Genomic DNA, 144,179 nt, shown 5'->3' with positions numbered 1-144,179 from the left:
GACTGGGTACAAGCACCTCTTCATTCCCTGGACCTTGGCTCAGAAAGAACTAAAGCCTTATGCCACTGGGGGTGAAATAGAAAATGCTGTCTCCTCAGAGCCTGGCAAAGACCTAAAGCTTTTGGATGAGGAAGAGAAGCAAAATCCATCTGCCTTCATAGGAGGGGAGGTATTCTTTCTCTTCCATTGCCAGGACTAAAGATAAGAGCCACAGCTCCTAGGATAGAGGAGGAGCAGGAAACCCCATAGCCTGCCTCTGGTACAAACACAGGTGTGCTGCTACTGGGACAGGTATAGGATGTAATTTCCTCCAAAGACCAGAGGGAATGTGGTTGCCATGGAGATGAGGCAGAGCTGCTTAGAAATCACCACCCCAGAGGCCCAGGTACATAGGCCAGGCTGAGATAAGGGTGATTGAGAACAGAGGATACCTCTGACCCCACCATAAGCCTACCATTGGCAATAAACACAATAGTCTACTGCTGAGGTAGGAAAAAATCATGGAAGAAAAACCCGCTTCTATGGCACAGGCATGGAGAGACAGCTGAAAGATGAGGATGGGCAGGAACACTGAGAAAAAATTCTCTGGCACCATAACCACAAGAGAAAAGCAGACTCTACTGGAAAATTTGGAGGCAATGAAAGTAACAGTGGTAAACCCAAAACTCAACTCATCATCTGACCAGACTGAGTCTGTACCCTACCCCTCCACACATACAGCTAATAGTCTAATAGCCCATCTCCAGGTGTAAATTTTATTTATCCTGTTCAGTTTATAAAAGTTGGCACTCATTTGAGAATGAGAAAAAGATAACCTATTGGAGAGGGAGGAAATAGTCAACAGAACAAACTTAAGGATGCCTCAGATGCTAGAATATCAGACAGGGGCTTTAAAATAACTGTTTGATGATAAAAGATTTAGTGGTAAAGGTAGACAACGTGAACAGATGGAGAATTTCAGCAGAATAAAAATGGCAACTATAGAAGAAATGGAAAAGCCAGCAAAAAATGTGGTATTAGAAAGACTGCCTTCAAATGCCTCATCAGAAGACTGGACTCAGCTGAAGAAAGAAGCAGTGAAAATAGTTTTTGTAGTTTTTGAACTATTTTGAAATAGAGCAATAGAAATGATCTAAACTGAAACACAAAGAGAGGGGAAAAAAAGAATCCAAGAATTATAGAATAGTATCTAATAGTTTAACACTATGGAAGTCCCAGAGAGAGAAGAGGATAAAGAGGACAGAAAAATAAAGATGGAAAGGTGGAGGCAGGGTATACCATGTGAACACTCCAATTTCTGCTCAATTTTGCTGTGAACCTTAAACTATTCTGAAAAAACCTATGTTAAAAAGTAGAGAAAAGATACTGCAAACTTTTAAAAAATGACAGAAAAACACAAGCTCCAAGAACATAAGCAGAATGCCAAAGTATATCCATAATCAGATTTAACAAGATTATGCTAAAATTTAAAAGTTTTGTTTTCCATAGTTATTGACGTTGGTTATAAATTTAGATGGAAAAGCAAAGGGACAGAAATAGCTAATGCACTGCTGAAGAAAAACAAGGTAGAGGCATGTTCTACTGAGGACTTATATAGTAATAAAGGCTAATGGAACAGAATAAATAACTCAGAATAGACTGAAGTATGCAGAAATCTAAACTGACACAGCTGCCTTAGAGCAGGAAGGGATGGGATAGGAATTAATGCTTCAAAAAATGAGTCTAGGACAGGAAGTTATTTATATGGAAAAATACTTGCTCACCATGTGCAAAAAAGTATACCAATTCCAAATATATTAAAGACGTAGATGTAAAAGCCAGCTTATTCTATTTTGTCTTCTAAAATTATTTTATGTCTTTGAGGTAAGGTAGAAGAAATCCTTTAATATGTAAAAAGCACACATTAATGAAGTATTAATTTTTGCTACATTGAAGAGTTAAGAATTAAGGAGTCATCATAGAGGGAAAGATGCATTGTAAATTGGGAGAAAATATTTGCACCATATAAACCAAAAAGGAGATTAGAGTGTATGATGAACTCCTATAAATCCATAAGAAGAATAATACTTCTCAATAGCAAGTGTTAAACAGTTTTCACAGAAAAATAAATAACCAATAATCATGAAAATGGTCAATGATGTTCACCAGATTGGCAATCAAATAAAAGGTAAAGAATACCTGACTATATCAGTCTGAGTTCTAACAGGAGACAAATGGTTCACTCAGTTTAGAGTATGAGGAGTGTTTCTTTGCAAAGGGATTCTTCACAATGGTGTTGGCAGTATGCAGGGAAAAGATAGTGTGCTAATCAAGGGGACAAGCTGTTATCTACATCCAGAAGGACCAGGGGAAAGTGTAGTTCCCTTCCTTCAGATCTCTTGCCAGTCTTTACCATGGGTGGAACCAAACCAGAGACCAGAAGGCCTGGGAACCTGAGAGTTTGTGAAGTCCATTCAGCTCAGCCTCTGGGAGCAGAGAAGAGGGTGGAGAAAGAAGAGTCTGAGGGAACAAACAGAAGATCATTGAAATGTTGGCCTTGCCTAGGGACAGGGAGCAATGAGAACTTTAATAACACAGCTGGGAATGGAAAATATACAAGTGTTTTGGTAAAACAGTTTGGTGGTTTCCAGTAAGGTCCACATGGCTAACAGTTCCTGGATATACATCATGAAAGATCTCTTAAAACATATATTCAAGAATGCTCAGAGCAGCATTGTTCAGACTTCAAGAACCTGGAATGACTTGGACTATCTATTGACATTTGCTCCCAGTTTCAGTCTTTGCCCTTCTGTTCTACTCAGAATCCCACAGGGGGCTGACCCTTGTACTTGCAGGCTGCATTTCCCAGGATCCTGATTTAACTAGCTCTCAGCTTCCTTTGGCCAGAGAGAGGTCTGGTGAGAGAGTAAAGGGTGGGAGAGAATTCAGGGTATTCCTTCCCCTTCCTCTTTGTCTCAGGCAGCTCTGAGACTCAGGCAGCCACACCTCAGTTTCTTCCTCCAGAGAAATGAGGGCTTCCTACCACTACTTACCCCCTCTCTAGCTACTAACTTTTCCCTTTCCTGTTTTCTTATGTCTCCATTCACTGTTGGGCTCGCAATACTTCTCTCTTTACAATAACTCATTACCTGGATTAAATTTCCTTTATAGTAAATACTTTAAAAGCTTTGTTTCCTATTTTAGATCCCGACTGATAAAACTTAGAGGATACATTACATAAAAACAGAAAATTTCAAAATAAAGAGGAAGATTGACTAATAATACATTTTATGGAGCTACCATAATTTTGATACCATAGACAGAATGAGAAAATCAAGCTATATGTCAACATTAACAGAGATTCAAGGTGTCTAAAAATATTGGAGAATCAAAAATGGCAGTGTATTAGAATAAAATATAGGGACCAAGTAAGATTTGTTTCGGAAATGCAAGGGAGAGGATATTAATAGCTCATTTCATTAACATGTTAAAGGAGAAAACACAATCTCATTTTTTAAAAAATGCACTTGCAAACTTTTTAAAATGAGTGAACTTTATCGAGGTAGGGATATAGGCTTCAAGGGCTTAGAGCAGACATCACACTTAATGATGAACCATTAGAAACACCCAATTTAGTTAGAAAAATGGTATCACTATTACTACTACAATTTGCCATTATAATATTGTCCTAGCAAATTAAGAATAATGTTAATATTAGAAGGGGAGTAAAATATTTGTAGCTATGATCATATTTCAGGTTCATTGTGGTAAACTGAGTACAAGCTGAAAATATTCTCCGCTCCCCCCCTTTTTTTACCTTTTATAGCAATGTTTCTGGAAGAGAAAATATTCATAAACTACAGCATAGCCATGCTTAAAATGAGGAGGTCAAAAGAGGTTAGGCTTAAGACAGTACTCTGTGTAGGACCCCTGGGACATGAACTGTAATTGTGGTGGGTAACATGACTATCTTCTGTTTAAGACAACACTGTCCATGGATACCTCCTATCTCCAGCCCACTGGGGAAGGGTACAAAGATAATTTTCTGTGGTCCACGCTCAGAGGGGAGTGAGGGAGGAATGTACCTAATAAGATAGTTGCTCAGGCCTCTTGACATCCATGAACTCAGATACATTGGCTCAGTTTCAAAAGTCAAAATTAGTACCAGTATTTAAATTTTATGTAGTCAAACCTTACCTTCTCCTTCCCTCACTCTCCCCACTCCTAAGTCTCACTTTAGCTTAGAGATGACAAACTTAAAGTGAGATAGAAACAGTTTGTCCAAAGCTAAATGTCCAGTTAATGGCCTGGTCTTCTCATCTAAATCCCATTATTTATTATCCAACAAGAATCTACCCATAACCAAAAAAAAAAAAAAAAAAGCTAGTGGAAATCTATTCCCCGACCCATCCTATCACCTAGAAGGGCCAAGTCTTACTTTATCAATGTGTTTTAATGCATTAATTTGTTTTTATTACTTTTCATATTCTTTAGCTATTGTAAAAGAAAAATTGTTTATGGAATTTGGCTAAAACTATGGTTATATATGAATGTTCTGTAAATTTTTTTGAAAAAAACATGTTTTTAAAAAGTATTTAAGGTTATGAGTTTACCTCTGGGAATTTGATTTATTCTTTGATCCAGTAGTTATGAAGCAGAGGATTTTAAATTGGAAGTGTAAGGGAAATTGTTTTCCTTTTCCATTGCGTAAGTTATATTCTCTTGTGACAATGTAATTTCTGCTTTTGAAATTTAAGATTCTCTAGCTGGCATAGAATCTATTTTGAATAGTTTTTCATGGATGCTTAGAAAATGTATACTCTGTTAATAGGGTATAAAGTTCAGAGTGTAATTATCAATTTAGCACAGATCTCCTCTGCTCTAAGAAAATCATATAGAGATGAAGAAATATAACCCAACAGTCTCATTCCTGGATATATCCCAGAGTATTCTCGCAGATTCAAAAATATGTGAGGATAGACCTGACAAAGTCTCTGCAATGGAGAATTTTCATTTTAGTGTTAAGGAAAGTTGGCAAAGAACCTGGATGTTCATTATAGGAAATGAAAAATAAAATTACAGAAGTTAGAAACCATGAACTGCATTTAGTATAATCACCACTACCAATCTTAGAGCATTAAGTAAAAACAGAAGATCTATAGCATAGCTTCTTTTATGTAAATGAAAAATACATATAACATTTTATATTAACCAAGGATAAATGCATATTTTCAGACATTTAACAGAGTGACTAGCTAATGGAGAAGTTGGAATGGGAGTAAAAAATCAAGGACAAGGAGAGAAAAATAGGATAGGCTAAAATAGTTCTGATTTCTATCATTTGACATTTGATACTTAATCAGATTCATGCAAATCAGTTGTTTTGTTCTCATATCCTTTACCTCTGCCCTTCCCTTGCAAACTTCATGTTCCAGGTTCCCCTGCTGTGATGGACCATCTCTAAGACAGCTCTCATGATCCCTGCCTCCTAATATTCATATTACTGTATAATATCCTCCTCTTGAGAGTAAGCAGAACATTTCATTTGCTTCTAACCAATAAGATATAGCGAAACTGATAGCATGTCACTTCCATGCTCATTTTACCTAGAGTATCTACACAAGATGAAGGCAAAATATACATTTTCGCTTTAATGAAGCAGGCCTCTGTGTTGGGGAAACCCATATGGTAAGGAAGTTAGGGAAAAAACTAGAAACTCAGCTCAAAACCACAAGGAATTGACTTTTACTCATTATCATCTGAGTTTGGAAATAGATTTTTCCCCAGTAAAGCCTCCAGATGAGAATGCAGCCTAGCTAACATCTTGATTGCAATCTTTGAAAGCCTGAAGCCAAGGACCCAGTTAATTAATCTGTGCCCAGATTTTTGATCCATAAGAATTGAGATAATGTGTTGAATTAGGTTGCAAAGTTCACAATAATGTTCTTATGCAACAATAGATAACTAATAAATCTGTCAAAATTCTGACTAATTTCACCAAAAGGCACACACTAACATGATATTGGACAGTGGAGAAACAGAAGCTCAAGTAATTTACCTTCTCTCTCAGCTTTGAGCATCATCTCACAGTGAATCCATGTTGTCTGTTCCTGCTGGATGTCTTCATTTAAGCCTGGGTTCCTGGGCTCTGGAAATACCATATCCTCACTTTGTCTCATTAGCCTGAAGCATTTGGGGCTGGCTGTTGTTCTCAATCTCTGTGATACTGCACTGATTCCTTTTTGCTCCTTTGTTTTTATAGTAGCTATGAAACTAATTCTCTCGATGTCTTTCTTTTGGACTACTTAAGGCCCAGTAAGAAAAATTGAGACAACATTGACTGAGAAAAGGCCTTATCTTCAACAGATTTGTTCTTGGTTTCTTAATGAAGTATCATAAAAGTATACATCTGAAATATTGTTGAGAAACAAAGGATCTGAGTAATATGTCATTTATAGATTGGATAATTCACATTGTTAAGATGCCCATTCTGTCCCATTGATCTAGATAATCGATATAATACCAAAATATCAGAATTTTTCTATAGAAATTGAAATTCTAAAATGTATATGAAAATGGAAATAGAAGATCCAAATCAATTTTAATATAGAAAAACAAAGTTAGAGAACTTTTACTATTTATTTTGAGACCTAATAAGTGTATGATAATCAACACAGTGTGGTATTGGTATAAGGTAGACATATAGATCACTTGTCATGTAAGGCTTTCTGGTATGCAGATGCTGAGAAAATTAGGAATGCAAAGCCTTTGAGGGAGTAATACCTATGAAAGGAAAGGGGAAGTAAGACTGGGCAGGAGAATCTACCAGATTGCAATACAGACCTGACAAAGTCTCTACAATGGAGAAAGTCTGCTCCTGAAAGAGAGGGGGAGAGTCTATGACAAACACATAGCTAAGTCTTTGACCAGAGTAGTGCTACAGTCATTGACTAGGGGAAACCCTGAAAAGAGCATGACTCTGAAGAGCTAGCAGCTGGAAGATGTCAGAAAACCACATTTCTTGTACCTGCACATCGAGTCCTTTCCTGAGTATATCAATAGAATAGGAAATCCAGAAATAGGTTCATATTTATATTAATCTTTAACAAGACACCAACAATTAATGAGTATTTTTATAATAAATATGATAACAACATATTCATAAGGAAAAGTTAACCACAAATCCTACACCTAATACCTCAATCTATACATAAAAGTTAACTTGAAATGAATCACAGACCTAATTTAAGAGCTAAAGCTATGATAACTTCTGAACTTATATAGGACTGTTGCTGACTTGTCTATCCTCCCTTCTAGAGTGGTCTATGAGTGCTTTTGAATGACAATGACAAAGTCGAATATTTTCAACAGAGAGCATATAGCCTGCAAAGCCTAAATTATTTAGTACTTTGGCCTTTTCAGAAAAGATTTGCTTAGTAATGCTATGGGGCTTGCTAGGTTATCTGGCCCGAGTAGCATAGGTTGGACCTACCAAAGAGCTTGCTTTTTCTCAAGGCTCCACTTGGAGTTTGTAGGCTTTTTTGCCACTCAGTATATTGGTCAGAGCAGTAATCCTAAATTAGAATATGCTGCCTCTAAACCTAGAAAACCCCACAAGGTGTTATGTTTTGTTCTTCATGGTGGACAGTGCAACAATTCATTTTTTACCTTGCATGGACTATCCCAACACAGCCTTGACCATTGGATTTGTAAAATATTTACTAATATGGCAGATACTTGAACATTTAAATGGTTTGTTTTCCACCCCAGAAAGTACATTGCCTTACCATACCTCCAGTGGGTTAGCCCTTTCCTGTTCATCCAGTCCAATTAGCATGTCATCAAGAGGACCAATATGATGTCCTTCAGTACTACCAGATGGTCCCAGTCTCAAGCTGGAAGAGTTTACATAGCTCTGGGGCAAAACTGATTTTATAATATCTATTCCATGTAAATGTGAGCCACTTCTTATTTGGACAGAAAAGGATGTATTTACCGTATTAAGAACTACCTATTATATATCTGAGGCCAAGTTAGTTTTAGTAAAGATATCTGATGTCAACTCAGCTGCAATGGGGGTTACTTCTTAATAGACCTAGAAGACTCACTCCAGTTTTTGCAGCCATCAGACTGTTGAATTAAATAGAGATATGATAGGCACCGTTATTCTTGTCTCCTTTATATATTTATAAGTGGCATTATTTTTCACCTCTTCCTGGGATGTGATGTTATTTTGGTTGGCTACTTTGGCTGGAAGGGGTCAGTTTTAGAGGCTTTTGTTTGCTTATTGAGTAGAAGCTATGATAGTTAGGAAAGGCCAAGGCTCAATATGGGAAGCATGCCAACTACCTAGTTGATCTAGTCTGATTATACATGCTGTCAATTTTATCAAGGTGTAAAAATATGGTATTAGGCAGTGATGAACAAATAGATCAACATAACATAAAAATTTACAATGAACTCATGCATATATGGTAACTTAGCCTTCACTTAGCTATATTGCTGGCCAGTGACTAAAAGATGTATTATTCCATAGGTTATCCATAGGAGAAAGAAAATTGTATATTTGATCTAATTGATTTGTAAAGAGTGTGTGGCTAATACTTAAGTGTAAGGCAAAGTTTTATAGTTAAGAAAATATTGGATATCTTTACTGCTTCAGTATGAATGGGTTTCTTAAATATATGAAGTATCTATAAGAGAAGGATTTAATATGAAAAAAAATCTGTTCGAAGGACATAAGGGGATGAAAATAGTGAGTACAATTGGGAAAGAGATTTGCTACATAAACAACATAGATTTCATACTCAGAATGTGAGGAACTTCTAAAAATCAGAACCTAAAAAGAAAAATGGTTAAAAAGGTACAATGAATGAAACCTTGCCAAAAAAAAAAAAATTCAAATGAAGTCAAACACATTTTCATGCATTTAATCAAGGAAATGAAAATTATAATTATTGTAGTATTATGCTATTGTACTTCTAATGTAATTTTTTTTTACCAGTTCCAAGAGTTGGCAAGGATGTGGAACAGAGGGAAATCTTTATGTCCTGCTAGTAAGAATGTCTAGTTTAATGCTGTACTCTCAGAAACATATTTATCAAAGTATGTAAAGTATACTAAAACCCAAAACCAGGAGAAATGTTGTATATCTGTACAAGAAGTTTCCAAGAATATTCAAAACAACATTGGTCATAAAAGCAAGTATCTGGACCCAAACAACGCCCACCAACTGGAAAATGTATGAAGCTATCACAAGTTATCCATTGAAATCATTTGGTGATAAAAAATGAAAGCAACAGGAACATGCATGTGTAAGTTTCACAAACAATGAGCAAATAAGTTCAGAAGGATTGTAGTAGTTTATATCAAAACCTGCAAAACTATCATGAATACATGGATGCATAACAATATATTGTTTAAAGATAATAGAAATTGATGAGCAATCTGGAGAGGTTACTGGGGTGTGGAATATTAAGGTAGAAGTGAAATGAATTGGTGGGTCCTTTGTGGCTGTTTTTTTTTTTCTGAATTTGTTTTTACTTTATTCTTCACCTAAAGTCTTGTTTTATTTTTAAAAATTTTTCATTGATATATGATAAGTATAATAAAATGTATATGTTAAGTGAATAAGTCAATGAGTTTTGACATGTTTATATCCATTCCCTAGGCAAAATATAGAATATTTTCATCACTTGAGAAAGTTTTTTTTTTTTTTACTCCAGGAAATGATCTGATTTCTCTCAGATTAGTTTTGACCATTCAAAAACTCCATAAAACAAAATTGCAAAACATGTACCTTCGTTGTTAATCTCTGGGTTGCTTCACTTTCCCTGTTCAGCTTCTCTGTTCTTTCGCCAACCATATAAAAATTGGTTGTATTAGAAAGCTGGATATTTCAAGCAAAGGGAGTGTTCTCGGTTGGACCAGATTCATAATACCAGTTTTGAACTAAACTTACATGTCTAGAAAAGTCAGTTTTGTGTTTTTATGTATGTATATATTGCTAGGTCAGATTATCTAGTCTCTTATTTAAGATTGTTCATGAATATCAGCTCCAAAGTTATCCTCTTGTGCTGTCCTTAGTTTCACAAATAGATTGGTTGGGCTTTGAATTGAGTTGAAAAATGTCACCTTTTCTTTACTCTGGAAGACTTTGTAAGATTAGAGTTAACTGTCTGAGAGAGCTTAATTATGAAATAGTCTGGGCCTGATTTTATTTCTCGCTGTAACAGAGCTATTTAGATGAGTCATTTTTTGATTTCATTATGGTAAATTCTGTTTTTCTAGAAATGTGTTCATGCCATCCACGTTTTCAGTTATTGGCATAAAGTGGCTCACAATATTCTTATTCTGTATCTGTAATTACATTCTATTTCATAAGTCCAAATATTGTTTACTTGGGCATCCTCCTTTTTGCCCAATTATATCAGGGTCTGCTTTTGGGAAAACAACCTAAGACAAGAATTTAAACACAAGTAGATTATTTGGGAAACACTAGCAGGCAGAGCGGGGAGGTGAGACAAGAGAAGGTAGCCAAATATATGATGTGATATATAGCTTCTTAGGAATGACTAGAGCTTAATCTCATGGGGAAATTCTGAAGATATTCCATCTGAGGGACAAGCTCATTACATACTAGCTGTAAGTAGTCATTGGTTAAGGCCTGCTCCAAAGGTGTATATGTGCTGCCAAAGTGAGCACTCCAAAGATGTGTTAACTTCCCCCACTTAGGGCCTGCCTGATACAGACAAAAGGTTCTTCTGTGGCTTTGGGGCAAGCCCTCAGGCAGATATACAACACTGCCAGTTGAAGATTAGCCTATGCCCATTGATGTATTAAGATCCAAGTATACGGATGGGTACCAAGAAAACCTGCCATATCTGTCTTCTAGGTTTGTTTATCTCCTGCAGACTTTTCAAAGAGTCAATGTTTGGTCTTGTCCTTGTCGCATCACTGCCTTTTATTGGGTTCTACTATTGTATGATTTTATATATAAATATACAGAATCCAGAAAGGTAAAGAAAATTTGATATTTGCTCATTAACACATAGAAAGTGCTAAAAATGGTTTAAATTTCTTTTTAAATTCTACTTTCTGTGTCCTACACATTTTGATTTATGGCATTTATTATCTAGTATTGAATTTACATCATTTTTTCTTAGCCAAGAATCTATCAGTGTTTCCTAAATTCCAAACACATGGGTGTTAAGCTGAAGTCAACAAAGATAGAATTGTATTTTGGTCAGAGAAGGTGATCTATGTATAACAGATAGTTTTGGTGGCCCTACTCCATTCCCTTGGCACATCTGATTCTAGGTGTAGGACAGTCTGTGCATGCTAACCAAGTCCTATCTCAAGGACTTACCACTATCTCCACTTTCTTCCTTAGGGCTTTCTCTGAAAACCAGAAGCTCATTCAACTTGCAAGCAGGGTAGCTTAGAAGTGGGGTGGGGTTGATACTCCTGGGGGCAACAGAGGATGAGAGCTAATAGATACATACTTTGGCCTCCATTCTGCAGAGGCACAGCTGCAGCACATTCTCCAAGGTTCCTTAGAAGGGGGTCAAGCCCCAGTTACCCATAGCAATAACTAGGTAAATAATGCTCCTTTTACTGCATTTTCTCTCTCTCACGGATCACTTCCCAAGTAACTCACCTGCATCAAAGTTGTTTACTAAGGTTCTAATTTCTGGGAAGATCAAACCAAGACAAGATGATAGCAGTGTGCTGCTTACTGGCCTAGTATCTGGTCATTTTATAAGCATTTTAAGAGTACTCGAAACCAAATATAGCCTAAATTATTGGGCTCAGAGATCTGTGTGTCTCTTAGGGCATGTCTGTTAAGTGTGTTTTGTTCAATCTTCAACATTCCTATCTTGCCTACTTGATATATCATACATACAGCATGTATGGGATACCTGTTACCACTTCTGATTCTTCAGTCTCATCTGTCTTATTCCAGCAGCTGATTATATATACAGCTGTTTATAAAATTTCATTAACATAATCTAACAGCATGTTGCATTACATTCACGCTGAAACCTCAACACCTGCCCCTATCTTTCTCTATTCAGTTGGAGGTATAGGATGCCCCAGAACCCTGCTCAGCACCCATGCATGTGCCAATGGGATGTAGGGGGAAAGTGAAGCTACATGGAGTCAGCCTCTAACTCATGGGAAAGGGGAACTGACAGATCAATTCTTTCCTTCTCTCCCTGAATGAACTGTCAGGGACACAAATTTATATAGAATCTCCGAGGAGGGTCTGACAATATTGAGAATTCAGGTGCACTGTTACTTCTCCCCCTTTCCCTTCCTGTAACAGGCATTTTTGTTCCAAATCACATGCCCCTGGCTCACCTCTAATTTTAACTGCAGATGATTTGGACAGTTCTAAATGAACTTGAACACATACTGACAGTGTCCGGCCTCAAGTGAGCTACGAGTCTTTATACTTTCTGCCTCAGTGTCCTGAAGTCGGCCTCTGAAGCCACTGAAGTCAGCTCAGCACACATGCAAGCTCAAGCTGAAAGTTGAAAGGTGTTAATACTTTTGGGATACATCTCCACTGATGGGGAAGGGGAAATGGTGGATAAAATCCCCAGATACCCATGGATAAAATCCCCAGATGCCCATCCTTCATAGAGATTTCAAAATACATTCCTTTGTTTCTCAAATCTCAGTAGAAGCAAGATCCTGTAGCATCACTATTTAACACTCACCTTTCCTAGATTGAGGTACAGATGGAAAGTGAATCACTGGGTAGTGGAGTGGCTCCTGCACCTGAATGGTATTGAATAATAAATTCTATAAGGATTATAGAAGAAGTTGGCTTTAAACATTGACTTAGAAACCTTGAAGAAAGAGTGACAGGCTCAGATCAGCCTACTACCAACTCAAGACATGCTGTGAAAACCAGAAAATTTTAATAATTTAATTGAAAAAAATTTTTATCTCCTCTAGCTAGAGAGATCATATTGAGAATTCACACTAAGGATTGGACTGTAAAAATGGCAGAGATACAAAAGACATTGAATGTGAAAACTTGACAGGTCTCCTTTACTATATTCAGAGCTTTGATAGGGAAAGAATGGGACCCTGCAACTCAGGATGAGTACACCTGGGTGGATTCCCCTGAGAACCTTGAACCCTCAGATATTCCCTATACCTTTCACGCTTAGAGAAGTGATCCCTCCCTGCTATGCTAGAAAGCAGCAACTTCCTATCATCTGGACATCATGAGAAGATCACACATACCTTGAAAGATGTTATATGCCTTCCTATGAATCCACCCTTCTTTACTCCTTATTATCTCAAGGAAATAACTTAGGTCAAGTCCCCCAAGCCAGGAATTCAGTCTCTGTCCTGAGGAAGAAGCTTCTTCATTGAAAGAGTTGCAAGGCCTGATAAGTACATACTGTAACACATGTGAGAACATACGTGGAAGTTTTGTCTTGAGGATGTTGGATGATGGGATTGAGAAGAATATAAGGCTGTTTAACAGAGAGTGATATATGAGAATTTCCCCATGACTCAGAACCTACTGATCTGGCTAGTACACTTGGAGATGTCCTAATCAGATGCTGCTAAGATGGCTCTTTTGAAGCTTGGAAATGATGATGACCTACAGTAAATGAGACTGAGATGATTGAACTGCTTTAGCACAGTGTTGGGAAAGGGGTCAGAGGTACAGGAAGGATGTTACAATGTTTTTTTGTTTTTTGTTTTTTGATTTTTTTCCTTAGATCAGGAAACCTACCACATAACTAAGAAGATTGTATCTTCAGGGCCTTTCTAAAAGGCAAAGGCAATAAAGAATGCATTAGAGTGGCAACGACATCATTGATAAACTGTTCTTTACAGTTAATGTCTGACAGCAGGAAATGCTGCCATGGAATTAGGTTCCTAGCATCAGCGGGAATGGTAGGATTCTGTATAGAGGTCAAGTGGTCACATTTTATCTCCTGACCTTATGTATTTTGGTAATTACCATAACAAGCATGTTCTGATTGGCCATCAGGGTATCTTGACCTGCAGAGATCTGTGGCATTGGCTAATACTGTATCATGGTGTCCTAGGGGTGAGATAGATTGGCAACTTATAAGGATGTTTTCACTTAACAACAATAAAAAAAACATTCAACGGCCAGTAAACTGAAGTCTGATGTCAGCTATTGCAATGGAAAAAAAAAAAAAAGACAATCTCTATGAAGTTTCTGTTTTGAACTAGTTGCCTTATTGGAGAATTGGTCTCCTTGAGGAAAGGCCTACAATATCACCAACAGTAAATTCTTCAGAAAAAGAACCATTTTAGAATAACTGTATGCTAGGTAAAGAACACCCAGACTTTTGAGGCCTACTGGATAGAGAGGTGACATCCATACCAGGGTAACTGAAACACAATCATGGACCTCATGTTAGTATCAGGTTTATGGAGACCAGGTGATAAACAAAGTCCTGGTTCAAGTTCATGCCATAGTAAGGCCAGTGGTTCAGTGGATCCATGCTGTGTTTCCCAGCCCCTTGAGTGAAGAATATAGATAGCTATATTTAGAAGCTTATTAACTAACATTGGCTCATTGACTGGTGGAATGCATGATATTAGGGTAGGGGAGGCTAAGTAGAATCCCTTGAAACTTCATCACCATCCTAACCCATCCCGACCTCTAAAAGAAATACAGTTTCCCTGGAGGAATTACAGAAATTAGTACCAAACACCTGAAGGATGCAGGGGCAGTAGTCTCTGTCATCAATTCACTCGTCTAATCCTTATAAAAACGAGATAGATGTGGCTGATAACAATATATCATCCTAAACATAAGTGATGTCTCTAATCCCTGCTGTGCCAGATATAGTTCTTTATGAGAACGTATCAACATAGCTGACATTTGTCTGAAAAAATGCCTTTTTTTTCAAAATCCTGTCAAAGACCACCAAAACTTTTCATCTTACCACAAGGCAAAGTCTTCTGCTCCGTTACAGTCTGAAGGAACAGAAATTATCTCAACTTTCTCTAGAACATCACTGTGGCCCCCTATTTTGGCAGCATTATGCTAATTTGACCCAGTGAATAGGAGTGGCAAATTTTCTGAATGTCCAAGTAAGACACATACATGTCAAAGGGTAGCCAATAAACTCTATGAAGATTTAGGAGATTATCATATGAGTGAGGCTTTAGGGACATAGTCATTTGGGAGTATGGCACACCATCCCCTCTAAGATAAAAGACAAGTTGTATATTTTGACCACTTACTACTTAGAAAGAAGCATAGCACTTGGATTTGACAGACAGCATACACTATTCCTGGCTTTTCCCCTCTTTCCCATGAGTGCAAAATTGTATATACCACACTCTTGGAAATATTGCTTTAATATGTTTCTTGGGTCCTTGAAGGTGACAATTTTGAGTGAGGCACAGAAAAATAGGGAGTACTATAGGAAATCCAGGCTGAGGTACAAAATTGAGCCATGAAAGCAATGCAAATGACTTCAGAGATCTCAGGAACAGATAAGGATTTTGTGTGTGGCCTTCAGCAAGCCTCAATAACAGAATTTCAGTGTAGATTCCTAGAGTTCTAAGCAAGATTATATCATCCTCAACAGAAAAGAGGCTCCTGGAGTGCCACTGGGGGCTTCTCAGAGCCTTAGTATGGACCATGGGATAACCAGAGACGGAGTGGAGCTGCTGATAAGGTTTTGGTCATATCCATTAAGTCATAGAGTTGGGTGGGTGCAGCTGCATTCTGTCTCATAGTGGAAACTGGCTGCTTGAGAAATGGCCCAAGAAGGTCTGGGGGGCATGTTATCATTCCTTTCTTCTCTCATCAAACTGGAGAGGTATAGAGAAGACTAGATGGTGTCTGCTATGCCACAACATCACTGTCAACTAGGTTTAATTGCTATCTGGGGTTTAGAGAGTATTTTTTAAATATCAATAAAAGGAATAATCTAGTTGATTTCCAAAGAGGCAGTCTGAGAAATTTTTGGTAACCTCCTGATACCTGTGTGTCTTAAGTCAAGATCGCTTGCCTCACTGGGCCACAATTCTCCCATCTGAAAGCTACCGATGCTTATTATTACTTTAGAATTTTTATTGAGTGGTCAGCTCAGGCGAGACTCTACATTATAGGGGGAAATAGGGAGATAGTAAGGAACCAACAGACAAGTCAGACAAGTGATATGAGTATGAGTCAGAGTTATGTATGGTGTTTTGGTTGACATCAGTCCCTGATCTACTGCATCAATGGAATTCTCTGCTAGGAACTGTATGGTGTTGGGTAGAAGAAGCAGCAGAGGATTCTACAGCTTCATTTTACTTCACTGAGCCCAGACATGAATCCACTCCAGGCCTGGACACTGGAGAGTGGCAAAAACCTCATTCTTCTATACACACCGAGAGAGAACCCATAACGGGGCTTCATCTCTAGGTATAAGTAAACACCTTACTTCTGGTGTTTAACCTCATTCTAGCCAGCTGGTGGATACTGAGAGACTAGATAGCCCAGTTTAATTAGTACTTCCTTCATGAATAATGGAGTCCATATAGGGCCAAGGATGTTAGAGTCTGAGGAGAAATATAATCATAATAAAGATGAAAGCAGGACTTTACAAGATCTGTGTTTGTCCTAATGGGAAGTTTGTTTTCTGGATAAAGGATATAGATCCATTCCTGTGTTCCTCTGCCTTGCACTATATGGCTTGAGTTGACTCTCAGTGGTGGTCTACATTTCCCAAGTTCTCTGGCAAACTGGCTTTTAGCAAAGTTTGGGACAATGGGAGGCACTGGGGGAGGTGAGAAAGAAAGAAGCCAGCACATTTTTTCACCTCTACATCTGTTTTGGATAGCATCTGCCAGCTTTCCCTGCTCTCTGCAGTTCCAGATCCTACTATATGGCCATTTTACTTGAGTTCTATCACCTCTACCAATCGCCTCTCCAGCCATAGAGCTGGTAGAGGCTTCCTCTGCTTCTAACCTCTGGAGTCCTTATAATTTACTATTTAGCCTTTCATCCCTTCTAACATTGTTACTATGATGAACTAGTTTTCTCATTATAACCTTATGAACTAGGTATGATCATTCAGCCATTTTCCCAGCTGGACCCCAACTGGGACCAAGGGTCAGGGGACACAGCATCCTTTAAGATTGAAACCAGTAGGTTGTCTAACATGCCCAAGCCAGCCTATAGCTCCTGAACTTTGCTCATGAGTCTTTTTAGAATACAAGAGCTCTACTTGCTCTTTCTATCTTAATTTCCAGACTAAAACTCCTGGACTTTGATTAATGTCGTTCCTTAGTTGTAGGCCACTTGGTGCATTTAATCTGCTTTGGCTACCAAAATTTGCTCAAAATTCAGTTATGAATCCTCAGACTGACCCTTGCCATGCTCATTCATTTATTATATTTTACTCGCTCCAGTGATTTCTCAAGCCTCAGCATACCCATGGAGTCTACAATGTTACTTGATACAATGACAGCTGAGATGGGCTTAGATGCTCCCCAGACTGTGTGTTGCCTGGGGAGAATGCTTTTCCCATTCCACTCATCTAGAATCTGGAAACCACCCCAAAGCCCCATAACAGGAAACCATTGGCTTCTTAAGTGGTAGGGGTAAAAACAAAACAAAACAAAACAGACTGACCTTAACTGAAGAACATTTAAATATGCCAGCCTCCAAGGCTCTTTCATCCACATGCTGAATCCAAAGAGAGAAGGTGGCAACACTCTCCAAGAACCCTAGAATAAGTAAAGGGCTATGAAAAACAATGTATTAGTTTGTTGTCTGACTTTTGGGTCTTCATGTCAAAGACCAAGTTTCTAGGGCATTAATCTCTTCCTATAGCAGATTCAGGTAGTATTATCCTTGAAAAATCAAGCCCATCCTCCAATGAAAAGTCCCTCCCATAGTCAACCTCTGTATCCTGAAAACCTCAATGTCATGAGGGGAAGGATGCATTCCCATTGCATATCTGGGAAAAGGCTTTGGAATTTTGTGGCTTGAGATGCAATTGCCTCTGAAGTGGTAAATCTAGGATATATGAGCTCAATATTTACTTAGAGAAAATATCTCCTAATGATCTTGAGAGAACAAATGTAAATCCTCATGTGAATTATGTAGCAGGTTAGACAGGGGTCTCAAGGAAGAAAGGGTTGGGGGGAAAAGGCTGCACACAAGTGTCTATTTTATGCCAGCAAGTCAATTTTTCAAATAATCCTGTTCCCAAATGAATCTTCTCAGCCACCATAGTCAAGAAAGTTAGGGGTACTTACAGCCGCCTTAAAAGATGGTGACACCGGCACCTAGATTCCCCACAGAAAACCCTTTAACACAGCACACCTGACTCAAAGGCAAGTGTGACAGACTATTTACCTCTCACTTGGACTTCCCCAGGATTCATACTTGAACAAATATATAGAAATCCAAGCATATTACTTTCTAAGACATTTGCATCAAGGATTCCAGATTTTGGCCATCTTGTTAATAAAATCTTCAATGGAGCCTCGTCTTGTGGCATCTTTCATGTTAGTCCTTTCCCATTTATAGGGTAAACTGTAGATGCTGGACTACAAGTGCCTTCTCTTAGTCCCCTCATCCAATTGATTGTGGTAGTGTCTATTCCACTACAATGGGGAACTATTTTGCCACCTATGAATCTGCCTTTGCAAGGTCACTTCACGATAAAAAGTTCTGTGATGACTTGGACAGTTTGAGTTCACTGCCTGATCATTCTAGAGCAAGCATGGCTTTCCTGAGGAAGTCTCAGATCAGCAAAGAGAACATGAACATGAGTCAAAGTCCTCTAGGACCTTTTAATAACCATTTGATTTACAACAATTTAGAAAGATATCAGGACAATCAGCTTGATGGTAGCAAAATAAATTGCAGTGTAATATACCATGGATAGCTTATGCTAAATCTCTGATTTTGTTTTCATTATAAAGTCTAAGTACTTTTATGAAAACATGAAAAGTTAAAAGTTCTGTACTACGACTTTTTCATTATACAATTAAAATAGAATACAAATGCTGATTACAAGTTCCATTATAATTGGTATACATAGCTCTATATTATGGGTTTCAATCAATCATTTTTCTATCATTACTTAGATGAGACAATATTCTATCTAGTGTCTGTACTATGGTTTATTCAATAAAGGCATGACTAAATATTTAGTATCTTAACATTTTCCCAAAATACGTACATTTTAAAAATTGCTTTTTCTCTTCTTTGGTCTTTTTAGACTCAATTGCTTGAGGTAAAATTATTGAACAAATTTGGCGGTTGACACTGCCCTACTGCCTCTCAGAAATATCTTATCAACTATTGACTTGGGCCAACACCTAGGTGCAGTGAGCCAGTTACAGTGTATGAAGAACAAGTGGTCAAGTAAGATACCCATATCTCTTTAGTTTTCCCATTATTCTCACACAGTTGAGGATTTCTGTTTATTTCCTGGTTGTATTTTATAAAGTAGACCCTGGCCTATTATTTTTTAATTGTGATAATTTACATACACTAAAATTCACTTTTAAAATTTATACTTCAGCAGTTTTTAGTACATTCAAAAGATTTTGCAACCATAACCTCTAGTTCTAGGACATTTTGATCTATCTTCAAGTTCACCGATTCTTCTGTTTGTTCAGAGGGTTTTAACAGCAGATTTAAAGTTATTGCAGTTACTATACTCAAACTTGAGAATTTCTATTTGGTTCTCTTAAAAGTATTTTTTTTAATTGGTCATCTCTATTTGGTGAGACTTCTTTCTCATACTTTCGTTCTTTAGACATGGTTACTTTTGTTTCTTTGAAAATATTTACATTAGCTTATTTGAAGTCTGTCTAGGAAGTCCCCAGAACAATGTCTGTTGATTTCAGTTTTTCCTGTGGATGGGCCTATTTTGTTTCTTCTCATGTTTCAACTTTTTGTTGTAATATAGCATGACAAACCTAGAAATCAGATTCTCCCGTGGGTTTGTTGTTTGCTTGTTTAGTAACTTTACCAAATTCTACAAAGTCAGTTTTCTTTGTCATATGTAACCTCTGAAGTCTGTACAGTTAGTTAAGTGATTATCTACTGATTCTACATTCTAGGTGCTTAAGTAAATTTGTTCAAAGTCTCCTAGTCTTTGCTGAGAGGCTCTGTGCATGTGGTGTTAGGACATATCTTTAGAATTCATCCAGGTAGTTGAAAACTCCCTTATCGTTCATTTCCTGCTTGTGCAGAGCTTCAAGGTCAGTGAGGGGTAAAGGCTTAGGGGCTTCTCAGGTCTTTCCTGGCATGTGCACAACCCTATGTATGTGACCTTCTAGATGCCTTGAAATATATTGAGGCTTTTCAAAGCCCCTCCGGGTATCTAATTTCCAGCTTTTCCTTTTAAGCTTTTTGGTTAGCATAGTATTTCTGCCAACTCTTATCTACCGTCTCAGGCAGCTGCAATGTTAAATTATTGCCTCCAATTATTTTTGACAAATTCCTCTAGGGCAAAGCTTTTTGCACTAGATGATCACTGAGTCAGGTCTAAGAAGGATAGCCTTGTGACTGGGATTTCCAGTGAACCACCAAAGGTCAAATGGGGCTTTGAAGGAGCTCTAATCCTATTCTGCTCTCCAGTGACTGCCAGACTACTGGTTTTCAAGTTTACCACAGAGCTGGTGGTGAGGGTGGTGAATAAAAATAGAACATTTAAAAATACCATAAGGTTTTCTGTTCAAGATTCAGTTATTTCCCCCTGAAATGTTGCAAGATTTGTTAGTTTCCAACTTCTGAAATAGTTGATTTTGAGAATCCCCCCCCATTGTTCTTTTTTTTTTTTTTAATGAAGGATAGATAGTGTTCTTACTGCTTTTATGGAGGGCCTTACTCTGCCATCATCACTGATGTCACTCATCTATTGGTTTTAAGATAGCTAGTTAAAAATAAAATATTGGCCTTTTATAGCTTTCCTTATATCCAAAGAGGGGAAAACAAAGTATGATTGGGGAGTGCATAGCACTGTCTGACAATTGTGTTTTCTGGGTTCTTGTGATAAAGTAGGAGCATGACTGGGTTCTGGCTCCATCATGGAAAAAGTGATACACTAAGCTACTACATCTGATTCACACAACGGTGCCAATTTACAAACTATATATTATCAATCCATGATGAGCTAATGATCTCATATCAGACTATAATATTTATTTTCCTCAACTGAGGATAATTACTGTGAAAATACCTCCAACTGAACTAAACAGTGTATTTATTGATGTAGTTGATTTATATTCTGGTACAAACTCTATTTCATCATTAATAAGTAAAAAAAGTTTATGGCCCAACATCTTCAGTGGCACTGATATGCACTACTTCCACATCAGGACATAAACTCTCTAGAGATCATTCTTCTACATCCATGAAGACCTTGAAAGACACATTTCAGATAGAGTATCTGAGATGTAAGAAGAATGGATTCCTAAGTCATCGCTCAGAGATGAGCCACTCAACCCTTCCTACTCCAATACAAGCAAGTAAAACATTTTGTTAAGCTATTGAGATTTGGAGAATATTTGTAACCAAATCATCTCCTGGTCTACCACACTACAGTGTATTGCTGTACAAATTTCCCATTGTCTTCAGTATATAAATTAATGTCAGTCTTCTAGTCTTAAGTTGTCTTTGTTAAAGTTCAGAAAACAAACTGCTTTCACCTCTACAAGTATAATAAGCACACCTGTTCATTTTAGATTTTCTATTGTTTTTACACACCATTCTACTGTACAGTTTTAGAATATGGAACAAGAGCTGCTAAACCCATTTTCCAAATTACCCACCCATTTTAACTGTATCACTAATTGAATAATCCTTGCATTGTCCATTGATTTGTGATGTCTGTCATCAGGAATTAATTTAGATCACATGTGGTTTTTGGCCTTCTCTGTTCTATTGATTTTTTAAATTGTGAGATTGAAACCACTGCAATAGTTACCAGAATAGGTCTGTCCCTTCAACTAATTTTCAAGTTAACTGGTTACATTTTTAAATTAGTTAATCCATACAATTCCAATGGGGTTTTTATATTCATCACTAGTTTTCCTGAGATTTTTAAGTATTTTAATACCTTTCAAAGATAATGTATTCATTCTAAGTTGAACCTTACTTTATCTACAAAGGTGTTGGAGATAAGAGCCTCAGAGAATAAGAAACTTAAAAGGTCACTTATTAAGAGGCTGAGATGGGAGTTAAACCTGGGCCTGATTTCAGAACCCTTACTATTTCCGTAAAGTGTGCTACTCGCCAGTCTAAGGACTTCCTTATAGCAAGAAGAAAGACTTCAGCTAAACTGACCCAATAAACTTCTCTCCCTGATCCCAGCAGGCTTATCGTATACACCAAGATATAATGGGATTCCAGACTCCTATGCTCATCTGCCAAAAATATTTTAACAAGAAACTCCTTTACCATTCTACAGAAAGAACATGCCTCTTCTTAACTAGAGAATGGAGTTCTAGCAACCTAGGCCTGTGTTTCTGAGCTACTACTTATTCCAGTGCTAACCCTGCTTATTATTTCAATACTCTCCAAGAAATTGGACAGGGAAGAGAATACATACATCTGTTAGAATTTTAGCATTCATCTATTTGACATCATTAGTCAGGAAATCTTGCCCATACATTTTTGTGTAGATGGGGTGTTATTATGAGACTACCGAGCCAATTAAAGGGAATTGAATTCTGAAATACCATCTACATTAACCAATGGAAAACTTACTTGTAAGGAATCTGACCGGCAGTTAGAGACCCTGCCAGACAGAGGACAGTATCTGCAGCAGGACTGGCTTACCCAAGCCCGAAATGAGCAAATACGTACATGACGTGAATCATATTGAAGACATCATGTAAGCTGAACCATGTTGGGACCTTCAGACCATTTTCTAATTTTCATGCAACAGCATCATGATAGACGTCATAGGGGGTTATGGGCTGGTAGAAGACCAGCTGTAGCATCTATTCACGCTTTGGGAATTCTGGTGGGAGGTATCATTAAATACTGTGGTTTGAAATCACAGATTACTTTTTCAGTGTATGTCTCAGAATACTGGGATTGGTGGTGAAGGATGGAAAAACAGCAAGATACTGTATGATACATTTCTTTCATGTAACAATTATGCCTCTATAACACAAACCAATCCTCCATTAGGAATTCTTTTGATAACATTGGCAAAAATCCAGAAGGCTAAGGAAACATGTCCTGAAGCAACCTCCAGCATACCCTCTTTGGCACATAGGCACAGATTCTAAACTTATAACTTTCCATTGGCTCTTGGGGCTAGCATCCCTGCCTAGCAAACATAGCTAGGGAGAGTATTTTGAACACTAGGACATATTCTGAAGAGCCCCAGGAGCTTACCTTGTGTTTTTAAAACTCAGGGCTTCAGATACATTCATTTTATAGTGGTAGCCACCACCTCAATACACTCATCACTATCTTACACTGTTTGAGGATGAACAATAGCAGGAATTGATCAGGTATCTTTGGGCATAGTGATTGAATTTATTGAGTCATTGACAGTATCTTGAAGGGGACCCTCTGGCTTCCTGAACAACTTTTTGCAGTAAACCATTTTTTTTGTATTCTTTTGTACACAGCTAGCTGTGGGTCAGGAGATAGTCTGCTGATCCTGGCTGGGCTTTCATATTTGGAGGTCAGCTCAACTAAGATAAGTTTAGAATGCCTCAGTGGGACAATAGAATTTTCACTCACATGGTCTGGTCTCCAGGAGGCTCATTTCCAAAATATCAGTGACACTGGGGGAAGCATGGGGACTATTACAAAAGAGATTTAAGAAGCATAAATGCTAGCAAACACATGGTATGCACCCCCTCAGATTCTCTTGGAGTCACTTGTTTCCTAGACCCTCAGCCAGACACTGCCATGCTTACCTATACCTTACGCTTCTTAACTGCATGCTTGGAGCTTCTGGGCTCAGGTGAAGTGCCGCATTACATAGATGAGATTTGTATTTCCCTCTATCTGCTACATGGGCTAGCTAACCATCTGGAAGAGTGGTAGAGTTTACTCTGAAAGAGGAACTTTGACCAATGACTGCTAAAAGCTAGAATGAACCCACAGATGAATTTTTCCTTCTCTCCACCTATACTGTGTATAGATGATTCATGAAACAGAGAAATCAGCTGTGATCTTTGAGAACCAGTGGCCAGCTTAGCAATTCATAAGCTTTATTCTCTGTTTTATACTCCTTTTCCCTCATCATTGCTGCTTGGCAGTTGCCCCTCCTCAAAGCATTAACAAATAAAATTTTGCCTCAGTTCTATTTTTCTAGGGAACTTGAGTAAAGACAACAACTAAATGCAATAGTAGACTTGTCTGGAACCTGATTTAAATAAGCCTCTGTAGAATGCTTGAGCCAAGAAGTTAAAATTGACTAGATTACCAGATATTAAGTGATTGCTGGTTTTGTTAGATACATAACAGTGGTACAAAAAAGAGACATCTTATCAATTAATGTTTGTGGGTAAAAGGATATGATGCCTGGTATTTGCTTTGAAAGAAATTCAGCAAAGCAAAACAAGACAAAAAAAAAAAACCTAAGGAAATAAAACAAGACTGGGAAAATTTTAAATTTCTGAAGCAGAATAATAGGTACATGGTTCATTATATAATTTTCTACATATGTGTTTTTAAAGTTTTCTATAAAGTCAAATTCTTCAATTTAAAAAAATGTTTAATTAGTTTACTTTTCCAATATTTGAGTCCTATGGATTCTGATTCTTGTTCTGTAGATGATGGCCGTAGATGACTGATTTGTAACGTTTTTGTTATTACATCTAGTTATGAAGTTTCTCTTTATATGTCTTGTGATTTTTTAAAGTTAGGTTATCAATCATTCTTTGGGAAATTTAGCTCCAGAAATTATTTCACCCTTTGAGGCTACATATTTATAGTTTTTCTACCCTTCATATTATATTTTCTATTCATCTATCCCTCCCTCCTTCTGGGAAACTTCCTCAGTCTGATCTTTCAATTCACTAGTTTGTTCTTCAGCTGTATCTATCCTTCCACTCACTGCTATCATTTTCTGCCAACCTATGTGCTTTTCATTCTTACATCTGATTCTTTGATTTTTGTTTTCATTTCATCAATGAAAATGTCTATCTTAGGTATATCTATTATACTTTTAGCCTTTCTCCCATTGAGAATGATGTTAGCTGTAGGTTTGTCATATATGGCCTTTATTATGTTGGGGTATGTTCCCTCTATTCCCACTTTGCTGAGAGTTTATCATGCTGGATTTTGTTGAACACTTTCTGCTTCTATTGATATGATCAAAAGATTTTTATCTTTCAATTTGTTAATGTGGTATATCACATTAATTGATCTGTAAATATGTCTCTTTCATCCCAGGAATAAATCCAACTTGATCATGGTGTTTGATATTTTTAATGTATTACTGAATTTGGTTTGCTAATGTTTTGTTAAGGATTTTTGCATCGATGTTCACAAGGGATATTGGCCTACGGTTTTCTTTTGAACATCTGTCTGGTTTTGGAATCAGGGTAATGGTAGCCTCATAAAAAGAAAGAGGGAGCCTTCCCTCCTCTTGAATTTTTTGGAATAGTTTGAGAAAAATAGGTATTAAATCTTTGAATGTTTGGTAAAATACACCTATGAAGCCATCTGGCCCAGGACATTTTTGGGGGGAGTTTTTTGATTATGGATTCAGTTTTCTTGGTGCTAATCAGTTCAAATTTTCTGTTCTTGATTCAGTCTTGAGAGATTGTATGTTTCTAGAAATGTTTCCATTTTTTTTCCAGATTGTCCAATTGTGAGGATATAATTGCTCATAGTATTTTCTTATTATCCTTTGTATTTCTGTGGAATCTATAGTTATTTCTCTTTCATTTCTGATTTTATTTCTTTGAGTCCTCTCTCTTTTTCCTGATGAGTCTGGTTAAGGGTTTATCAATTTTGTTTACCCTTGTAAAGAACAAGCTATTGGTTTTATTGATCTTTTGTGTCGTTTTTCTAGACTTATTTCTTTCTGCTCTGATCTTTATTATTTCCTTCCTTCTACTCACTTTGGTATTTGTTTGTTGTTCTTTTCCTAGTTCTTTTAAGTATAAGAGTAAATTGTTTATTTGAGCTTTTTCTTGTTTCTTGAGTTAGGCCTATATTGCTATAAATTTTCCTCTTAGGGCTGCTTTTACTGTGTCCCATAGATTTTGAGTCACCATGTTTTCATTTTGTCTCAAAGTATCTTTTGATTTTCTTGATCTCATTATCACATTCATTGTTTAGTAGCATGTTATTTAACCTTCATGAGTTTTTATTTAAGATTTTTTTTTTTGTAGTTGACTTCTAGTTTCATATCATTGTGGTCAAAGGAGACATTTGGTGTAATTTGACTCCTAAATTTATTGATACTTGTTTCGTGGCCTACCGTGTGGTCTATCTTGGAAAAGTATTCCATGTGCACTTGAGAAGAATGTACATTTTGCTGCTTTGTAATGAAATGCTCTGAAACTATTAATTAAATCCATCTAGTCAAGTGTGTCATTTAAGGCCACTGTTTTCATGTTGATTTTTTGTCTGGAAAATCTGTCCATTGGTTTCAATGGGTTTGTTAAAGCCCACTGTGTTATAACTGTGTTACTGTCAATTTCTCCTTATGGGTCATAATTGCTTATGTAGGTGCTCCTATGTTGGGTGCATATATGTTTACTAGGGTTATGTCTTTTTTTTGTATTGATCCCTTTTCATTATGTAATGCCTTTCTTGTCTCTTATTTTAGCCTTTATTTTTAAATCTATTTTGTCTAAGTATTGCTACCCTGGCTTTTTAAAATTTCCATTTGCATGAGAGATCCTTTTTCCTCCATTTACTTTCAGCCGAAATGGGTATCCTATAGACAGCATACGTATGGGCCTTGTTTTTTATCTATTTGGCTACCCTTTTTTTTTTGCTTGGACCATTTAATCCATTTACGTTTAAAGTGATTGATAGTTACATAGTTATTGCCATTTTATTCATATTTATATGTTTTTATTCCCCCCTTTTTATAGAAGTTCCTTTAACATTTCTTGTAATACTGACTTGTCAATGATGAATTCATTAAGTTTTTCCCTGTCTAGAAGCTTCTTATCTCACCTTCAATTTTATTCAAAAGCTTTGTTGGGTAGAGTATTCATGGTTGTAGATTCTTGTTTTTCATAACTTTGAATATTTCTTGCTAGTCCTTTCTGACCTGAAAAGTTTGTTGAAAAATCAGTAGACATTCTTATGGGGATACCCTTGTAAGTAACTAGCCACCTTTCTCTTGCTGCTTTTAAGATTCTCTGTCTTTGACCTTTGACATTTTAATTATGATGTATCTTGGTGTGGATCTGTTTGAGTTCCTCTTATTTGGGACTTCTTATGTTTCCTGGACTTATATGTCCAATTCCTTTGCCAGATTAGGGGAGTTTTCTGTTATTATTTCTTCAAATAGATTCTCAATCCCTTTCTCTCTTCTTCTGATACTCCTATGATGCAGATATTAGTATGCTTGATGTTTTTCCAAAGGTCTCTTAAACTATCCTTTTTTTTTTGCTATGCCAATTGGGTGTTTTCTATTACCCTGTCTTCCAACTCACTGATTTAGTCTTCTTCATCCAATCTACTGTTGATTACTTCTAGTGTATTCATTTCAGTTATTGTATGCTTTTTTTCTGACTGCTTTTTCTGGTTTCTATGTCCTTTTTTATGCTTACTATTTCTGTTGAGGTTCTCATTGAATTCATCTATTCTCCTTCTAAGTTCATTGAGCATTTTTATAAGCATTGTTTTGAACTCTGTCTCTGGTAGGTTGCTTGCCTCCATTTCATTTAGATTACTTTCCAGTGTTTTTTCTTGTTATTTCATTTGTGGCATATTTCTTTGGTTGCCTCTGTGTTCATTTCTATGTGTTAGGAAGATTCGTTTAGTCTCTCAGCCTTGACCAGATGGCCTTATGTGGAAGGTGTTATGAGTTGCCCAATGGCACAGTCTCCCTAATAACTTGTGTTGGGGGCTCTGGACATGTTGTTTGTGTAGTTGTTTGTGATCTTCTGTTGTAGCTAAGCCTTTATTGCTGTTAGCTTATCAGTGGATAGGATTAACTCTCAGACTGATAACTCTGGGAATTGCTTGTGCCCAAAGGGTAGGAGTTGCTGTGTGGGGGCTGAACCCCCTGAGTGAGATTTGCCCTAGCAGGCTTGTGTACTTGTTGAGATCAACCTTTGGGTGTACCACTTATGAGACTAGTCCAGTGTTGCTCTGTTGTGGTCTGGCGCCAGCCTCCAGATACATTGGTTTTGTGGCCCCTTAGCAAGGGCTCCCGTGTAGGCCAAGGTCAGCTACTGCCTTTAATTGGGGCTACATGGTGGGAGCTACAAAGTGATCTGTAGATGGTTGCTGTCTATGCTGGATCTATAGGTAAAAGAAGAGACAACACTGTAAGCCACAGTCCAGTTACCCCCAGTACCAGGCCTGGGGTGGTTTAGCAGAAGGACCAGTGAACCTCAAAGCTTGAGGCTGTCTGCCAACTGCCCATAAGATTCCACAACTGGAAGAGCCTTTCGGTGATATGCAATTTGGGTGGCACGGGGACCCAGGGAGTTACCAGAATATACCGAGATTTTTCCTGGCCACTGTAGTGTCAGTGGCATGAGAACTGACTGCAGTGGCCAACATATCATATTACCTCATGCTAAAATCTTAGGTAAATTGATGTTGAACATGTTGAGTACATTATACACTAAGAATCAGGGAACCAGGAGGTAGAGTATGCTTGTCTAATAAATACTGGGGAGCACATCCCAGAAGTAAGTGGCTATCTTTCTGTATAAGTCCCTAGTAAAAAAGAAAGTTTTACTACCCTGAAAGCCAGCTCCGTTTCCTAGGCTCTTGTCATCTGGCTTCCAGCTGCATTTGGCCAATGTGAAGCACTGGTAAAAGAAAGACACCAGGGTATTTTTCCCGCTCCCCAGTTCAGCAGAACCTGGAGTAGTGGCTATTTCACTTCTGGTGTTTGAGAGTCAGTCCCTCTTTTCCCAGTTTCCTACAAGTATTTCCCACTATGGCTCTAGTCCTCTCTGTGAAGTCTCTACTATAATAGTAACACTACTTCTTCCTCTCAACCCTTCAGCAGTTAGGGTAGAAATAGCTTCTTGCTATTAGTCTGGATATCTTCACTATTTCTTGTTTGGCTTCCAGCTCTTAAAGTAACTTTGTGACTGGTTGCTTGCATTAAATCCCCTCTATTACACTATTTAGCTTTGGCTCTGGTTTCCTGAGTAAACCAAGACTATTAACAGCTGTTGACTTACTTCAAGAATATGCCAATAAATTGCTATCTTTTTCAGTTGCCATGGGTTAATGTTTACGGTCTAAGATATTTAGAGGCATCTTAATATATGCACCATTAATCATAAGTAGCAAATAATATATCTAGGAGCAAACTGAGAAAATTGATCTGTAACTATTAGATGTGCCAAACCACGAGAGTTTATTCCCTAACAAGGCACTATGTAGCAAAGATATCAAGTAGGCAAAAATCAGCTTGCAGAAGCACAGAGTCCTTACAGTTTAAGCAGATAACTTTCTGTAACAACCTTTCAAAAATACTAAATGACAGTTTAATACCCATTTTAGGGACAAAGTTTTTTTTTTTTATTGTCAAGGTCTGGCTATCCTAGCTTCATCCTCAGACCATCCTCCAAGAGTTCGGCCAGCAGGTGGAATAGAGTAGGCATATGTGCCCAAACAGATAGCTCAGGAATATTCAAGAAAAAACGATCCTGAGAATGTTGAGGGCTAGCAGGCCTCCAAGAAAGGCTAAGGAGTAATTTTGTGAACACCATGTCTATTCTACTTCTCTAAGAAAGCAGATAAAATATTTGTCACTTACCACTGATTATCGATGCCATTAACTTTCATTCTTAACCCAGAGCCTCTAATTTACCCATTCCACTGACCTCTCTACTTGCTAATTTAACTTACCCTATACCTAGATTCACAACAGTGGACAGGAAATCAAGAAGAATGAGTTTTCCAGGATGGTTTGGTGGTCATCTTTACTATAGACCAGAAACTAAAGTGTTTGAGACAATGATACTTACCTTAGAGGACATAGCCTCTTAAATTGTCTTTACCACAAACTCTAAGTCATATAGCCATAATATTTACTATACAAGTAGGAAGGGTATTATTGTGGAGGCAGGTCTTTCACATACCATTTTCAAGGGGAAAAAGGAGAGGCAAAGAGGAAAATGATTTGTTCTGCTTACAAATCATGGCACCTTCTCCCAGTCTGGCCCTGTGGACCATTTGATTTTTTACTTATCACTCTCACTATCAGGATAGTTTTTCCTTAAAGGAATGATCTTGGGCTATCCATGTTTGGGAACCTGTGGGACTTTTCATTTAAACCAGTAAGAAAATTCACACTGGGCTTATTCAAGCCCTGAAGTCTAGTTCTTTAAACATCATAAAGTTCATGACCCAGCTAGATTTCACTTTACTGCCATCACTAGTCTAGTGGTTCTGTCACCCCAAGTCAAATGCCAAGTTTAAAGGGTCCAGTGGAAATTAAGATGCTCACCTTGGTATGCATTATCTTGACACTTATGTTCTCCCATGGGGGAGGGTTGTATGCTCCTTCAGTACTGAGCATTCCCTTCTCATCGTCACTACCATTGCCTCAAGTTAATAAAGTAATCCCAGATCTTTGGCTAGTGACAGAAAGTAAAAATATTTGCTCCTCAAAATAAGTTGATTGTAACTACATAATTGCCACCTGTTATTCCTAAGAACTACAACTTGGCCAGCCTCCTGGGGCTTTGCAGTCAATCTGCAGCTCCAAGACAGCTCCCCCACATGATCATGGAGAATATTAAATACAACTCTCAAGTTTGTTTTTGAATATTTCTCTGAGCTCCTAATTCATATCCAAGCATCTTCTTGATATTTTCCTGTGGGTGCCATAATAGCATCTTGGGTTTAAATGCAAAAATCTTGGGAAAGACTAGGGTAAGTTTTTGTGCAAATCCATCTTATTGTGGCATCAAAAACTACCCACCAGGTCAGATAACCAGGAGTCATTCCAGATTCTTCCTTATTCTTCATTTCCCATGCCAAATCCATCAGCAAGACCTGTTCATTTTATTTATAAAATACATTTTGAATTGATCCAACATTTCTGTTTTTACTACCTCATTTTATTCCCAGCAATTCTTCTGTTTCTCTATGAGATTGCATAGAGGTCAAGAGTGGAGGCAGAGTAATTTAAGATTTAAAAATGGAAATCATTCATGTTGTTCCACTACTTAAAACTTTTCTAGTGGCTTTCCATAGCTAGAGAAGAAAACTACCTTCCCTATCACAGGGCTCAGTATTCTTTGTGATATAGCTTTTGCTTCTCACTGCCTCTCCCCTTCATTCATTAAATATTAGCCACACTGCTTCCTTTTAGTCCTCCAAGCATGCCAAGATACTTCTGCATGAAGGCTTTTATTTTCCATGCCCTCCATCTCAAATTATTTCTACTAGGGGTCTTAGATGTCTAAAACTTTAGTTTAAAAATATGTAGCAAATGTTAATGCCACCTGAATTCCTGACTACTTTATCTGCCTCTGCAATTCCTGACAAATCAAGTTTTGCTTTATTTTTTTAAAATAACTTATTAACCAAAAATATGTTTGATTCTTATCCATTTTTTTCATAAAAGCACAAGATCCTGTTCCTGTAGACCTCACCTGACTAGACCGATATTCAAGCACAGAGGTATGCTGCCAGATCTTCAGAAAAAACTTTCCATTGAGCTGCAGAGTGTATTAGCCAACAGCCTCTATCTGTAGCACCTCTAGTATCCACCACAGCATTTGAGCTAAGGCCAAATACTTGAATATGGAGCATAGCAGAGGTACTAGGACATTTCTGAGGGACTGCTCGGTAGGCATTCTTTGCACTGGAGCTTCCCTTTGGGATTGCCAAGACTCTCTCAGGGCTACACTGCAGTCTGAGTTATTTTTAACCAAGCTTCCATCCTTCCCTTTTACAGGTATCAGATCAGCATTATCATCTGAAGGCTTACCTTGCCTATACTTGCAACTTTCTCCCCTTTATCTTTCATAGGTATTATCCCCCATAAGTTTCATACTTTCAATTCTGTGTGGCATTTACTTTCCAGAGGACTTACCATAGTTGATAAAATAAATTCATCAAGTGGATTGGGGTCTTAATCACCTCACTGTCCAGATAACCAAGCAGCACCCAATCCCAACTAGCGTGTGTCATGAGTCCTTCCTGACACAGGTGACAAACCAATTGCTAAAAACTTCAATAGTGACTTAACAGGATGTTCCTGTTGAGGGGGAATTCTCTGGCCAGTGCAATGATGCAGGCCTTTAAGTACAGGGGAAATGGATTTGGTTAATTACCTCATTGTAGTGATGCCCTACTGCAGAAAGATGAGAAACTGAGACGTTTTCATTGTTAGGTCAGAGGGAGAGAGCCAGACAGTCTCTTTGGTAGCAAGCTTACAGCAGGCACTTATCTCCTGTAACAGGAGAGTGGACACAGCTGCAGAGGAAATTTAGGATCTGGTAGTCAACAGGCTTAAAAGACAGTTGAATACTGTCAAGGCAGGTCTGCTACAATGTCAGCTCCAGTTGGATAAACCTAGGGACTGTGAAACATGAGATGGAGACATCTGAGTAGAAGCTTCTAAGGACTGTGATTCTTCAGACAGCACTGAGCCAACACTCACAGCTGCAGAGGAGACCTACTTCACTTTATTAGGAGCTGCCTTTCCCCATGAAGAAGACACTGCAAAGGCCTCTACCCCACAAGGTATCAGATTCTCCCATAAGGAGACATCCATTCCTAGATGCCAGGCTAATAACAAGAATTAAATCCCATTATACTTCAGCATAGTTGAGCTCAAGATGTGCTGGGACTAAATAAAGGAGGAAAGATTATATCCCAAGAAGACGAAAGAACTAGCTAGCAAGTACCAGCAGGAGTCCAGGGAATATCTCTAGGACTGGATTTTAAGAATGCTTGTTCAAAGGGCCAGATTGTAAAACTCAAGAGCACTCTCTCAGGACATTGTATTTAAACCGTGGCAATGACCCCAGAAATGGGGAACTCACTGTTCTTGGGTGACTCTTAGGCATTTAGCTTTGCTTAGAATTGACTACCTCTTTTTCTAACCTTCTGAGTTGGTATGGCAAAGAGGAAGACACATACAATGGATGAATTGTATAAAGCCAGAAAATCCACCAGATATGTTTCACGAGAGGATAAAAACACCATTAATCAAGACCAGCAGCAATGTACTGGTGAAAAGCGCTCCACATTACTAATTTCAGTGGCAGCTCTCCTATAGGCAAAGGCTTTTGACATGAAGGAGTCTCTAAATCTGGGTTTCTTAGTAGCCTGGAAGATGGTAGAGCCTCAAAGCAATAAATGCCAGATGGCAGCACTTAACTATTAGAAGTCCAGGATGCTATAATTACTATATCAACCAGAAAGGTTGAAAAGGTAGCCAAGGAGGCTTGTCTTATTGGGAGTCAGATGATTAACTGAACGTGGCACCCCTAGGGCAAAATAAAATGGCAGCCAAAAAAAAAAGTGCTTGATTTATACAGAAGAAAGTAAAATGCATAAGCAGTAGACTGAGGACAGTTGTCTCAAAGTCATAGTGCCATAGTCATTTCTCAAACCTAAACAATTTTTAAACCTATAACCCAGGTCCCAGGAAGAAGGCCCCAGAAAGAAAGACTCTGATACCATAGCAAGTGTACTTCTCCAAATACACCTAATGGGGGATTAGGTAGAAATATTTAGACACTAAACTTTTCTTGGACACAGGGCCCAAGTTAATATAAATACATGGAGACCATAAGCTTCATCATGACTTCTTTGTCAGTCTCTAGAGTGGGCCAAGTAGAGTCCAGATAATAAATAGTGTTATGGTTAAAGTATGAGGTTCAATGGGTCTTGCTAGGAAAGACATCCACATAGAGGTCTTTCCTTCTGAATTTATAATTGGCATAGACACTCTTAACAATCGAAGTAACCCACAAAATTGGCTTCTTGGACTGAATAACTTATCAATGGAGAATGCCAAGTGAAAGCCTCCAAAACTATCCAACCTCTGGCCAAGATTGTGAATTAAAATATCATATTTTAGAGTGGGGGGGAAGCACATGTTAGTACCACCCTCAAGGATTTTAAGGCTTCAGGGGCTGGTGCTTTCAATCAGAGAGTCATTTAATTCATCAGTCTGACCTGCATAGAGCTTGGATTAGGTTTAATAACTAATCTCTTAGATGCTTAACCTAGTTGTACTCTCAGTTGCTGCTGTAAACCCAGATGAAATATCTTTGCTAGAGCAAATTAATAAGGCCTCAGGTATGTGGTGTGTGATCAATAAGGTGAATGAGTTCTTTTCTGCCCCAATAAGAGAATCAGCTTGAACTCATGTGGAGTTAGGTCTTTGCCCAGACCTATGTTAGTTTTCAGACTGTCATAATACATGCAGAAGATTTCAGCTATCTTGGACATCTCAAAACATATTGATCTATTATAGAGGGAGCCATGCTGATTGCACAGGATGAGCAAGAGATGGATAGTACTCTAGACGCCTTGGTAAAATATGTGCATTTTAGAAAATGGACATTATACTCTATAAAAATTCTAGGACCTGCTACTTCAGAAAATATATTAGAGATCCAGAGTTAAGGAGAATAATGCGACAATTCTCTAACATCAGACAAGTTGTGGTAGAGGATGTTAGATGTACTTTCTTTTCTACAATACCTGGTAGATATCTTTAGATTCTAGAAATTATACCAAACCTAGAAATATTGCTTTAGCCCGTATAACAGGCTGTTAATTTCTGAGATAAACCCAGAACAGGAAAAAAATTCTGCAGTAGGTCTAGGCTGCACCCTGGGCCACAAAATCCAGAGAGATAATAGGTATTTCTATTATCTCGATTGTGATGATGGTTTCATGGATGTTTGTATATGTCAAAACTCAAGTTATAGAGATAACCGCACATGTCTATATGTCAATTATGTCAATGAGTTGTTAATAAAGTGGATTAAAAACTAAAAAAGGATTGTCAGTAGGGGGAAAGTACAATATAAAATGTACGTCAAGCCTCGGTGAGAGATTAAGGCAAACCCCTAGCCCTTATCATGGGAATCACACCAAGTACATAGAACCTTGAAGATCTGGTATGCCAGGACTGTGGTACCAGCTACAAGTTAATGCTAAAGAATACATTGTGCTCACTCAATTCTATCTCACTTTCCAAATATCTGCTTCAGCTCAATGGTAGAGGGCTGGAAGAGATGATCTAGAGCAATAGTACACCATCTAATCTGGTCTGCCCTTCCACTCTTAGACCATAGCAAATACAAGTATGACATGGGTAGGAGAGTCTTCTGTGACAACCATGGTAATTCATCCCAGATGTGACTATAGGGAGAATAACTGACCATCGTTCTTCACTTCTGTGCTCTAAAATCCATCACTGCATTATATCAAGACCATACTTCTCATGACTTATGATTTCTTTAAGCTATTGATTATGGCAGGGATACTGAGGCTGGTCTGTTCCTGGGAAATGTGGGTGTCTTCTGACAAGTTGTTTTGGCTTGACTCTTTAGAGTTGCATTGCAGGCTAAGATAATTCTACTCAATCTTCATTTCTTCCTTCTCCATTGCTTTACCCAGGGCCAGATCTACATTGCATTCTGACAGTGTTCCAGCCTCTTTGGACTTCTCCCCATTTTCTCATGGGTTATACCCTAATAAGTTTCTTGCACATTTAATGCAGTCTGGGCATCATTTTTGCAGGACCTAGACTGTCAGACATCCTCAATTTATATGATTTATCATGTACCAGTTACAAATCTTTCAGAAAAGAACACTTCCCAACTTGTTTTGGGGCAAGAATAACCCTGATATCATTAAATGAAAAAGATATTACAAGAAGAAAGAACTATAGGCCAACATGCCTTATAAACATAAATGTTGCAAAGGTCCTTGAACTTTAAGCAAATAAAATCCAATAAATATAGAAATACATCATGACAAAATTTATTCCAGGAATGCAAGATTAATAAAAAATAAAATCAGTAATTAACAGAAGAAAGTAATCATCTTAGTATATGCAGGTAAAGCATGTTAAAATTTAATACCCATTCATTGCAATAATTCAGCAAACTGAGAATGAAAGAACTTTCTCAATCCAAAAAGGATGTTTATTAAAAACCTATGGTTTATATAATCTTGGATTATAAAATATTTTCTCCTTAAAATTAGAAGGCAATATTTATCTACTTCTATCCACCACCATGTCAGAGGTCATAGCTGGTACAAGAAGGCAAGAATTGAGTTTATAATATTTATGTCTACCATTATAAGTATTTAGCCTATAGAAATATGTAGGCAGGCAGGCAGGCAGGCAGGCAACAGACAGTGGAGTAGATTTGAGTCGTAGCACCTACAGCCTCTATCCCAGTAGACTAAGAGGAAGGAATGAAATTAGAGGTTCCCAAGGTCCTTCATTTACTTCCCATACCAGAGCCTGGGCACAGGGGTGCCCCAATTGCAGTATCTCTCCATAAGTTCTCAGGGATACTTCCAGTCCCTGACAGAGCAAGCAAGGAGGCAAGAAGTATGGCCCAAATAAGCATGGCCCATTGGCTGCTTAACTAGAAATACTTTTTCTAGATAGCCCTTCCACTGAGATCCTAGTCACCTTGCTTGTGAAGAAGGCTCAGAATTGATGGGTAGAGATTGGAGTAAAAATTTGTGATTAAGAGCCAGAGGATCTTTCAGTTCTAGCCTCCTGGCCTCTCTTCACCCTGTTGCCTTCTTGAGGGACAGGACAAGCAAAGCATAGGACTACTGCCATAGTTCCTGGCTCCAGATCCCTCTTCACACCTGTCTCTCCTACCATCCTCTCTGGCACTGAGCAGGTGCTGTGGGAAGGGCCACACTGAGATCTAAGGGACCTCGACTATTTCTCCCTCATCTCCCTAAGTTGTAAGGCATCTTCCTACTTTAATCCTAACCTCAATAATTTAGATATGGCCATAGAGAATTGGGGAGACCTCTATGCTCATAGCCTTTCCCACCCTCTGATAAGTCTCTGTGGAGCCAACCAACCCCCTCCAATTGTTAATAGGTAATATACCTCACCCCTAAAGAAGCGGGTCCTTTATTTTAGGAAGTGATAAGACTCTGTGGGCCACTGTTAAGTTGTCCAGCAAGTTCCCTCCACTCTTGGTACAGACAGGGTACAGACCTAGTTTTGATGTATTTAAGGCATCTTTACATATATACCTTAGTTAAATAGAGAGGTTGGCCATGTACTAAAGGTGCTGACTTCATTAATCATTCTCTTTGGTAAGGCTGCCCTGTCTCCTAGATCACAAATTTGGTGAAGTCTTTTATGACTTAATGTAACACCAAAACTGAAGTCTTTGGCTTTAAATACCTCTCATTGTAATGTATATAGCATTCTAATAAACTCATTGATTTGTTCTGTGACTGGCTTAAATATTGATAATGGCTAAAGGAAACACATTCAAGGCTATCCTAACAAAGGTCATGGAAGAGTAGCAAGCATAAAAACTTGGAGGTAGTCTTTAATTTATTTGATTATTTAATATTTTAAGTTGCTGTAACTGCTTCTAGTGTCAGTTGTCATAGAGCCTCTACTCATTATCCATTTCAGCTATAGTTTCATGGAAAATGAGATTGATACACAGGAAACTTGACTGAGGTGAATCCACTTCTTGCCCCAAGACTGCTTCCAGTGAGAGCAGTCCAGTAGCTCTCAGGCTAATACCTGAAGCAAACATCTACCAATGAAATGCAAAAATCTGATAGATACATGTCTCAGCTTCCCAAGCTTCTGGGTGACAATGCTGCAAGGCCTCCTTTCTCTCTGGAAGTTTCACTAGTATCAAGCTCCCACTGTCCATGACAAAGTTCAAACCTTTCTTCACTCTTCTGCTTCCCTCCCTCCTTTTGGGGGTTAATTCTCAAATAGATTGCTTGCACTGACGTGTTCATATTAGGCTCTTTCAATTATAAAAGTTGTGTATTTGGCACTAAATACAACTTTCTTGATCCTGTCTTTAGATCAAGACATATTTCCACCTTTAAGATTATATTAAATGGAGTTTTAATGATGTTTTTAATAAACTTGAAGATAATCACTTACAGTTATAGAAGCCTGTACTAAATATGCAATTTTAAGTATATCAAGAATATTGCTTTAGCTTTGAGTGATATGAAGCTGTCAACTTTAAATGCTTGCTGGAAAGCAATATGGCCAAAAGTAGCTATATCCAGGAATATGGTTCCAACAACTGAGGAGAGATTAACTGGCATTATTAATTTATTGGCCACAAAACTGGAAACTGCAATTCTAGATATTGATCTAAATATCCAATGAGCCCTAAAATTTTGAAAAGAGCTTTTAAAATGTTGCAGTAAATTTATGAAAACTTAGCATTTTTTTGTGTGAAAATATGAATATTTTTACAGTATATATTGGACTATTTCTTTAATTTTTTTTCCATACTAGTGAATTCTACATGGTTTTATTCCACATAAAAAAGACTTGTGGAATGGCTAATCCATGTAGATTGAGGGATGGGTGTATATAAACAGGAATTGGGAAGTAGATCTTGAGGGTGTTAAGGAGAGTGGGCCGAATAGAAAGCTGAATCGATTGGTATTTTCCTGTGATTAGGATTTAACATTCTGGAAATACCTGAAACTGGTCTTATGCTGCTGAGATTTTTCTTTGAAACTTGGACATTATAACAACATTTAGCAAGTGAGATCAAAGTTCCAGAACTATTAACAGAATATAGCAGTAAGGCTCAAATGCTCAGAAGGTAGAGATTAGTCTTATGAAATAGGCGCATTCTTTCACAGAACCCACTAGTTGACTACATTCCCTCTAATGGGCTCAGAGGACACACAGGACAACACAAAATGAATTTGAGGGGAGGACAACCATTTATTATCTCAGTATAGGCTGTATGTCTTTGGTAGGTCAGGAATGACAATAGGAGATGCTACCCTGAAACAGTACTCCTTAGTACAGATGAGAATGGTAGTGACCAGAATAGGCATTTAGCCTTTAGAAGCAAAGTGAATATGATTATAACAAGCAGTAAGACTGGTGTAGCCACCGGTGTATCTCGACGTGCAGGGATCTTTTGACCATGGCTAATACACAATCAGGTTCCTAGTGGTGAGGGAGATAAGCAGCTGACTAGAGTGTTTGACTTGCAGACTAGGAGAAAAAATATAAAAACCCCAGAGCTGGGAAAGATGGTTTTAACCACAGCAATGCAAAATTGCGATCTTTCACCCAGTTTCCAACTCTAAAGCTGTTCTGAGACCTACGCCCCATTGCTTGGAAATAATAAACTGGATCCCATTAAAGGATGATTCTGGAATGCCACTACAAGTATATAGTGTAACTATTCTTCTAATCCTTTGCCTGCCTAGGCTATTTATCAAAATTGTACATAGGAAGTCACAAGAGGCTACTTAAAGTCTGAGCTGAAAATCATATCAAGAGATTTAAAATGCCATTATGGTCCCCCAGAGTAGGGGCCAGATAAGAGTCATAGCTCAAAGCAGTCTCTGAGTCCAGTGGGTCCAGAGGTATATCTTCTACCCTATGAAATATTATTTCTCAAGTCCTCAAGTGCATACTTAGGATGGGTAGACTTGAATCTGAAAGAGCTCTCAATTGATTCCTTGGCCTGGGTTGTAGGGGATAGGAAGAAAATTTCAAAGGCTTGAACTTAGAACCAGTCTGCTAGGAAGAACTAAGTAATATGAAATTCTAAGATGAAACTGCAGAGATATAGCACCAATCACTTAAGATGGGGACCACCAGCACCACATCCTTTATTACATTTATGACCTCCATACAAACATGAATACATTATGACAAGTGTTAATGAAGATTACCTACTTCTCTGTGTGATCTTCAATTACTGTTGCTTTGCTAGATGTGGTATCTTTAATAAGAGCATATCAAGTGCATGAAGCAGAAGTATAGCAAACATGTTCTCAGTCCCATTGAGAGAATTAGAATCAGTTTAAATGTATGTGGTAAAGGCAGTAGTACAACTTCACAGCCCCTCAAGTCTGTTAGCTCTCCTACTTTTACTCTATAGACTACAGGATCTTGATCACTTTAACACCAAAATACCATATTAATCCTCTATGTTGATGTCATGCTAATTAGAGCTGGTGAAAAGCAGTAGCAAATTTTTTGGCTGCCCTAGAAAGATAGTGAGAGAAACCCTACAGAGATAGTACTCCCATAGTTGTGAGGATTTTAAGATTCTATTAATCTATTATATGCCAGGTCATCTCTAAAGGTAAAGGACACATTATTGCACCTTGTACCCCCACTATCAAAAATTCTCACAAATTTGGTGGTTCTGGATAGAGGCAGCATATAATAAACTTGGGAACATTGCTCAAACGGGTTTGTCAGGTTGTGCCGAAGGCTTCTAGTTTCCAATGGGGCCCAAAGAAAGACAGCCCGTAGGAAATTCAGGCTATTGTGCAACTGTTCTGACTGTTGGTCTATATAATCCAATGAATACCAATGATACTAGAGGTGTCTTTGGTTCAGAAGAAAGCGATAAGGAATGTCTAGAAAGCCACAATTTGAGAGCCCTAAAGTTTAAAGAACAAAGTCATGTTAACTGCAGCATGGAACTATTTAGTCATAAAACAGCTCCTGACATGTTACTGGACTCTCATAGAGACTGAAGATGTAGCTTGGGGATGCCCAAGTGACTCTGAATGGAGCTGGCCATCATGTGTTAGTATAGACCTAAATCATAAGGTTAAGTGGGCATAATAGAAAACATTTAAAAATTGACATAGTAAATCAGGTGGATTATGAATTCTTGATGGCACAAGTTATATAAGTAGGTGGTCCAGACTCCACATCACCTACTTCTTTCCCTAAGTTCACAACTATTGACTCAAAAGGACTAGTTTCCTACAATCAACCAACAGGAGAATAAAACTAAACTCTAGTTCAAAGCTCAGTGAAGGTGCTAGCAGAATGTTCACAGTTGCTGCATTGCAGCCCCAAAAGGGTATAGCCCCAAAGGACAGTGATAAGAGGGAAGCCTCTTAGTTGAAAAGAACTCCAACGAGTATATACGACTATGTATTGAAAGAGAAGTGACCTTAAGTAAGACTATGCGAGAACTTCTAGGCAAATGACCTTGCTGTTTGGTCAGTTGCTTGGAAAGAGTGAGAATGAAAGAATGGATACAAAGATCTAAAGAAAAGAGTATGTCTTTGGACCTATAGCAGGAGTCACAGAGAATGATCTGTGTGTCTTGCATCAATGCTAAGACATCTAAAGAGATACTGAACAGACTGACTTGTCTATTTGACATCAATAAGCCCCTTTTCTTGGCTCCTTTAGTGCTTCCTTAAATGATCCATGAATGAAGTATTCATGGTGGCAGAAATGGAGGCTATTGCATGGGCCCAACAGCATGAATTTCTTAATTATCTAGTTACTGCCACTGCTGAAGATCTAACCTTTAACAGCATAGGCTTACATCTTGATAGTGACCTTCTCTATATAGTACCAACCCCTCAAGGAGATTCACCCGCAATGGGGGAATAAGGTGAATGCTGGGTCCCTTTTATCCTGGAAGGAGCAGTGATTCATCTTTATTGGAAATATGTTTTCTGAGAATGGGCTTGCTTTTCCTGCTCACAGTGCTTAGCCAATAGCACTTCCCAAGGGCTCACTAGATATCATTTAGGTAACATTGTCAGACTAAAGAATCTATTCTCAGACTAAGAAATCCATTCTATAGTGAATATAAAATGGGAATATGAGAATTATTGGTACTACCAGATCACTTGAACCTGCAAGCCCAAGAGGGTGTTAGAATGACCTCTGAAAGGTACAGCTAAGGCACGAAGGGAGGGACCTGGATACAATTCTTCAGTTCTTAGACATTCTTTAATAATGAGATATTTGCTTCAACCTATAGCTATTATAGGATGCCTTCTACCCAATAGCTAGAGAACATGGGTCTTTGAGGCAAGGAATAATACCCCCTTTATCTTAGATTCACTTGAGGAATTGATGCTTTTCCATAAATATTGTTGGACTTGAGATTATGGGTACCTGGGAGAGGAAGTGGAAGAGGAATGCCTCTAATAGGAGACACGGTAAAGGGTCTACCAAATCTTAACTCATGGTAGGCGAGCGGACAAAGGAAAGAGTTTGTTGGCAAGAGCAGTTGACCACTTTTATGTTGGGATTAATTTTGCAACTACATAATGAGGATAAATGTGTCTGAAACACCTGGGATGCATCTTGGTAATTCCATGTTTTAGGTAACTATATAGGTAATCTCAACAATGGTATGACAAAGACTTAACTAGGCCCTCATTCCTCTTGGAACAATGGTCTTGGGTTATCTGAATAGGCAAGCAACCCAGACCAGCAGATGTACAGACCAAAGATGAAAGGGTGTAGAATTGGTGGTAGAGGAAGGAGCAAGTATCAATTATCATCTCAGGACAAACTTCTACAAGAGGAACTGAAGCTCATCCCACTAACCCTCTTGTATTTTGTGTTTATTGAAAGCATCTCTGCTTCTCTCAGTATACCAGATTCCAGGATATAAGTACCAGGGCAGTCAATCTAATCTCAGAAAAAAGGTGTCATAGTAATGTCAAAAGCAAATTTAAAGTCTATGGATTTATTTTCATAGACCCTTTGGCCACCTTTCAAAATGTTAAGAAATAATTCATAGAGACTTCCAGTCAATATGCTGAGTATGACTGTGCTCACCTACTTTCATGACCACATCAAAATTACAACTAAACTACAGAATAGCTATCATTAGGAGCTGCCTGAAGTCTAGTTGAACAGAAATCCTACAAATAGGGACATACATAGGAAGCCACCTTGAAACTAGTATGTGGGGAAAATATGGCGAAGTGAGAGATGTCCTCAGATCTCTCCCCTTGAAACAATAAACTGAACATCTATAACTGAACAAAAAACACCCAAACTGCTCACCAGCACATCTGAGCATGGAATCTGTGTATAAGAGCTACCACAGGTCAGAATCCCGGGTGTCAGGCAGTGGACTGGGAGAAATAAAGAAGCTGCCTCTTGCAGCCATCTGAGCTCCTTGCAGGAGGAGGAGGAGTGTGAAGTTGTGGCGACTTCCCTGAACAACCTTGCCTGGAAGTGCCAGCACTTCTATGCAGCCAGCAGCAGGGCCAAGTCAATGGATGAATGGATAAAGAGGTGGTACATATATACAATAGAATGTTACTCAGCTATAAAAAAAAAAAAAAAAAAAAGGAATCTGGCCATCTGCAACAACATGGATGGACCTAGAGGGTATCTTGCGGAATGGAGTAAGACAAAGACAAATGCCATATGATTTCCCTCACATGTGGAATCTAAAGCATAAAACAAAGAAACAAACTCAGAATATTTTGATGGTTGCCAGATGGTAGGTGGTATGGGGTAGGTGGAAAAAGGGAAGAGATTAAGAAATACCAGTTGGTAGTTACAAAATATTCATGGATATGTAAGTATAGCATAAGGAATATAGTCAATATTGTAATAACTATATGGTGTCAGTTGGGCACTCAATTTATCAGGGTGATCATTTTGTAATATAAGTGTCTAATCACTATGTTGTACACCTGAAAATATATCATATGCCAACTGTAATTAAAGTTTTTAAAAATCATACAATTGCAGACTCCTAGTAGATCTGTTTAGTTACAAGTTGCTATATGAGATAAGAATGAAGAAAAATGCAAAACGCATGTAGTTTTGTGACCTGAATTTTCAATCTCAGTTCTTTATATCAAGAGCTCTAGAAAGGTTACCACCATGATTTAGCAACAGGATTGTGACTGCATTAAGATTTGCTTTATGGGAGTGGTGGTGAATACTATTAAAGCTATACTTTTTTTATGCAAGACTTTCCCATTTTTCCTTAAGAACAGTTTCTAGCTACGCAGTTTGCTCAAGAGATGCAGAGTGTCATAATCCTTAACAGTGTCATTTCTAGAGTTGGCCCTTTCATTTCTTAGATAAGTTTTACTGTGCCCTCATCAGAATAAGTATGTTATTAAACAGTGACCAGTCAATAGCAATATTTGACCTTTTCTCCCATGCTTGCAGAAGTCATAAACTTGGCAGATATTAAGAACCTAGTAAACAAATGGGCCAATGATAGCCCTGAATTCATCAGTAGAGTCAACGAGTAAGATGTTGCTACATCTTTGTCATCCTTGTCAGCCTGAAAAACATTTTAAGGAATTCAGATAAAAATAAATTAGTCCTTGTTCTATTTTACACCCAGCTCAGTGACAGGTTATTGGCACTTACATGAATCCTGCACCAATCTTGATCACTTTCTTCTACCCCTTGCATCTCAGGCTGAATCATATATCCATTAGATTAGTATGAGCAGATAGTACTCCATCCTCTGAAAAAGCAAGATACTTTCAAAGTCAGATTCAAACTGTTATAGAAACTCCTAGTTATCCCTTTAATGTTCTTTCTCTCTATAGTAATAGGTTTGTTCCAGGCACACGGACATAGCTAGAGATTACTTTTCTCAGACTTTCTCACAGCTAGCTATGGACACATGACTAGACACTGGTCAATAAGATTGAGGTGATTTATACAAGTTCGAGGCCATGCCTTTGAGGGTATGTTTTTCTTTGCTCCCTTTTCTTCCCTCTTAGTCTGGTAGGGTATATTTTAAAACTTGCCAAGAAGCCTGATGCTGTCTCCATAATGACACTTGAGCCTGATACTGTTAAGGGGCACCTGGTGTTGTGATTAAGAACTCCCTAATCTCAGTCTTAGTACTATTCCATGAATATACTTGATACCTGAAGATCTACCTGGTGGCTATGAAGGTAGATACAGGATTAGATATGACCATAAAGAATGCAAAATTATCTTGGAGTAATAAAGTAAAAGCTTCAAATTAACAAGTTGAAGAAAGCTGGAGAAAAACTTGATCGAGCCACTGTGTCTCAGATTCTGCTTTCAGAGAAACTAGGAAAAACTTACGTGCCAGTAGTTTACTTGGGGACATGAAGGTGGGGAACACTGAAGGATGGAAACAGAGGCAGACCTGTAGAAAGCTGCATTATTAAGTTGGCCACCAGTACCAGCAACTGATTACTCTTTCAGAATTACACAAGAAGTCTTATGAAATCTATCTCAGGTCCCAGGGGAAGATAAAAAAGATGTATTTACTCATTGGCTCCTAGCTCCTGTCTGTCAAATTTTGCCCTCGTGTGCTAACTATTTTGTATTCCCAGGTTATTTGGCATCAGTGTCCAGTGGATTCCCAAGAATATCCCATACCCCAAGCTAGAGAAGTCCTGGGTAGCTGGTATGAGACTGAGTTGAGGTCCTGTCAGTTTATACCAACAGCCACAGCGAGAATAAAGAGGTGACGCAGATAGGATTTGACATGACAAGTAAGAAGAGTCAATATACCAGCCAAAGTAAGAGGATTGTGATAAATATAAGCAAATCAGGTTTCAAGTAGTATAATGATGCTTCCTATGTCATATGTTTTGTCTGGTTTTATTTACTTTTTAGAAAAAAAACATGCCTAGCAGTGACAAAGAAGGTCTGGAAATAACAGGAGCAGACAAAACATGCCAAATACTAACAGTGGGAAAAAAAAAGGAAGAAAAATAAAATCAAGAACATTAAGCTGTAACAGAGAGGTACATAATTATTTTTAAAAATGTACCTTAGTGGATTAAAAGTCAAGTCTGACTATGCTTATATTTTAAAGTAAGAATTTCCAGACACTTAATTTCCTTGAAGGATCAAGGAGAAACAAGACATAGAAGGCTTGTAAAATGTTTCACTAGCTTAATATAGTAGATACATAGAACTTCACACCTTATAAAGAAAACATACATTCATATCTTCACATAATATAGACACAGCCCTTGAGTGTGAGCCTGTGAATATGTCTTTGCCAGAACAATGGGGCCACTGGAATTAAAGTGAATGGCATTTAGTCCTATTCTCTTCTCAGGTTTTTTATCTTTGCTTCAGGCTGCCTGTACAAGGCCTGCAACCCTTTCATTTTGAATCTCATAACTAACATTGGTTTTTCCCTTAGATGTCAGCCTTGCTTTGGCTTGCATTTTGACCCACTACCTCTTCAACTAGCCACCCAGCATCTGCCTAGCTTTGGTGATTTTGCCCTTGCTTATAGCACAGACATCAGGGCCTGAGAGCTTGCATGCCTTTTGATTTTTAGTTCACCTTGAAATCGTCTGATTTCCTAGAAGTTGAATGTTCAGCTGTGGAGGCAATATGGGCTTCCAACACTGGGTTAATGAGACATAGTTTCACGCACAAGTCATTATCACTCCCCAAATAAGTTTTAGAAGCAGTGGGCTGAATGTTACCCTAACATTAGTGAGCTAATTCCCCGTAAGAGATTCCAAAACCCAGCTTCTCCTCCCGGCACAGTGATGGGATTTTGAGAGTTTATGCAGACAATGGAGTGTAGAAGGTGGAGTAATCTTGGGCCTGATTTTACCCACACTTGGCCACAACACTTTTCTTCAAGGGAAATAGAAGCTGCCACTTTGACAGGCAGCAGTGGTCACTGGGAGGAGATGGAGTGGGCCAATCCAAGGGGAGCTTCACCTGCTGCTCTTAGGTTTCACAAACCAGTGATCGGGACACCCACAATTGTTGTTTATTTACTGACCACCTTCTTGCTCCTAAGAATGATTTTATAGGAAACTCTTGTTGATAATGCTGACTTAATTTGGTTCGTAAATGGATATTATCTCAAAAATGAACAGAGTTATCACTAAACAGGGACATTACTTAGTTGAATATTCAATAACTTCCATAGTGAGTATAAATGAAAGTTCTTATTTACCTGAAGTAAGATCTACTCAACAAGCCAAATCGTTCTAACTCCAGTCCAAGCTTGTCAATTGACCAAAGATCAAATAACTACTATATACACTGATAGTCACTATGCCTTTGGTGTAGCTTATGACTTTGGAATGTTATGGAAGCAAGGAGGCTTAACTTTCTAACTTTCTCGAGATAGTCTATCTATGGAAAACAGGTTGCAGAATTATTAGATGCCATGTAGCAACTGAAACAATCAACAACTATCAAAATTCCAGGATATTCTAAAGCTACTACAATGGAAGCAAAATGGAACTCATTTAGATGATGCTGCAGCTAAACGAGCACCACTAAGTAATCAAAATATCCAGACCCAAGAATGTCCTATGCTCCTGCTAAGTTAATGAAAAACTTACAGTTCCGAAGGAGTTGTGTTAGAAAATAAGATGGCAGCAAAAAGGAGAAATCTTTGACCCAGACAAACATGAGTTAGACCCAGTGGGAAACCAATCTTACTGATATAGGCTCGATTGCCTATACTTTAACATGTATGTAGACTAACACATTAGGGTCCTGAAAAGATGATTTAATGGAGTAATTATCAGATATCTACTATAAATCATGAAGGTATAGCACGTTTTATTTGTCCAAAGTATAATTCTGGAAAACTACTCTATGGATTCCAGGGACATTTCCCACTCCCTTTAGGCCCATTTGAATTACAATTAAATTCTATCCAAAAGCCACCATATCAAGCACACAATATGTTAGTTATGATTTGTATTTTCTCTCATTGAGTTAAGGCATTCCCTTGCAGGAAGGCACCAGCCTTAAAATAATTCTGGGTCATATAGCGATGAAGGGATTTATTTAATTGGAAAAATAATGTAACCAACTTGTAACATTTGGCCTTTGCTACAGCATTTCATTGTGCTTATCACCTCCAGCCCTCTGGATGGGTGGAATGTACCATAAAACTCATTTAATTAGTTTTCAGAAGCTTTTACTCTCCCTTGGTCAAAAGCTCTCCATGTAGTGCTCAACCTGAGATCTACTCTTTTTGATGAACATAGACTTTCTACTTATGAAATAGTCAATGGTCATCCTAAGCATCTGTATGAAGGGGCATATTAACCAACCTTAATAAAAGGAGACATTCTTCAGTATCAAGGACTTAGTAACCAGTTTAAAGGAATTGATAAATACTGATTCCATAGTGTGCTCCTAAGAGATGAAGACTTCAAAGACCATGACCTACAACTAGGAGATTTTGTCATTGGAAGATTTACCCAATAAGACCATTTAATCATGCTGTTAAGGACCTTATTGGGTATTACTAACTAATCCATGTGCAGTTAAATTTGAAAGGTTACCTCATGAATTCATGTTTCTCATCTAAAAAAAGGTGCCTAACTATGAATACACTTTTACCTGTCTCTCATATTTGCCTCTGCCTACAACAAAGACTCAGTGGGAAGCCACCAATATCAGAGGTAGATAACTATCCCAAGATATTAACAAGGCCTGTATACCTACAGATTTATGTTGAACTCAAAAACCAATTGTCTTTACCTATCTGCTAATGTTAGTCACAATAGTTATGATATATATATATATACACACATATATATGTATGTATACATATGTATATATATGTAGTCCAACCAAAGTACAAACCAGAAACACAGGGGTATAGGGCTTTTAAATGTACATACTACTTTTTAATGTGCTTTTTCCAGGGACATGAAGAACACCCAAATCTTGCCCTGGGCACCCTACCCTGAGGAATTTCTGCACCAGACTGTTATAATGGAGTTATAATCCAGATTCCTTCAGTGCCTACTACATGCAAAATAACCCTCCAGTCAAAAAGAAATAAATATAAGCCTAGACACACAGAAACTAGGAGCAGAGCATCATTTGAGAGGTCTTGTTGAGGACCCTGGCTCAGGAATTCTTAGGACACTAACTGCCATATAAAGATGAGTAACAGCCACAACTCACAAGTAATTTGGACATATATACCAAGGTATAGGTGTACCAGGAGTGATTAGACATCCAGGTCAGCACAAGGAAGGATGTGGGTGAAATCCAAAGGGAAAAGATGTTGGAGCTGACAAGGACCCTCAACTATATACTGGTGACTATTTGTGGTTGGTTTGGCCTGGCAATGGAATTCATCTACTATTCCACAGCAAGCAGATTTTCTGAGCAAATATCAGACCTGGGCAAGGAGAGAGCCATTCATGCCCTGTATTCTCAAGGCCATTAGTGTCAGTTTAGATAGTGCTGTCAGCCAGCCTTAAGTCAGTTCAAGTCTTAAAATTAGATTCCTTGATATTAATTTTATTATAAGAACTTAACTACATCACAGAATTTTAAGAAATGAGTGCAGTAATTTCAATTCCAGTGTAATCATTGTCAGTATTTTGCTCATTTTATTTTGTTCTCCTTCTGCTATCAAGCACACATTTGTCCCTGTCATTAATAAAGAGTTTTATTCTATGTCTTAGGGAAGGCTAATATATGCCATAGTTTTCTTAGTCTGGCCAATCTGTTATCGCAATGCACTCATCATAGTTTTACCTTTTCCCAACCCCATTACATCCATTTATGAGAGATTAAGAAGGGTTTAAAGATTGTGTTTATATTTGCCACAGCCTCTAAAAAGTAATTTGATAACTTATACCACCATGGATGTTTGAAAGGGCTAAGTTGAATTCTGTACACAAATGACCTGTATACAACTTTAATTAAGCATAAAATGGCATTCTTTATTTTGCTTAAAGTATTTAAACTTTTTACTATTGGGATTGTGCATTTCCCCATGAGACTGCCCGCTATCCTGGTGAGTTTGTCACTACTATCGATTTCAAGGCTACTAGAATATGCCTATCCTTATGTATCAAGATCACTGAGTTTTGTTGACACTGCCACCTTTTTTTAGTATACAGAAATTGTTTGAGATTTTGATGCCTAATCAAAAATATGGAAGTAAAAATTATACCATGTATTCAAGATTATGTTAGGTATTCTGGTCTAGAAGTTTTACTTTAAAAATTTCCTTAAATCTTTAGAGAAGTTTTGACAGGAGGCAAATATTTAATATTAAAACTGCTTTGCAGGTTGATAAACAATCTGCCATGCCACTATCTAATCTTTTACTCATTTAATAACAATGCTCCCTTAACAATAAAGAGTAGTTTACGTATAAGGATAATTTCTGGCCTTTAGAACAGGAATAGATGAATAGAAGATTAAAAACTTTATTAAGAGAGAATACACAAGTAAACTAGTCACATAAGTATCAATGGTTCATCACCTTGTTTACTATTCTAGTAGGAGTAATAGATCAAGTTGTCAATGGGCTGAGGTTTCCTGTTTAAGTGTTCATCCTCCAAGAGATGAAAGTCTGAGCCAGTCAACTGGCTCCCAAGGCTTCAAAGCTGGTAGGGTCTTTAATAAAGTTAAGTCTGTCTTCAGAGTTTGCTTTCTACGTGTGATGTACCATTCTGGCTTCTTCCTTTCTGACACTCAATAATTGATCTTGGATTCATGGCTAAACTTTGCTTTGATTTTGACTGGATTGGGTGATCCAGCTCTTGTTCCTGAGACTGACATTCCAATAGTACTTTGTCCCTTGACCATGATCATCTTTGGGAAAGCCAAATAAGAATGTGAGAACTTCTCAGACCCTAGGGGAAACCCTTTTCCTTAAGTCATTTAAAGCACTACTCCATAGTTAAAACAACCTTCGGCTTGCAGCCATCTCCACATGTCATTCATTGCTCAGCAACTCCTAGGCTGATGTATCCCAGAGGCCCAGGGAATTTCTTGAATCCCGAAGACTCAGCACCTACTTCCCATATGTTGCTTCATAAACCTGGCCAGGAGTTTCCTGGAGGTAATCTAAAGCCTGCCTCACCCTGAATCTAAGATGTCTGTATTACCTAAAGCAATGTTAATTCTTCCAATCCCTATCAAAATCCCGATGGCATTTAACAAATAGAAAATCTATTTGTTAAAATAGATTTAAGACACTGAATAGCCAAAGCAATCCTGAGGGGGGAAAAATGAGAAAACTCAAAAGTCTTGTATCCAGATGGCAGAGAGACTGAAGAAAAAAGTAGACTAGTTTAGATAGGTAGGTGGCAGGTTTCATTAGAGATACAAGGCTTGTCTTGGTTGATTGCAAGACAAATAGTTTTCTGCACCCAATCACCAAATCCTAGAAGTTTATGTACAGGCCTTAACTGGATTTAGTCACACACAGGGAGCCTTGGCTGGGTTTAGTAATGTGCCCAGGTCAGAGAATCTCATCACATTACTATCTTAAGGCTGTGTCCTTGGGCAGTTTCTAACATGGAAAGGCCAGCTGCATGTACATTCCAAGCATGGGGATGAGTACAAATCTCCAATTGCCCAGGTCCAGCTTGTGGGGCCAATAGGTGGTAACAGCTTCTTGATTACCTTTCCCAACACCATGAAATGGTGGGAATTATCAGGTACCTGAATTGGAAAAGTGATCCTACAACAGGCCATTCAGGGATTATTTCTGGAGAAATTGTCCTATATAATGTGCAGCTGGATCTGGGGGCTCTTAGGAAAACTATACCAGCATATTACATGCTGTGATTATCAAAAAAGCTATAGTCTGAATCACCCTGTCTTACCAGTCAGAAAGATCAGAACTGACATGGGAATACTTTGGGAAGTGTCACCTGAGTTCATCTAGGGTGGCCTACAACCTGGTAGGTGGATTTCTCTGAATCTGGCATAAAAAGAGATCTTTAGGCTAAGATATGCTTTAACAATGAGGAATGAGTTCATCAAGTCTGATACCTCTAGTCTTTAAGATCCTCTTCCAGAGCTCCCTACCTGAAAGGGGGAAAGCTCAGATAAAGGATGAGCTGCAAGTTAGTCAAGCAGACTAAACATGAGAATTACACCTAAATCCACCTGGGCCCATTTCAACAAATGTCATGAATGAGTACCTGGCCTCCTAAGAGAGGTGGCACTAGGATTCATCCATAGTATTTAGTACAGCAAGCAATTAAAGTTATCAAGAGAAAGATGGATTAAACATGGTGAGTTTATGCCAATGCTGGATAGCAATTAAGTCATGTCATAGTATTAGATCTCCTTTATTGGTTCATGCAGTGTGACAAGATGGATGGCTCATATTCTGCTGACAGCACCTGTCAGTAGGCTTTGTTCCAGGTCCTGTTGTGAGGACACTAAAATGAATATGCCTGTGACCCACTTTGGGCTGTGTGTGCTCATAATATTTCTCTACTTTCATGGAAATACAGAGTTCATAGCTTTACTTTTCTGCGTATATGCCAAGCCAAAACAAGAATCAGGGACCCCTTGATTGAGAGCCTTGGCCTACTAACCAAATCCAGTGAATCTACAAGTCTGTATCCCATTGCATTAAGACAGACCTTATCTGATTTCTGGGGGAATAAAAGCTAGTTCCTTCCCTACCAGGCACATAAAGCTGATATCCTGAATCATCCAGGAAGAGAGTTCTAGTCACAAGGACATGGTATGATATAGGCCTGAAGGTCTAACTTGTATCTAATACTCTGACTTCATGTTTTATGACCCCACTTTCTAACTTAGCTCTTATATTCTATACCCTGGCTTAAGTTGAGGAAAACATACTGAAAGTGATCAAGAGAAGCTAAGTTGCTGCTCCCAATTACCAATCCTTTCATTCTGATCCTGATAACCTGCCTCAACACTCCTCCCTTCAAGGTTCGCCATTGCCTTGCACTAGACCCAATTTCAGTGACTACCTCAAGACATCTGCCCTCTAGGATTGTGTTTTGTTTTGAATAATTCTTGCCTTGTCCCGTAGTTGAACTAAGGCTATTCCAATTCAGTAAATATTGGATGGTTCTGTTCTAGTACAGAAAAGTTTATAGTATTAGACCTCCTTTATCCTTTAACTTCTTTCTAATAAAAGTTTTAGGAATTGGTTTTCATTTAAGCCAACAGATGCATAAGATAAGTCACTATATCCTTGCCCATGTTTCAATAACTTATATCAAGTTACTTGATCTCCATAACAGATAAGTGCCTAAACTTGGATATTGGCAGCTAAATGACTGCTGAGATAGGTGCAAGCAACAAGTTTCACTCAGAAAAAAACTTTTATGGACCATGTTAGAGAAGCTCATATGGTCATGCAAGGAATGCGTGTTCCTGAAGGCTCAGTTCTAATGAGTGATAGGAACAATTTCAATAAGTTCAGGCCTTGAGTGTCTGGAAGACATCTTATAGCCAGCCCAGGCAACTACAGGATACATTACCTCATGCTAACTAACATTCATGATTCAGTAAAGTCAGGTAGAGTCTCCAGTTAACAAGGTTAGGTTATAAGATGAAATTGACATTAATGTCTGCAATGGGAAAAAGTGGGTTATTACCTGGAAGAAAAATAGTACCTGGCTAACACATGAGCAGGAACTAAGATTTCTGAGAAAGGCAGAATATAAGCTGTACAGAGGAGAGTGTAATCTCAGAACCAGCCTAAGCAGGCCTTGTCCTGTTCTTAAATACTAAGTTATTTTTCATAGGTAACACAAGGCTGTAAGATCATGTAGTTAGACAGTCTGACACACACTAGAGAACTAATTCACCATGATTTGTCCATATCACCAGGTCAAAATCCACTGTGGACTACATATTAACCCCCCTCGCCCCCACCAAATTCAAACATGTGATGAATTAGTCATAATCCCCTAGCACTTGAAAACTAAGCTCTTATTATGTTGCAACAATGGAACTCTATATGATATGCATAACTTTTCCACTTCAAGTGTAACCCAAAATCCTGGGTCAGGGAAGACAGATTTGATTCAATCTGTCATCCTATCTCCTTGCAGTAAACTTAGCATTAAAAGCTTTCCTTTTTCAAAAGCCAGTGCCACAATATTTGCTGCTATGTGAGCTAGGAAGAAGGTTATTGCTCCGCAACAAAAATATTGATCAGGAAGATCTTATGACTCAGCATTTAACATCTCAGCAAGAATGCCTGGAACCCATCTTAACATGCTGTTGGGATGGTTCTCCGATGCTTGGACACAGTGGCCTGTAGTGAATGTGGGCACAGAGATTAAGGTGGTCATGGTAGCATGGTAATATGACCAGAGAACCCACCACCTAAGCATGTTCCCTGGAAAAGCCTGTCCTTCACTAGAGAAACAGTGAATGCACTAGGGATAGTTACTGACATACCAAGAAGCCTAGTGTGGGATTCCTCTGTGGGTCAGAGCTGACAGGGACACTGCCATGGGACCAGGCTTCCTTGTATCAGTTGGGATGAGCTAGAGCAGGGGCCAGTGGCTGTACTTAACTGCTGAGGCACAATGGACATAGCAGCCATGCAAGTCCAGAAAGGCCTTGACCTGTAGAACCTACAATATCTTATCAAACCATGATATGCCTAGAGGTGAGAGATCGACAGCCAACAAAAATACAGCTTGATCTGTATAAGAACAGAGATCAAGAACAGATGAGAAAGCAAATATCAGCCATTGCAAAGAAGAGTCATAACCCTTGTGATGTCTTCGTGTCAGCTTGGCTAGGTTTCAGTCCCTGTCACTATGCCAAACACTAATCTAAGTGTTCTGAAAGTATTTGAGATATAATTAAAGCCCCTAAATATATGGCTTAAATAAGTAACATTATCCTGGCTAATCTTGGTGGGCCTGATTCTATAGTTGGAAGAGTTTAATCCTGCACATCTTTGTTTCATGCCCATGGACAATAGAGAGCTCTGGTCCATGCCCTTGAGTTCCAGCTGACCTGTGATCTTTCCATCTTGACTGTTAGCTCTACAGATCTCAGACTTGCTTCACCAGTCCCATAATCACATAAGCCAATTCCTTGTAATAAATGCACCTTATTGATACATACATCCTACGAGTTCTGCTTTTCTGGTTGAAACTGACTCATGTGATCCCTCGCTTAGTTTCCTTGTTTAAGTATCTAGACTCAGAGTACATGAATTGAAGAACATAGATGTTTCCCTTGAAGAGGGCCCTAAAATGTCATAGCAAATACACAGTAAATACTCCCCCCACACACCCAGTTTGGAGAAACAGGGCAGAGTGAGAGACGTCCCTAGATCTCTCCACTTGAAATATTAAGCTGAACATTTAAAACTCAAAAGACACCCAAACTTCACACCAGCACTTCTGAGAGTGGGACCTGCACATAAGAGCTACCACAGGTCAGAACCTTGGGTGTCGGGTGGTGGACTGGGCCCAAAAAGGAGTGAGAGAAACAAAGAGCTGCCTCTTGCAGCCACTGGAGCTCTCTGTAGGAGGGTGAGGGGAGAAGGTGCAGTGAGTTCTCTGAACAGCCCTGCCTGGGAGAGTTGTGAGCTCAACTTGGCCGCAAGCAGGAATCAGTCATCAGAGCAGAAAGTAGAGAAGCAGGATGGCAGAGAAACAGTTGATTTTTACCAGCCGCAATTGCCAAACTGAGGTTGAGCCACAACCCCCAAACCAGAGGGCCCCTCTCCCCATATCCTCCAAGACCAAACACCACGGAGCCCTAGGAGAATCTGAGCAAACACTACCGAAACTGTTGCTAACACTGACAGGGACTGATACTGAGGAGAGTGTGATTAAACATCTAAAGGAGGGGGGAGGCATTATTAAGGCTTTATATAAAGCAGGGATCCACAAGGCTTAGACACCACCCCTACTGAAAACCAAGAAAGAACCTTCTTTGTAACAGGCTAAAGAGAGACCTTTATATAATAAATCTTTTTTTCTAGAAAAAAAGAATACACTTCCATTAATGCCCAGGCAGAGAAATAGTCCATTAAACACCATGAACAACCAAGATGACAAGGCATCTCAGAAAGAAAGAAAAATGTCCAGAAAATAAACTTACAGACATAGAAACATGCGACTTAAATGACAGAATTCAGAATGGTGCTTTGAAAAAACTTAGTGAGATCTGAAACGAGTTATATCAACAATTTCAGGAATTGAAAAAACTAGGTGAGCAGAATGAGTTATTTAGCAACGAGGTTGAAACCCTCAAAAAGAACAGATCTTCTGGAGATAAACACACTGTAAGAGTTGAAAAATGAAAGAGCAAGCTTGGGAAATAGAGATGACCAAATGGAGGGAAGGATCAGTGATATTGAAGACAAAAATATAGAAATAAATCAGAAGGAAAAAGAGAGAAACCGAAGAATGAAATATAATGAAAGAAATACAAGAACTAGCTGATGCCATCAGGAAAAGAAACATAATGATAATGGGTATTATCAAAGGTGAGGAAGAGGAGCAGGGACTAGAAAGCATTTTCAGACAAATAGTGAACGAGAATTTCCCAAATCTAAAGAATGAGCTGGAGCTTGAAATTCAAGAAGTCAACAAAACACCCAATTATCTCAAACCATAAAGGCCTTCACCAAAGACACATTGTATTAAAATTATCAATAATCAATGACAGACAGAATTCTCAAGGCAGCCTAGGAAAAGATAGTGACCTACAAAGGAAAACCCATTAGATTATCATTGGACTTCTCAGCACAAATCTTACAAGCCAGAAAGAAGTGGAATTAAATATTCAAACTATTAAATGAAAGGAACTACCAGCCAAGAAAAATGTATCCAGTTAAGCTCTCCTTTAGATATGAAATAGACAAAAAGACCTTTCTGGACATAAAAAAATTGAGGGAGTTCTCCACTACAAGGCCTGCACTATAGGAAATACAGAAAGGGGTCAGCTCACCTGAAACAAAATGACAAAAAAAAAATACTTAGGAATAAGGTGACTATCAGGCAAATAGAAGCAGAGGAGTGCAACCCCTACTAAGAACAGGGCATTATAAGCTTAAACAATAAGAGAATTGCTATAGCAAGATAGTAATGAACATTCAGCTTACATCGGGACAGAGTGAGACAACAATGACTGAAAAGGGAGGACTGAAAGATCCAAATTTGCAAAGAGGAATGGAGATAAGGCACATGCAAAAAAATGGACAGCACATACATATATGTGTATATATATATGTACATGTGTATATATATACACACAATATATGTATGTATATATGTATATATATTGCATATGTGTATATATACATATGTGTGTGTATAATATATATACACACACATACATACTATTCTTTTCATATTCGTAATGGTAACCACACACCAAAGATTCAGAACCGAAGTATATAACAAAAGAAGAATGAGAGAAAATCCCACAAAAGCCAACCAAAATAAAGAAAACAGAAACACAAGAACAAGGAAGCAATGGAAACACTGAGGTACCAGAAAGCAAAAGATAAAATGGATATAAGACCTCATATTTCAATAATCATCCTAAATGTAAATGGACTGAATTCACCAATAAAAAGGCATAGAGTTGCAGGTTGGATCAAAAAACAAAACCCAACCATATGCTGCACAGGAGACACATCTCAGCTCCAAAGACAAATAGACTCAGAGTGAAAGGGTGGAAAATGATATTTCAAGCAAATGGCATTCAGAGGAAAGCAGGAGTAGCGGTACTAATATCAGGTGAAAGACTTCAAAATAAAAAAGGTAAAGAAAGATACTGAGGGGCATTTCATAATGATAAAGAGAATCATGCACCAAGAAGACATAACACTTATTAATATCTATGCTCCCAATCAGGAAGCCCCGGAATATGTAAAGCAATTATTAACAGAACTAAAGGGAGAAACAGACCAAAACACTATCGTAGTAGGGGACCTAAATACCCTACTGTCAGAAATGGACAGATCATCAAAACAGAAAATCAGTAAGGAAATAACATCCTTAAATGACAAATTAGACCAACTGGACATAATTACATTTACAGAGCCTTCCATCCCAAAACAGCTGCTTATACATTCTTCGCTAGTGCACATGGAACATTCTCAAGAATCGACTGGGACAGAGATAGCCTCAACAAATATAAGAGGGTCAAAATCATACTAACCATGTTCTCTGATCATAATGCTTTGAAACTAGAGATCAAATGCACAAAGAAAGCGGGAAGAACCACAAATACATGGAGATTAAAAAGCATGCTACTGAAGAATAACTGGATCACAGAAGAAATAAAAAGATCAAGAGATACATAGAAATGAATGATAATGAGCACAACATATTAAAAGTTTTGAGACATGGCAAAAGTGGTCATAAGAGAAAAGTTCATATCGGTACAGGCCTATCTCCAAAAACAAGAATAAGCCCAAATAAACAACCTAACACTTCATCTTAAAAAATTAGAAAACAACAAATGAGACTTAAGTCAACAGAAGGAAAGAAATAATCAAAATTAGAGCAGAAATTGATAAAATTGGAAACAAAAAAAAATAGAAAAAAAAAATGCAACAAAGAATTTGTTCTTGACAAACCCCTGACTAGACTCACTAGAGACAAAAGAGAAAGGACGCAAACAAAATCAGGGATGAAAGAAGGGAAATTACCACAGAAATACAAAGGATCATACAAGAATATTATGAAAAAGTATGTAGCATCAGATTTAATAAACTAGAAGAAATGGACCAGTACTTAGAAAAATAGAATCTTCCTAGACTGAATCAAGAAGAACTGGAAAATCTAACTGGACCAATAAGCAGCATGGAAATTAAAACTATCATCAAAAACATACCAAAAAGTAAAAGCCCAGATGGCATTACTAGCAAACATTCAAAGAAGATTTAATATCTATTCTCCTCAAACTCTTCCAAGATATTAAAGAGGAAGCAATACTTCCCAACTCAATATTGCTCTGATACCAAACCTGGTAAAGATCACACAAAAAAAGAAGACTACAGACCAATCTCTCTCATGAACACAGATGCAAAAAAATCCTAAATAAAATACTAATGAACCGAATATAGCAATATTTTAGAAGGATTATACATCACGATCAAGTGGACTTCATCCCAGAGGCACAGGGATTGTTCAAAATACTCAGATCAATTAACGTGATACACCAGGTACTAGCGAGTGCAATCAGGCAAGAGAAAGATATAAAAGGCATCCAAATGGGAAACAAAGAAGTCAAACTGTCACTATTGGCCAATGACATGATTCTCTACATAGAAAACCCTAAGGACTCTGCAAGAGCATTACTAGAAACAATAAGCAAATACAGTAAAGTTTCTGGATACAAAATCGACGTTCAAAAATCCATAGCGTTCCTATACTTTAATAACGAAGTGTCGGAAAAAGTGGAAAAATTCCTTTTGCAATTGCAACAAAAAGAATACCTAGGAATAAATCTAACAAAATCTGTGAAAGACCTATATTAATGAAAACTATAAGATTCTATTAAAAAAAATTGAAGATACAAAGAAATGGAAAGATATTTTATGTTCTTGGATTTGAAGAATCAACATAGTTAAAATTACCATATTACCTAAAGCATTATACAGATTTAATGCAATCCCCATCAAAATACCATTGCATTTTTTAAAGAAATAGAACAAAAAAGTATCAAATTTGTATGGAAGCACAAAGACCCCAATTGCCAAAGCCATTCTGAAGAAAAAGAGGCTGGGGGCATCACTGCCCAACTTCAAATTATACTACAAAGTGACAGTATTCAAAATGGCATGGTATTAGAAGAAAAACAGACACACAGACCAGTGGAACAGAATTGAGAGTCTAGACAAACCCATACTTATATGGCAGATAGTTTTCTACAAAAAAAAAAAAAAGCCAAAAAAACATGCAGTGGACAAAGGAAAGCTTCTTCAATAAATGGTGTTGTAAAAACTGAAAGCCACCTACAAAGGAATGAAACTAGACTTGTCTATCACCACACACTAAAATTAACTCGAAATGGATTAAGAACCTGAATATAAGACCTGAAACAATAAAATGCATTGAAGGAGACATAGGAATGAAACGCAAAGACCTTGGACTTAAAGAGGATTTTATGACTTTGACCTCAAAGGAAAGAGAAGTAAAAGCAAAAATAAATGAATGGGACTACATCAAACTAAAAACCTTCTGCTTAGCAAGAGAAACCATCAACAAGGTAAAGAGACAACTATCTGAATGGGAAAATGTATTTGCAAGCAACGACTCCGATAAGGGCCTAATATCCAAAATATATGAAGAACTCATACAACTCAGTAACAAAGAAGTGAATGATCCAATCAAAAAGTGAGCAGAGGACCTGAACAGACACTTCACCCTAGAGGACATACAAATGGCCAACAACTATATGAAAAGTTGCTCAACATCTCTAGCTATTAGGGAAATGCAAATCAAAACCACAATGAGATACCATTTCATACCTGTTAGAATAGCTATAATCAACAGGAGAAGTAATAACAGATGTTGGAGAGTATATGGAGAAAAAGGAACCTTCATACACTGCTGGTGGGACTGCAAATTGGTACAGCCACTATGGAAAACAGTATGGAGGTTCCTCAAAAAGCTGAGAATTGATCTACCATATGATCCAGGAATCCCTCTACTGGGTATTTACCCCAAAGACTTGAAAACCCATATCCAAAAAGATATTTGTTCACCGATGTTCATAGCAGCATTATTCACAGTGGCCAGGACATGGAAGCATAGACTAGTGGTTACCAGAGGGTAGAGGAGAGGGGGAAGGAGGGAGGTAGATGGGATAAAGGGGGTCAAATATGTGGTGGTGACAGAAAAATCTAACTATGGGAGCTGAACACACAGTGTAAATATATATATATGCTTGACTGTTAAAGTGTACAGCTGAAACTTATTGGATTTCATTAACCAATGTCACCATTTATTTACCTGGGTAACTAAGGGAGAAAGGGAAACACTTATATCTGTCATAGGCTATTGGATAGAGTGTCTGAACTGACATTGATATCAAGGAACCTCAAACATGATTACAGTCCCCTTGATAGAATAGGGAAGGGTATTATGGAGGCCAGGTAACAAAATGAGACTAGGGGAATCTTGCAGTGGTTTCGGTAAGTCCATAGGCCTCTGGTCATTTTTCTGATGTTCAAGGACATGATCCGACACAGCAACTGATAGAATCCACACTAGTTCCCTGGCCAATAGAGTACAGACATCGTGGTAGGAAAGGCCAAGTGGAATCCCCTTGAACAGCTCCCTACCTACAGCCAACGGTAACTCAGAAGCTGTAACTATCCTAATTTAAAGATGACAGTGCCAGGGGTTGGGATTCCCTATCATCTGCTTGATTCACTAGGATGACTTCTAGAAAAATATGAATGACATGACACTGGACTATAAACTCGACAAAACGGTAGCTCAATTATAGTTGCTGTACCAGATGTGCTATCTCTACTACTGATCAGCCTTACTGTGTACTTAGTTGAGGCTATAGATCTAGTGAACTCTTCTCAACCTCCGTGGGAAAAGTAGAAGTATATTCACTGTCTTATCCCAGTATTCTATAAGATTTTCCTGTACTCCTACAATAGTCTCAAGTGGCTTTTACAGTCTTGAGACTCTTAAGACCATCACATTGGTCCACTATGTAATAGCAAGTGTTCAATTTGATGAATAAGAAGTGGTTGATGCCATTACTGGGACAGATACATTCCAAAGGGTAGAAAAAAATCCTCCGGGTATTCAAAGGTCTGCCATATTTGACCTAGGGGAGCTGTAATTTGAGGTATACTGGGACATCCACTTCGAAGTAGTACTCTATTAGTTATTCCATTATCACCTTACACCTTTTACCCCTTGGTAGGCCTCTTTGGATTTGAGGGACAGCATAATCACTTGCTTGGAAATACCACATATTGAGTAGGGCTCTGCAACAGGTCCAGAATTCAACAAGATTTCCTACAGCAGATCCAGACTTTGAAATGATCCAACCCAGCATACTAGTGGAGCTAAAGATACACATGGTAAATAAAGATATACCATATAGGGCTCTGGAACAGACAGGTTCTGTAGCACAGAATTGTGCGCTGTTCAAAAAAGCAGCTCCTGAACTATTCCCAAGCTCTAAGAGGGGCAGAGTGATTGCAAGAAATCAAAGTGACTAAAACTAGAGCTGCCATTTTCTGTATGATATTTTGAACTCAAGTCTGAGCACAATAGAAACAGTACAGAGGGTGCAATACACAGGACCTACAAGTGGTTGAAGTGAGACCCCATAAGGGTCTCACTTTATTGGGATCTTACCTTATCTAGGAATTCTTTATTGGGAATTCCTTGTGATTAGAGGAAAGTAAGGACTCATGTCTGGTTCGAGATGGTCAGCTAGATATTGGTGTGAGCCTAAAAAGATACTGCACTGCAGACTCATTCATGACCCTGAAAGCAGTGGTGAGAGAAGTCTTCCCAGTGGAGCAGAGGATCAAGCACTATATAAAGTAACCTGCTTGATGAGGAGAGAGAAGTAGACAAGGATAAGAATTACGGACTCCTGGAAAGTAACAAATGGCTTGGCTGGGTGGTCAGGGATCTGGAAGGAAGGGAGTGCAAAGTCAGAGGAGACCTGGGAGAATGTGGACAGAACTATGGGAGATGGCAAAGTGTGTAGTTCTCATTCTTGCATATTTCCATAGCTCAGAGTCTTAGCAAAGGCCGTTAATCTTTTGCTTGGCCCTTGTGGTCCCTCTAGAACAGTGAATAGACATTTGAAGATACTGAACCAGATATCCAGGTTGGACATTTGGAGCTGAAGCTTGATCACAAGTCTAATCAGCAGCAAACTTATGATGTGCCCTTTCCAGAAATAGTAGTGATCTGCAGAATACAGCTTCAAATGAAAATTTAATGTTCAGAAGTAGACATGCATCTTTGTGCACTGACATTCACAACCTGCATCGGCTATAGTTTACATGACTTCTAGTCCATTTCTTTCTTTACCATGCCATGGTTTGGGGGTGTTCCATTGAACTAGAACTAGTGAAAACACTAGGTGGAGACTATCCAGGCATAGACTTCCAGGCATATCTCCCAAGATGCCAATACTTAGTATATACTAAAGAGGAACCCCACTTCTCTGCTAGGGTATTGGAGGAGCAACAAGATGTTAGTGACCCTGCTCCTCTCCAAGCTAAGAGAGTTTTCTCCATGTATCAAGTCAGGGTACTAGGAGGAAACTGAGTTTAACTCAAATGGTTTAAATGAAGAATTTAATAAAGGAAAACCTTAGTAGAAAATGAAGGATTAAGGGAACAAAAGATGATGATGCACCAGGGGGTAGCAGTGACAGGAAGTTACCACCAATCACAGGGCTAAAAGGAAGGAGTTATCTGAGAATAGTGAGTCAAAACTATGAAAAAGGGCCCCACCTAACAGAAGCAATAAGCCTGGAGAAACACACCTAGTGTCTGAGTTGTGGCTGTAAAGCAGAGGGAGAGTTGGAAAGTATCCAAACCTCTTAGCTAGTGTCTTCTCAATGGCCAAACCCATTTGGACATCAGCTTTCAAGGGAGACTGGGTGATATAGTCTACAGGGGGTCTACTGGGAAACAGAGCAGAGTGGAGAATGGATCTGTGTCAATAGGACAAAAGCCAGCTCACTTGGGGACCAATGAGGAGAGAATCAAAAGAGAATTACCATAAAATACTTTTTTTTTTTCCTAAGTACAAGGCTCTGCACCCAGTCTTTAATGGATCCCAACTGCCAAGGACCACACAGGGTGGAGTAAGCCAGTACTGGATCCCAGATGACACTCCTACAAGGAACAAACTAGATTTACCAACAGCTAGCTGGGAATTCAGAGCAGAGTCATCTTGATCTGGAAACGAGAACAGCAATATTTTGTTCATTCAAAAATATGACACTAAATACATACTGTTTAGAACTAGCAGAGGTAGAGATCCTTCTGGCTTTGGATGTGGATGTTCTCTACACATGGCTTCAGTGCAGCTCCAACATTCTTTGCTCCCTAAACAAGATTAATCTCATTTTCTTAGTCCTGTTATCAGGGAGGTCAGCTACCTCCATTTTCTAATGGAGTTGGATTAGATGATAAATCAATCCTGATTAAGGATGCATATCCTCCTGTTGAAGGTATGAATCTCAGCTTTAAAAAAAGCTGTAGTATGGGGTATTAAGAATAGACACCCTAGGGATTTTTCTCTACTTAAATACAAAACAAAAGTTAATATACCTGTGTCATTTACTTTTAGTTTAGCATAGCACTGTTTGCTATTTGAGAACTTTGTCAATGCTACACAACTGTAATTGTAGTCAATATCAAAGATGTTTGACGATAAAAAAGGAATGTTGCTTGAAGAGGGTATTGTGTAATGCATTTAAATTATGATTTCAACTTTTAAAAATTTCCAGTATGTACTATGATTAATCCATTTCAGAGGCAACATTTCACACAATGACAAAATTTCCTGGGTTGCTTTCAATATCTGCTCACATCCCGGCCACATTTCCTGGCACTCTCCATATTTCATATAACTAAACGAATAAGCCTTTGAAGCTGTAGCTGACCACCTGGCACCCCAACTCACAAGCTCACTTACTTCCCAGTTCTAGCCATGAATTGAACTGAAAGCCTTACTTTTGATCTGACTGCAACATTCAGGCATCAACTCACTTCAAGCTGATAGCACTTTACCCAGAGTGAACCCCTCACGCATTTCCTTTCTGCTTCAGGACTACAATTCTGTGGATGCAGGCAGGAGCTTGCTTAATTTTAAAGGATCTCTCAGCACAGACACTGACGAATAAACACTCATGGCTTCTTATTCTTTAAGCAAATGATTCCTGGAGGTTCTGAATGGATCTGGGAGGTCTCAGAATTAAGACCCTGATACTAGTAAGCAGGAATACTAACTTGTCTTATTACTTCTTTGGACTACACACCAAATAAGCTACTCATACACAGGCTCTCATGTCAGGCTATTTGCAAGGGAATCCAGACTAAGACTGGATACTTTCACACAGTCAGATGAAGCACAAGCCCCTTGCCTCAGCAGGGGTCAGCTGAATGTGTTTTACAACGAAGTAAGCTATGGAACCCAGTTGACTGAGAAACTTCTAATTTTAAGCGTTTGGTTCAGGCAAGAAATTCACTTGATCTCCACCTCAAGTTCATTTCCATCAATTAATGGTTGCTTACCACTGCTCACACCTTTTCATGGTATAGGTCATAAGGAGAAATTTTTAGCAGGACATGACTAAGCTTGCAGCTCCTCAACAATCAGAACAAACTTGTCCTCCCCCAACCCAATGGGAATTGAGTCTTTCCAATCCTCTAGCTTCTCCCATGTTCCTTGTTACTTGGTTACAGAACATTAAATAACTTCTCCACATCTTGTCTTTTATAGAGCTGAGAACTTTCCTTCAAGGGCCATTTAAGAAGCCTTCTTGGAACTTAATAGCAGGAGTGTCATGGGTGGGAGGAAAGGACTCTAATCTCTTTAGGAAATAGGCATTTGACAAATGCACGCCCCCCACAAACTTTAGAGGCAATGTTTGAAGCATATGGGATTGGTGTCCCTGTAGCTGAGCAGACTCAAGTTAGCAGGGACAATATGCAAACACAACTGGAGGGGGTGGTGGAAGCTTGGTTCATTTCGCACCCAAACTCAATTTCTCAGCAGCCCTAGGCTGTTTCTCTGATAATATGGTGGGTCTGAGCCTCACCTCAAAGCATCTCTATGTGTTTTGCTGACCCAAGTTTCCAGCTAGTGCATTTCCTACATTTTTCATTTAGTAGAATCATTTTAATCCATCATTTCACTACACAGTCAGTACTATGATAGGTGACTCTGAGGCCTTTGGATTGTTATAACCTGTATCAAAGTATTTATCCTAGTCTCTCAATCACATTCTGATTTGTTCAGCTCCTTAGTTTCCAATTTGATTCACTCTCCCACTTACCAGCTTTGTCTTGCCTTTGCTACCAGTGCTTGACACCATTCTTTTAGAGGACATTTCTTTGACTAGGACAATTCATGTTGTCCACCATGTGCCTGTATAGCTACCTTTCCTACTGCTTGTCCAACATGGAAGGTAGTAGTTATTTGTATAGAAGTTGGAGCTGAACAATTTTAATATTAACAGTGTCAAGCATCACCATTCTTCAGACTTAGCAATCAAGATGGAAGACCCTTTATTTCCTCTCTCCACTGTGCTTCCGGACTCTACCAACAATCCTTTTCGAAAAAGTAGAGTCTCCAGCAACTGTCTCCCACTCCTTTGATAAACAGGGCAGGTTCTACTCACATGCTGACCCTCGAGGAGGGGCATTGGCACTGCTCCCAAGAATGCCAGGAGGGTGCCTGCCTTGTGTAATGCTGCTAATCTGCCCACTTAAGCAATTACTCCAGCAGGTGGGTTTGTCATACTCCTGCCAGTTGGCATAAATGTTTGTTTCTTAATTAGATCATTTGTATCTTCATTTCTAAGTGGTTATGGAAAAGGTGTGGGTAGCAAGTTAAGCCAGAGGAAGAGATTGCTAGAACTAGCTTATTTTTCCAGCTAAGTATAACAGCACAGAGAACAGGAATTCTCATCTCTGGTTTGGGGGACATCCCAAGGTAGTTCTCAGAAGTAATCACAAAATTCTCATGTCCAATCTCATGCTTAATGCCTGATGAATGAGGGTAAGTAGATATCCACCTTCTAAGTATGTGCACATGAGGTCCTTAAGCAATAATGATGCACAAGAGACTGAAGTCTAGAACTGAGCTGACATGACTTTGAGAGTAGTGAGAAAAGCTAAGTCCCTCTATAGGGATACTATCATTGCCTCAGAAAAGAGGTCTCTGTTTAAAGTCACAGGATTACCTGGATCAGCAGGAAACCAACCTAGGTGTCTAACACCAAGAGAGCATATAAGTAAATAGATATGCAAATAGAGGTCCAGAGACCCTGTTGAAGTGGGGAGGCTTGAGGTGGTGGCTTAGGAACAGGAGATATGTGTGTTCAAAGTTAAACAAGCTATTATAGAATAGTGAGCTTGTCAACACCCTCACTCATACCCACTCACTAAACAAATGACACACAGAGGAATTTGACTTGAGGGAGTTGGGCAGTTTGGAGAGTCTTGCTCTTAATCTGGAAGCCTTCCTAGTAAAAGTCCCTTTACAGTGAGCTGTTTAAACAAGCAGCTGAAATGGAGCACTTGGGAGTCAACCAAAGTTCATTTTCCTTAAAAATGCATGAATCAAAACAAGAGTTTAAGGTACCAATGGGCTGCATTTAAAGGTATCATGTCTCTTCACTGGAGGACTCAAGTCCATATAAGTGACCAGGTTAGGCAGTGTACAACTTCCAGTGGACTTAAAGCCTCTTGTAACTTGTGAGCCAAAAGAGAATATAGTCCTGAAGAGCTTTGAAGGGCTTTCTTTTCTAACCACTGAAGATTTACACCTACTTACTATTCAAAAGGCTAGTAACTGAGTGGCATCTGAGAGATTACTCTAGCAACACAAGACACCTGTACTTGTGAAGGTCAGAAACTTAAGCTCTGCTTTCTATATGAAGCAAGGCAGGATAGAACATGGAAACTCATTGGCTAGAGACTAGAAACAGGACTGCCTGCCTGAGAAAGCATGAGAAGGAAAGCCCTACTGCTGGAAGTATACTTAGTTCTAGGACGGCTTTGAGAACAGATTTTCTTTAGTGCCCCCTCCAGATCCTATTCCCCCATCCTACTCATATGCAATACTGGCCTAGAACAAGGCCAGGTGGGACACAAAGATCCTCAAGCTGACAGACATAGTAGGCTTTTCTACTCTTTCTTCCTGCTTGAGGGCAATACTTGAGTGTCTTATTTCCCTAGATAAGCAGAGGAAATCCCCAGGATGTGATTCTGTTGGACTGGCTCTTTCTCTTGAAGACCATGGATGACCCTTTTCTGCATGCCCACTACCCTACCCAGGAGGTAAAACTCATGGAAGTGTGGGGAGCCCCCGAAAACTGGGTCCCCAAGAATGAACTCTCTAGCTGGTCCCATACAAGCCTCCAGAAATTTATCAATTATCCCTAAGTGTTCTTACAGGTTGGTTGCTGGTTTTTAGCTGTGACTTTTGCTCCTGGCAAGCCGTGAGTGTCTCATTTTCAGGGTAGAAGTTTGACCTGTGACCTCAATTCTGAGTTGTCAGTATGAGTTGTCAGGATTTAAGTTAATTCACTACACTTATCCCTACAGCAAGAAAGCTGACTTCCAAGTTCCTTACATGTTGGGGCAAAAAGTGAAAGCCAGTTAGGATCATTTAGAATGAAAGCATCTCAAATCAGTAAAGTAGAGGTTGACAGCTCAACAAATGTCATTGAAACATTTTGTAATAATTCAGAACAAGTTAGGTTTTCTTCGTAATTAAATGGATGAAAGCCCAATGTTGTCCTATATTCGATTCTGTTATTGAAGCAAGGAAGTCTTTGAGAAATTCTAACAGCCCTGAAGAAAGCCACTGGCAGACTGCAGATGAAACAAGTCTTTCATTTACAAGGTAGTCCAAGTTGAGTGAAAATCGGCAATATCCCTAAAGCAAAGTGCTTCTCTCCAAAAGAACAGGGAGACTTGTGTTTTGACACTTAAAGACAGGAAAATGAACTAGTTTTTCCTGAAATTACAAGGATGGGCAAAACAGATCTGCGAGATCTCAAACTCCGTTGGAATTCTCATCTTGAGATGAGAAAGTAAGAGCAGGAACTGCTGGTTCAACAGTTTTTTCTCTGCCGATTATGGTTTTCCTTAAAGGAAAACAGAATTAAGATAATGACTGTCAGGTTAAAATGTACATCAAATTGTGGAAATTTGGAAAAAGCCAGCTCCCAACAGTTTGTCTAGTGGAAAATCTTGGATCTCTAGGAATTGATTGAAACAAGCAAATGTCAATCCTCTCAGTCAACTCTGCAGAACTGCCACAAAGGAAGGCCATTCTGGAGTATCTCAGAGGGAGAGATGGAACCAGGGACATTCTGAAACAAGAGCCCAAGGGGTCAGAAGTTTGCCTTCACTTCAAATTTCCTGAAGAACATTCCAAAGAAGGATGTCAGAAGAGGTTGTTTCTTCCCCACCCCATACCAGATATACCTTAATCTGAGGCTTTCATGCAAACCTCCAATCTCAAGTCACCTCAAACAACTTGGAATGTCATGCTGCTACCATCTTTGGTAAGAATGATTAGACATGCTATAATCAGGTCCAAATCTATCCCGAGCCTATGAAGGGAGCTTAATGGTCTAGAAAGTAAGAGTCAGGTATTCAGAGACTAGACTCTCTCTGTAGGAGCCCATAGGCTATGACAAGCGAAGTCATGTTGAGGGGTGGGAGCCCCTATAGCCAGAGCTGCCCTAAAGAGGAATTTCTTACCCAGGGCACAAGGGAGGTTCCCTTGTTCCTCAAGGAGTGGCTTCTATTCTTCCTGCCAGGAGGCCTCCACTTGAAAGACCTAGCTACATGCATCCTCTTTACTACCTCGCATCTACCACTGGTTTCAGGATAAGTGAGTTACCTAATCAAAGGTTATATAGCCTAGTGAGGAAGAGGGGACACCAGGAACCAACCTGGAAGAGAGATGCTGCCCAGGTAAGGCTTGAGGGTAGCTTATGCTCAGGGGAGGGAGCTATGCAGAGAATAGGAGCTTCTCTTTCCAACACTATACCTGGCACTGAAACCAGGTGGTGTAGGCAGTGCAGTACACAGCTATCAATTATTTACTGGTTCTAGGACTAACAGTAAGCCAAGCTCCCTATGATTACTACTGAAGCCTCATGGCTCAGCAGACTTTAGTTTACCATTTTTAATAGGTCAAATACTCAGACAGCTTAAGCAGTTCAAGGTATGAGAAATAAGTGGCAGATTTCAGGCTGAAGCTATATCTAGCCCTGAAGCCTGTGACCTCAACCTTTTGGTTCTATGTCCCACATTTCTGCCTTTGAAGGCCTATTAGAGACAGCCTGGGAGCCAAGTTTTGTCACAAGCAGCTTCCCTTTAGGGAATCTACAGTATAGATTCTGCTTAGTTCTGGACCCATCCTCCCCACTCAGATAGGAGTTCTCCTGGAGTAAATGATGTATACAGAAAGCCCAGAGAAGCAGTTGTATTTACTAGCCCATTATCAGCAGTAACTGGCAGCCCTGAGTTAGCCTTCATCACTTAGCTCCTACCTGACTACCAGTTGAGTGGGCTGGGATCCCCTTCAGGACTATAATGCCCAATCATGTGAACTTCAGACTTGTGACTTGTCTCAGAGCCCAGTGTCCCAAGTAAAATTGGTTCTGAGGGGTAGCCCAGACCATGTAGCTCCCAGGCCCTTTTGGGCTCAGGCACTTGCTGGACCTGGGTTTAAGTCCTGTGCCCACCATCTTACCCCTCTTACCCCTCTTTAGCCTGCCCACAGGGGCTTGCTAAACTGAAGGCTAAAGCTGAATGTATGACTTCCTGGGTATTTTCAGCCTTTAAAAATTGGATAAGTTACAGCTGTGGCTACATGACTTTAAGGTCAACAATTTGAAGGTTGTAAAGTGGCACCTGTAGACTATAATATGAAGCTAGCAAATAGATTCTTCACCCTGAAAGATTTTCAAGATTCTATCCATCTCCCTACTTTTAGTTTTTCATTAAGGCAGTTCATGTAATTTTAAGTGAACACTTCCAGATTACTGGCCTAGTTATGACCTTGTAAAATTCATTATCGCCGATACTTCAAACCCTGAGCAATTCACAAGCAACTTCCAACCATGCCTTTAGATAGGACAGGCTCATACGATCCTAGGACAGGCTCATATGATCCCAGGTGCAGTGTCTGTCTGGGCAGGTGAGGAAGCTAAGCAAGTATGAAGTACCAACCTGGGTTCAGAGAGCCTGACAGGCTACAGGAAGTTTATAAGGTACTTAAGTTCAAATGACATTTGTGAATGAACAGCAGAAGTTTAAATGCCTCCCCCCGACCAAAAAAAAAGTCTGATACAGAATCACGTGAGCTTTGCAGTCTGGGAGTACTCTACCAGCAAGGAGCTGATGTTTACTGAGCATGTACAATGATGGACACTTGTCTACATGCAATGTCATCTAATCACAAAACCACAGAGTTTAAGTCAGTTTCCCAGATTCAGTAACATGGCTAAGATCTCATAGGTAGTGACAGAACCAGGGACAGGTCCCAGGTGAGTTCAACCCTACATCCTCACTGTCACCACACTGAAAGCACTTCCACACGAAGAATTAGAGATGGAGGTTCTAGTCAAAAGTGGCTCCACTTCGAGAGTAGATCAGCTCCTGCCACTTCTGAATCCAGACCCCAGCACTCTCACCTCCAGTTTGAACAAAAACAATAGCTCCTGAAGCACTTAAAGTGGCCTTCAGAGGAGCTGCCTTAGGGAGTTGTAGTTAAGCCCAGTTTGGGCCAGAACTGGCTCAGGCAGGTGAACTCCATACTCAAGTCTTTCCCTATTTTCAGGTAAGGTCGGTTTCCAAGTTCAGCAAGTTGAGGCACCTCCAAGCCTCAGATTCCCCTGATTCCCAGACCACCACAACATGTGGTCAATTGCCTTTAAATTACACAGAGTTCCCCTTGTGCACACTTAGACTTCATTTGCTCTCTCCAGAGCCTTCTTCAGCCTGTATGAGTTTTGTTTAAAGATGAGATCTTCCAGACTAAGCATGGTCTCTGCCACCCCCATAGCAGTAAGCCTGCACTCAGAAACTGATTCCTGGATGCTGCCAAGGAAGTCAACCACTTATAGCCCTTAACTGAAGATGCTAATGGTGGAGGATAATGTAAATGATAGTTACAGGCTATACATATCGCCACAATACTGCAAGTGCAAGCAGTAGCCATGACTGTGAGATTAGTTCAATGAGCTACTCCCTTTCTCAAGGTAGAGGCATGTATGGTGTCTCAGATCTAGGCCAGCAGGAGACTTCCAAGGGCTGTTTAGCTATGATTCTGTTAGTGTGTCTAACAGATCTGTGAGATTGTTCTATTAGAACTTGGGTGGGTCCATTTCCTTCTTGGGCATTCTCCTGGAATGGATCTCAAGGGAAGGATTTGAGTAGAACTCAGGAGAAAACCCTCATCCTCAGGGCCAATGCTATAGCTACTTACTATCTGTCCCAGTTCAACCCACATCGATATTTATTCTTTTCAGCTGAAGAAAAACACATGGGTCTCCAGACTCGTTTTAGAAGGTTTTTTGCCAGGTTTTAGTTTGAATCTGTCCTGGATTTTGCAATAGTATACCCACTCTGTAGTAGCTTATTCCCAGAAGAGAGCTTTCGAAAGCTTAAAGGATCAGAGGAAAAGTAAGCAAGTAGAGCTGCTATGTCCAAGCCCTGACCACAGAAGCCAAGCCATGGTTTGGAAGTGTGATTTTGACTAAAAGATGGAAAGTTGAGTTTATCACCCTGTCAAAAGAAGAGCTAAGGAGAGATCACTGACTGCCAGAAGCTTTGAAGTTTTTGGTTTTGGGGAGTAGGAGACAGCAAATTTGCTCCAATTCAGGCCCTTGTAGGTAAAAGTTCTTCACTTTAGCTAAGAGTTTACAGTTGTGGAGTTTAGCAGAGCTGTCTTCCACATCCACCCACCAATAAGGCTATTAGTTTCTAGAGCAACCCATTCCCAGGTAAAGTTCATTCCTGGGAGAAAGCATAGTTTTTAAGGCTTCTCCAGTTGAAAGAAACACATGAAGACAGGTTTTGCAGACAAAGTTCCTTGAGGTGAAAGGGACAGGAGCCTATACTCTCATGATCCCAGGACTTCTATGAACAGTTAAAAACCCCACACAGGAGACTGCCAAGAGAGATCGGCTTTTAGAGATAGCTCCCCGAAACTCCTTACAGAATTCTCTTTTGAAAGAATAGGTTTTTCTTCCCCTACCCTGCCAGCTTTATCAGCTTTCCCCACGTCAACTCAGGCCTGCAACAGACACCACCATGCACACAATGTTCTCTCCACAACCGCCCCCCAAGGATTGAGCAGTATACAGCCTGCTGCCACCTTTGGATTTTATAGGCTGTGGGATTTAGTCCCACCCCTGTCCCGAAGCACTCTGGGTGAGCAGCTGCTCCCCTGTTTCTCACTTGCTGCCTCTCTTTCAATCAGTAGCTAGCTCCCGCCCCCTCCCACACATTTCCTGTTCTGTAAGTCACCAATAGCAGTGACAGGAAGGGAAGGGTTCAATGAAAGGCTGCACCCAGCACAAGCAGTAGAAGTGGTCTCCCTCCTCCATCCCAGCAGCCATCCTGATTAGAAAAGGTGGTCATGTGTCTTCACTGGCAGAATGTATAATTGTCTCTTGTGTTTGCTCAATTTTCTGTTGCTAAGAATCACCTGAAGTGCCTATAAATCTGCTTGTTATCAGAGCTCTTCCCTGGAAATGATGATTCAAATTCCTTGAATCAGGGCCTGGAAGTCCCTGTGGTTTTTATAAGCATCCCCAGGATTTGCGTCTTTAGAGAAGTTGGTGTAATATTGAAAGGTAGTATTCAAAAACTTCCTTAGAAGTAACTGCTTCTGTTAAACTGTAATGGTCATCCTATTAGTTTCTCCTTTGGATTTCCGTTTTCTAGCAGCTGCCCCAAATAAGCATTGTTTTGGGGAAAGAAAGAAAAATGGAGAGTTTAAGAGGAGGCTGCCTGAGGAATGAGCCTCAGGTGGGAGGCATCCTATATGAGCCAATTTGCCTGAATCAATTTATGAACCTATCGATAGGTCCTCTGCTAGACCTAAGTGAGGTGATAAGGTAGGGCAGGAGTCTTTTAACCAGAGGAACTGCGGTGTGGAAGGAGAAAGTTTCAAGTCCACAAAGGGCAGGTCTGGGCGGTTAGAAGAAGGTGGAAACACAAGAGACTTTTAGCAATAAGGTAGCTTTCTGTGCACCATGCCTGTGGCAAGTGAACTTGATATAAGACATATACTCTGGGGACAGAAAAACTCCAAGAAAGGAAACATGTTAAACTCAGTGATTCTTTTTCTTTTAGCAGATTTGAAAGTTGATTCTGTAAACATCACTCATTTCCTAATCAAAATAACTATCAATATCCTCCTCGTAACATGTCTTATTTCTTTGACCTCTTGTCTTTAGTGCTGTTGTTCCCCAAGCCAGGAACATCCTTTCCTTCATTTTCTGCCACAAATCTATATTCTCTTCATTACTTGAATTGCAGCTGAGATGCTGAATCATTGTGGAACCTTCTCTGATCTCTCAGATTCCGCCTACTCACCAGGTGTCCGTCAAGTACTTTCTGAGGTGCTAGTGGTTAAGGAATTGAGACGGCCAAGACCTGGTCTTCTTTCTAGAGGACCTCACACCCTGATTAATAAAGTATTCTTTGCTTTGCTTGAGCATAGCATCACTTGCACCTCTATTTAACACACACCTTATTTACCTTGCATTCATCTGTCATCACACTTGTCTACATCGCTATCTTGTAAGCATCTGGAAGGATGGTAGAATGACTTCAATTCTGTCCCAAGAATGTGGTACAAGTATAACATGTTTCTTGAGTGGGTGAGAGAAGAAAAAAGAGGAGATGGCTGCAAAGAAATCAAATTCTGCTTCCTTCGGTGTTTTCTCTGTAGCCTTAGGGTTGGGTCTGGGGGTGACATGAAAGTTCTGCACTTCCTTGACCTCTAGAAACACTTCCAACTGCCTAAACCTGGTCTGTAAGATCAAGAAGAACATATATTACCAGAGTGATATAGGGAAAATACTTCAGGGCAAGAACTAGTCCCCCTCTCCCTTATCCACAGTTTATGAGTTCAAGTCCTACCTACACCACTACGAGTAAACTTTGAGAATTTGGGAAGTTGTGCCCTGCAGTAGTTAAACATGCAGATTCAGGGGTCATATCCTGGTTCTGTGACTTACTAGTCATTTAACCTATGTGACCTTGTACAAGTTACATAATCTCTCTAGGTTTCACTTTCTTTATATGTAAAATGGGGATACTTATGAATATGATAGTACTCACCTCCCAGGATTATTGAGGTTTAATTGAGCTAATACATAGAAAACACTTAGAATAGTGGCTGGCACATACTAAGTACTAAATTAGTATTATCACCATCCTCTGCCATATACTATATGAGCTAGATAATATATAGCGCAACAAGATTTAGCTGTTATCACTTGCTTGTTCTAATTGAAAAGTAAATTCAACACAGATGTAGACCAAAGCCTATGCACAGAGGCATATGAAGAATTGATGGGAAGTTAAGAGGGTATTTGTAAAGGTACCTAACCCATTAGAGGGCACCCACACCTTTCCCCACTTAATTCACATGCTCCCATTGGAGTCAGAGCCCTGAACCCAAGAGGGCCTGAGTGGCTCAGGGTGGTGAGGCTGAGTGATGTGTTCGCATTCTTGTTATTGGAAAAGATGACTTCTCATTTCTTTGCGAAATAATGTAAATTATAAATGATTAATTTTGTCAGTGATGCATAATGACTTTGCAACATGAAGTCTGTCATTGTATAATGACAATAAGGCAAAGAGATTTTATTGGTCTCTGATTTCTGGAAGAAGATTCTGGAAGCAAAAGGGGGCATAATGGCTTCTTGCCTCACTTCTCAAGAAAGAACTGACAAGCAACTTACGGGACTGGGGCAGCTGTAGCAAGTGAGTGCATGTGTAAATGTGTGAGTGGGGGTAGGGGGCGGAGTTAACAGAGGTGCTAACAATAAGCCCACGACTAATGGTCAGAGTCTTCTCTCCCAGCAAAATTTCCTGGGAAAATATCTGTTCCCAATCTGGGGACTTGGCAGAGATGGGCAATTAGATAATTCTTATTGGTGATGGCTGTAGGGAGTGTGAACGTGTCTGAGAAGGGAGGAGTGAAGGCTGTTCTGAAGACACTTGATTTTTGTCATGTCCCTAGAAGGGTGGGAACAGTCATCACTCTCTACCCCCTCCCAACTTCCTGCTTTCCTGGAACCTTGATAACATTCGTCTAAACCAATGTCTCACATGTCACTGTGCACATGAATCCCCAGGGGATCATGTTAAAATGTAGATTCTAATTCAGTAGGTTCCGATTGGGTTCTGAGATTCTGCATTTCCAAATGTTTCCAGGTGATGTTCATGCCACTGATTCTGGGAATATACTTTGAATGGCAAGGTCAAAGACCTTTTATCTAACAGCATCATCATCACCAGGGAACTTTTAAGAAACGCAAATTCTTGGGTGCCACTTCAGAATCAGAAACTTTTTAAACAAACTCTCCAGGAGATGCTGGTGCCTGCTCAAGTTGGAGAATCACTGTTATAGACTCTACATGAACTATTATCATTGGAAAGACCTCATTTAGTATTTTAGCAAAACCTCATTTAGTATTCAACTAGCATAAAACCATAGGATGAGGATACCTGACCGAGAGGCTACTGAGGCAAGTGCTCTTCCAGGTGGGCCCTGGAGACAGTCTATTGCCCAAGGGGTGACTGGCAGAGGGTGCTGGCATCCACACCCTTCTTGGAACCTTCCATAGAAACTCATTCTGATGATGGGGACTTCCCGTAATACTAGCTCCTGTCATCCATGAAGGGAAGGCTTGTGGTGTGCATTTTATGAATGGGGAAGAGGAGAGAAGGATTCCTTGAGGTTGGTAGAATGAAAATGGGTGCAGAGAAAGGTGAGGGTGAGGTCTATGGCCTTGCTGCTAACAATACGACGTACACAAACATACTTGTATGTGCGCTGGTGAACAGAACTGACCTCTACATTGACATGGAGACAAATTAAGTTTTCAAGGTCTGGATGGCGTCCTCTCACCTAGAGGACAGAGATAAAGGACAGGGGAAGCTTTTTCACAAAATTCATCAGCTATCATTATATTCAGTTAATTGACTAGGAAAACTAAATAAACCCTAAAGCCTTCTTCATCTTGGAAGGGACCTTTGATGTCTCTGAGCACTAAGACCAGGGAGATGGGCAGTGCTGTGCTGGGAACATCTTCCATGGATGGCTAAGCAGCACTCTGTTAATCGTGGCTATTAAACTGCTTTCTTAGGAGTTGTTTTGATTCATGTGGAATAGATTAGGAGTCTGTTTGACTCCTCCAGGGTTTCCTGTGGAGCATAGTTATAGATGCAATGGAATAGGAATTCAGGTCAACAATTAATGAGATGTCTGGAGAACATGGCCCAGCAAGAGGGAGGGTAGAGGAAAAGTGGGGAGAGAGAGTGTGTAGGGGGAGGAGACAAGATAAATCAGAGACGGTTAGGGAGTTAAGGATACCAGCAGGTTGAGGGGGCAAAGAAATGAAGATGTTTGTGAGGAGGTGAATGGAAAGAGAGAGGAGGGATGGGCAGTGAAGGAGCCAGAGAATCAAGCAAGAGGTGAGCAGCATTCACTATGTCCCTACCGTGTGCCTGACACTTTTTTAAAGATGAAGAGAGAAAGGTGTTCAATAAACAAGAGAATGATATTGAGTATCCACGGAGAGGTTCAGGCTCAGATTTTGATGCTCCTCTCAAATCTATCTAGAGACAGTGGGAAGAGATAGATAATGGGCTTTGTGTCAAATAGGCTTGGGTTGAATTCTTGATCCCACCCTTTTTGAAGTGCATGACTTTTAGCAAGTCATTTAACATCTCTGAGTCTGTTTCCTCATCTGTAAAATGAAAGTTAACCACATAAAGTGGTATATCTTAGACTGTTTGGGCTGCTGTAATGAAATATTGTAGACTGGATAACTTGTAAACAACAGAAATTTATTTCTCATTGTTCTGGAGGCCGGGAAGGACAAGATCATGGTATATTTAGCGTCTAGCGAAAGCCTATTTTTTGGTTCATAGATAGCTGTCTTTTCACTGACCTCACATGTCAGAAGGAGTGAAGGACCCATCTGGGGCCCTTTTTACAAGGGCACTAATCCCATTCATGGGGGCTCCACTCTCATGACCTAACCATCTCCCAAAAGGCTTCTCCTCCAAACACCATCACTTTGGGATTAGGTTTCAACATATGAATTTTGGCGTGACACAAATATTTAGTCCACAGTAGTGTATAACACTTATATAATAAACTATTGTCTAACATAGTAGATACTCGATAAATTATTATCATAATTATGAATCTGGGAGCTTAGTTTTTTCTCAAGGGCTCATAGCTAGTTAGTAGCAGAATTGAAATTTAAACCCAGGTTTGTCTGATCTTCACTGCCACCAAAGAAATATACATGTCTGTCCTTCTGTGGGAGAAGACAAGGTCTGCTTTCTAGGGGGTGACCCTCAGCCCAAGAAGATAGTCCTTATAAGTTGGTGCTGGGGTTCAGGGAAGAACCAAATCAGCTTCAACCAACTTCAATTCAGTCATGGTAGGATTTTAAAATTAAACACAGATTTGAAGGTACTATTTCCACAAGCTGCTTTTTCCAGGACATACCTTTGATTATAACCCACCCCCTCCCAGGCATGTTAGGGTACACTCATTGCTTAGTTAATAAATACCAGGGCTTGCTAATATGGTCAATACTATTTTAGGCCCCCAAGGAGCATATTGTCTACCTCGTTGGAGAATTATGACAGTCTTGGTAGTGTGTTGCTCAAATCACCCTTCAAGTTCTAGAACCTGCTGTAAACATCTGCTTTTGGAATCTATGAGAGAGTTCACAAGACAGCCAAATTCTTTCCTAGGCTGCTTCCAGCAAATGGCGGAGCATTGCAGGAGTGCTAGAGCTGGGCCATTCTTGCCCAGTGTGGGACTTCTTTGCGGGGGAGGCTCTAGGGCTCTGCAAGGGCTGGACAAGACTTTCTCAGAGCTGTACTCCAGTCCGAGCCTCTTCCTACCCAATCTTCCTTCCTTCTCTCTCTCCTTTCTTAGGGATCAGACCTATATCACAGCCTAAAGATTCTCCTGTCTACTCTTCTCCCTCTCCCCTTACCTTTCACAGGAGTTTCTTCCAAGAAATCTTTTGCACTTCTTTCTTGATGCCTGCTTCTTAGAGGACCTCAACTGACAAAAGAACCAAGATCTATTGTTCATTTTTAAAACGTTGAATGGTAGTATAAATCAACTGAATGGAAGTCACAAGCTCCTTCTAAATATCTCTTGAATATGCCCACTTTTCTCTAACTCCACAATCACCACCTTTGTTCAAGCTGCCATCACTGTCAGCCAGGATCATTGCAGGACACAAATGGCACACTCAAACTGGGTAATTTGTTGAGAGTTTAACAAAGTAACAATAGACAAAGTTGCAATCCCAAGATGCAACCTCAGTCTAGTGGAACAAGAGATACAGCCTGCCAGTGTCAACTGTGGTGAGGGATGAATACCCCAACCCCACTTTCCTCCCTCCTTCCTATGTCCTGCTGGTGCTCCTCCTTGGCCAAATTCAAATGGAAACCAGAGAGGGCAAGGGTATGTTAATGAAATCCAAGTCTGCTTTTTGGGGAACAGAGCAGGATCAAGGATGAATCAGGAGAGACAGAAAGAAGATATCTGACACAATTGTATCTTATCCAAAGCTTTTCAAAATCTTGTTTTATCCCACTGACCCCTTTTAGTATTTTTCCTAATTTAAACTAGTGACATTTTGAAAACAGTGCTAACCCTCTCAGCTACTTAAATCCATTCAATGGCTTCCCACACACTTAGTATCAAGGATCTGGCTTTCACTAATGTCCTCATTCAAACCTCGCCTTATTTTGAGATAAGTTGGTGCTGGGGTTCACTCTGCTCCCTGAAATGCTCTCTTACTTCCTGCCTCCACCACGCTTAATCTGGCAGAATTTTGAAAGTTTATATAGAGGTCTTAGCTGGGTTCAGTTATGTATATCATGCAGATGGTCTCAATAACACCTTTCTTAAGGCTGTATCTTTGAAAATAGCTTCCATTGTGGGAATGGTGGGCAGAGTGTTCATTCTAAAGATAGGGGAGGAGGTAAGGAGCCTTTGATAACCAAGGTCCAGCTTGAGGGTCAACTAGAAGTTCTATTCTCTTGATTACCTCCTCCAACAGTTTTTCTGAATAGAATTACTCACCTGCACAACTAGTGCACCTATTTGTATTTCACATTAAGAAATAGGTCCACAGGTAAGAAATTAGTTGACCATTGACTGACCATCTGATGTCCTCTATTGGGACAACACCCGATTCTTTCACTTGTTTATGCTGCCCTCCCCAGAGACACACCTTCTCCCAGATGCATCTGCATGGGATTGCTGAAAAGATTAAGTAAATTAACTCATGCAAAGAGCTTAGAACAGTGCCTGGACAATAGTAAATGTGTAATCATTGTTAACTCTTGTTAACATGTCATCCTCTTCCTCGTTCAACTGCTAAGTTCTTGTATGGAATATTATCCCCACTGAGTGAATCCTCCCCCGCAATATTGCACATCATATTGATGTAATTTTATATAACTATCTCTTCAAGATTTATGGCCTCCTGGACACTGTCCAAAGCTTACACTTTCTGATTGTATTGGCTCCAGGAACCTTACAGAGTTTATGTCAATAGTTCTGAAGTAAGAATAAGAACATGAGTCCAACCCCTTTTAGAGAGGAAGCAGGTCCCACAGAAAGGGGACCTGACCTGTCCTCATAGCAGGAAATCCTACATGTTCACCCACTCCTTATTCCTCATTTTGGCTTTGAACTCTAGCCCTGCATTCTCTGTCCATTCGGGGATCTCTTGCTCTCTGGGACATAGATTCTGGGGGAAGTTAGGATTCAAAGTGCCCAGAGGGGACATAGTACCACCAGCATTTCTCCCTTCCGACCCTGCAGTCATACACTGCAGCCTCCTCCTTGGAGGTATTTTATTGTAAATCATGAAGGGGAGACAACACGTCACACATATATCTCCCCACTCCCCTCTCCTCTCCCCTCCTCTTATCCCTTCCTCCCACGTCCTCTCCCCTCTCCCTTCTTTTCCTGCTCCCACTATCTGCACAAACTGAATTACTTTCCCAGGTCAATGAACCCTTGAGATGCCTTCACTTCAGCAGAATCCCTGGAGCTTCTTGAATCAGACATCTCTGGACACCACATCCTATTCTGTTGGCCTCCCCACTCCTCCAGCCTCAGGTGTGGTAATCAGTTCCACACAGGCTTAGAACAGCTTCATGCACATGCTCTCTGCCAGCATCCACCTTCGCCTGCATTGCACACCTTGGATTCCCGCTCTGGGACTTTTCTCATGCTGAGTATGCTGAGGTCCCCTGCAGGGACCCACTGGACACTCTCACAGGTACACCTGGCCGTTTAAGGGGAGTTTGCACATTCGCCCAGTGAGGGTAGGATTCAAAGTCCTCCCCGTTTTGTCATCTACTGTACAGGTCTGAGACGCACTGTGTGAGGCCTTGGTAGAAAGAGCACTTGTAGCAGCACGTGTTGCTCCCTTCTTCTTCAATTTACTCCACTGGTCCCTCTCTCTTGCTCTCTCAGATCACTGCTCATGTCAACTACTTGTTCACAAATCCTCTCTCACTCTACTTTTGGGGAATCCAAACGAAGACACCATTGTCCCCTGGAGCTACAATATCCGTTCCTGCCCATCAGCCTTTTCCATGGAATTCTTCATGAGCTCTTTTCTACTTTTCAAAGTCCCAACTACCCTTCAAGGATCATCTGAAATTCCATTCACCTGATCACATCAACCCAAATGAATCTCTTCTCTTCCTGGGTAGCATAGCCCTTTCTAAGTACCTACAGAAGTTCTCTGCTCTTATTGTCTCCTCAACAATAACAATGAATAATAATAGCTAACAGTTATTGATGCATACAATTGTTACTTGCCATTTTAAACCTTAAAGAGATTGTAAATGGCTCGAGGCCAGGGCCTGTGTCTAAGTCTGTACAGAGCCTAGCATAAGGTGTAGCCTGAATTCTGTGATTCTCCCAAACTCTTTCAATAGAAAACAGCTTTCCCCTGGGCACTGGAGCCAGATGGGGAGGCCCCATTTTCCTCTCTCTGCTGTGCTCAGTTTCTCAATTATAGGTAAGACCCGAGCTCCTTGCAGCCTTCCCAAAATCCTATTAAGAAAAGTGAAGTGTTGCCCAACCCAATGTATGAGATTTCAAATTATACTAGACCTCCAAGGCTCAGCTCCAACATCGCCTCTTCCATAAAGTCTCTCCATCCATCCAGAAAGAACTCTGTGTTCTTAACTTCTATAGCCTTTATCTGTACCCTTTTAATGAAGCTGCTCATTTTCAAACAGATGTTGCAATGAGTTACATTAGGTAGTTAGGTGGATATGAGTGGCTGAGGAATAAAGGCCTCATCCAAAGACCTTCCTTAAGACCTCCATGGAACCTCCAATTTATAGTTATAAATTACTCCTACATCTTGAGGCACAAAGGAGTGAAAAGTCATAAAATAACAGTTGGTTTTGTCTGGCCACAAGTACTCACACAGTTAGTACTACCCTGACTTCTCCATAACCTTAGTCTTGTTATACTTTCATTATAATATCATGCATATACCTGGAAATTCATGAATCTAATTATAACAGACTGAATTCTGGGTAACCACATGCACAGTAGGCAAAGGGTTATATAACCACCAAATATGAACCAAAATGATCTCATATGCCAATTATCTAGCACTTCCGTAACCTCCCATCATGGCCCTAATATAATACAGACTTCCTCACTCCCAGGAGGATGCAGCCTTCTTTGGTATAGCCCATTTCTCTTTTGAAACATAGTTTAATAAATCTTACTTTTTCTAAATTCCACTGATCTGTAATTCCTTACGGCATCGGCAGAAAGAACCAAGGACTCCCTCAGTGCTACCGAGGCAACGAAGGAGTTTAGATTGCCTCAACAAAAACAGTTACATCCATAGTCTGTAACTTGTCTCTTAACAATGAGTAAGTTAGTCATTTACCAAGCCCCAGGGCCTATCACTTAGTGGCTGCTTAATACATTTTGAGTAAATGAAAAACCAAAGGAGTGAAGAGAGGCTGAGAGTCTATAGGCAGAATATTATCAGGTCTTCTGATAATCCTGAGAAATCCAGGGAGACTGCAGTTGCATACTTACAAAGATTATGGTAGAGTCTACTACTTACCTCCCAAAATCTATTTTTCTCTCTTACATAAAATGCATAGTTGGGCACATATGGCCTTTGGAACACAGTTCTCACCCTTAGGTGCATCTTATGACTAACTGCTGATGTCTGTGAGCAAAAGTGATATGAACAAGTTACAAATAAGGTCCTTAAAAAGAATAGCCCCATGTTGCCTGGAAGGGCAGGAGCTGGGGCAGCCATCTTGGGCTATGAGATGGGAAATGCATGAAGAGGCTGGCAGAGCAAGAAGACAAAAGGCGGCTGATTTCCTAATGATTATAGAGCCACTCTGCAAGTACTAGACCACTCACTGAGATGTCTGTGTAAGAGAAAAAATAAACTTTATGTTTTTTAAGCCATTATTATTTGATCTTTCAGTTAAAGCAGCTGGATTTGTATTTTAACTAAAACCAGAACCACTTTGTAAGTCAGATTAGTTCTAAAGAAGTGCGAAGAAGGTATATGCCAGAGTTAGGCTGGACCATAACCATGAGTTTCTGATGACAAGCCTGATACAGGCACTGAGTCCACAGGGGCCAGGGAAAGATGCTAAATCCAAGCCAGACCTAAGAGTAGGGGACTGGAATGGGGGAAAGAGTGGTAAGCAAGCAGAATTTGGGATTATTTTCATGAATACAAGTAAGCTATATCGTATATGTAGTAGATGAGGTATTCTACTGGATTAAAGATATAGAGGGGCAATTTGGACCTGTTGTGTACCTCTGTGCCCTTCTTCATAATATATCCTATCCTGCCCCTGCCTGTTTCTTTGTTAACATCATTTATCCTAAAAGACTCAGCTTGTGTGTTACATTCTCCAGGAAGCCCTTCATGACACCATAAGCTGTCCAGTCACCTTTCTATGAGCTTTCCAAGAACATGTTATAAGATTACAATTATTGAAACAGTTTATGACTGAGTTTTATGGGTTTCGCCAAGAGCAGCGATCCTTGTCTTCGTCCCCTCAGTGTTTCTCATGATTCTCAACACATGGTGGGAGCCAGTAAACCCAGATGGAAGAAGGGATGATTGGACACTGTAGAAGCCCAGTGCATGGGCCTAAGACATCCCAGGGAATGAGTGGCAAATAGATTATCTAAAAGCCCATCGAGATGCCAAGAGGCATTGGGAGGCAGGGAGCAGGCAATGGGTAAAAGGGAATGATCAGGACTGAGCTGATTTCAGCAAGACTCTAGGGATGCTCAGAATTGCATAACACATATCATCCTGCATTCCCAAATCTGGTACCCAGAAAAGGTAAGAATCAATAACCAAAGGAGCAAAAAAAAATCCCAAGATTGAACACTGCATATCCCCAATGTTCATCCTATACCTTTTTGTATGCTGTGCCTCTGGGAGAGAAGAGGCTGCAGAATATTCAACATCTCCCCCTCATGTAATCATGAACACTTTGAGATGTGTTTTCTTTGGGGAAGAAGGTCAAAAGGCCACATTTAAATCTAGGTAGAGGACCTAGTGAAAGGAATCATGATCTGATAGCTTCTATTTCTATTTAATCCTTTCATTACTAATTAATAGGGTTATTACTGCATTCTGAAGGGAAAGAACTGTGATTAAAGGTTAATGCCATTGCTGCATGCACCACACCTCAAATTACATTATAAAAATGTCCAGAGTATATAATTGAACCTATAAGTAACAATGTAATTACACTTAATAATGTATGTGCCTCTGTATTTATTTGTTCTTCTCTGAGGTGCAAAGAGCCCCACGTGGGTGGGTTCAGAAAGATTATGGTGACTCACTCCAACAACTTGTTCTCCATCTTTTTAGTCCTATCAGCTCTTTCCCTTCCTCCCTTCCCCACCCCAGGGCAGGAATAATAGGTGGCCTGGTCACAAGAAATCCATACCTACCACCTCCCCATACTTCCCACTGGGACAAGGTCTAATCTCAGTGTTTCCAAAGAGGAAGAGAGGAAAGGAGAGGAGCCGAGAAAATAGAAGTTGCCTGAGTCTATGACACTTAACAATCTTGCCAAAGGGCCACGATTCTTCAAGCCTATGTGTCTTAGTCCCTCAGGGTTGCTATAACAAAACTATCCTAGACTGAGTGGCTTATAAACAACAAACATTTATTCGTTCTGGAGACTGGAAATTCCAAGATCAAGATGCCAGAAGACTTGGTGTCTGGTGAGAGCCCACTTCCAGATTCATAGCCATTTTCTTACTGTGTCCTCATATGATGGAAGGGATGCAGGAACTCTCTGGGTTCTCTTTTATAAAGGCACTGATCTCATTCATGAGAGCTCCACTCTCAGGACTTAATCATCTTCCAAAGGCCCTGCCTCCGAATACCTTCATCACATTGGGGGTTAGTTTGCAACATATGAATTTTGGGGGAAAACAAACATTCAATCTATGATATTCATTTATAACCCTGTCCATTGAAGTACGTTTTACTTCTCTTGGAAGATCACTTTTGTTTTTTTTAATTTAATTTAATTTTTTTTTTACAAACTATGGTGCATATAGATAATTGGTCCTCAGCATTCATTCTCAACTTCTAGTATTTTCCATCATTGCAAAGTCTAAAAAACTTTAAACTACTTTCTCCAGACTCCCTTGCGGCTATGATTCTGGATGTAAATTACACTCCCCTCCCAACACACACACACACACACACACACACACACACACACACACACACACACTAGATGTGACCATTTTTGTAGCAGTATATTCCTCTCCCTAGGAATAATGGGGCAGAGAGCTGAAGAGGACTAAAAACTTCATAAAGCAGAGCCACCATACCATAAGTAGGATGCTCACCTCCACGCTTACATGAGAGACAACTAAGATTCCATCTTGTTTAAGTCAGTTATTACTTTCAGCTAAATTTAATCCTCACAAATATACCCATGCTAAAGTTTTCTGATCCTTTTCTATCTTTCCTGACAGGTGCATGCATCCTGCAGAGTATTCCTGCATGTTGTTAACATTTAACTCTCACCAATAGCTTAGAGTCATTTATGAACTCAGAGATGATACTGGAATTGACTCCTGTGGTTGATTGTGACAATCACCCTGAGTTTTCATCTTTTGCCATGTAATTTTGGAGTGACATCCCTGGTCAGGTTAACTTGAGCACTCCTTGACTCTGGAATTGACCATGAGTCTTGCTTTGGCCAAGAGAATGAGGCAGAAGTGATGGTGTGCTAGCTCCAAGCCAAGGCCCCGTGAAACATATATATTTCCATATATGTTCTTGTGCCTTTTAGAAGATGCCAAGGGTAGCCTGCTGGTTCTAGGAGGAGAATGAGAGACACATGGAGTGGAGCAGAACTGAATCAGCTAAGCTTAGCCAAGATGAGTTGGCCTCCAGCTGACTCCCAGACATATGAACAAAGTAGTGACTCCATTTATTACGTAAGCAATAAATGCTTCTTATTAACTGCCACTAAGTTTTTGAGGCCACTTTTTACATAACATTAAGCAATAGATAACTGGTACCTATGCTTCCTTGTGATAAATAAAAATATTTATTAAAATGATCTGTGGGTATCAAGCTCTTAAATGTCTTATTTATAAAGGAAACACATAATTGAAAGTTAGGAAACCATCATTCTGGTTTCAAGACCTTCTACCTACTGACTGTGACTTGGGCAAGTCATTTATTTTTTCTGTGTCACTTCTCAAACTAATAAAATTGTTTCTACAAATTTCACAAGGTTGTTCTAAATATCAATGTTTCAAAAGTATCTTTGAGAAGTTGAAACAACCTTTGTGATTATAAATTATTATTAGTCTCATACAGTTTCTCTTAACTCAGAATTTCTTTTAAGACAGCTGACCTTGGATGATTCCATTTTTTACTTTTTTATAGATTTTAGTATATAATTCTGAGAACCTAGATTTATTTCCTCTCCTTGCTCCCCTTTGCCACTATCTATATGTGTCTACACACATAATTCTGAGAGATTTATCCAGGAATAATTTTCCCTTACAAAACCAAGTAGCCTTCCTTGCTGATATGTAGCTTTTACTAGTGATGTTATTCTTTATTTTAAATTTGGATAATGTGCCTGGTTTCAAAGCCAGTCTCACTGTCTCACTGTTAAGCAGTTCCTAGTGTCCTTTGTAGAGGCACAGCCACCCTCTAGGTCTCTGGAATCACATCCCTTTGTAAGGAGCACTTCTACATTTTGGCCAACAATTCCCTAATTTCACCCTTGAGCTCTTTCACTATTCTCAGGCAAGTGCCATCTGGCCTAGTGATTTATCTACATTTAGTTTGTCAATTAAGTGTAACAACACTTGCACAATTACTGCTATTTGAGTTGGTATCTCTGCCTTCTCAGTCCCAAAGGATACTCTGGAAGTGGGAATTTTATAGACTCACATAGCATCATGGAACCTCAGATCTGAAAGTGTCCTTAAAGAGCATTTCAGAGGAAACATCATCTGTCCAATCATTCAGATATTCATCTATCCTAGAAACAATGATTGAGTACCTGCTAAATACCAGGCTGGGTGCGGAGATAAAGCAGTGGGCAAGAGAGACTCTAAAATTGCTCCGCTGCCTTTGTCAGCCTCATAATGCAAGTTAGTGGCTAAGCTGGGGCAAGAACTGAAATGAAGTTCTCTATCCCCTGCCATTCTGCCTTCCAGAATCATTTCCAGTAGGTATAGGGAGGGGGCACAGAGAGAAAAAGATAGAGATGTTTGAAGAATATTATGAGTAATGGAACAAATGAAATTGGGAGAATGAGGGGTGATTATAAGGTGGTCAGAATGAAGACCAAAGATGATAGAAAGGAAGAGCCATATTGAATGGAAGAGAAAGAACCTAAGAGAAGAAGAGGAATATGATGATTTCTCACTGGGGTTAGGATTGAGGGAATAGCTGGGAAATAGCTGGTAGGGATCTTTGATCCCTTTATCATCTTTATGCCTTATTCTTCCCCATCCTCACCCTGGTTGGCTGGAAGAGAGGTGGAGGCAAGGCATACGCTGTTGTAGATCAAGCTTATTATACTGTGAGAGATCATCATTATCATCAAAGGAGTGGTTTATTATTCTGACAGATGTTCCGCTCTGAAATCTCTACTAGTTCCGAGTCTGCTCCCAAGTGGAACTGTAAGAACCACTGTGAGTCTTACAAGATGAAAAAAAAAAAAAGCTGATAAAATTTCCTCAACTTTAATTATTCAGGACACTGGAAAAATGTAGCCAAAATTTGGAGGCAGGGAGGAACCAACAAAGGAAGAGGTCTAGAACAGAAAGAGAGTGAGGTGTCATGTAGAGATGCTGGTGAGGATGAACAGATTTTGCCACCCTTAAATATGCATTCGGTGGGATGTTGGTTATTTTTAAGAAACAAAAGACTTAGGAAGAAACTTTGACTTTTCCCATAACTGCCTAAAAGAATGTAGATGGAGGACCTGCTCCAGGAAGGGAGCTAGCATTACAGATAACCATAGTTTAATATGAAGTAGTATGTGATAGAGAGAAACCTGGCAAGGCCCATTTGTCAAAGTCCTCTCCGTGTCCAGTTGTTAAAGATGGCCCTGCAAACATTTATTTACCAAACATTTGCTTCTTCATCTCCATATCAATTGCCTTCCCTCTCTTTGAAGTCGCAAACCACCACCCTGCTTTCTCCTTAGCTCAAGATGGCATGTAAGCCTCAACTTCACAGTTTGTCCTGGGGTCTCATATTCTTAAGACCCCCCCTATATGTACATATGTAATTAAATTTGGTTATATCCTCCTGTTAATCTATCTCTTGTTGATTTGATTATTAAACCAACCAGAATAACTTTGAGAGAAAAGAGGGAAATTTTTCCCCTCCCTTAGCACTGAGAATTGTAAAGAAACATTTATTCTGTTTCAGAAAACTTCAGGTGTTTATAATGGGCTACTCCACAAGCCTTTCCAGACAGCATTCCAATAAGAAGGAAGGAGTTTTATGCCCAAGAGCTGTGTTCAGGAGTCCAGTGGCAGGGTGATGATAAATTATCTCAAGGCAGAAAGCCAGGATGCAAAGTGGAGGGGTGTGTGGTAGGGTCTGTTATTGTTCAACACATATGTTGCCTCTCCCAGTGGGAAAATTATACTCCCTTCAACCCCATTGACAGACTTGGTTATGTGGCTTTGGGTGCTGCTTCGTGCAGAAGAATAAAAATTTCCACTCTATTGGACTCTGGGGTGGCAACATGACTTGTTTAGCCATAAAATGTGAGCCCATCTCAGGTGTTATTTCTAAGCAGAAGGTTTAAGAACCAACTCTCAATCTGCCATTTCTCTTTTTTCTTATTAGTCTAGTAATGCTGGGCTTCTCTATCAGCCTGGGTCCTAGAGTGAAGACAGCATAGAGCAGAGCCACCAGGAGACAGCGGGAAGTCCAGCAAGCAGGGCAAACCATTTTTTAAAATTTTCACACTGGATATGGAACATGAGTGAGAAACAAACCTCTGTTGTTGTAAGCCATTTAGATTTGGGAGCTGTTACTACAGTATAATCTAGCCCAACATGACTGATACAGGGAGACTATGGGGGCTGCTGAGGCAGATGTTACAGGTGTTGGCAACAAAACAGAAAAGGTCAAAGCCAAGAATTCAACTATACAAAGGGCTCTGTACCAGGGAGGGTAAATAATAATAATGAGATGGAAGGGTTTGGGTGTCTAGAGGACTGGGGCATGTAGACCCTTGAGCTGAAAGAGGGGCTAGGAGTTATGAGAGCAGGCCTTACCTGATGACAGAATGGGCTCTGGAGCCAAATCCCTTTTCCTCTACTCCTTGGACAGGTCACTCTGTGTTTCAGTTTCCTCTTCTATAAAATGGAGGTAATAAAAATGGCACCTAAATATAGGGTTGTTGTTAGGATTAAGTGAATTACCCACCCATCAGTTACTTACATTTGGTTAGAATGCACATAATGAGTTACTCACATACCATGAGTTAGCCACATTTGCTTAATGAGGTGAGTATTTCACTCATAGTAGATGCTCAATTCACATCAACTATCAGTACTATTTACAATGCTCTCATTTTGCAGATAACAAAACTGAGTTCTAGAGAGGGTATAAGACTTCCTAGAGATCACATAGCCAGCTGACAACAGAAATGTTTTCACTGCAGCCAGCCAGGAAGTGGGCTGGTTCTGCATGTAAGGGGTGTGGAAGGCCAATGACAAGCTTTTAATTTGCTCTTAAGCCAAAACAGTTTTAGTAAATTAAACATTGACTGTAAAAAGACCTCCAATTAAGATTCACTAATTACATCACTAGCTCAGTTGTCATGCAATTTATATACAATTACCCCAGAACAAATATTTAGTTACTTTTCCTCTTAATACACTAAACTAATATTATTCCTCAAGCTGTAAGATAGGAATACAGAAACATTTAATGGACATAGAAACATGAAATCAGAGAATTAATGAGACAATAGCCGCATTGTCCTGTCCTCGGTGTGACATGGCCCTGGAGTACTGAGAAGGAAGGGGATGGCAGTGGGAAACACCTTGCATCTGTGTCTGTCTTCCTTTCCTATAATTGTGGAGGTAAAAGTGGCTAGGGGATGATACAGAAATGTGGGACATTCCTGAATGGAGATGTCTGAAATCCTCATGGGATAACTGAAACTGTCATCGACTGAAACTGTCATCGGTTGAACCTGCACAGCAACTTAACTTCTCCCTCAGTTCAGTCTTGCTTCTTTCCTTCCACAGAGATGTCAATCCCCACAAAAAACACTCCCTAATACATATTCTGCACACTAAATTGCCTGGCACAGTCTGTTCCAGAAAAACCCCATCTGCTTCAGGAAGCCACTGGATTTTTCTAAGCAGAGAAGAGGCATAATCGGACTTGCGCAGAGCAGGCTGTGATTGAAGGTAAGCAAAAAGTGGACACAGGTTAGGAGCCTATTTTAGGTTTTCTTTTTGCTTGTCTAGGTGCTCTGTTCTAATAGGTGGAGGGAAGGTCACAGCCAGGGGTCCTAGAGGAGGAGAACCGCAAGAGTCTAGCATGGGGCAGAGGTGGGGAGGAGGACAGAGGTGGAAGCTGAGGTCTCTGCAGATGACTGTCCCCAATTTGCCTTTTGTCTAGGATGGGTCTGTCTGAAGGGCAGAGGCCATGCTCCTCCATAACCTAGTAAGTAGCTCCCCGACAGTCCCCTGAGACTGCCCCTGTGTAACTTGCGAGCATTGAACCCTGGGGCACCCAACATCCATGGGATGCTTGTAGGTTTGGTTTGGAGAAGGAGCTATGAAATTTACATTATACAGACAGTTATTTCACAGGCTGATGAAATCACTATAATAGAATGATAATCTACAGTACAAAACTTATTACTTACTTAAACTTGTCTGTTCAGGGAAAGCTGAGTTTGATTCATAGACTTCTAGAAGCACCAAGAGAGAGCAATAAACTCAGGCCTCAAGGAGTGGGGAGTGAGGGGTCTTTGATGTAAATCTCTTCTTAAAGTCTTCTGAAACACGGGATTCTGTTCAATACTGGCTCTGCCACTTATTAGCTATGTGACTTGAGTCATGTTATTTAATCTCTCTGAACCACTTTTCTCTGCTTACAACACTGGATAGTCCATAACTGAGAATGATTACAACACTTGACAGTCCATTTCACTGAATTGTGAGTAACACATGAGATACAGTGGTCATAGTGTATATGCTAAAATATAACTGAGAAATATGCCATGAGTATGGTGGCTATGTGATTTTCTTTGGGACAGATGCTGCTAGGGAAAGAAGTAGGATTTGAGGGGACTAGATTTCTTCTACCAAGAAGACTTTCTCAGCCAAATGTAAGAATTCTCACCTCTGAACCCTGGGGCCACTATTATACATTTCTCTAGCAATATTTGCCTCAAAGAAAATCTCTCCTTGTGACTTTATCAGATTGAAAGACAGGGAGGGACATTTCCAGATATTAAGTGTCCATGATGTGCCAAAGACTGTGCTGGGTGTTTGAAATAAATTACCTCAGATAATATCCTCATATTTTAGTTAGAAAAATTTGTGAAAGACTTTGAAATGGAGAAAAAAACGAAAAACAGCAAAAAGATAACTTGCGTATTTTTCTAATGCAAACTGTCAGGTTATTTGATTGTGTTGAGGCTTGCGTATTTCATTGTCTTTGAGCTAGTTACAACTCTGCAAGTCCTAGAAAACTGCTAACAATACAAATGATTTTCATCCTTAGAAATGCAAATGCGGTTTTTGGTGGAGATGCAGCTGATTATTTCCCAGTGGTTATTGATCTGTTTTGCAGATAATTGTAATTTTATTTTAGAATTCCTGATTGTTTATATGAAGATGTGTGTTCTTTGAATTCTCCTCTTGACTGGTTGTCATATATTAGAGGTTCCCTCATTAATTAATGAGTCAAATAGAATCTTTGGCATGTAGTCATTTTATGTTTATGTAAGAACCATGAGCTTAACCTTTAAAAAATTATCCTTTAATATTACATGTCAGAAAGCTGAGAGAAGCCTTACCCAGGGTTATAGAGTTGCAGTTATCCAAGCTGGGATTTGATATTAGATCTGTCTGCTTCTTTCAAGTTGATGGTGCTGCCTCAACATGTCATGTCCTACTGATTTATGTACATGCCTTTTCTCTCCTGCTTTTTCTGAGCCCTGGAGGATTGAAGGGCCTGTGCCTCACACTCAGGAGTAATTACTTCTGAAAGGAATAAAGGAGCAGGGTTAGATTGGGTTCTGGGCACTACAGTTCACGTGATAGGCTGGGTAAAGGATAGACTAAGATAGTAGAGTCAGGAGCACTGTGGAGAAGGGCTTGTGTGGGGGGATAGAAAGAGATGAGGTAGATAGGAAGAATATCCAGAAACCCAAGCTGGGTCCCTCCCCTCTCCTCCCTCTCTTTACCACCACCTCCTACCATCTGCCTTATGCAGAATTCTCCCTGTAATTATGCTGTGGAGTGAAGATGAGAAAAGTCCCCATCTCCACTCTGAAAGACCTTGAGTTTAATCCCCAAATTTTCCCGTGAGATGCAGTCTCATTTAATCCTTCTATGGGCCCCACAGCTACATCCCTGGATCAGCCTAGATGTTTGAGTGAGCCTTCTAATTTTTCTCCAAATTCAGATTCTCCCTCACTGATCCATCTCACACTACTACTTCTACCTACTACATTTATTCTCCTGAAAGAAGACTTTGAACATGAAAGGTTCTCCTGGCTGGTGTTAGAATTATTTAGAAAGTATTTGCTGAGAAATGATGAAAGGCCTACTTCCTCTTTCCCTCATTCTTTTATTCATCTAACTAGAGTTTTTATTACATGCTTACCCCTACTGCCTGACATTATAAAACATCACATGGGGACTCCTAAGAGTTATAAGAAATAAACTTTCTGATTCAAATGGAAAAACTTTTTTAAAAAAAATTATCATTTAATAACATTACCATTCCTACCCCTTCCGTTTCATAAATCTCCAAGCATTGTTTACCTTCTAAGTACTATATTTTTCTTGTTTATAGTCTGTCTCTTCAGTAAGAAGTTCAGCCCCATGAGGGGATTAATTTGGTTTTGGTTTTGGTTTGGTTCCTTGTTTTTATATCTTGTTTACTGCCTGACATCTAATGAGTAATCAATAAATGTTTAAATATGCATTTATCAGGGTCCTGGGTTGATGCTGGTTTTTTATATATATATTATCTCATTATCAGCCAGTGAAGTACATTTAATCACTCCCATTTTATAAATAAGGAAACCAGAGTACAGGTACTGAGTTACCTAAGGGAGGGGATCTCACCTAAAAAGTGATAGAGCCTGGATTCTGGTCCAGGAGTCTTCAGTTGCAACAGTTATACATACTTGTCAGGCAAGAGACTCCTATAAGGCCAAACTCAGTCACACAGAAAGACAGAACATGAGGGTCACTGATAGCCACAATGACCTAGGTGTGAAGGACATGAATGTGGGCAGGAGTAGCAGGGGCTGCCTCTGGAAGAGAGAGATCTGGAGCCTAGAAGGGCATGGACAGGACAAGACAAGCTCAGGGCCAGAATCAGTGAGGTGTGTTAGGGCCCATGAGGCCAGTACAAGAGTATATATGGGGGTAAGGAAAAATATGGGAAGTTAGGAACGGTTCTGTATTCATTCATTCTTTTATTAATTCATTCAACATGTATTGAATATATACTACATTCCAAATATAATACCAAGCTCTGAGAATACAAAAATGATTAAGACATAATATTTGCTTTCCAGGGATTTATAGTCCGAAGGGGGAGAAATGCAGACACAACAGAAGTTGGGAGAAATATTTGAAAGAGTTCAGAGTTCAAGAGGACACAAAAATAGAAGCCTTGAATTCATCGTGAGGGAGCTACAGAAGGGCAGGTTGTGGTACAGAGATGATGTCAGCAGAAGAGAACTCTAGGCAGAGGGAGCACATGAGTTGCAATTGAAAGGCATGAAATAGGCTGATTAAGGGGGCCGTACATTTATGGTTGATGCTGCAGGGGTCTGCAGAGGATGTACTCTGAGGTGAGGTGGGAAAGGCTGGTGGAGGCAGGGTCATTGAGAGTCCTCTTGCTGTGCTAGGGGACACTGACTTTATTTCCTACACCAGGGGTTCTCAAGTTTTGCCTGTAAAGGACCAGATGGTAAATAGTTGAGACTTTGAACTCTACCTTTGTATTACAAAAACAGCCACAGTGTGTAAATAAGTGGGAGTGTCTGTGTTCCAGTGAAAAAACAGCCGGCAAACCTGAGTTTGCCTTCCCCTATCATAGAGGATGGGCAGCTATGAGAAGATTTCCATGGATGAGAGTAGCCAGAGATGATTTATGAGGCTAGAATATGCCAGATAAATTGAAACAGGAGACTTGTTGGGAGTCTGGTTAGATAGCTCAACTTGTAAATTTACAAGTCTGAGTAGGATAGCAATAATAGGAAATTAAAAGAGATGCAAAAACGACTTTGTATAATCAATGAAGGGACCTGGTAGCTAAACTAATACAGATGAAGAGGACGAAAGAGTTAACAGTGGATCCCAGATCTGAGTATGGGTAGGAAGGAGAAAAGCAGTGACTTTGTGGTTTAATTTTAGGCAGTACCCTGCTGCTTTATAACATAGATGTAGATAAAGATATTCATCAGGAATTGCAAAACAAATCAGAAAAATTGCTTCCATGTTACTGCAAAGACAGGGATTCTTTTTAGAAGCAAATATTACCTGCAGGTGGAAGGGAAGGGATTGGGGGTGGTGAGCAGGGGGATAGGCTATATCTCCCAAATAGCTTTTCCCTAACTTGAAAAGAAATGGATACATCTGGAAAATTTAAAACTGTTTGCATAAGCGATGCACTGCTGCTTAGGCCCTGTTTCTCAAACCCCAGGTGTTACATAAGATAATGTTGCTAAAATGTTTGGGACTGAGGGAGAGAGACTGTATAAACATGTGGTTTTACTATAGCTCATAAAAGATGATTATATGGAAACCTCAGAAAAATTGAAACTGTATGGTACAAATGAATGGTTTCCCTTCTCATTTTATGGCTGCGCCTTGCTGGATATTTGAAGATGTGATTAGAAATGAGTGCCTAGAGGCCAGGCTAAGGTACTAGGGTTCAGCAAGATGTCTCTGTTTGTCTATTGTGTTCTGGTGACTTGCTGTGTAGGTAAAATAGAGATAGTGTGTAGTTATGTGTGGGCATGTGTTCCTGGGTGCTCAGGGCCAGGCCTGGAAAGAGAAATGAGTGGCTATAGAGCAATCAGCAGGGAAATAGGGAGTTGGTTGTTTCAGGGAGCTGAGACTTTGTGCAAAAATTCCAGGGGACTTGATCTCAGTGAAATTCCTTGGCATTTCCCATTTTCTCAAGTAAAATAAAATGTGAAACGGACTTATTTTTCTAGTGGCCACATTTTATTTCCCCACAAGGGGACAGAATGGTGATGCCTTTGAAGAGCCAGCTGTGTGTGTAGCCCTGGGATCTGGTCTCCAGAGTGCATGCGTGAGCTGTGAGGACTGTGTGCATTCAGAATATTGGAAAACCTGGCAGAAAAAAAAAAAAAAGAGGAGCATGAGAGGGCAGTAAATCCTTCATTTCCTGGTATTCTACAGAAGTCCGTCCCAGTGTTTCCACCTGGCACTTTTCTGTGACCTCTCCAATAAGACTCAGCCCACTAGAGTCCGTCCAGATGATATAAGAACAACCTGGTGGGATGGGAAGGGGTAGGCAGGGTGGGAGGGATGAATGTGTAATCATAATGGGTCACTCGGAAATTCTTCCTCATTTCAGTGGAAGAGTCGTGCAAGCACAAATGGGAGGCCAAGTCACAGGGAAAGAGTCAAGGCCTGGAAAATAGGTGAGGGGTTCAAATCCTGGCTTGGTCTGTTCCTTGCTAGGTACCAGGCCTCAAGCTACTTGCTTGATCTCTTGGAAGCTTTATATTTATCATAAAATGAGCATGCAAATATCTCCAGACTTTTTAAAGACTTTGTAAGCCACCAAGCTCAGGGCCTACTCATTCAGTTTATACTCCTCTGTATATGATTTTATATAATCACTTTCACGTCTTGTTCCCAATCAGAATGAGGAAGTCTTGATTTCATGGATCAAATTCAAGCCTGGTTTTCACTGAGTGGTCTTGGAAGGGCTTACAGGTATTTTGGGTCTTGTTGCGGAAACCTTTCAGTTCCCATGTACTGGCAGGCTCTGTGCTGTATTCTGGGCATGGCGAGTACACATAGTAAGTCAGTTGTGCTGCCTGTGGGTTGAGAGGTAAAGCATGAGCACAAATCATTGCAGTGCCGGGTAGAACTTTTATAGGCTCCCCAAATGGCAGATAATGAGACTGAGACAATGCAGAAGGGAGAGCCATCGGCTTTGGAGATTCTGCTGCTTATTAGCTGTGCAATCATGAACATATGACAGAACCTCTGTGAGCTGTGTCCCATTAGTCTGCAGGATGAGGAGAGTGGTGAGTATGAGGTCACTGGGAAGAGTAAACGAAACAACATGAAAAGCATATAGTAAAGTGCTCATTTGAGTTAGATGGTTATGATTGGTAGGTTTGAGTTCAGAAGTTAATTTTCCCTTCTACCTCTTACTTAGCAAATCTTGTGACTGGAGCTCCGTGATGGGAGGAAATAGCTATGTGGCCCAGCAGAGCAGGCTGATGTTTTATCTCTATGCACTGAGTGCTACCACAGAGCTTGGCAGAGATGGGTGGCTCTGCCACAGTCAGCATACGAAAAAGAATGCATTTAATGGACTGGCCAGCGAGACCACCTACATCCCAGTGACCAGAAATTAGGAAAGGACAGGGAGAAAGAAACCTGCCCTGATCTCTTCCTTCGTATGTCCAGGCCCACTCTCCACCCCATCCATTCTGCTCTGCCCCAGAGAGGCTGACCTGAAGGGACTACATCAGTGGGTGTCTTGTCCCCAGGTTTCTAATTCAGTCAGCAGGAAGTACCAGCAGGTGATCAGAAAACAGGTGGAAAGTAAGCTGAGATATTTATTACCTAGGATTCCTCCTTGCCTGGTAACTGAGGTTGATGGTTTAAGTTTACAAAAGACCACAGCTCCTGTTGGCAGCCCTTTCTCTAGAGCTAAGGTCTGTGGTTCTGGTAGTCACTCTGTCCCTTCACTTCATTAGTCCCAGGGAGGAAATAGCTTCCTGTCGTTGTTAACAATGATAATGCAAAGTACCTTAACCCATCCAAACATTTGTAAGCAGCACCTTCATTAATCTCCCCATTTGACTTTACTGTCTGTTAACACCCAGGGACCTTGACTTTTTAAAATTTGCATGAGAAATTAGGAAACAGTAAAAAGTGACTTGATCAATAAATGAAGGTTAATAAGAGCATAACTTAGATCTGGAGCAAGGTGGTGCTGGGAAGGAGAAGTGATTATAAGACATTTTTGAGGGTGGGCATGAAGTGAGCATGCTCCACTCAGGCTGTCAGAAGTGAGGTCTGATAGAACGAGAGGGCAAGACCTAGAGAGCAAAATTTGAAGTCAGCCAGGGGAGCTGGAGAGAAGGCACTGACTTAGACCTGGGAGAGAAGAGGGGCTGGAACTGGGAAGGGAAACGGTCTCCAAAGCCTGAATACAGTGAGCGAAACCAGATTTGAGGGTTCACCTCCTCCCATAGCTTCTTCAAAGCTGATGCATGCCCTACCAGTTCCTCTTGGTTGAAGATAGTTTGCACTCTGATGGGCAAATGACCCACTGTGAAGAGGGCACATAATAGGGAATAAAGGGGAAAGACTCCAAGGTCATTGGGAAAAAATCCTCAGAGTCTCAGATGAGAGATGTAGGAAGCAGACTGGAAAGGATGTTAGGCATTTTCTGGGGGGGGGTCCCTGGACTTTGGTCTCCAAGTTGTTGGGGGCCAAACTGAGGAGCATGGCCCTAGGAACCAGGCCACCTAGGACTGGGGGAAATTTGCACATGGGTGGGCATTAGGGAGAGTGTCGGACCCAGAACTCATTGGCTTTGTTTTCAGCTAAGTCAACAGAGGGGTTCAATTTCTGTGGAAAAGCTGGGCTGTTTTGTTAGAGAGAAAATGTCTGCTTAACTGTCCTCACCCATCCCAGTCATGTCCTTAGGTCCTCTTCTCACACAACGTGTGAAACTCATACTCCCCTTTCACAACACTGAGCACACTTGTATGTGTACAAACTCTGTCTCCTCAGCTAGACTGTACCCTCCACCGAGGTACTGTCTGTCTGGTCTCACTGCAGAATCTCCCATACCCAGCATCCTGCTCTCCCTTCAGGGAGCCCTGGTCTGAAGGGGAGACACAGCCTAGGGAGCCCCAGTCTGATAAGACGCTCCTACCCTCCGGACCACCTCTGTCTGATAAAGGAGACGGGACTTGCACCATAGTTCTGGTGCAAAAAGTGTAGAAGTTTAAGAAACTGACTGCAACCTAGAGGCCAAGCACAAAAATGCTGGTTTGAGCATTGTAGAGTTAAAGGCTTCAGGGAGCCAGCCACATGAGACTGATGGAGGAGGCTGGACTCTGTTTTCAGGAGCCCTGCCAAAGCCAGGTGCTTGTCTGCCTGAGCTTCTTCACAGATGTCCTGCTCACAGGCCAATCATTTTGCACGGTCAGTTTGCAATATAGGCTTTTGGGGCATTGCCGACCATGTCTAATTCTCTAATCCAGTTGTCGTGCTCAAGTTGCAAAAAACAAGCCAAGGGCTAAAGGTCGGATGCCCAGCTGGCTGCAGATAGAAGAGGGGAGTGGAAGAGGATTCATAGACCCTTAATATGACAGGGAAGGTAAGGACAAGCATGGCGGGGGCATAGATCAGGGACTGGGTGCCAAGAAACAGAGCAATCTCATTTCTGTGAGCTACTGAAAATGTGTGTGGGCTGGAACAATTTCGTAGCTATGTGGAGACCACCTGGGAAGAGGAATGGGGGAGGGTAGAGAAAGGATCTGCTGGCGGGGTTTTGGAGCCCCATTACTTCATGTATCCATACCTGTAGTCTGCCTTCCCAGGCATAAATATATCCATACATTAAACAGAGAATTATCTGCCTCTTCCTGGCACCCAGTCCCTTCAGCCTGCCAGATAGAATAAAGGATGATGCTAGGCTTGAGCGTAAAGTGAGGCAGTGGGCTGCTGACACAACCCTGTCAGTGAATGAAATGCCAAGCCAGTGGAAGATACTAGAAGAATGAAGTTCTCTCAATCTGGGAAAGATCTCTTGTGAGGGAAAGTGAAAAGGAGGTGGGAGTGAATCTTAAGGAATATCCTAAATTCTCAGCTTGGGCCCAGGAGGCAGTCTCTCCAGGAGTCCCAGGGACCACGCCCAAGTCCTTGCTACAAAGCCAGGGCTGGTGGACAGATCCTGGAAAGAACAGAAGTTTTAGGTTCTAATCACAGTTCTTGAATGAATTCCTTAAGGTCAAGCGATCTTAGAACTTCTTGACTGTTGAGAGAATCTATTCTAAATCCTTCTCCTGGTACAGATGGAGAAACTGAGGTCCAGACAGGACAAATGGCTTCTTCAGATCACACAGCCTGCTAGTGGCAAAACAGGAAAGAGAAGAGAAAACTCCAGCACTCCATCTGGTCCTCCTTCTGTCACCTCATACTCACCTCCCTGGGCCTCCTAGGCCTTGTAGGGGTTGGGTTCCCAGGGCGCAGACTCAGAGGTGGAGGTTTATTAGGGGGTGCTCTTGGGATCGACACCTGGAGAAGAGAAGGGGTGAACAGAGGGAGAAGTTGGGCTGTAGTGCAGTCACCATGGAAGCCTCAGCCAACCCGACGGGGGATATGAGGAAGGGATTGCTCTGCACTGGCCTGTCCTCGCATCAGTCTGTCCCTCCCTGTAGACTGCTCTGGGAGGGCTGTGACCTTGTGCAGGAGCTCTCCTCAGGGGAGGCTATCCTCCAGGGGCTGGCAAGTGGGGAAATGAAAACTTCCTTCCTGAACTGGACCCAGGGGGCTCATCACAGAACCACCACATTGGTAAAAAGGGAAACCACCTGCCTTGCATAACTTATGTAGGTGATGCGAGAATTAAATCTGGTATCATGCACACATGCACTTTGAAATATAAAGTGGAAATGTGAGGCGGTCTTACTGTCTGCAGATGGCCTGGTCTGGGAATTAACAAAAGTAAGAGCACATGAGAGGAGCTACATTTGTCTCTGCATGTGTCTGCGGGAACCTCAGAAGGGAGGCATGTAGCATGCAGACCTCGTGTTTCTCCCTGGCACTGTTTGTGTTCCCTGTGGAATATTTCTCCCTTGGAATTTTGGTCTCTAAGCCAGTAGGTCCCAGCATTCTGGGAAAAGAAGAACACAATTTGGGACTAGGTTTCTGGGTGTGCGTGTGAGAGTGCCACCCCTTCTTGTCCTTAGCTTCCAAGACTCATGTAATCTGACAGTGGGAGAAACAGCTCCTTAGACTTTGGGATGTGGTTCTATACAGTATTTGCATTACAAACTTGATCAGGGAGGTGAAGCAGAAAGAAAACAGGCTTTGAACTCAGGCATGTACTGTCTTTATTCCTATGCCAACGTTTACTAGCTATGTGGCCCTGGACACTAGTTTCCTTGCTGGAAAAATGAGATTAATAATAGAGAAGATTAAATGACCTAACATATACAAAGTGCCTATTATTGTGCTAGACATGTAGAAATTTCTAGATCCCTTCTCTCCTTCTTTGCTTCTATCCTTTGGGGAATGAGTAGAGACAAAGGCATAGGGACTAGGACCAGGGAAGCCATCACCACTCCTCCTAATGCTTCGTAAAGAGAAAACAAGCCCCTTCTCCCCAAATGTATCATCTTCCCACTGTGTCAGATCCTTGAAGATAAACCCTGTGGATTCAGCATTTTCTTTCTCTCAAAATTCCTAGCCCATTGCTAGGCATGCAACAAAGATGAAAAACTCAGAGCTGGATGGTCTAGGGAGGGAGATATGAGAAGAAAGGGGTGTTCTCTGAGAAAGACTGGAAGAAGTAGGGGTGCTTCAGAACTGCTGATGCCTTTGGGAAAAGCCCTGAGGGAGCAGCTGGGCTGAGAGAAATGAATGATTCACTCTAAAGGAAATATGGTTTTGCTCTGGTCTGTGGAGCTTGTCAAGTAAGAGCTGGTTGATTGAAACCTTGAGAAATTAAATAAAGGGGAGCTTGAATCTCTGTCCCCTTTCTCAAGATTCCCTGTGCTTTCCCAGCCTCACACCATCCTAATCCCCAGCTCCTGGAGTGCTCACCCTCTGTCAAAGGCCTCAGGGTGGGGAGGGTCAGAAGCTCAGGTTCAGCAGGGACAATTAAAGAAGCACTCCACTCATTTTAACAGATTCCCAAATTGCTGGCAGTCCCTGTAACGGAGGCTTTAAGTAGAATCTAAAATATGAACCCTGTCAAAGACCGGTTCAGGGTGGCTCACGGCCAGACAGGAAATGGGAACTAAGCACAGATGGGGAAAACCTATTACTTTGTTGCCTGGGGAGTACTACCATTTCAGACTACACAGGGCAGGGGTGGGAAGAGGGAATAGGAGGAACTATTTATATTTTCCCCCTTTTATCAGAGGAAAGGAGGCCTGAGTTTCAGTTGACTGACAAGCCAGCCCCGCCTCACCTCCCAGAGGAGGATTCTTGGCCTATGTTGTGGAGGCATGAAGAACACAGCAGGTATGTTTTTAGGTACTGAGAGAGAGATGAGCACTTCCGGCTATGAAGAGGGTGCCTAGCATAAGATAGCTAAGGAGAGTGTACTGACAACAACCTTAAAAGCATATAATAAAAATTACCTAATATTTTAAAGAGAAAAAAATTAAATTAGGCCAAATTAAAAAAACAAAAACAAAAACAAAAAACAACCAACCAACCAACCAACCAACAAACAAAAACACCCAGAAACGCTAACAGCAGTCTGAGTCCCACAGAGTCTAAGGAATATTTCAGCATTAATAAGGTCCTTCGAGATGATTTTTAAGTACCAACTGGAACATGGCTTCCTTATCAAGCCTTACAGGGTTGTCATTCTCCATTTAGAAATTCCCCACCTCTTGATTAAGCTCCCACAGAGGTCTGTTTTGCTTTCACCTCTATGTAGTATGAATTTCTTGTTCTCTCTTCAATTGTTTTCCTGCCTGGTGCCTTCCCTAGACTGTAAGCTCCTTGAGTGCAGGAATCAGACCTTATTTAACTCCTTATCTTTACACTACCTGGAAGAGTCCACTAAAGTGATAGAGAAAAATGATTGCAGAAAATGAATGTACCAAGTTTGTAATTCTCTAGAAAGCCTGAAGAGGGCACTGCTTGTGTCCCTCTACCTAGTGACTGCTGCTGGCGTTTGCCAATTCAGGAGAATTGACAGTCATCTTCTGAATGGAGAATTGTCTGAATGGAGAATTCAGGAAAATCATCCAAAGCCAAAGGGAGCTCCCTCTGGGTGACTGACCTGGAGAGTTACTAAGGGGAGGGCCTTGGCAGAGGAGGCTGTGTCCCTTACCTACCTCTTCCAACCTTAGCCAGTGGCCAACTGACATTGGTGGTACAAAAGAGTGGCCTGCTCGCCTCAAGGTGGGACAAACTCTGTGGAACAATTCATGCTCCAGGTCAGCCTAATGTGAGTCTACCTGAGACCATATCCCTACTTAGCTTTTTGTCCCCTGCCCTCCCCTGCTTTCTTCATTCTTCTTCTCCAGAGAGTGCTCCTCCAATAAATCGTAAACAAGAGTCTTTGTCCCAGGACCTGTTGTTTAGGAGCCCAGCTGAGGAAGGACCAATGTGTGTGGATACCTGGTGTGGCAGCTCTCACATAGGGATGTGAGTGCAAGTGGGTTATTAGAAAGCAATTCAGGAAAGCTCCATGAGGAGTGGGAAGTGAGGCAGGGAAGGGAGACAGCCAACAAGGAGCTCATTGATGAACAGGCCATCCCTGTGGGCAACAGGCACTCAATCCTTCTGGGGGTCCGCTGAGACACCATATACCTAAGAACTGTCTACTGAGAAGAACAAGACGTTTGGTATTTGTTCGCCAACTACTGTCCATTATTGGTTGAGGGTTGCCCCTGGGACGTTAACTCCTAACATTTCCAACCTGCCTGGTTCCATAAAGAATAAGACATTCTAGGGCAGAGAGATGCAGGAAGCCATGGGTGGCTGGTGCAACTGTTACAGGTGACCTCCAAGATGATGTGGTTGGAGGTACCAATCTCACATGAAAATCAAAATTAAACCACAAAAAGTTGGTTATGTTGCCAAATGGATGTTATCAGGCACATGATAATGTGGCCCCAAAGTGAACTCACAATCTTTCTTACCATCGCCCAACCCCCAAATCTACTTCTTTTGCTTAATTTCCTTTTGCATGACTGGCCAACCAGTTGATCCAAGTCTGTACCTGAGCATTGGTCTAACTTGCTAACCAACTCCTCATTCCCTCAGATCATGAGGCATCAAGTCCTCTGCTTAAATCTTTACCTTTGAGCATGCTTGAGAAATCCAACCAGCTTCCATGTCTGTTTGACTATGGTTTGTCCTCCTCTAGAGCCTCCTGCTGTATATTGTTATTGTTTTATTTGTTTCTAGGACAGCATCTATTTCTTCCTTGACAAGACAGGTATCTGCCAGTCAGATAGCCTGGTCTTGTAGCTGGCCCACAAGGCACCTCATTTAGGCGAAAGTATGTAACTAAGCCCCATCTTTCAGCCTGAATACTTGAATCTTCACTCAGAGGAACCATTTCTTAGAGAAACAAGATACTCTTATTCCGCAACGCTGAGGGTTTTGTTTGGCACATAGACCTGTGTGCTCTTTCTCAGGCTCCATGAGAGAAATTGCTCTATTTTCAGAACCGACACTCCTCGTGTTCCTCCCAAGCAGCTGGAGTGCTTTTATCTTATGAGCTCTGTGAGTCAAGTGATGGATGGAGTCTCCCTTTGTATTGATTTTTAGAAAGTCGGCCAATTCATGGCCTGCCTCGGGCAGACACAAGGACCTCAATGCCCCAATGTGAACTTCTTTCAGGGCTTCACCTTAGATTTCCTATTTTGTTTTTTTCTATTTGTCCTGCTTCTTTCTACACTGATTTAAGATTTTACTTTTGCTTAAGTTTTATGCATTTACCAAAGCTGCCTTAAATCTTGTTGAGACAAGGCAGATTATAAATACATACATACACTCACGTCAGCATGCAAACATATCTACCTACCATTTTCTCTTCCCATCCATGCTGTGAATGCCCCAGTCCAGGTCCTCATGCATCAGTATTACTCAAATAATCTCCCTACTGGTAAATTCCTGCTTCTGAGTAGGACCCCAGTCTACCCTCCACACAGCTGTCAGGATAATCTTTCTAACATGCAAATCTCATAGGGCTACTCTTCTACTCCAAATTCTTCAGTAGTCCCCCAGTGTCTCCAGGATAAATTTAACTCTTTTCTTGTGTGTCATACAAGGTCCTCCTTCCCTAATACCTGTTCCCTGCCTTCCTGTCTGTTCAGTCTCATTTCTCACAAGTAACCCCCAACTTGCCCCATATGATATTCCAATAAGCATAAAAATACCAGACTGTCTGCTCCTTCTTCCCCTGGCTTCCCTTCTTCACCTTCCACACTCCTACTCATAACTAAGGCACAGCTTGAAACCACCCCCTCTGTGAAGCCTTCCCTGATTCCCCAAGCAGATTCTGATGCTCCAGCTTCGTGACTAACAGAAGAGCTTTGGCCACAACATCAGTAAAAATGTGAAGAAATTCAGGACCCTAGAGACTTTCATTCTAATGTCTTCTGAGCTAGAGCAGAAGACTCTAAAATGTCATAAGATAGCTAAAAATATGCAAAGTCCAGGCAGGCAGTGACAGAAGCAGCTGGGTAAAGGAAGGTATCTACCCTTTCCCTCTACTCTTCTTAGATGTAATTAGATAAAAGTGTACTTTGAACACTAGGGGCATGGATTGCAAAACCTCACATGAAAAAGAAGGATCCCACCACCACATTATTATAGCAGTCATAAATGCTGACACATATTGTCACAGTTTCTATGTCCAGTCTGGAGTCAGGACAGTGAGCAACTTCAGTTTACGTGATATAGTTTCAGTATAATTGCCTCGAGTTATTAACCTTACTCAAGCCAATTATACTTTGACTCTATTCAGGTAGTCAATCTGCTCGCCTTGCAACACTGATTCTCAAGCTGGGGTCCCTGAGCCAACAACATAGCATCACCCAAAACTCGTGAGAAATGCCGTTCTTCCCTCAAGACCATAGGTCAGAACATCCTGAGGTAGGGCTCAGCCTTCAGTGTATTGACAAGCCCACCAGAAGATTCTCATAAACTGTGTTAGTACAGTGCTTCTCAACTTTGGCTGCATTTCCTGGGGGCTTTAAAATAATGCTGATTTCCAGGTTGTACCCTACTTCCTAGTGGATGTCTTTTCAACACTAAGTAGTTTCAGAAGAGAAGGTGAAACAAATAAATCCATGACATTTATACTTTTAGATTAGTTAAAGAATACATTTTACAAATGTAGGGACAATCTGCGAATTTATTATTTGATAAGATTTCATTGAATATGTGACATCTTAAGGAATTTCAGAAATTGATGTTAAAATTCCAATTTAATTTTAAAAGTTTTTAAATTTTTATGCAGAATTTCAAACAAATACAAATATTTATGGCATAGTCCAATGAGTCTTCATGAACCTGTCACCCAGCTTCAACATTTACCAACTCAAGGATAAATCTTCTCTTTCCAGATCCGCTTCTCCCGTCACATTTAACCTAGAAGCAAATCTCAGATGTCACAGCACATTATATATATAGAAAAAGTGATAATAATTCCTTAAAACATCAAGTGTTGAGTCATTGTTGAAATTTCTGTCTCATGAATGCCATAATTTTTTTAGATTTTTTTTGAATCATGAAGTAAATAAAGTCCACACATAATGATTGGTTCTTTCTTTAGTTTTTTTTTTTTTAATTTATGAGTTACTATTTTATATTTTAAAAAGCCTCAATTTAAAACTAATGATTGATTTTAGGCCTGTGATTTTAAAGTTGAAATTTGTAAAATTGGTTGAGTTAGTTTAGTGAAAATGTTAGTATTAGCTTAATATTTATAAATTAAATATAATCAATTTACTATTTTTTTACACACTTGGGAAGTTTTTCTTGTTAGAGTTATAAGTTTCCCCATTAGGCATTTGAAGGCTTTAATGGAAAAAATGAAATATATTAAGTAAATAAATATAGTTTAAAATATTTAGTAAATTTAGCTAAGTGTGTAAATTAGACTGTTCAGAGAGAATTAAATGTGTTTATCTTGAATGGGTGAAAATTATTCAAAAGTTCCATGGAAATTGATCATTTTATTTTTATTTAAAATTTGCTAGATTTGTAAATAGATAACAAGAATTATAGTTGAGTGTAGACTTAGGAAAAACAGGTTTTACAATAATTTATTTAAAAAATTAATTTAAAACCCATGTAATTGTAAATAATCCTTTCTGCATACTTACACACAAACCCATGCTGACATTTTAAGCACACTTCAATTATAGTAATTATTCTATTGTAGTATAATGGTTTGTGTCCTCCCCTGTCTCCTTGCCACAGCATAAAGTTTGAACTCTTTGCAAGTAGAGTCTCTTCAACCTGGTGATTTCAGACCCTGTTCAGGGCCTGTGGTGGGCACTGGGCAGCTGCCCACTCTCCCCTTCAATGTTGCTCCAGCCATTGTTGTGCTGGCAAACGGCAGCCCACAGCTGTCAGACTCTTCTTTTAAGAGATTGCTACAGATGCAGTGAGCCACTTTAAGAGCCAGCCCCCTGAGGGCAGCTCATACCCAGTGCCTGAGGGTGGCAGGGTAAAGAAAGAACTCTGACTAGAGCTCCTCAGGGACAGGCAGCCTTTTTTGTCAGCATCTCAGCTCATCAGTGCCTTTCCTGTACAGGTGTTGACTCCTAGGGCCCTCCTTAAGAAACACCCTACACGCTCTACTCCATCTTGGTGTCTGTTTCCTGGGACATCCACCTGCAACAGCAGCTGACCCATAGATAGAAAAAAACAGGAGACAATTATTTTCAGATCAAGAAGGGAACCCCGATAAAAGCATAAAGTTCAGGGGCTCCACATAAACACTGACTGACTCCAACAAGTTCTGGTCAGATTCTGCTCACCTGAGGCTTCCATCGCTGCACACTGGTCTAGGCACACTGCGGTTCACAGCTGGCCTGGGGCCAGCATGGCAGGAGGAGAGAAAGCCAGTTCTGTGGCTCTTGGCAGTTTCATTTTTACATGGACTTTCTATTCCTCTCCTGCCTATTTCTTCAGAGAAAAGTCCTACTTTCTTGGCTTGTATATTATCACGAAGGACCAGATCCAAACATGTGATGTGCATGTCTTTAAACCCTAATTTAGTCTAAGTCTAGTGAATTCCAGTGGACCCCATGTACCCCCCCCCCCCACTAACTCTAAGCCTCAGAGTCCATTCCTCAGGCTCTTTGTGAAACCAGTTGGAGGCATTCTCCATGACCAGTGTTTACTAGCCCCTCACCTCCTCCATGCCCAACTCCTCACTCCTCACTCCTAAACCACTTCCTTCAACAGCCAGATTTGGAAATGCACAGTGTGCTAAATCAGACTCCTATGTGTTTGTACTATAAGGGTCGACTCTCCATCAGAAACAGTACTACTGCAGGCATCCAAATATTTTTTTAAAGGGATAAATAAAGAGAAACTTATAAAGATTGAAAATAAGTCAAGAAAATTTCTCCATAAATATATGGGTTGCCAGAAGAAGCAAAGAGAGCTTAAACACATGAGATACATTTTAAAAGGAGTCATTGAACAAAAATATCTTGAAAAGAAAAACAGTCTCAGTGAGTATATCAAGTGGGTGCAATTCTCAAAGAGAGTTCTTCTCATTCCCCCATGCCATTGCTCAAAACAAAACCACCCTGTTAATTATTTTAAAATTTAAAGACAAAGACAGAATTTCTACAGGGGTCAAGAAAAAAGAAAAATTATACTTAAAGTTGGAAGAATTCAAACAAATCTAGGCTTCTTTCTTAGATGATAGGACAAAAGCATTGCTCAGGAAGAAATTGCTACCAGGCATAGAGAACTGGAACTCTTGGCCCTACCTGACCAGGTACAGCCAGGACAATATCTCCAAGTGGGAAGACCATTATAGAAAGCAATGACAGCCAAGAGCACATAACAAACTAAACAGAGAGAGGAAGTACAGAGGCTTTAGAAGGGGCAAGTAGATCTCAATGTTGACAACATCCATACTTAATCACATAAGGAAACACCATCAAGAAATGAAACACACACTGTGAGAGACCACAAGGTAAAAGATGAAATTTTACCATTTTATTGCAAATATTTAACTTTTCTCAGTGCTTACCATGTCTATTTCTCTACACCTACAAATTTTTATTCTCTTTAAAATTATAATAGTTTTATACTCTTTAATATTTCAATCCACCTTTTGGACTAGGCAAAATATAAATCATTTAAAATATGTTATTTCATAAAGTAGTTCAGATTCCCAAGATATAAAGATGAAGTATGACTTGGAAATAAAATAGAGGAGGGACAACTTTGAAAACTAAATTTATATTCTAGGCAGAAAGGGGCTCATCTTTTATTTCACCCATTTCATACACATTTACTTAATGCCTACAGGGAGTTTGATATTGCACTTAACTGTGGAAAAATAAGTGAACCTAGAAAGAGTTTCAGCCCCAATGAGATTATGAATAAAGTCAGTAAATGAGAAAGAAAAAATATTTTTCTTTTGAATCTATTGTAATTTAGTAAGAGAATTATTCTTAGTTACATGGTAATAAAGTTGATATCTAACTGAAAGTACATAATCCTTCATACATGTTTTTAAATTCTAAGAACTAATGTGAAAAAAAGAACATGACCAGACTAATAACAGAATAAGAAATAGGAAGTGTTGTTATTAAAGATTTATCCTATACAAGGAACCTACTTCAAATGAATTTCGTAGGTGGTTTTCTTAACTTTCAGAAAAATCAAGATACTTGAGTTTTATGTAGTCTTTAAAAGCATTCTAAAAAGATGAAATGTCAGCTAACATTTATTGAGGCAAATACAGCTAATTCTCACATCTGTCAGAAGGCAATCATAAAACAAACAAACAAACAAACAAATAAAACTAAAACAATTGCAAAAATCTTCAAATAAAACTTAGGTAATAAAATACAGCATCTTAAGAGAATTATTCACTAAACCCAAACCAGGTTTAATCATAGAGTTCAAAACTATCATACAGAAATAAAAAGGCATTTATAACTAACTTTCTTTATTAGCAGAAGAACAAAATAACAAGTGCGATTTTATTAATATGTACTGGAAATAACTTTGACATGTTTAAAAATCAATTTTGTGCATAATTCTTTTTAAGATTGGATACTTTCTTTCTTTACATTATTTAAATTAATTATTTAAAATGTAATATTCATCTTATGTCAACCTATATATATTGAGTGTAATTAGATGCAAGGCACAAAATGCATGTTAGAGAAACATTAGTCATTTCCTTAAAAAAAGGAACACAAGAAATATGTCTTTTTTTGTTGCATTTATTTAATATAGTACTAGAAGAACCCACAATAATCACTGGAGAGAGAAGACAATAAAAGACATAAATATATGAAGGAAAGAAATAAAAATGTTGCTTTTTAGCAGTGACCTAGAAAATCAAAAGAAATCAACCAAAAAATTATTAGAGGTAATAAATGAATTCTATGGAGTTATGGGATGTAAGATGCAGCCTCAAAAATCAATTGTGTTGTTATATACTAGTAATATGCTGAAAATAAAATAAAAACGAAGAGCCCATTTATAGTAATAAAAATTTGAATATCAACATACACCATGAGAGATTCATGCAAATAATATTATAAATATTTAATAGCAAAAAGAAGACATTAATGTCTGTAGAGAGACAAAGTATTTCATGCCCAGGTATACTAGTATTCAGTAAGGTAATAACACATCTATATTTTCCCAGCGCTCTTCAATCCCATTAGTGCTCTTTCTCTGTCTGCCAAGGTGTACCAAAGTAAAAGGAGCAAGCACTTCATGGATATCCAGTATTGTGGACACGATCATCAATTTTGCCAGCTTACTTTCTGTTCTGTTCATTCTTTCATCGTCACCTCTTTCTAACCTTCCAAGTTCTTACTCCTAATCATTAAATTTCAGGTCCAAATTTTTGGTTCATTATTCTGCTTATTCATTTTGAGACATCTTCTTTTAGTGAGTTATCACCATGGACAGATTAAGCAATGGTGGCTGTCTTAATTGGTCAGTCTCCAAACACCCGCTTCTTGAGTATTGCTTTAGCTACCAGTACCCCGAGTTCACTTGAAAAATATATTATTTTAAATAGCAGTACCCTACCCCTACCCCCATACACCTGGACAATGTAAAGGTGAGATTTAATGCAATTTGAATGTAAACTTCCAGTGGATATCTCAGAGTAGAATCTAGCTGGGACAATGAATGGTGAAGAAATAATTTAGAACGATAATAAGGTATACATGTATGTTTTATGCACTTCTTGACTATGATATTTCAGTACTAAAGATATTTAAGAAAGAAAGGTAATATGGTAAACTAATCTGAGGAAATAGCTTCAGAGAACACAAATGATGTTTTTCCAAGTTTATGTGGGAGATAAGGAGAAAAGATGAAGTTTGAACTCAAACCTTTTTGACATCAAAAGCCAGGCTCTTAAATACTACTCTCTACAGCCTGCAGATAAATCAGAGACAAATATAAAATCCAATCTATAAAAAATAATCTGGAAGAAAATACAATAGAATATTTATTTCAGTTCTGGAGGGAAACAAATTTATAAATATTAAAAATGGAAGATATCATCAGGAACTAGATGGATGTGTTAAAATCTATAAAGTCAAGAACTTTTGTACAATAAAAAGCAATAAAATAAATATCAGAAGGAAAGCAACAGAAAAGGAAAATATATATGAATATAATCAGAAAAATCTACTGCTCAAAATATATGAAGACTTGATAAAATATGAGGTTGATACTAAAATTCCACAAAATAAAATATAAAAAAAGATGAGAAAAAAATGCTTACTCAAGAAAATTTAGATGGTGACTCATCTCAGGGAAGAAGGCATTCATACTATCAATTAAAGAAGTGCAAATGAAAACAACATTAAGGTATAATTATACACATTTAATGAGCAAAACCAATCAAACCATTTCTAGGGAGGTAGGAATGGCCTATTTTCACATTAGGTCTCCAACTGCTACAGATTTTTTTAACAATAACTCACATGGGGGGCTATTATTCACAGGCCCCCAAGCAGCTTAGAAAGGGCATGATTCATTCTACCTGGTCTAGACAGCTCAGATAAAGAAAAAAACTTAGAAGCCATAATATGCTAGACAATTTATCACCAGCATCATCATTACTCGTTTTCATGATTCATTTACCTATTTTCTGTCACCCCCTTCTTTATTGGAGTTAATGAACCACAGACCTGTTTGGGTGGAGCTATAGTAACTGGGCATCTCTTAGATCCTACAGGGAAGATAGACTTCAGCACCCGGAGAGCAAGGCCAAAGGCAGAAGCTGGGCCCAAGAACAAGAGTAGGTCACCAATGTGGTGGGCCAAGGTCAGAGCAAGACTTTAGGGATAAGACCTGGGATAATGAAAACTAGCAAAGTGAAGGTCAGACAGAGTGGCTGATTAGGATGCAGCTTAGAAAGTGCTATCCTGTGGTGATTTCCTCAGCGTCCCAGTGTGAATAGGCCAGGTTTATTTAAAAGGGAGATTTGGGAAGCATAAATAATCATTAACTGCCCAGAATACCATACTGTTTCTCCTATGTATTCTTTCACATATGTATTTCTGGCTGTCTGGGATACTGTGGTGCTTTATAACAAGAGGATTTAGTGAAGCTGAACTGCATTTCTCAGAGTTCCTTTCCCTGCATGTGTTTGGTGAGAGCCACAAAAGAGATTTGCAGATTTGAAAAGCAGAAGTGAGGCAGTTGCCCTGCTAACTCTCCAAAGGATGAAATGCAGGCCATGTTTTAGCTCACGCATGTTTTGCAAATTTGCTCGCTTTGCTGGCATGGGCAGTAGCAAGGCCCTCAGTTCCTCAGGCTCCCATGAGATCTTTTCCTTCAGCTTCCCCGAATCCTGGGCTAGTGTGAGAGTGACCCTGCAGTGAGAGGACCAGCTTCTCCTACAGGTCATCAGGGAGAGAGCTTGGAGACGGTAGGAACAGTCACAGGTTTCAGCTTGTTCCTTGTGGGGTCCAGCTGTCACTCCTCTCCCCCACTTCACAACATTTTCCCTTCCGAACACCAGCCCTGTGATTTCAAGATCAGCAGCAGACAGATAAAAACAGCTAAACTCAGATTTTACTAGCTTTTGCGTAATGTCAAATTCCTCAAATAAATCCCATAATCTATGCCATGCCTATTGTATCTCTGGTATAGAATTTGTGACCAGAAGTGATTCCAGTAGACAGAATCATAAAGATGAATTCTTTGAATTGGTTCTGGATTAGATGTGAAGGGTCCTCTGATTTGATCAGATTAAAGTATTAATGACCATGTATCCAGTAGTAAAGAGGACATTGGTAGCCCATGGCAAACAGTGGTTAACAACTACTTAAATTCTCACCTGTAGACATCTGTAATGTCTGTAGAAGGCAAGGCTTTGGGTGACCAGGTGGTTGCTGCCATAGAATATTTTAATGACAATAAGGAATATTATGTGGTTGGCTGGTTTCTCCTAACTGCTTGAGGACCTGGAGAAGGAAAATAATATGTTAGGGTTTCAAATTCCCATCAAGTTCTACTAAATGTACCTGAAAACTATGACCGACCAAAAAGAAATCTTTATCACCTGTAGCTACCAAGATTTCTGAAAACCACATCCAAAGTCCAATCTCACAGGTAGTTGAATTACAAAGCAAATTGAATTTTAAACTTTCAGGCTCCTAGATTAGCTTGGGGAAGAGTGAAATTCAAGTTGGAACATATGGAGAAGTTCTGATGAAGCTGGAGACATTGACCCCCTAAATCTCTCCAAGCCTCTATCTAAAAGAAGCAGCCCCTTCTACTCCTGCCTGAGGAGGTTGGTCTCCCCTGCTTGAGGAACCTGAAACAGTGTCCCCTGAGGTAATTACATGGCAAGGGACTATTGAATTTCCTTGAAATCTATTCCCATCTCTCATTGCTTAGAGCTATAAGCAGACTAAAGTTCAAACAGGCCCCAGAGTGTAAGGTATGATTTGTTACCTGTGAGGAGGTGTCACACACGCCAAAAGAATTGCATGATTTTTTTCCAATTTATATAGACAGAAATATGGAGAATATATGTGCGAATGAAACTTAAGGGTGTTAGAACAGCATGAAAGGAATATAATGTTGGATTAGGTAGAATTTATTAAAATAGGCTTACTAAGCAGAGATTCTGGATTTGTATGTTAACTTTAGTGGCTAGGAGTAGCTCTAAAAGTCTGCTTGGTTGATTGACTAATACCTGAACCTCATGATGGTCTACACTAAATCAGGTTGAAATGCCAGTCTTTCTTTGATACACTGTAGGGGAAGCTATCCAAAGGCTTAGGGAGATTAGAATGCTAGGATGACTTCATATTTAAGACCTGCTTCCCCATCTCTTAAATACATCACCTAGAGCAGAGGTCCCCAAATCTTGGGCCACAGAACCTTTTAGGAACCAGGCTGCACAGCAGGAGGGGAGCAGTGGGCGAGTGAGTAAAGCTTCACCTGTATTTGCAGTTGCTCCCCAGTGCTGGTGTCACCACTTCAGCTCCACCTCAGATCATTGGGCGTTAGATTCTCATAAAAGCACCCGTCCTTGGTGCTAAAAAGATTGGAGACCGCTGATCTAGGGGACATTCTCTTCACTAAGGATATAAGAAATACATTCACGAGGGACTGTCACCTGGCTACTCTATGGTAAGGAGCAGTTTATGGAATGCAAGCAATCTCCTGAAGTGCCTCCTAAAACTCCCATGCCCTGTGATTAAATGTAAAACTACAACAGCCCAATGACCTAGAATCTTGGGGAATAAAAATTTGCGTTACCCTACCAGGCAAAGAACCATGACTGTTTGAGGTGCTTGCTGAGGGCAAAAATAATGTAAAATGAATAGTGGAAGCAGGTGAGTTATAAATATCAGCTATAACCACATAACCAGATTCAGAAATAAAGATACAGGCAGTTATATTTTTCTTATTTTAATATGAATATATTATGTATATATTAACCCATTTTTCTTCCCCCATCCTCCTTTCATCTAAGTTAGGATGTATTAATAGTAGTAATTTTATATCTTAGTGTTTAAGTTATACAATATTAAAGGGAAGATATGATGCAGCTGGAAGAAAATTAACCCAAAGATGGATAAAAGAATGTTGTCTACTCTTTCGAGGAGAGAGTTTGTGTGTGTTTGGTGTATGAAGAACAGAGTGACCTCATTTAGGCAGAAGCATGACTTTGCCATTGTCTATATTTGGAAGTTAGGTATAGTTTAAAGAACTGTGCATCTCCTGAGCCTTAATTAATTTCCTTAGCTAAAAATGGTAAAAACAATTGGTGGTGGCTTTGTACTGTGTTAACTTAGGTATGCTGGTAATGCATTTCCTACAATGTCTGTTTTCAGGCTAGGGTTGGCCACAGAGAAACTTGAATAAAGTTTTGAAGTCAAATGTGACTTAGTAGTTCTGCTTACTCTCTGAAGGTCAGTGTAGGTGGGTCTGCTTCTTTGGTTGAATCCTAACTGATACAGTCCGTCTCTTTTACATTTCTCACTGCAGAGAAGACAGGGGGCCAATTCTCCCTCCTGGTTTCCATAAAGGGGACTTTTACTATATTCTTCAAGATGGCTGAATCTGTTGGAATGACTATTACTGGTCCTTCTTTCCTTCATCTTTTTTTAGTTTTGCCCACAGGTACAGGAGTAGCCAATATGATTGGTGAGTGACAAACATGCTTTGACCATAGTCCTTTGACCATAGACCATAGACCATAGACCTGCTGAGTGAGATTGCTGTCAAAGGTCACTACTCATGTAGGGTACATTTTCTTCCTCTCTAAGACAAGCACTCACTTAGATTGAGTATAATCTTTTCCTCCTCTTTCTGTTCTCATTTGGTGTCAGCTACCAAAAGGGAGGTTCCAGGTGTAATTCCATTATGAAAGGTAAGAGACTGTCACTTTCTCCAATATAACAGTTCATAGGAAATCCTGTAGACTCTGTGTGTGTGTGTGTGTGTGTGCGTGTGTGTGTGAATAGAGACTCATTTAGCCATTAATAAATGTAGAGGATAATCAAAAATTAGAAAGTGTTCCATTGTATTTAGGTTTCAAAAGAGTCGGATATCAATCTATTTTTTTTTAATCTCTTTTGCTGCAGTACAAAGCGAACTATGAAGCTGTTCATCTTAATCATTTGGAGTTTTCACTGAGCTTTTTATAGTGGTGAAAATAATGCACCTTCAAGAAGAAGCTTTGTAGGAATGACTGCTGGTTTATTTATATCAAATGATAAAGATTTTTTAAATTGTGAAATGTATCATACATACAAAAAAATGTGTAAAAATTATAGTTACATTATGAGATTATTTAATGTTAAGAAATACCAGTTCCTTAGAAGCCTCTGTGTTACTCCCTAATGCATAATTCCTTACCTATAGAGGTAACCACTGTACAGTTCTGTTTTAATCATATTTTATTTTTTACTTTTCGCCATCTATGCAGGTATCAGGTGCAAACCTAACTAAGTAAGGAAAGGGCGATATGGCCCCTGATTAAAGCTCCCAAAGGAAACTGAGCTGAAATGTCTTTTGGTCAGTTTGGTAGCAGGGCACATGGTTAACACAGTCTAGAGCAGATGAAAATCTGGGCTAAGCTCACCCAAAAAATCTATCTGTAGATTTTAAAAGAAGTTAGGCATCTGAGATTCTCATTTATAAGTCTTTAGCATATCATGAGTGGTTACACACCTCTGGACCAATTGTCTTCTATGTCCGCTGAACAGCTGTCATCATGGGACCTTCATTTATTATATTTGCCTCTCTCTTATGATAGATCTCCTCCTTCCTGTATTTCATATTTTCCTCTTTTTCAGTCTATTCTCTCATTTCAGTGAAGCACACCCTCCAAGGATATTGTTGAGAAAGGGTGCGTAGGAAGTACAATCTTCAAGACGCTGCATATTTGAAAATGTTTTATTCTGCCTTTACTCTTGGGTGATAGTTTGGCTGGGTATAGGATTCTAGGTCAAAGATAATGTTCCTTCAGAATTCTTAGGACCCTGTTTTATTGCTTTTTAGCTTCCAGTTGCTATTGAGAAGTCAAAAGGCTTTCTGATTTCTGATCCTTTTTAAGTACTTGTATTTTCTCTGAAAGCATTTGGAATCTCCTCCTTGTCTCTAGTATTTTAAAATTTCACAGTAAAAGGAGGAAGATGGCAGAATAGGTAAAAGTAGAGTTTGCCTCCTCTCAGGTCTGCATTGAAGTTACAATCAAATAATAAAATAATCAACATGGAGAATCACCTGAAGTCCAGCTGATCATAACACATATATCTGAAAATATAAAGAAGGAGCCACATCAAAGCTAGTAGGAGGGACAAAGTTGCTAATTGGGCTAGACCCACACCTGTGGGTAGTGGAGGAACACCAGGAGGAAGAGCGAGGCTACAGAGCACATCTCCCCAAGGAGAGAGGGGTCCTAGCCTCATTTGGGAGTTCTCCAGCCCAAGGTCTCAGCCAGGGTCCCAGCCCAGGGAATTGGAATTCCAAAAAACTCTGACTATAAAAATCAGAGGGGATTCTGGCCATCTGGGTGAAATGGAGAGAGACTGAAATCCTAGACATCCCTTTAAAGGGCTCACTCACAGGCTTTCTCACCTGCAGATGCATACCTGGAACACCAGCAGTGGGTCAGAGGCTCGTGCAAGATTCTTACTGAGAAAGACTGCATTATCTGGCCTCTGAATGAGGGCTGAACAGGCAGCCACTACTGTGCCTTTGTTGGGGCCCCCCTATGGGGCAATCTACAGACCATAGATTGTGCCAGTTTGCCTGTGTAGATCCCTCCCATGAGGCCAATTTGGAGGCTGCACTGGCCTGAGGAAATCTGCCTGCCACACCCAACCTGCAGAATGCCTGGGGTGGCTTGTTGTTGGGCGGCTGCCATGCCCTGCCCCATCTCAGGCCAGACATTCATAGCAGGAAATCAGTGCTATGAGCACGCATTTTTGAGACAGTTTCAGGTAGATCACTGCTGCCAGCATGAACTTGGGTAGATCTCGGGGATCTGTGGGCCAGTCCCAGACAGCAGCTGGTCTTGCTGTGATCTGTGACTTTTGTGGGACTGATGCCATATTGACCCAACAGCCATTGTCTCCCTGAGACCCTGCCACAACTAACCCACAAATTGCCCCAGGAGACCAGTTGACAGCCACTGCCCTGCCGCTCCCCCAGTTCTCGCATTCCACACAGGCAACAAACTTTGCCTAGCACAGTGTATGCAATGTGGGAAAACCAGTTGCAGGCAGATCTCTGCTGCCTACAAGAGCTGCAATATTGTGTGGTGGGCATCACAGGGGTCTGTGGGACCACCCTAGATAGCAGCTGGTCTCACTGTAATCTGTCACTATGATGAGAATGTATAGTCACAGAAGTTGCAGCAAAACTGAGATTGTATTCACCTGATGGCCCTTGTCTCCCTGAGATCCAGCTTCACCCTGCCCTTCTTTGGGGTTGTGCATTCTGCACACACAACAGATCTTGGCTAGTACAGTGAGTGCCTTTTGGGGAAAACAATTGTGGGCAGACCACTGCTGCTGGTATGAGATGCAATATCTCTTGGGGCGATTGCAGGAATCTGTGAGGTCACCCTGGACAGCAGCTGGTTTCACTGTGATCTGAGACTACTGTAGGAAGGTGCAGACACAGAAGTTACAGAAAACTGAGGCCGTATTGGCCTGATGGCCCTTGACACCCTGAGATCCTGCCCCATCCAATCCACAAAGTGCTCTTGTCATGTTGATAGGCTGCTGCCCCTAGCCAGGGTTGTGCATTCTGCAATCAACAGACCTCAGCCAGCAAAGTGAGCAAAGTTCAGGGAATACAGTGATGGGAAGATTACTGCTGCCAGCATGAGATACAACATCATTTGGGCAGATCTCAGGGATTTGTGGGCCCATCACAGATGACCATAGGTCATGACTTTGTCTGACTTTGATGGGAGCCTGCAGTCCCAGAGTTGGCAGCAAATCTGGTGCTGTATAGGCCTGTTAGCCCCGTGCCTCACTGAGATGATGCCCCACATAACTTGCAAATTACCTCTGGAAAGCCTGCTTCCAGGCTTCCTAGTCCCATTCCATGCTTTCCTTGGGTAATAAATTCAACAGCAAATAACAGCACTCAGTTCGTGTGGCCAATGCAGAGCCCATTATCTAGGAGAAGCTTTTGCTGATGGGCCACAAACTCATGCCCACGAGATTCAGCAATTCTTAAACAGAGCTTGGATGTTTGCAGGACCAAGGTGGGCAATGGCTGGCCTTGCTATGATCTGAAACTTGTACAGGGAGGCACAGAGATAGTGCTAGCAAATAAACTGACACTGTAGTGGCAGGGGGAAATCTGCTCAACAGATCCAGGTGACTTCCAGGGTCCCTGCACCACCCAACATGTATATAACCCAGAGGCTCTTCCAGTTCCAGAGACTTATGGGCAACTGACAGGCAGTGTCAGGCCTTGAGGAGCACTGATCCTTCTGCTAAAATGCCTTAGGTCAGGTGCAGGGGGTAACTGGACTGCGGCCTACAGCATTGTCTCTTCTACTTACCTATAGATCTCACATAGGCAACAATCATCTGAGGATCACTTTGTGACTCCCACCAGGTAGCTCTGAGCAATCAAAGGCAGTAGCTGACCTTGGCTTACTAGGGAGCCCTTGCCAAGGGGCCACAAAACCAACACACCTGGAGAATGGACCTAGACTCAAACAGAGCAACTCCTGACTAGTCCCATAAGTGGTACATGCAAAGAGTGGTCTCAAAAAGTACACAAGCCTGCTAGGGCAAATCCCACTCAGTGAGGTCAGCCCCAACACAGCAACTCTTACCCTGTGGGAGCAGCCAATTCCCATAGTTAGTCAGCCTGAGTGTTAATCCCATCCACTTATGTACTAACACCAATAAAAGCTTAGCTACAACAGAAGATCACACACAACCCACACAAAAATCACGTACAGCACCCCAGGCACAGGTGATCAGGGAGAGTGTGCCACTAGGCCACGCAGGAACCTAAGGCCATCTGGCCAAGGCTGAGAGATGAAACAAATATTCCTAACACATAGAAATGAACACAGAGAGACTAATAAAATGAGAAAACAAAGAAACATGCCACAAATGAAACAATAGGAGAAAACTCCAGAAAATAAGCTAAATGAAATGGAGGCAAGCAGCCTACCAGAGACAGAGTTAAAAATAATAGCTATAAGGTTGCTCAATGAACTTAGGGGGAAGATGGATGAGCACAATGAGAATCTCAACACAGAGATAGTAAGCATTAAAAAAAAAGACATAGAAATAAAAAAAAAAAGAACCAGATAGAAATGAAGAATACAATAACTGAAATGAAGAATACACTAGAAGGATTCAACAGTAGATTGGACAAAGTAGAAGATCAAATCAGTGAGCTGGAAGACAAGGTAGCAGAAAACACCCAACTGGAACAATAAAAAATAAACAATTTTTAAAAATGATAATAATTTAAGAGACCTTAGGGACAACATGAAGTGTAACAATATTCATATCATTGGAATAGCTGAAAAAGAAGAGAGCGAGCAAGGAATTGAGACTCTATTTGAAGAAATAATGACAGAAAACTTCCCTAACCTGGCAAAGGAATTAGACATACAAGTTCAAGAAGCACAAAGAGTTCCAAACAAGAATTCAAACAGACCCACACCAAGACACATCATAATTAAAATGTCGAAGGTCGAAGACAGAGAGAGACTCTTAAAAGCAGCAAGAGAAAGGTACTTACAAGAGTACCTTCATAAGAATGTCTGCTCATTTTTCAACAGAAATGTTGCAGACTAGAAGGGACTGGCAAGAAATATTCAAAGTTATGAAAAACAAGAATCCGCAACCATGAATACTCTAACCAGCAAGGCTTTTGATTAAAATGGAAGGTGAGATAAGAAGCTTCCCAGACAGGGAAAAGCTTAATGACTTCACCATCAACAAGCCAGTATTACAAGAAATGTTAAAGGGACTTCTGTAAAAAAAGAAGAAAAAGAAAAAGAAAAAACAAATGCAAATAATAAAATGGCAGTAACTATGTACTTATCAATAATCACTTTAAATGTTAATGGTTAAATGTTTCAATCAGAAGACATAGGGTAGCCAAATAGATTTAAAAAAAAAACAAAAAACAAAAAAACAAGATCTATGCGTATGTCATATACAAGAGAACCACTTTAGATCAAAGGACACTCACAGACTCAAAGTAAAGGGACAGAAAAAGATGGAAATGAAAAAGCCGGGGTAGCAATACTTATATTGGAGAAAATAGACTTTAAAACAAAAGTTATAAGAGACAAAGAAGAGCATTACATATGATAATGGATCAATAAATCAAAAGGACATAACCCTAGTAAACATATATGCATCCAACATACATACACTTATATACATAAAGCAATTATTGACTGACGTAAAGGGAGAGATTGACAGTAATATACTCATAATAGGAATTTAACACCCCATTGACATGAATGGACAGATCTTCTAAACAGAAAATCAATAAGGAAACAGCAATCTTAAACACACTAGACTGGATGGATTTAATTGATATTTTCATAGTGTTTCACCCCAAAGCAGCAGAATATATATTCTTCTCAAGTGCACATGGAACATTTTCCAGGATAGACCACATGTGAGGCCACAAAACAAGTCTCAATAAATTCAAGAAGATTAAAATCATATCAAGTGCCTTCTTCAACCACAATGATATAAAACTGGAAATCAACTACAAGAAAAAAAATTGGAAAATACACAAACACATGGAGGCTAAATAACATGCTACTAAACAATGAATGGGTTAACAATGAGATCAAGGAAGAAGTAAAAATATATCTAGAGACAAACAAAAATGAAAACACAACAACTCAAAATCTATGGGACACAGTGAAAGCAGCTCTAAGAGGGAAATTCATAGCAATACAAGCCTACCTCAAGAAACAAGAACAATCTCAAATAAACAATCTAAACTTACACTTAAAAGAACTAGAAAAAGAAGAGCAAGCAAAGCCCAAAGTGGATAGAAAGAAGGAAATAATAAAGATCTGAGTGAAAATAGAGTCTAGCAAAACAATACAAAATATCAATGAAACCAAGAGCTTGTTCTTTGTAATGATAAACAAAATTGATAAACCTTTAACCAGAGTCATGAAAAAAAAGAGAGAGGACCCAAAGAAATAAAAACAAAAATGAAAGAGAAGTAACTATAGACTCCACAGAAACGCAAAGGATCACAAGAAAATACTACAAGCAATTATATACCCATAATTGGACAATCTGGAAAAAAAGTGGATACATTCCTAGAAACATAATCTCCCAAGACTGAGTAAAGAAGAACAGAAAATTTGAACCGACTAATTACTACCAACAAAAATGAATCTGTAATCAAAACTCTCCAAAAATAAAAAAGTCTTGGGCCAGATGACTTCATAGGCAAATTTTATTAAACATTCAAAGATTTAATACCTGTTTTTCTCAAATTATTCCAAAAAATTCAAGAAGAGAGAAGGCTACTTTTATCAGGCCACCATTACCCTGATTCTAAAACCAGACAAATACATTACAAAAAGAGAAAACTATGGGCCAATATCTCTTATGAACATTGATGTAATAATCCTCAACAAAATATTAGAAAACCAAATTTAGCAATACATTAAAAATATCATACACCATGATCAAATTGAATTTATTGTTGGGATGCAAGGTTGGTACAATATTCACATATCAATTAATGTGATACACCACATTAATAAATCAAAAGATAAAAATCATATGATCATGTCAATAGGTGCAGAACAAGTGTTCAACAAAATCCAGCATCATGGGGATAAAGGGAACATACCTCAGCATAATAAAGACCATATATGACGAACCTACAACTAATATCATACTCAATGGAGAAAGGCTAAAAGCGTTTTCCTTAAGATCAGGAACAAGACAAGATGTCCACTTTCACCACTCCTCTTCAACATTGTATTGGAATTCTTAGCCACAATAATAAGAAAAGAAAGAGAAATATAAGGTATCTGAATTGGAAAGGAAGAAGTAAAACTCTTGTTATTTGCAGATGGCATGATACTATATAGAGAGAACCTTAAGTATTTCACCAAAAAAAACCTGTTATAACTTATCAATGAATTCAGTAAAGTAGTGGGATACCAAATTAATATTCAGAAATCTGTGGCATTTTTATACACCAATGATGAACTTTCAGAAAGAGAAATTAAGAAAATCTCATTTACAATTGCATCAAAAACAATAAAATACCTGGGAATCAAATTAACCAAGGAAGTAAAAGACTTGTTCTCAGAAAATTATAAGCCATTGAAAAAAGAAACTGAAGAAGATACAAAGTGAAGTACATATCATGCTCATAGGTAGGATGAATCAGCAATGTTAAAATAACCATACTACCCAAAACAATCTATAGATTGAATGTAATCCTTATCAAAATACCAATGGCGTTTTTCAGAGAGCTAGAACAAATAATCCTAAAATTTATATGGAACCATAAAAGACTCCGAATAGCCATGGACATCTTGAGAAAAGAGACAAAAGTAGGCGGTATCATAGTATCTGATATAAAAACTATACTACAAATCTACAGTAATCAGAACAGCATGATACTGGCATAAAAACAGGTACATTGATCAATGGAACAGAACAGAGAACGAGAAAAAAATCCACACTCACTTAATATATAACGAAGGAGGTAGAATATACAATGGGGGAAAGACAGTCTCTTCAATAAATGGTGTTGGGAAAATTGGACAGATACATGCAAAAAAAGAAAACTGAACCACTTTCTTACACAATATACAAGAATAGATTTGAAATAGATTAAAATCTTAAATATAAGACCCAAAACCATAAAAGTTCTAAAAGAAAACATAGGCAGTAATCTCTCTGATATTGCTATTAGTAATTTATTTCCATACATATCTCCTTGAGCAAGGGAAACAAACAAACAAAAATAAACAAATAGGACTACATCAAACAAAAAGTTTTGCACAGCATAGGAAACCATCAACAAAATGAAAAGACAGCCAACTAAATGGAAGAAGATATTTGCTTATGATACATCTGATAAGGGGTTAATATCCAAAAACATAAAAGAACTCATACAACTTAACACACACACACACACACACACACACACACACACACACACACACACAGAATCCAATTTAAAAAATGAGCAGAAGACCCAAATAGATATTTCCTCAAAGAAGAAATACAGATGGCCAATAGACATATGAAAAAGTGCTCATGGTCACTAATCATCAGAGAAATGCAAATTAAAACCACCATGAGATATCGCCTCACACCTGTCAGAATGGCTATCATCAATAAATCAAAAGAACAAGTGCCAGCAAAGATGTAGAGAAAAGGGAACCCTCATACGCTCTTGGTGGGATTGCAAATTGGTACTGCCACTATGGAAAACAGTCTGGAGGTTTCTCAAAAAATTAAAAATGAATATACCTTTTGACCTAGCAATTGTACTTCTGGATATCCAAACCATTAATTTGTAAAGGTCTGTGCACTCCTATGTTCATGGCAGCACAATTTACAATAGCCAAGATATGGAAGCAACCTAAATGCCCATCAACAGACAATCAGATAAAGAAGTTATGGTTCATATATACAATGGAATTTTAGTAAGTCATTAAAAAAATGAAATCCTACCATTTGCAATGACATGAGTAGACCTAGAGGTTATTATGCTGAGTGAAATAAGTCAGACAGAGAAAGATAAATACCATATGATTTCATTTATATCTGGAATCTAAGGAATAAAAAGAACAAAGTAATCAAAACAGACTCACAAATATAGAGGACAATCTGGTGATGTCCAGAGGGAAGGGTGTTTGGGGGACTGGGAGAAAAGGGTGAAAGGTTAAAGAAGTACAAATTCGTAGCTGATAGATGATCACAGGGTGGGGAGCAGTGCATAGGGAATGCAGTAAGCATTAATGTAATGGCTAGGTGGGGAGCCAGAGGAGTCAAAGAGAAATCAGGGGGATTGTTTTATAAATTATATCAATGTATAAAAAATGTACTGTATACTTAAAACTAATAATAAAATAAAATTAAAATAAATAAATAAATAAAATCTCACAATGATATACTTTACCCTGAATCTATTTTGAGCCATTTTACTAGGCATTTGGTTGGTTTTGTTTGATCTGGAAGCACAAATAATTTAACTGATTATTCTGAATCAACAAATGAGAACCAAAATGAAGCCTCTATATCTCTGGCAAAAGATTGATTTTTATAGAACCAGTTTTAAACCTGTTGATCAATCAGTGAAAACTTGCCTCAGTCTTGTATCAATAATAATGTGTTTCATTACACTTATTTCTGAAAACCAGCCAATCAATAATAGCACTTGAAGGTTAGTCAGTCAGCAGTCAACTTACCCTAGTGAAGTCTTGCCTAAGTAAGCATAATTCTAAGGGTAGTGTCAGCCTATTCTCAACTCTAAAACCATTAAAATCCGAAAATAATCATTGACTCCAAAACTTTACATAAATTTAGCATTATTCTTTCCTTGGAGAGATTGTTCCTAACTAGCGTATTTTTTTCATTACTTAAGCAAATAATTAAGCAAAGCCCCATATATAACTACCCAATTGTATACTCCCTCACCTCTAGTTGTAACTATTATACTTTTGTTTTCATTATTTTTACTTTTTACTTTGTACTACCCACACATGTATTCCTAAAGTGAGTATCAGTTACAAACCTAGCTGTATAAGAAAAGAGCAACATGGCCCCTCTTATATGAAAGCTCCCAGGAGAAGCTGAGTTCAGTGGTCTCTTAGCCATAGCTTTTTTAAAAAATAAATTTATTTATTTAAATTAGTTTCAAGTATACAGTACATTGGTTAGACAACTATATTGTTCATAAAACAATCCCCCCCAATTATTCCCTTTCTCCCCTGGCCCTCCACCTAGCCATCATATTAATGTTAATTGCATTCCCTCTGCTGTGCTCACCATCCCCGTGCTAATTTGTACTTCTTTAATCCTTCACCTCATTCTCCCATCCCCTCAACCCTCCTTCCCTCTGTCCACCACCAAATTGTCCACTATATTTGTGAATCTGTTTTGATTAGTTTGTTCTTTTTGTTCCTTAAATATCACATAGCTTTTTTTTGTTTTAAATAATGAGAAGTAGACTTTTTCTTTTTAACTACAGATTTGAAAAACAATGCTCAATCATGCTTACGATAACTCTCACACCAGAAACTGACATGGATATGATGTTTTGCAGTTTATAATGCATGTCCTACATTTAAGGTCCCATTTCTGATTGTACTCCTCCAGAGTGTCTGGATTATTTGTCCTAGTCTTGACTTCCCTCAGCTTAAAAGTGCCTCCCAACTCCATGCCAAATCTAATAACTCTTTCTGAAAGACTTCCAAGTCTCCATGGAACAAAGACAATCAACTACCCAAAGAGAAAGAGCACTGAATGGGTAATCAGGACTCTTGGGGTCAAGTCCCAGTTCAGCAAACGATCAGTTAAATGATATTATGCACATGTCCTCATGTTTCTCACTACGCTTGTTTTCCTGTCTGTGAAATAAAGCTCGGACCAAATCAATAGTTCTCAGCCTCTACTACATATGAGAATCACCTGATAATTATTTTAAAACTGTCTCCCAGACCTAACCCTAACCAATTAAATCAGAATCTCTGGGGGTGGGGCTTGGACATCTCCCATATGATTTTAATGTAAAATCAGTACTGAAAACCTGGATCAGGTGATCTCTGAAACTCCATTCAGTGCTCACACTTGGAATCCTAGAAGTACTGTGATATCTCATTGAGTAAGTTGAATATTGTGTTCGTAGCACTCTGTTATCTAAGGGAATGAGAAGCATGCAAAGACACAACACAAGAACATCTGGTGACACAATTTATCTGTGATAGATATTGATGAACAGTATGCATAAGGGAAGCTTATAGAAATCAATGAACACAAAGTGTAGATTGCAATCTTTTCTCAACCATGCCTGTAAATGGTAACTGTAGTGGCAAGTGATAAATTTGGGGGTAACATCCATTAATTATCCTCTAGCTTATTGAGGCTGTAGGTATTGGGAGAAGGAGGTAGCTCTAGCTTGTTAGAACCTTACTCACAGTACCTGAAAGTCACATTGTCTATATCTTCAGGGTCCCCGGTCCCTTCAGAAGCAAGGGTCAAGTGAGTCTTGGATATCATTAAATACATTGTCCTTATAGTAAATACTAATTGAGGTGGCAGTCTGGCTTCCAATGACAGACACTCATACCTCGAGAGAGAAGGCCTCCAGGGGTCATGTCTGAACTCCAATTTTGCCTTTCAGAAATATTTGGAACTGATTTTTTCCAAAAGTGATATTTTGAGAGAAAGTCCACTCTTCCTGCTGCTGGGATCCCCGAAGTGATCTGTTATCTGCCCATCCTGCATTCTGGCTGTTTGGCTATTCCTTTGATTTTTGTGAGCTATTTCAATCTCCTTCAGGCAAAGTTTCTTTCTCATTTAACTTAGCCAGTCAGTTTCTGTTGATTGCAACCCAAAGAATCTTAACTATTACAACCCCTATCCCCAAATAATAATAGTTTCCAGTTATTGAGCATCTGGTATTCATCAGGTACTTAAATATATTATAGCTAATTCTAAAAACAACCCTATATGTCAAGTTTATTACCATTGTTCAAATAAGAGAATTGAGGTTTTAAGTAATTTGCTTAAAACCATTAAGGTGGTAAGCAGCAGAGACAGGATTTGAACTTCTAACTGAAAATTCTATATTTTTTTTCTGCTATTCCATATTACTTCTCACAAATTTATTATCCAATGACCTGTCATTTCTACCCATGTCCACATTCATACATATTGGGCCCTTACTAAATTTCACAAAGAGGTTGGGAAAGGGCATGGAAGATTCTTCTGTGCCTCATGGACACTGGCCTTTTCTCTTGATGACAAGAGCTTGCAAGGGGTCAGGCCAGGCTTTCAGCACAGAGTGCTATGGACACTCAGTCAAAACTAAACAATGGGGATAATAGAGACGCAAGTTCATGCCCCAGATTTCAGCAAAGGAAGATTCAGCCTCAGGAAACTTGTAACTTAGATAGACATCCCAGGATAGATGTAGGTTGAGGATCCTGTGATCGAAGAAAGGTATTGCTAGACTAGGACCACAGAAGTCATCTCTATTCAACTCTTTCCTTTTTCAATTGGAAGAACTGAGTTCTAGGAAAGAAAGTTTTGCCCATATTGCACAGCAACATACTGGCTGAGGAAGAGTGGCCTCGGCTTCTGTTTTGTTTTGTTTTTTTTTCCACTAGTCTGTGCCCAGGAGATGGTTTACCCTATTATTCTGTTACCTTAATATCCCTATTTATGATGACAATACTGCTTTCCAAAGGCAGTTATGTTTAAAAACTCTCCTATTTTAGTTCCCTATGACTCTTCAAGTTTTATCTTCAAGGCACCCTGACTCTGGAAGCAAAATCCTTATCTTCCCTCATGGAGATCCTGTAATCATCTCTTTACTTTCTAGGAAGACATGTCTCTGGGGATTCTTATTTTCTTATTGGATTTCTGAGATGCAGGCATTCAGAAGTGAGAGAAAACTGACATGATAACACCTGAGAGACAAGAACCCCAGTGGGGGCTGGATTTCAGATGGACAACCTTTGTGCCACAGTTGCTGTTACCCTGGTGCCTACATGCTGATGATGTTGCTCAGGGAAACCTGTGTAGGAACCTGCGATGACCCAGCCCATTAGTCTATCTGTCCTCCGATGTTGGCAGACATGGGAGTCCTCAGTCATCTTTTTCAGATTTGAGAATGTTCAAAGTTCTTGCTGATGAAACCACCCAGTGCTTCCTTCAAAAGGCCCCTACAGATTGAATGGGGTTCCCAGACTCAGGGCAGGATAAGACATGCAACAGAATTTTACTGTGCCTCATGTCACTGATTTCAGCTCTTCTATGGTGGACCTCTTTTTCTACCTCAGGGTAGAAAAATTCTGCTTTTGTGCCTCCAAGATTTTTCGAGCTGAGGGTCTTACAAGGTCCACACCTGGAGATAGCCAGGAAATACAGGAGAGTTAAGAATCCCAAGGGTGACCCTCGACTAATGGGGGACAGAAATCTTCTTTCCTTCAAAGGGACAATTCTGAGGCATATTCTACATGGTTCCCTAGGGTGGCCCTAGGGATTGAAAAACATGATTGAAAAACAGAAACTGTCCCCAGTAAGTAGTAAATCCTCCATCCCTTTCTACCCCCACCACTGGTAACCTCTAACCTACTTTCTGTCCCTATTAATTTGCCTCTTTTTTTTTTTTGATATTTCATATAATTGGAATCATATTATTCCTTTTGTGTCTGGTTTATTTCACTTAGCATAATCTTTTCAAGATTCATTCATGTTGTAGCATATAGCAGAACTTCATTTTTATAGATAAATAATATTCCATTGTATGCATGGATATTTTTTCTTTTGTGATTGGCTTATTTCACTTAACATGTCTTAGTGTAGCATGTGTCAGAATTTCCTTCCTTTATTTAGGCTGAATAATATTCTACTGTCTGTATATAACCCACTTTGTTTATTCATTCATCTGTTGATGGACACTTGTGTTGTTTCTACCTTTTGACTATTGACTGCAATAAACATGGACTACAAGTATTTCTTTGAGTCTTTAAAAAAAAATTTAAGGTATATACCAAGACCAAGGAGTAGAATTGTTGGGTCATATAGTAATTCTATGTTTAATTTTGTGAGGAACTGCCAAACTATTTCCCATAGCAACAGTTATATTCCTACCGATAATGTACAAGAATTCCAATTTTTACATCCTTGACAACACTTTCATTATTATTACTATTATTATTATTATTATTATTATTATTATTATTATTATTATATTGCCATTCTAGTAGGTGTAAAATAGTACCTCAGGATTTTGATTTGCTCTATTCTAATAAATAATGATGTTTAACATCTTTTTATATGGTTATTGGCCATTTGTATACCATCTTTGAAAAAATGTTTAAGTCATTTGGCCATTTTTTAATTGAGTTGTTTGTCTTGTTGTTGTTTTTAGGATTTGTGTTTGTTTGTTTATTTGTTTATTTATTTATTTTTAGATGTTAAACACTTATCCAATATACAATTTGAAATTTTTTTCTCCCATTCTCTAAGTTATCTTTTTTACTTCCTTGATAGTGTGCTTTGTACAAAAATTTTAATTTTGATAAAGTCCTATTTATCTATTTTTTATTTTGTTGCTCAGTTTTTGGGTATCATATGTAAGAACTCATTACTAAGTCCAAGGTCATGAAGATTTATCTCTAATCTTTCTCTACGAATGTTATAGTTTTAGCTCTTATATTCAGGTCATTGATCCATTTTGAATTAATTTTTATATATAGTGTAAGGTAGGGTCAAACTTCATTCTGTTGTATTTGGCAATCCAATTGTTCTAGAACCATTTGTTGAATTGATTGTTTTTCCCCTTGAATAAACTTGGTACTATTGTTGGAAATTAACTGGCTATAGATTTATGAGTTTATTTCTGGACTCCCAATTTTATTCCATTGGTCTCTACATCATCCTATACCAATACCACTCTGTTTTAGTTGTTGTATCTTTGTAGCAAGATTTGAAATTGGGAAGTGTGAGTCTTCCAATTTTGTTTTATCGAGATTGCTATTCAAAGTTCCCTTGGAATTCTATATAAATTTGAGGATCAACTTTCCATTTCTGCAGAAGTCTTTACATTTTGATAGGGATTATGTTGAATTTTTAGATTGCTTTGGTAATATTATAGTCTTATCTTCCAATCCATGAACGAGAGATGCCTTTCCACTTGTGTCTTCTTTAATTTCTTTCAGGAATGTTTTGTAGTTTTCAGTGTATAAGTCTTCTACCTCTTTGGTTACATTTATTGCTAGATATATTTTTTTAGATACTCTTTTAAATAAAATTACTTTCTTAATTTTTTTCAGGTTGTTCACTGCTGGTGTATAGAAACACATCTGATTTAGGAGTATTGATTTTATATCCTGCAATTTTACTGAATTTTTTTATTAACTCTAGTTAATTTTTTATGGTTTCTTTGGAATTTTCTATATACAGAATATGTCATCTGTGAATAGGAATAGTTTTACTCCTTCCTTACTAATTTAAATGCTTTTAAGCCTTTGAGCCACTCTTCTCTTGCTCAGGCCTACTTTCATGTCTATCGCTTCTAATAAAGCTATTCCCTCCTGCTGTAAATAAATAAATAAATAAATAAATAAATAAATAAATAAATAAATAAATGCTTTTAATTTACTTTTTATGTCAGATTGCTTTGGCTAGAATTTCTAGAACAATGTTGAATAGCAGTGTCCCTGAGTGTTTTTATTATTATTATTATTATTAATTACTGTTATTATTATTATAAAAGGATTTTATTTTGTTGAATGTCTTTTCTGGATCAATTCAGATGATTATCTGTGTGTGTTTTTTTTTTTCATTTTTTCTATTAATGTGGTATATTATATTAATTGATTATTGTTAAGCGACCTTTGCATTCTTGGAATAAATCACACTTGGTCATATATAATCATTTTAATATGCTATTGGATTCAGATTGCTAATATTTTTTGAGGACACTTAAATCTATATTTGTAAGGGATATTGGTCTATAATTTTCTCTTTTTTATTATGTCTTTATGTGGTTTTGTTGTCAGGATAGTGCTGGCCTCATAAAATAAGTTAGGAAGTATTCCCTTCTCTTCTCTATTTTAAAAGTATTTGAGAAGTATTGGTGTTAATAATTCTTTCCTAAACGTTTGGTAGAACTCACTAGTGAAGCCATCAGTTTCCAGACTAATAATGTGCTCTACAAACTTTCCCTTATTCCTAGTCTTTCTCTCCCTGCTTTCTCATTGCTGCTTCCCAAACAAATTGCACCCAAGTCTTAACTCAGGCTCTACTTTCAGAGGAACCCAAGCTAAAACAAGATATAATGAAAATGAGAGGTTTTATATTAAAATGTTATAAATGTTATATAAAATAACATTAAATCATTGGACAATCCAGGGAGGTAGAGAGAAGGGGAGAGGAGTTTTTCTTCCCAGCACTGGTGAACTAGGTATCATTATGATGGACTGGAGAGTCAGAAGAGAATGCTGAGACAGACCTTCAACCACGAGGAGCAAAATTGTTCCACAGCCCTGGCTGCTGTGCTCTGAAATCCATTTGTACCAAGGCCATACTTTCAATGCGCTGCTCCCAACCAATGACTGAGCACAGCAAAGATACTAAAGTAAGCAACGCCCTGAGAGACTCAGACTCCTGTGTTGGGAATTTGACTTGAGGACACCCCAACAGCTTTGCCAAATAAACCTTCTTTAGATCATATAGAAGCCCAGGATGTTTTTACTCAACCTTCCTTTTCTCTTTCTTTCATTCAAAGTCTCTCCTGGCTCCCTCCTCATTTTCTTTCACAGGTGTTTCTCCTGCTAAAATCTATGTATATTTACTCCCATCTTGGCATTGGCTTTGTGAAGCACCCAGACTAGACATCATCTGTGACATTTTGACCCAAAGTTGAGGAAATGGACCTGGTGCCTAGACAGAAAGGGACCATGCTTCATCAGACACCTTGAGGAGAAAGGCTTTGCCTGGCCTGCAATAGGAAGGAGGTGATCCAGCAAGAGAAGGCAGTGGAAGGACAGTCCCCCAAAATAGAAGGGGATGAGAGCAACTAAGAGGACCTTAGAAATAGGCATAGTCGAGATAAGCTCACTCAATGCATGAATTGGTGTTAAGTCATCTGGGTCAGGTGCTTCATACCCAGTAACTAACTTATCTCTATTTTACATGAGTGGTGTCTTGCAATCTCCAACATTATATAAAAATAGCTATGTACACTCCAGTGGGTGACTACACTACGATCTCTCTTTGCAATTTTTCAGGTGGTAGACACTGGCATTTATAAAGGGTGGGAATGACAGGTACCTGGCCTAAAGAATGCCTCTGAATCCCAATCCAACTGCTTCAGGGGTGCTTCAGGATTGTCAGTTTGTGTCCCAAACTACTTTACGCCCCCTCCCTGCAGCAAGTTTTATATCAGCCCTGTCTCTACATGCTTCTTTCTTTACATTGGTGGGGGATCACCTCTTCAGGCAACCATATTCTTTAGAGTCCCCAGGAAACACAGAGTTGGTGAAAAGAGGCTTTTCAGATGCCCTCGACCATTCCTTTCAACCTCTCTGAGGATGATACTAGGCTGAGCATCCCTCTGAAGGATGTATCCACAGGAAAATTGGGCTCCTAACCAGGCAAGAAAGGGGTGGTGCTCTGAACCCATGCCCACCTTCCCCCACCACAAACACCCGGGTGATTTGGAGAATTGGTTCTCTTCCAGCCCTCAAGGCCAAGGACCCCCTCAGACTATATAGAAATTAGCTCTCCAGATCCAGGCCCCACCCTGCTCTATGCCCAAGAGGCTCACCCCTATGCTCTATATCACTTGGTCAGCTCTTCCTCTGACTCCAAATTGGGTTCATCCAATGAGAAGCACTGGAAGGGAGTCAGAGAGCAGGAGAGAGGTCAAGGTATTTGCTCCTTCTCAGTGGGGTTACTGAAAGTTGGTCATATCCCTTGCCTGAAGGTCACAGCTCCTGTCACATAGGCTCCCCACACAGCTCCCTCTCTCTGGGTTCCACATGCCACTCCCTCCACTTGACCCTTCAAACCTAGGATGGAAATGGAACCTCTCTCTCCCAGTCCTATACTGTCTCTTACCATTTATTTCCTCACTTCTTGCCCAACAGCTTTGTAAATGTCCTTTTATTAAACTCTCCCCAAATGACCCAACCTGAAGTACCATCTATTTACTGTTAGGATCCTAATGGATGTACCTCATATCCTAAAAGTGAGGCAGGGACAGTTTACCAGCAAACTCACACACCAACTTTTCCTCAATGATGGCCATGTCCCCAACCCCACCCTCTAGGAGAGAGATGCCTTGTCTTGTGCCCTGTGGAGAAAGGGGTGGTTAGTGTGCCGAGTAGAAAGAGTACTGAACTGGGGGTCAGGAACTCTGGGTTGCTGTCACTGTCCTCCAGTTGACTCACAGTGTGACATAGGACCAGTCTCTTCCCTGTATCGTGTTACTCTGTACAATAGTGTTGGTTGCTACGCCTGCCCATGCTTGCAGCCCAGGATTCCTATGGTGGATGCCTCCTCCTCATGCCAGCCAGTCACATCAATGCACGCCTATTCCCAGGCAGGAGATCAAAGCACTCAGACCTCACTGCTCTTCCCTACACTGGGGATAAACAAGATCCTCCCCAGGTGACACAAAAACACCCCTCCTTCTCCTTACTTTTAGGAATTCAGAGAACAGAAGAAACGATCTGTCACTGGCTTCTGAGGGCTCAGATAGGAAAGGTAACACTCTGCTAATCTCAGGGTGAAAAGCAGGGTGTGCGACTTCCCCTGGGAACTTCTCACCTCCACAGAAAGCTTTCTGGGTCTCCCAGCTGCCCAGAAGGAGAAGGAATGCATGACTAAAACCCAAGGTTTCCCCAAGACTGAACAGGGTTCTGACTAACAAAACCAGTCAATACATCCTTGAGACAGACATTTTTATTTGTGAATAATAGGCACTTATAATTTCATGGAAATCACTGAGCCAAAGTGATAAATTGAGCAAGCAGGTTTCTGAACCAAGCCTCAGCTCCTGATGGTAGAATGGGTTTCCTTGTTTGAAAGGGAGAGTCTTCTCACTAGACATGTTTAGAAGGGGGTTGTATGCTCAGAGAAGGGAAGGAAATGTATCAACTAGGTTCTGTGCAAGAAATGGAAAACTCTAGATATCTTAAATGAAAAGGGCTCAAAGACTTGGAATTCATTGCCTAAAATCTTGGGAAGGGCTAAGACTGGACTTCAGGCTGGGTCTAGGAATACCTTTCAGAACAGCATGGAGCTGACCCATCAGTGGAGCTGCTCCCCTGAGGCCACCACTGAAGTGTTGTGTTTCAGAGCATACCCATAGCCATGATGAAGGGTCGTCCAGGAATTCAGATCTGTAAACCAGCCCTGCAGCTGTGCCCCTGTGCCTATCTGTCTTAAACTACCCTTAGTGCTGGTGATTAGGGCTAGAATGTGGTTTTCAGCCATTGTGTCTGCCACGGCTGCTTATCAACACCTAAGAAGCTGAAGAATGGGCATTGGAATGCTACTGCAAGGGGGCAAAAAAGCCAAGAGTAAAAATAAATAAATAAATAGATAGATAGATAGATAGATAGATAGATAGATAGATAAATAAATAAATAAATAAATAAATAACCAAAAGAAGCAGCAAGGTAGCCTCCACTTCACTTCTGTCTCCCAAGTTGTATAAGAACATTTAATTGGAGAACTTAATTTACATGTAGAATTGCAGCTACAAGGAAGTCTGAGGAATGTAGTTTGAACTTTGCAGACTTTACAGTGCAGGAGGACATCCAGAAATAGGACGGAATGGAGGATGAACCACTGATCTACATTAGAAGGAGACTGCTGCCATGTGCAAAATAACCTTGGGGGTCGCCAATTCTCTCACATCTTCTCCATTTTCCTCTCAGAAGGGGTACATGGAAACTCAATATGGCTGGACCCAACATGCCTTATACTCATGTCATGACCAATTGGGTAATAAATTATATGCATATTTAATTTAGTAATTATATGGTTTGCGTGTGTGTATATGTGTGTGTGTGCATGTGCATATGTGTGAAAACAGAGAGAGAGAGAGAGAGAGAGAGAAGAAGAAGAAGTACGCAAGACACTGGCATTTTGTTCAACTGTTCAACTAATTTCATGTCGGCAAGATAATAGAGATTTTGGATATATACAGACCTGGGTTTAAACTCCAGCTCTACCACTGTAAGATCCTGGACTAGCTGCTTTTCTTCTCTAAGCTCAGTTTTTCATCTGTAAAATGGGACTGATGATATTTATTTTGTAGGACTGTAGCCAGGAGTAAATGAGATCAAACCTGGAAAGTTCTTGGTGGAGTGCCTGGCACACATTCACAGGGGGCTCTAATGATTATCCCCACGTCCTGGTTAATACATGTTTCAGGAACAGCCAACACTCATGACAAAGACATTGACTGCCTCCGGAATAAATATCAATTACATCATTGTATTTGAAAAGGAGAAGTGATGAGATCTTTTTCCTTGAAGTAATAGCTTCAAGGGACTCTCCACAGATCCTCACCTGGTCTCTTATGCAGCACACGTTACCAGAGATTGCAGTTTCCAGACAGAAGGGATCACACAGGCAGCATAGTAAGAAGGAAGGGCAGCAAGAGGTTTTTATACAATTCATCAGGATCAGTGCTTTTTAGACTGTAGGTTAAGACCCATTAGTGAGGAGCAAAATCAATTTGGTGAGTTGTGACCAGCATTTTTCCAAATGAAAGAGAATGGAAGGAGAAAGAAGTGACAAGAGATAAGAAAAGAGAATTTGTAGTTTTGAGACACTGTTGTTTCAGTTCATAGATGAGTGTATGACTGAGTGAGTGTGTGTATTGGCTTACAATGTGAAATTTACATTACTTAGATCTAGATCATTGCTAAAAATGTTTACAAAATAGCAATCAAGATAACTAGCTCCCTACTTTGGAATGGGGGGAACATTGATAACCAACCTGCTATACAACTTGTAACAAAAAGAGATTTGATTGAGGATAACTCCATTGCCTTGGAGATGAATTTATACCTGGAAGTTTCTCAACAGCTCACTGCTCATTTCCCAGCTCCTGTGGGTCACTATCCAGGAACCAGCTGGCCTAGCCCTGCAGGTGACTCAGTGTCAGGTTGTAAGGGTGTTTCTCCTTCAGATCCATCATATTGGCTGCACACCCTCCCCTTCTCCCGGCCTCTCTTTTGCTGAGCTCACTTCTGTGCTCTTCAATCTGCTCTCCTCCACTGGGCTGCTTCCTTTCTGCAGCTCCTCTCCTGCCTTTTTACCTGCTTCTACTGCTAAATGGCTTTCTGCTCTCAGCCAGCAAATAATTTCCTGGCACTTCACCGTCTGCACACAGCAACTGCTGCCTGTCACTGCTGCTGTCCACAGTGCCTGGGGTGGGGCCTGTTCAGGCTCTCAGTCTCTCTCATGGCTCTTAATCAACAAGACGGTACGTGAGACATAACTAGAGGACTGCTACTTAGTGCCAGAGAAGGCTCATTCGGTCAAGTTCCTTAACCTCTCTGAGTCTTAATTTCCTTATCTGCTCTATGGGCATAAACACAGCAAGGGTCCTAGCTTCTCATCAATATGTTATAAGTACCACACAAGACAAAAAAAAAAGTGACTGTCAAAACCTGTACTGTCCTTCAAAGGAGCTGTACAAGTTTACAGGGTTTTGTGTGCATCCTGACCATCCCTGTCTTTCTGATTCCTCTTTCTCTCCTTCTTCCTCCATTCTCTTGGTGCTGCTTAGAGCAGTCTACCTAAAAACTGTTGATTCCTATGTTCAGTGGTCCTGCGCTCTAGGAAACTCTTTCATTTTGGAAGGAAAAGAGCAAAGTGGCACACCTCACCCCCTGGAAAACCAACACTGCCTTATTTTTGGTGTTGTCTGGTTTCCCTACTTTGAAACCTCCCCTGAGTCAAAGAGAATCTCCACTCCCACTTACAACTGGTTGATTGTAAGACCAAAGGAGGACCTTTTAATTGTTAATGGCCTGTTAAATGTGGATTACTCTTATTGGAATATAAATCACTTGACTCCTGGATAAACAGAATAACCTTGTCCCCTCTACTGGTTTTGGACAATGGGATGCCACATCCCAAGCATCACCACATGCAGAGCTCTAAACTGGGTGTTGCAAGTAGATGTAAGGTTGGGAGAACCAGAAAGACTCTCCTGAGAATTAAAACAGGAATCATATGCTTAAGATACGAATGACACCTTAGCATGGCCTGTCGAACAGGACTTTCTGTAATGATTGAAATGTTCTATTCATGCTAATACAATAGTCACTTGTCATGTGTGGCCATCAAACACTAAGGTGAATTCTGATATGACTGAAGAACTGAATTTTAATATTGTTACATTTTAATGAATTTAAATGTAAATAGCTAGGTGTGGCCATCTCGTAGCCTGAGAATCTCCTTCTAGTCCCTCCTCCCCAACTTCCCTTAGGAATCTGGCTTCTGAGTGATTGCTTTCCATGGTGGACCCTGAGTCTGAGAAAGGTGAGCAGAAAGGTCTCCATAAGACCCTGAGCCCTGGCCTCCTGGAGACCTCTATCTTCACAGCCTTCCCTCCTCCAGCATTTAATAGTCTCACAATCTGAGATGCATCTCTAATGACTGCAAAGACAGGAGGGTAAATACACATTAAGGAAACCAACATCAAGATTAAGTGATTAAGAAATAGGGCTCCTGCTGAGAAAACCCTGCCTAATGAAGCATCACGGGTGTCAATCTTTGGACCAGACACACTATGGCTGGGCCCAGCTCCCTTCCATCCAAAGAATCACGACTTCCTTTTCATTAGTTGAGAGTCGTCTGCACCTAGTGGCCCCTTCCCTTCCAATAACCTGTATCTCCAGGGTCATCTGGGAAGATGCCAATTCATTTTCTTATGAACCTTTTCAAAATAAACAGAGAGAATCCAGGCTGATACAACCACAATCTTGGGATAATGGGCACCCAGCCTGAAAGCAAAGAGTAGGCCTGGGAGACAGGGCAAGCATCAGGACAGACTGAGTAAGGAGCCCTGGGATCCAGACCCACCTCTGTTGGGAAATCTCTCCCCTGGGTAGGTTACTCGGTCACTGCCTGAGACTTGGCTTTCCCATTTGTTATGTGAAAATGATGATTAAATTAACATATAGAGCAAAAGCCTCTCTCTAGTGCTCCACAGAATGACTAGCACATAGTAGGTACCCAATTTTTTGCCCCATATTCACAGCTTCATTGAGTAATTAAGCTGTCCAGCTGGTATTGTCAGAAATGGCCAACACTTCCACCGGGCCTGTGTATGGCCCTATAAAGAATCCTATACAATAGAGAACCTGCTTTTGGAACAAAAAGGGATAAGTTTTCAGAGTCGGGAGTGGCAGGAATCTCCTTTCTTCTGCTGCTCACATCATGAAAGACAGATCTCTCTCTCACGTTCCTGTCGGCACAGGGGCTCTCACTATTCCGATTCGTTGCTCCCAGCATGCTTTGCAACTTCTGGCCTCAGTTATTTATCTGTTAAATGGGAGAGGATTCGCCTCCAGCTCTGCCACTTAAAGATGCCACAGGCTCCCTGTAGAGGGAGACGTGAGGTGTTCCACAAGGAAGGTTTTTCATGTTATCAAACTTTCACTTCCCTGTCTCTCATATGAAGATTCTAATTAGACTCCAGGAAAAAAAGAGAACACTGCAGCCCCCTCTCCCTTGTCTCTCTTTCTCTGTTTACACCCTCTCTTCCCTACTGTCCCCAACTTACCTCTTTCATTTCTCAGCTGTGAGGCGAAATTTGCATATTAATTTAAAAATGAGATCAGTTATTAGCCATAACCTGTCGTGTATCATCCAATGCATCTGGACCTGGATTAGATTCAATCTTGCCACAGAAAAAAGACAGGGGGAAAAATACACTAAATAATTTAAACTCATTATTCTACTAATCCTCCAGCTTGGCTGGGCTCCCTAGAGGTGAGTTAGTAGGTAATTGAAAACACGGAGATTCGCTGAGAAGACATCTGAGAACGAACATTGCCAAGCCGTAGAAAGCACAGGATGTGATGGTTTTTTCTCCTCGTTTACCCATGAGGAAGGAAGGAGAGCACTGAGGTGGGGAGGAGAGAGAGACGCGAAGAACACTAGGGCAGAGGGGTTGTGCTTAGGACTCAGGGCAGAAGCACAAGGGGCCAGCGAAGTACAGAACAATGGAGGAAGAGGGAGGACATGGTGAGCCCCCTCCTGCAGACCCTTACTCACCTTGCCCCTTCCTGGGGTCTTTTCAATCTTGTGCCAAAGATAGTGCTAAAGTCAGAGTAGGCTAATGGACAGCCTAGACTTGTGCTTTGTTTGATCTGAACACATAGTATTTTTCTTAAAAGGTGAACTTGACACTAACACTAGCAAGTCAGGAAATCTGACAGGAATTCAGATTTCTGTTTTTCTCGACAAAGCAAATTACTGGCAGCTCTGGGGCCACGGTTTCCTGAAACCAGGGTTGGCTGGAGCTGAGTTCAACTGCCCAACTTAGGTGGAGCATGACGGTCTATAGAGACCCACCAGGTGGGCTTCGCTCCTTATGGCACCGCTTCAAGCTGCCATGCATTTGTGTTTGCAGTCTCCTCTTTCAGAGATAAAGGCTCTTCCATTGCAGATCCCAGGAAATGGATCAACTGCAATTAGAGTAAACAGAGAATCCCTGACTCATCTTCACCCGGAATTTCTGAGGGTCAGCCACACAAAGGCAGGGGATGGGAGCCAATGTTTCCACAACATGTATTCAGCCAGGCACCAGGCTAACGAGAGATGAAAGACATGGTTCTTAGTATGGGGAGTCTTGGAAGGAAAATGGGCTATGTCTATATAAAGAAAACAACTAAGGTAGATTAATTGTTTTTCTTTTCTTTGACCTGGGAACCTCAATCGGCAATATTCTGGTGAAACTTTGTAACAAGGGGATTCAAAGATAGATTTGCTGAGTTTCCCAGCACCAGTGGAGTTCAATAGAGATGGGTCGCTCTCATGGCAGAGGTGACCTAGAGCCCCATTGTGGAAAGATGGCAGCCTGCCCTGCATACAGGAGCAGAGCCTTTGTGGGGCTGAGCAAAAAATACAGTGGTCTGGGCTTCAGGAAAGGATTTGCCAGTAATTTGCTCAGCAAAATGCCCCTGGGCAAATTACCAAACATTTCTGAATGCCAGTCTCTTCAAACATAAAATGGACTGATAGTGCTTCTTGCCCTCTTTCCAGGGGCAGGGAGTAGGCTGTGAGGGGAGCAGATGCCTCTTCTACAGAGAACTGACAGGGACAGCAAGGTATAGACAGGGCTGCTGGGGAGGAAAGCCAGAGTCCCACTGTTCCAAGAATAAACTCTTTTAAGCTACCCAGCCCCTCCTCCCCAGAGTATGGAACACCTGGCACCAGCCACAAGGGACCCCATCTCCTGTCACAAACCAAATGCTTGGTTATTAGCTCTGTTTATTGCCACTGTAGGGATTTTCTGCTGCGTAATTAATTTCTTAACAAAGAAAGCTGTGCACATCCCTGCACAACTAGAAAAGAAGAGGCAGATATTACCCTCACATTAATGTCTCTCCTTACCTCTGGGCCTGCACTATTATAACTTATAAGTTCACTCTTGAGGCTGATACTCTGAATGACTCAGTTATCCTCTCTGGGTCTCAGTTTGTTCACCTGGAAGATGGGGAGTTAGATTATTGTTCACAAACATATTATTTTCTCTCTGTTTCTTTCCTGAAAGCCACACCTCCCCCGCTCCCATCACCACCCCGGCTTCCTGATTTCTGCCTCCTGATATCCTGAATCTCAAGACAAAAAAAGAGAGTGGGTGGCAAAAAACCACACTCTGGCTTTTCATCAATTAAAGCCTCTAATTATGTGGGAATCATTTCATTAATTGTTTCCACCCGACAGAGCCTCAGCTAAATGAACAGGGGTAGACAGTCCCTTGATTGCTACCTAAGTGATTAAAGGAAATGAAGCTAAGTAAATCCCCAGCTTGTGTTGTCACCACTGAGACTCTGGCAGGCTTGTTAGCCTTGGAAAATGACCTGTGGTTGACAAGATCTCTCTTGGGTTGAAAATCCTGTATTTGGGTTCTGTCCCCACAGATCAGATCTGATGCATCACTGCTCGAGTGGGATCCCATGGTGCTTTGTACCATCCTTATCACTGGCGTTAGGCTTCATTCATTTACAAGCCTGTCTTTCCCAGCTGGAAGTCAGTGTCACTCCGTTGGTCTTGCCAATGTCTGCCTCGGAGAATGATTGTGAGTGAAAAAATAAATGATATGTAGTGTCCTAGAACCATTCATTCATTGAGGACTAAGAGTGAGAGGCTCTGTCTAGCCTATCTTCAGTGTGTTCACACTGTGCAGTCTCTCCTGGAGGCTTCTGCAATACCAGGTGTTTTGGGACTTTGGGGTAAGCCTTGGTTGCTCCCTTTGCCATGCTCCTCAACCCCCAGATCTCATAAAACCTTGGTAATCAGTGCTAGAACTAGGATGAGGCAAGTGAGCCTTGCTAGGGTATAACATTTCAGAGGACACCAAATAACTCAGTTATCAAATAATATTTTAATGCAATATGTCAAAAAAATTAAAATGCAAAAAAATCCACAGTGAATGAAACAATAAAATTTTAAATAAAGACAGGATCCGATTCTTCATTAGCAAGACGCTGACTCACTCACTTCACTTAGAAAGGGTCTTCCTGGAGATAATGCCTCAAAATAGCCTCAACTGGGAATCTGATAGTAACATTTCCATCTATTGGGTATGTCTTTGGGTCCTTAGCCTGAGAAAGCATCACCAGTACCCCCAAATGAGAAGAGGGGATTCCAATGTGTGACATCAGTGCCCCCTCCCTCATCAACTGTTAGAATTTGAACTCCCGAGACTAAATAGCCATTGAAGATGCTGCTAGCTGATATGGAAGACAAGCATTTTAAAGAAAGCCTGTCAATCTGGCCTTGTGGTGGCCCACAGAGCATGTAACGTGCTGGCCATATACTCTGTCTCTTGGAGTCAGGCTTTGCCATAATTCTGTTGCCTCAAGTGCTATGGAGTGGTGTGTGCTCTATTTGGGATATCTGTTCTGAGAAGACCTTATGGACCCTCTGGGCTTCATAATATAAGTAGAGCTCCCCAGCACAGGGGGCATTTGGCGATGTCTGGAGACGTTTTTTGTTGTCACAGCTGGGGCAGAGGATACCATTAACATCCAGAGAATAGAGGTCAGAGATACTGCTAAACATCCTACAATGCACAAGCCAACCCCTTCAACAAAGAATTATTCTGTCTAAAATATCAATAGTGCCAAGGTTGAGAAACCTTGAGGTAGAGAAACTAGAAAAAATGGGTTCAAGTCCACAGGGCTGGTGAGTGAGGGGTCAACTCCTGCTCCCCTGACTCCTCATCAAAAGGCAGCCACCTCTCAACTGGTCCCCAGAGTCCCAAGAGTCTTGTGGTCAGTCCTCCTGCACACACATAGGACCAACCCCAATTCTGGCATTTGTGAGGGAATATTTCTTATTTCCCTTGGTCCCTATCAATTTCCTTGGCTTTCAGAAAGTCCTTCCAGAGGGCTAGCCTTAATCTCTTCTGTTACAGTTCTAGATTGTTTGATTTCTCTGTAAGGGTGGAGATCAGATGTTTCTTTTCTGCTCCACCTACTTCTGGCTCTTTGAAATAATTCACCAGAATATTGCTGATTGAGGTTCCCAGGTCAAAGAAAAGAAAAACAGCTCAGGTATCATGGGAAAATGTAAGAGCAGTTCTATTTCTCTAACACCTTCTATATACTGAGATAAGCCGGCACCAAGATACTTTTCACTTCAGGCAGGCAGCCTGTGTTGGGTTAATTATGATGACCCCTGAGCTCACAGGCTGGAAGAGAAATCCTTCTTTGGCTCGAAGTGACAAATCCTCAAAACAGAGACAGATCCTATTTGTGACAGAGCCCACAGAGAACCTATTTCTGTAAATTGGATGAAGAGAATTTGCCCCACAGGAGTCATTCATTCTCCCGGCAAACACTTGTTGAACGTGTCCTATGTGCTCTGGCAGTGGCTCTTAATCTTGATGTGCTTCGAAATCCTCTGGAGGGCTTGTTATCACACAGGTCCCTGGGCTCAGCCCCGGAGTGTCTGATTTGGTGGGTTAAGGGCGGAGCCCCCAAATTTGCATTTCTAGCGAGCTCCCAGGTGATGCTAATGCTGCTGATCTGGGACCACACTTTGATAACTGCTGTGCTCAGCTGTTCTAGATTCTAGGGATACTCTAAGCCAGCGGTCCTCAACCTTTTGTGCACCAGAGACTGTTTCTCCTAATCTAACACCTGTTGATCTGCGGTGGAGTTGAGGTGGGGATGCTAGTGCTGGCGGGTAGCTGCAAATACAGATGAAGCTTTACTCATGTGCCGCTCACCTCCTGCTCTGTGGTCAGGTTCCTAACAGGCCACAGACTGATACTGGTCTGAGGCTGGGAGTTGGGGACCCCTGAGTTGGAGGATTTTGAGCAGAGGATTCATGATCTAATTCACTTACAGATCACTCTAGCTTCTGTATTGAGAATAGGTAATAGGAGGAGAGTCTTAGACTGCTTTTACCCCCAGTGTAGAATCCAAGACAACTGCTTACATGCAGGTAGTTTATTTGACATGTGATTCCACGGA

The sequence above is a fragment of the Pteropus medius genome, unplaced genomic scaffold (assembly GCF_902729225.1).
Source record: "Pteropus medius unplaced genomic scaffold, Ma_sr-lr_union100, whole genome shotgun sequence".
In the NCBI taxonomy this organism is placed as follows: Eukaryota; Metazoa; Chordata; class Mammalia; order Chiroptera; family Pteropodidae; genus Pteropus; species Pteropus medius.
This window is presented reverse-complemented; position numbering follows the sequence as displayed.